The sequence below is a fragment of the Arachis hypogaea genome, chromosome 17, assembly GCF_003086295.3.
Source record: "Arachis hypogaea cultivar Tifrunner chromosome 17, arahy.Tifrunner.gnm2.J5K5, whole genome shotgun sequence".
NCBI lineage: Eukaryota > Viridiplantae > Streptophyta > Magnoliopsida > Fabales > Fabaceae > Arachis > Arachis hypogaea.
The window spans coordinates 25969135-26113313 of NC_092052.1; the positions used below are offsets into that span (position 1 = coordinate 25969135).

The 144179-nt window shown below is 33.6% G+C and overlaps 2 protein-coding genes, 2 long non-coding RNA genes and 1 other non-coding gene across 7 annotated transcripts; 3 read left to right on the top strand and 2 right to left on the bottom strand.

Annotated features, from left to right (window-relative positions):
* Positions 1-19302: 19302 nt before the first annotated feature.
* On the top strand, positions 19303-19975 carry LOC112767180 (uncharacterized). Its single transcript, XR_003184762.2, has 3 exons — positions 19303-19558; positions 19648-19719; positions 19792-19975. It is a non-coding gene; the product is annotated as an uncharacterized lncRNA (long non-coding RNA).
* A 6412-nt stretch (positions 19976-26387) lies between these two features.
* LOC112766678 (amino acid transporter AVT1I-like) lies at positions 26388-87395 on the bottom strand. 3 transcript variants are annotated; one of them, XM_072222618.1, is made up of 3 exons: positions 86927-87256; positions 27777-28387; positions 26388-27078 (listed from the first exon to the last, which is right to left on the bottom strand). In XM_072222618.1, the coding sequence occupies exons 1-3, from the start codon at positions 87105-87107 to the stop codon at positions 26557-26559; spliced, it is 1314 nt and encodes a 437-aa protein (XP_072078719.1). In that variant the 5' UTR covers positions 87108-87256; the 3' UTR covers positions 26388-26556. The 3 variants fall into 3 exon arrangements, with proteins under 3 accessions (XP_072078719.1, XP_025668361.1, XP_025666956.1); XM_025812576.2 differs by lacking the exon at positions 86927-87256 and adding an exon at positions 29774-29967 and having other exon boundaries at positions 26457-27078; XM_025811171.2 differs by lacking the exons at positions 26388-27078; positions 27777-28387 and adding exons at positions 83082-83823; positions 84222-84832 and having other exon boundaries at positions 86927-87395.
* LOC112764374 (uncharacterized) lies at positions 77350-77829 on the top strand. The gene is made up of 3 exons (XR_003183127.2): positions 77350-77480; positions 77551-77644; positions 77730-77829. It is a non-coding gene; the product is annotated as an uncharacterized lncRNA (long non-coding RNA).
* Positions 78268-79504, bottom strand: LOC140181120 (protein FAR-RED ELONGATED HYPOCOTYL 3-like). Its single transcript, XM_072223839.1, has 2 exons — positions 78565-79504; positions 78268-78478 (listed from the first exon to the last, which is right to left on the bottom strand). Exons 1-2 carry the CDS (start codon positions 79435-79437, stop codon positions 78362-78364), a joined length of 990 nt encoding a protein of 329 aa, XP_072079940.1. The 5' UTR covers positions 79438-79504; the 3' UTR covers positions 78268-78361.
* A 56608-nt stretch (positions 87396-144003) lies between the features above and the next one.
* LOC112767606 (small nucleolar RNA R71) lies at positions 144004-144111 on the top strand. Its single transcript, XR_003185048.1, has one exon. It is a non-coding gene; the product is annotated as a small nucleolar RNA R71 (small nucleolar RNA).
* The last annotated feature ends 68 nt before the right edge of the window (positions 144112-144179 follow it).

The following is a 144179-nucleotide window of genomic DNA, read 5'->3' on the forward strand; positions in this document are numbered from 1 at the left end:
TCTCCTCTTTGATGATCTCTAGGTGTTCAAGTGAAAGGATCCGGTTCACAGTGTAATACTCAGATAATTGTGGACACATCTTCATTAGTTGGGTGTTTAACATCACTTTATCCCCTGGTGAGAAGCCTTCAGTGGGGATTTTCTTGTTTCTCCACCCTTTTGGTCTCTTCTTCTTTTCTTTCTCAGAAGATAATTCATGCTTTGGTGGTTCTTTATCTGGAGTGTCGAGGTTCTCATCTGAGGGTTTTGGATCTAGTTCCTCCTTGATTTCTTTGGTCTGTTGCACCATCTCTACCTCTTTCAAGCATGGATTTAGAAGTATTGGAGTTAACTCATTGAATGCCTCTTTCAAGCTTTGGTCACTGGCTTTATCCTTCATACAATCTTCTTCTTGAGTGGGCTCATGCAGGGTTTTAATAACATGGAATGCTAGGTGCTCATCATGCACTCTCAACAATAATTCCCCTTTTTCAACATCTATCAATGCTTTGCCCGTAGCCAGAAAAGGCCTCCCCAGGATGATGGGAGTGTTAGGGTCTTCCTCCATATCCAAGATGACAAAATCAGCTGGGAGAAGGAATTTCCCCACTTTTACCAGCACATTCTCTACAACTCCAAGTTCTTGCTGAATGGACTTGTCAGCCATTTGAAGAGCTATTCGAGTGGGTTTCAGTTCAAAAATTTGAAGCTTCCTCATAAGAGATAGAGGCATCAAGTTTATGCTTGCACCAAGGTCACATAATGATTTTTTTATAGTTATGTCTCCTATGGTACAAGGTATATAAAACCTTCCAGGATCATCCTTCTTCTCTGGTAGACCTCTTTGGAGAATAGCACTACACTCTGTTGTCATTTCAACAATATGTCCTTCCTTCAAGGGTCTTTTCTTTGTTAGCACTTCTTTCATAAATTTGGCATATAATGGCATCTGTTCAAGTGCTTCTAAGAAAGAAATATTGATGCTGAGTGTCTTGAATATGTCCAGGAACTTTGAGTATTTCTTATCCTTATTTTCTTTTTTGAGCCTCTGAGGGTATGAAAGTTTGGGGACATCTGGCTTCACCCCTTCCTTCTTCTCTTGTAGCTGTCTTTCAAGGATGTTCTTATCTCTCTTTGAGCTTTTTGCATTCTTGGTCTTTCTCTCCTCTTCAATTCTCTCTTCTGTCTCTTCTTGTGGAACTTCTCTGTTGTGTTCTTCTTGATTGATGGCTTCCTTCTCCCTAGTCTTCTCACTTCCCACTATGATTGCTTTGCACTCCTCCCACTTTGTAGCTTTTTCTTTGTCCCTTGGGTGATCTTGAGTGGCAATAGGGGATGCATTTGATTGCTTCTCACCCCATCTCTGTAATTCGTTTAGCCATTTGTTCCATATGCCTCTCAAGATTTTTGATTGAAGCTTCTTGTTTTTTGTTGTCATCTCTTGGTGCTTCATCATTTTCTCCATTAAGAGCTCCAAATTGGTGATCCTTTGAGAGTCTTGTGAGATTGGTTGGTTGTGGGATGTTGAGGGTTGATGGTAAGTGTTTTGGTTGGTGGGTTGATTATTGGATGGATGATGGTTAGGGTTGGGGTACGTGTTTTGTGGTTTTCTATATGTATTTTGGTTATTATTCTGCTGGTTATTGTGGTTTGTGTTTTTCCAACTATTTTGGGTTGAATTCTTTTGCCATGGCTGTTGAGTCTGAGTGTGATTGTCTCCCCATTTGAGATTTGGATGGTTCTTCTAGGATGGATTGTAGGTGTTACCATAAACTTCATTTTGGCCTGAGCCTTGGTTGTGAACATATTGAGGTTGTTCTTGCTGCTGATCTTCTTGGTTTTCTTCATTTTGCCCCCATGTGGTTGATGGTTGGCTTGTATTTACCGCTACAACTTGTAAGCTATCAATCTTTTTAGCCATCTGCTCAAGTTGTTGTTGAATCTGCTGCTGCATTATCTTGTTTTGAGCTAGGATGGTGTCCACTCCTTCCAATTCTAGCACTCCTTTCCTTTGTGATGGTTGGCGTTGTCTTTGATGAGCAAAGAAGTATTGATTGTTTTCCACCATATCAATGAGGTTTTGAGCCTCCTCTGCTGTCTTCATCAATTGTAAGGAGCCTCATGCTGAATGATCTAGTGCTTCCTGAGCTTTCATAGTCAAACCTTCATAAAAGTTTTGAAGGATGTCCCATTCATTAAACATTTCAGGGAGATATTTTCTAATCAGGGCCTTATACCTATCCCATGTCTCATAGAGAGATTTAGCATCCATTTGTGTGAAGGTTTGCACCTCAGTCTTGAGCTTGATGATCCTTTGAAAGGGGTAGAACTTAGCCAAAAATTTATTCACTAGATCCTCCCAACTAGTGATGCTTCCTTGTGGAAAGGTTTCAAGCCATTGAGCAGCTTTCTCCCTCAATGAGAATGGGAACAACAGTAATTTATATGTTTCTGGATGCACACCATTGGACTTTACTGTATTACAAATTCTCAAGAAGGTGGAGAGATGCTGGTTTGGATCTTCTATTGGACTTCCTCCGTATGAGCAATTGTTTTGCACCAATATGATAAGTTGGGGCTTCAATTCAAAGTTATTTGCATCGACATTTGGGGTAAGGATGCTACTCCCACAATGCCTTGGATTAGCAAATGTATATGAAGCCAATACTCTCCTTTATGGCTGACCATTGTCATTGGCCATTCCCACTTGTGGATTTGTTGGATTTTCCTCCATTTCTTGGTTCTCTTCTCAACCTCCAAAGTGTTTCAAGATCAAAAGGTGTGGATTCATCGCTTCTTCCTCCTGACATAAACACAGAACCAGGAACCAAAATTAAGCACTCTATTGCTAGAGTGAAGTTAGTGTTAGCTTAAGCAAAAATTCAAACAGTTAGTATGCTTAGTAAAAAGAAAAAGAAAAAGTGCTTAATCTAGACCACCACCTCACTTAATCATTGTTAACCTAATCAATCCCCGGCAACGGCGCCAAAAACTTTATGTGTGGAAAACGTTCCAACACAAAATTCACCGGCAAGTGTACCGGGTCGCATCAAGTAATAATAACTCACGTGAGTGAGGTCGATCCCACAGGGATTGAAGGATTGAGCAATTTTAGTTTAATGGTTGATTTAGTCAAGCAAGCAAGAGTTGATTTGAGTGATTTGTATTTGACAGAAGCTAAATTGCATGAATTGTAAAAGGAGAGGGGTAATTGACTGTAAATTAAAGGACAAAGAAAGTAAAGGAACTGAATCTTAAAGTGCAAGTAACATAAATTGCGGAAACTTAGATTGCAAGAAATATAAATGACTGAAACTTAAAGTGCAAGAAATGTAAATTGCTTGAATTATAAAAGAAATTGGGAACGGGAATTGCAAGAATTAAACAAAGGAAAGTAACTTGCGATAAGCAGAAGAGTAAAAGATGGATTGAATTGAAGTAGATCTCAAACGGAAACTGTAAATTGGCTTGAAGAAGCCTTAGCAGATGAACAGAAAGGAAATTTCATATCTCAGGGGTCAAGAGACAAGAAAACTAAATCTAGATCTCACTACCTTCCTTGATCCAATTCAGAAATCAATTGCAAGTGAATTCAAAATCAAACAGTAGAAGAAATAAATTCAAATCTCAATTCCTCAAATGGTGCAGTGAAACGAAAACAGAGAAAGATCCCAAGGTGAGATTGAGACAGAATTTCCTCAATTCTCAACACCCAAGACTCGAGTAAAGTTTTGCAGAAAATGAAAATAAGAAAACCCAGAGGGGAAGAGAATTCAATTCTCCTCCCAGATCCAAAATCAAAGTTACCGAAAGAAAATTTCTAAAAGAGGTAAAAAGTTCAAAGTGAAAATCCAGCTCCCATTCTAAATCAAACTAATTTCTATTTATACACTTTCTTCTAATGGTCTTGAAGCCTTGAATTTGGGCCTTGGCCTTGATGGAATTGGATTGAAGATAGCCTCAGTTGGTTGCTCTTGGACTTGAGAAGAAATCCGTTTGCAATTTGGACTTTGGAGCCTTTAAGTTTGAGTCAAAGTTTGAGGCAAACTTTAACTCAAACGTTGGAGTGTTAAAAATTATGCAGAACAGTGCTCTTTCTGTCACTCACGTTTGAGTTCACGTTTGAGGTCAAACGTGAGCTCAAACGTGCTCCCTCCAAGGCCATGTTGCAGCCAACATTTGACCTCAAGTTTGAGGCAAACGTTGGCGCAAACTTTAAGTCCCCCTGGTATAGTAATTGTGCCAACGTTTGACCTCAAGTTTGAGGCAAATGTTGGCGCAAACGTTTAAGCCTCCCCTGGTGTATTTGTGAGCCAACGTTTAACCTCAAGTTTGAGGCAAACGTTGGCGCAAACATTGCTTCCCCAGGGTTAGTTTTTGAGCCAACGTTTGACCTTAAGTTTGAGGCAAACGTTGGCGCAAACTTTGGCTTCTTCAGGGCTTATTGTTGCACCAACGTTTGACCTCAAGTTTGAGGCAAACGTTGGCGCAAACTTTGGCTTCTCCAGGATATAATCTTGAACCAATGTTTGATCTCAAGTTTGAGGCAAACGTTGGTGCAAACGTTGGCTTCTCCAGGGCTTGTTCTTAAGCCAACGTTTGACCTCAAGTTTGAGGCAAACGTTGGCACAAACTTGAGCTCTTCCCAGGGTGGTTTTGCTGCCTTCATTTCCATTGCTGCCATCCCCTTTCTTCAACTTTCCTCCAAGCCTTTTGGTCATCTGTCATCAATCAACAAATGCATCAAAGCTATGCTAAAATCATGAGACTTCTTATCATCCTTGACATATAAGCAATTATAGCACAAAATCTCATGAAAATGCATCAATTTACTCATGGTTGATTGAATCCAAATGCACATGAATTTCCACCCAAATGGCTTACTTGTAACCCAAGAAAGTGTATAAAACCTATTAAAAACAAAGGAAAAAGACTAGTAAAACTAGACTAAGATGCCTTGGCATCACGTGCAACAGCGACGGCGGCAAAGAGCAGCGGCGACGGATTCCCTTCCCCTTCTCTTCCTCACCTTCCCTTCCCCATCTTCTTCCTTGGAAAAACCCCTTCCTCCCAGCGTTCCCCCCCCCCCCCTTTTTTTTAACCCGTTTTCTTTTTTTTTATTCTATATTTTTTTAATTAAGGATAATTTCGTAATAAAAATTAAAATTTTGGTAAAAAAGACAATTTTAAAAATAAATTAAACCTTAGAGATGATTTTGTAAGCAAAAAAAATTGAGGACGAAAAAAATTTTCAATCTCTACTTTAAGGACCAAAATTGTATTTAACCCTTTTTTTTTCTGACAATTTGACTTCATTTAAAATTGTTTATAGTGGTTGAAACTAACTTAACAAGTCATGATAATTATTTTCTAAAGAAATAAATTTAAAGAAAAAAATATTGGTTCACCTCAAACTTTTAGTTCTTTTAAAATAATAATTTTATTAAAATATCATTCACTTCGATTTTTTATTTCCACAAATTATTTTTATTGAAAATTTTTTATTTAATTTTAATTTTTTGGACTTTTTTCTTTGAATTATAAAAGTATTCTTTCTTTAAATTTAAAGAGGTTAGCAAATTTTTTAATATATATAGAAGTGCACATTGCTGTTTTATAATTCAAAGAGAAAAATTCAAAAGACTAAAATTTTAAAATAGCTACTAAATTGTTTGGCTGTTTTTTTTTTCTTTCAAACATAATTGTTCTTATTCTAAGTAGTAGTAGTATTCAATTAGTCATATTTATACTAGTGTTGCTACTATTATTAGAAGGATTTTTTTCTATAATAAAATAATATAATTTTTTTAAACATGATTTTTGAACTTTAATTCTCTAAATACGATTTTTTTGGGCATTTAAGTAAGTTTGTTGGATCCGGGCGAACTCCATTCAAGTTTTTTAAAACACGCACTTTTAATCCATATCATCATCTAGAAAATAGTATATTAATTTACAAACAGTAGATAGGGGTATACAAAAATACACGGACAACGTATGGCTTCTTCCAAGATTTTTTAATTATAAATTAAAAAAATAAGTCATATTTAACAATAGCAACCATTGTTATCGTTTCTAAAATACATAGGTACACCGGAGAGACGATAACCATGATTGCCATTGTTAAATATGACTTGTTTTTTTTAATTTATAATTAAAAAAATTCTTGAAGAAGCCATGCCTTGTTGTCCGTGTATTTTTTTGTGTATTCTTATATACTATTTGAAAAATGGATCCTCTCCAATTTTTTTGATACTTAAGAGAATAAAGTCTGATCTCTCACCTTTAATTCTACAAGTGGGACCAAAATTAAAGAGGAGAGAGAGCAATGAAATGTGAGATTAAACACTGGATACCATCCAATTTTTTTCACTGGAGAGGATCCACTCCCTTAGATCTATATACTATTTTTTAGACAATGATATGGATTAAAAATGCGGGTTTCAAAAAATTTGAGTAGAGTTCGCCGGGGTAAGGCGAATTTGCTAATTTTTATAGAGTTTGTCGGAGTCCGACGAACTTGTCCAAATACAAAAAAAAAAAAAAAAAAAAAATCTTATGTGAAGAATTAAAATCCAAAAATCATATTTAAAAAAAATAATTTTTTATTTTATTATTAAAAAAACCCATTATTAAAATTATAATTATTACTATTATTATTTTTATGTTTATTACTATTATTCTCATTCACATTTTTCTGATAATTATGATCATTATCGTTTTTTTTATTACGATTCTAACAATAGTACTAGGTATTATCATCACCATTCATATTGTTAGTATCCTCGGGAAGTCAGGTAACAATTGTTATTATTACGTAAAAAATAATTAAATTAAGACAAATAAATATATATCTCACCTATGATTTTTTCGACAGTGAGCCAGGTCGGCCTAGCTAAACGAATGTGTATACTAAATAATTCAATTCGGCGAATTCTTCCGTGCCTTTTATTTGCTGTTGAAATTGCCGAAAAGTAATAAATAGGTCCCAGTAGTTAATTTATTGGGTTAATGGGATAGCGTAATTAACACTGTAGCAGGTTATTATTATTTTTGAATTTAAAAATGGTAACTCCACCAAAGACTAGAATAGATGACAAATATAATATTTTATCATAGTTTTTGGATTATGAAATTAAAAAAAAATGTTATTAACAAAATTAATAAATTGAATTTTAATAAAGTTAATAATAAAATGTAGAGAAAATTATACTTTCTTGTTATGAGAAAAAGTAAAATGATACTTTTTTTTTATTTTTAAAATATACACTTCTTTCTTTTATAATTTTTAAAATTTTTTTAATTTATTTTAAATTTTTTGTGTTTAAATTATTTTTTACAAAAATATCCTTTAACAAAAAATTTATTTTTTATGATTAAATTTTGTTTACTAAAATACCGTTTAATAAATTATTTTTTACTAATTAAATTGTATTTTTATCAAAATATTCTTTTAAAAATTTTTAATAATTAAATTATTTTTTAAGATAACTTTCAATAATTTTTAATTATTAAATTTTTAATTTTGTCAAAATTTTTGTTAACAATTATTTTTGTATTTTACTATTAATTTTTGATATCAATGTATATTATGTTAACATTAAATTAAAAAGATCTTACCACTATTAATATGTATAACAATTAATATTAATAAATAATTTATTTCATAGAACTATTAAAAATTATTAACAACTTTATCAATACTTAAAAACAAGTCGAGATGGATAAATTCAAAATTTTAAAAAATTAACATCTCATTCCTTCACATCTTTACAAAATAAGTTCCTTAATAATTAAAAAATTATTGAAGCGTATCTTAGAAAAAAAATAATTCAATCATTAATTTTTTTTTAAAAATATGTTAATAAAATACAATTTAATCAATAGAAAGACAATTTGTTAAAGAGTATTTTGGTAGACAAAATTTTATTACAAAAAATAAAATTTTTGTTAAAGAATATTTTTATAAAAAAAATATTTTTCTTAAAAAATGGATAAAATTAATGGTAGTTAACACAAAAAATGTTAAATGGATTAACGAGGAAGTTTTTTAAGAATTATAAGAAAAGAAAATGTATATTTTACAAATAGAGGGGAGGAGAATATCATTTTAATATCTCTTAGAGAAGGAGAATAAAATTTTTTCTAAAATGTATTATTAACAAGAACGACAATAATAATAAAATTTATTATAGTATTTTTTTAATTATTTTATAATAAAACTTATTGAAAGTTTGTTAAGGATAAAAATAAATTTTAAATATTTTTAAATATGTATTTGACGATTAGAAATTAATTAGTATTGTGAAGAAGGTGTTGTAAAAAAGTGGGACTTTAAAATAGCGTTTGAAAAAGAGACTGAAATTTAGAGACAGAAATTTAATTAAGTGTATGTATTGTGTTTGGTATAGGATGTACATGACTGAATTATATCTCAGTATTTTATTTGGTTCAAAATAAAAATAGAGATTGAAAATACATAAAATGATTAAGTTACCATAACTGTTTTAAATGAAAAAAAATAAAAAACAAAGAACCCTAACTTAAGGGTGAGAAACAAGGAAAAATTCGTTGGGTCGGTTCGCATAACTCGCCAAAAAAGTAGGCTGAGTTAAAAATTTGAGACCGTTATACTAAAAAAGGCCACCTAACCTACACCGCTTAATCAATGCGTTTTGGCGGGTTTTGGCCGGACGGGGTATGTTGACCTGGTGGACTTTTAGCTTTAAGGTGATACTTGAATTTAGGGTGTTATTTTTGTGCTTATATTTGAAATGTTTGTTCGTTTTACTTTAAGTTATAATTTGGACTATGTTTGATTGGTTAGAGATTTGGACAATGCGGCACGCACCTAAGCGAGTTGCTGACTGCTTCTGTTTAACAGAGCTAGTAAGAAAGAGGCGACAAAAGCAATAACACAGGAATTACGAGGTTGTGGTGGTCTTGCAGGCGGCAACAAAGCCGAGGTTTTCATTAGGTTTTTTAATGGGTGTACATATTCTTGTGTCTATACTTTTTAAAAGTACTAACAGAAATGAAATTTTGTGTCTTAAAATTAAAAATTTAATTCTAACTTTTGGCTACTAAATATAATACTAAATTTTAATTTCCTAAAGTCAGGTAACAACTTATAAGTAATTGATTAGTGTTTCAAACTCTAATTCCATGTCTCAATTATTCTTATACTTCAGTTAGCATGAAATTCTCATTCTTTGTACATATTTATCCAAATTTTTATCTTTAAAATTTATTTAATGATTATGAATAAGAATTTAGTATGATTGACAATTAAAAAAAAATTAAAAAAAAAATAAATGACGAACAATTTTTTAGAATAATTTTAATGTGGTTTTTTGGAATAATCTTTTGATATTAATCATAATAAAAATTGCATAATAATTATATAAATTATGTTAAGTAATTTATTTTATTTTGGAAATAACGTTTTCTATTTATAAAGCAAAAAAAAATATTTTTGAAATCAATTAATTATATAACAATATTAATCATAATAATGAAAAGTTTTGTCATTAATAACTTTGACATTATAAGTGTTACCTTACCTAAAATATAAGAGTAGCTTTTTCCCTCCAAATATATCCATTAAAATATCTCTTCTCTCCAAATACATCATCTGTCTTCATTGTTAGAACTTAGAAACAAAACCCAAGCCCTAGCATATTCAGTTAGAGTCAAAATGCGAATCCCAACCCCACGACTTTGGAGTTTCCCCAAATTTATGCTACTGGGATGAGCTCTCTGTTTGCGTTCCTCTTCGTTGTCCTTCTTCCCTTTTATTTGTTTGCTTCTTCTCCGCTTGCGTTCTTCTACACGTCTCGTCTCTGCTAGGATTGTGAAATAGTAACCCCTATCCCTAGGTGCCACTCTGCCTGTCGTGCAGTCACCGAAGCAGGGAAGAAGAGGACGAAGGAGAAGGCCACGATACAGACAAAAGTTATCTCCGCTGCTTCTTGCACTTCCAGCACGCTATTCTATGCCTTGCGCTACTTGAAGAAGAGGAAGGTTTTTTTCCACTGTTTAATTTAATAAATTAGTTTTAACAAATGTTTTGAGGATATAGTAGTTATTTGACTAAAATAGAACGAAAAATAACGTTTGTGATTTTGGGAATTTGCTTATTTATTTGTGGGTTTGAGAATACTAGTAATCTGATATGAATGGCTTTTCATGTTTACATTGATAATATAAAGAAGAAATCAAATTGATTTAGCCTGATTCATTTAGTTCTTAAGCATAGTGTACTCTATAACTCCGGAACGAACAAATTTTTGTAGAACTTGCTAGGACCATGGAAGGATTTGCTGCAGACTTTGGACTTTATGGCAATTCGACATCTAGTTTTGCTTCATCCCGATGGGATTGGTCATTTCTCTCCAACGCACACGTCAAGAACAGTGCTCCTTTAACTCGATTAGATCCAAAGTAAGTAAATCCATCTTTATCTGATTGCTGCGAACATGTGTATCCTTTGAACTATGATCCATGCCATACAATCTTCATCATGCAAAACACAGAGATAAAAGTAAGACCGTGGGATTGGAAGCTGAGTCAAAAGCAGTAGCTCAAGATTATGGGAAAGGTTGCAATAATTGCATGCCCATGCAAATCAAGATAGAAGGACTAAAGGAAGAAATGAAGCGACACAGTCAAAAGATGGATGAGATGGCTGTACTACTAAGACAACTTGTGTTGAAGGCTAATGCAGACCCATCCGTTGATATCAAAACTGTTGCATCAACAACCAAGTCAAGAAGACGATCAACTTCAAAACAAAAGGGCATGCGTAAGGATACACCTATTGATGTACTAGATTACAGCTCGGACCATTTGGCTTTTCGTCACTCAACGCGTAAAAGGAAGACCTCATCAACTGGGATACCTAAACAAATTATATCTGGGAAAAATGATAAGTTGACGGTATTTTACTTATATCCTTTATGAAGTTGGAGACTTGGTTTCATTTTGTCAATGTACATCCTTTTGGAACCGTAATTTCTTCTTAAAATGGTTGTGTCCCAACAGAGGACTTTGTTCTCAGACAAAGATGAGGCCAAAGACCAAAAAGAAAGGACACCACAAACTAACAAAATTGATCCATCAAGACCTGCAACACATAGTGGTGAAAGACCTTATGTCGATCTAACTGTGCAAGGATTTGACCCAAACCAAGTAGAAGTAGGTGACAAAATTCCAGAGGTACGTATGTTCATGGAACGATGGTACAACTATAACTTGGAGGAATTTTTGTTGTTTCAGATTATAATTAATCGTAGAAATCTCAAGTAATTTCAAATTGAGCATTATTTTAAATGAAGTAGTGATTTATGCCACAGAATACCATATTCACATTTTATCCTTGAAAAGAAAGCAGGCACCGACCTTGCAGTGGCTGCGTACATTTTTGGAATGGGAAAAGACAAAAGGTAAGCGCATAACTCAGATAATTTTGGATTACTGCCTTATGTAATATATTTGAGGTAAAATAATATGCAATAAATAGTTAATGCTGTTGAACGGTTATATGCTTTGCACAGGAAAATCTTGGTCTCGGACCTACATTGCTACAGTGATAGGGAAGCATTCCAAACTCTGGTCCCTGGCCGAAGAGTTGTAGACGACGTAAGTGTCTAATAAGGGTGGCATTTAACTTGTATGCATGATTGTTTCAATCAATTAACCTCTTTGGTAAATGAACTTGTACATTTAAGTGTCGCTGTGATATTGTAAATATTCGTATAACTCTTAATGGATTTGTCACCCGTTTCATGGCTAAATTCATCCTTTTTAGATTATAATCCTTGTTGCAACGATGCTTACCTACAATTCTAGTCACCTAATATGGTATTTGCCTCCAACGTTTGTGGTAAGAATTAATGCGTATTTTAAATCCTACTTGCATGCCTCTTATCTCAAAAAAATTACTGAATTCGGATAAATTTTAGCAACTTGCTTGTGGCCGTGGACATTTCCATGGTGGAACAGCCAAATGGATTAGGGATAAATACATGGCCAAGATAGATGAGATGTTGAAGATATATGTGCCTATTTGGCATGATAACCATTGGTTTTTACTGGTCATTGACGGACAGAAAATTGCCGATTAAGAATTTATAATGAGAACAGCGTTGCAAGTACAGTTCTTAATCGATGAAAATTCCGCTTATCAATTTAAAAAGAGTTGTCACAATTTAAGAATAAAATACTGGGAGTAGAATTCCCATGTCGTCTCCCAACGAGTTGACAAAAGAGTGCAATTTATTGGTCAGGAATTTTTTGAAAAATTTTAGAGTTGGAGAACAGAAAAATAAAATGATTATTAATTAAAGCAGTAAAAATTAACAAGAGATTTTATATATTTGAAATAGAAAGCCTTGACTAGGAGAAGATTAATCGGAATTTCTATCCTTGTTGAAATTCCTCAAGTATAATATTAAGAGGTTGTTATTCTACTTAGTTATTCTTTACTTAATAAAGGAAAGTCAAGTAACTAACCAACTCTGTTTCACAAGTCCTAATCCTCTCATAGGGAAGGATTAGAGTAAGTGACTAGAGAGTCAGCCAACAACTTCCAATTACAAATTAACACTTGAGTATTCCAACTCAAGGGTCTCCTATTAATCAACTCCCAAGTCAAGTTGGGAGTCTACTCCATTGACATGAGTGCCATTTTCATAAACATGTAAAGGGGGTAGATGGAAGACATGGTAATTCAAATAAAGTAATAAAAGAAAATTAATTAAAGGTAAAAATAACTCTTTGCATTAATAAATTCCAAAATCGAAGATATCCATATGTAACTCTGAACAAACTGAATGGAAAGTAAAAGAGTAAGGAAATAAGAAAGCAAACTGTAATGGCAAAGACTTCAAACGGAGGTAGTAACTCTTCTCAATATCCAATCCAAAAGCATAAAACTAGAAATCTATGAATGCGAAGAACCCTAGAGGAAGTAGTGTTTTTTTCTCTTTCTGATTCAAAAACTAAAAAACTAAAACTGTGTAAAAGTGAATGTATATTGAGTCTCTGCTTGTCCCCTGGCTCTAGTATATGTTTCTGAGCCGAAAACTAGGTCCAAAACCAGCCCAAAATTGCCCCCAGCGTCTTCTGCGATTTCTGCACGTAGCGCACGTCACGCGTATGCGTAAGTCACGTGTACGCGTCGATGGTCTTCTGCGCGTGTCACCCGTGCACATCAGTCACGTGCACGCGTCGCTGTGCAATTTCGCTTGTCACGCATACGCGTCGATGTGAAAAGCTCCATGTCACGCGCACGCGTGAGCCATGCGTGCGCGTCGATCCTCGCTGGTCATCTCCTTTGTTTCTTGTGTTCCTTCCATTTTTGCAAGCTTCCTCTCTATCCTTTAAGCTATTCCTGCCCTATACAGCCTGAAAATAGTTAACGCACAGATCACGACATCGAATGGTATAAAGGGGAATTAAAAATACACAATTTAAAGGCTTAGGAAGCAAGTTTTCAATCATAGAATAAAATTGGGAAGGATTTGTAAAACCATGCAAATTGTATGAATAAGTGTGCAAAGAATTGATAAAAAACCACTTAATTTAGCACAATATAAACCAATAAATAGTGGTTTATCAATCATTGGCATGTTGGCAAAGCAGCTCCTGTACTTGGACTCTGCACGTTCGGCTCAGCAAAGAGATTCACATGTCTTGCAGATTAAGAAAGTGGTAAATTACTTATTGTACTAGTGCATGGATAGAGATTACCGGTCAGACTTTCAGTCTTTTCTAAACTTGTATTATTTACAGGCCTTGTTCTTGGAAGAGATAGTCTTAGATGAGTCTTGGTATGCTTGTAAAAGGCATGAAAGGCTAACTATCTCTGAATTTAAGCTAGTGGAATCCGAGGTCAATCAGCAAGAAGTTGGAATGTAAGCTTTTTTTTTATCTTCTTAGTACAAAATAACAATCTTGTATAATACTAGATAGTGTTTGTCTTACTCTTACGTGTTGGAATTACTATTTACATTGACTAAACAGAAATGATTGTGGAGTGTGGGTCTGTCAATGGATGATTTTATCTCGATTGTGGGGGTCTCACAATGTAGAGGTATCTACTCCTTTATGGTCCTTGAAAAATGTTTTGTTTACCTCAATTATACAATATTTATTTGTGGCTCACTTTGATAAAAAGGTACATTGTCTTGTATAACTATGCAGAAGGTTACTGAGTACAGTAGAATGAAGTTGGCGATTGACTTGGTGCTAAAATCGCATAATGAAATCCGTCAAGACATTATCAATAAGGCAATGGAAAATTGGAGGAGACTCTCCCAAGTTTAGGTGCATTTGCTGTCGGAAGAACTCCTACCTTAGAGCCTTTAAATTTTGCACAGATCCATGTTGAAATGATGATAGCAACACATATTTTGTTGGGTATTTTTGTTATGCATAACTAAAACCTCAAGACTAATATAATTAGAACTTAAAATTCATTATATTTCGAATAAGGTGAAATACAATCAGAACTTGAAATTGACAGTTCACTCAAAAAACTTCTAGTATAAACAAGTACATTATCATCAGATTATTTCAATAAAATACTTATACTAAGAAGGAAATATGAAAATTCAACCTGTCATATAGCTCCACATTTCCAGTGGAAAATGACAATAAAGATAATAATAGTTATATAATAATTAATACATGTAATTACATGATTCTCTCAGGATATAAGATAGTAATTGATCGATAATATAATGTTTACATTACTAGCGATCCAAAATAACAATTTGCTCAATTCTTAATAGTGCAGCATATTAACAAGTGTATTCCATAAATTTGCAAAAGGCATCACTTAAGCCCTCACGGATTGTTCCTTGCATGTGCCATCATATCCTAATATAGAATGCACACATTAGCAAATAGAATAAAAACAGAACACATATCAGTAAATAACGGTAAAAAAACATGCAATTAAATCTTCTCAATTAGTTAAACAACCTGAAAATGCCATTGATGGCTAGGAACAAAGGAAACCACATCTGTTCCAGCATTAGAATACATGGCATTGGCAAATGGCATTACTTTAGCAATCGGAGATGTAGATGAAGATGGCATTGCATTCATAGCATGAACTTGGTTAATGTGTTGCTCTTCTAAAAAAATCTGTTTTGGGACAGTAATATAATTTGGAATAGAATTTTTACAGATATTCTTCAAAGAGTCTGATGCAACTTCATCACAACCTGCGCTATACAAACCAAACTTGCTTGAAAGTGATCCTTGCTTGGCCTAAAAAGAAAATACACAAAGAAAAAAAATTATGCAACTTAACGACATTAACCAAATTATAAGTAAAACAATATCTACTTCAATTGATCTAATGCAAAAGCATGTACTAACCGCGACATCATCATCATGACTATTATGTCGTCCTGTCTCAAACCTATTGCCATGCCCTTCGCCTTCATAGCCATTGTCTCCAGTTGAACATTGCTTCTCAGATTCTACATTATGACATGTTCTTCGGGTGTGACCAGTTTGCCCACAACGGGAGCAGTTCCTTGTCTTCAATCCCTTTCTTGTTGAGTTTTGGCGCACCCCTTGTCTTCACAATCTCAGGGTCCTGAATATCTTTGACTGGCCTACTCACGTTTTTGACTAAGCATAACATCTTCTCCAAATCCTTTATAATGCCATTAACACATCCAATTGTATGGCGATAAGTTGGTGCAGTTTTTGCGGCAAGAAAGTTCATCCAAATTAACCCCGACCACAAGGAACCGTACCAGAGAGCAAACGCTCTCTTCGGATCTTTTCCATCGTCAACTTCTTCATTTAAGTATGCCTTTGCATCTTTTCACCATCTCTTTAAGACCAAACATTTAGGCAATTCACAAATATCCTCATGTCTCATAACACAAAATATATGGCTGCATGGTATGCCACTTTGTTCCCAACAGTGACACTCACATTCAATCCTTTCTGAAGTCACATCATGAAGAACATGATAAAGTCTACCTGGTCGTCTAAATTTTGCAACACAATGAACAACATTACTGTCCATACCACTTTTGCCAACATGCTTTAGTGCAGCAACTTTTGCTAGTTGAACCTTCACCTCTGCAAATACTTCTACAGTGTAAACCCTTGTTGTAGCCTACTCAATGGAGTCCAACCCAGTAGTCAGCACTGGCTTACTATACATAGACTTGAATTGAGCAACAAGTTCATTGTTACGGTACTCTTTAACCACGTGCTCTAGATTTTCCACAAGCTCAAGCAAGGTTTCCCGCGACTTAATAAACCTTTTTAGGAAAGAGTTTATACCTTCACATCGAGATGTTGTTCTAACACCTGCACTAAACTTTCCGCGTAAGTATGCAGTGGCCCACATTTTCTTATTGGCATATTTGGTTAAAAGCCAGTGGTCCTCACCAATATCAAATTTCTGAATCATTTCTTCCCAGTAAGCTTCAAATTGGGGTACCGTCATATTAGCATACATCGATACCTTAAAAGCATCCAAAAAAGACCGATCCTTGATATGACTATTTGCATTTTTCTCAATGTGCCATGCACAATGCCTATGTGTCACGCTAGGGAAGACCTCCTTTATTGCTTGTCGCATTTGATTGTCGCCGTCAGTCACTACAACACTTGGTTCCTTGTTCATCATGACATCCAAAAATTCCTTCAACAACCATGTGTAGGTATCTCGACTTTCACTGGCAAGCACAGCAAACCCAAATATGCACGTCAAGCGATGATTATTTGATCCAAAGAAAATCACTACAGGTTTATTATATCTATTCTTCTTATAAGTGGAGTCAAAAGCTAACACATCTTCAAAGTATTGGTAGTCATTGATCATAAGTACATCAGCCCAGAAAAGATTGCCCAATTTGTTACCGTTGACTAGTGTATAACAAGCAACAGACATTGGGTCCACATCTGCCTTACCCTGAAGATAACTTATTGCTGCCGCAGCATCTCCATTCTCTATCTTTGCACGTCTATCCCGATCAATGAAGTTATAAACATCATTTTTCATGAAATTAAAGTTACCATAGCCACCAGCAAGCTTAGCCAAAACCCAACAATTTGAGAAGTTTGAAACCCAAATTCCTTCATGCAAACAATCCGGGCTTTGTCAGCCTCAGTCAACTTCCGATGGTTAGAAATTAAATGAACAAATTGTTCTGGGATCATTGGATAGTTGTGCTCCTCTTCTAGTGTCTTAACTCTCCATTTCGTAGACAACTTATCCAAATAAACAGAACAATGTGCCTTGCAACCAGTTCTTGTCTCTGGCTTATGATTCCTCTTTCTATCAACTAGACGATAGTGTTTTAGATCCATTGTTCCTTGGCGATTGCAAACATAGTACCTTCTATTCAAATTTCCATCCTCATCTATTGACAAGTCTCTTTTACGAACAGCAAAACCCATATCTCTCGCATACTTTACATATGCTTTATAAGCATGAACCTCCTCGTCAAACTCAGAACTCCATAGCATAGTTGCGGTAACCTTGTCATCATCTTTTTCTATGCTAGATTCAACATTATCAGTGTTCTCAACATCTTGATGAGAATCTTCATCCTCATAGGAAAAGCTATCGTCACTGCTGCTACTGGTCCACTCAGGAGCTTGATCACCACTGCTAAATTCATCCATTTTCAAGCCTCCAACTTAAAAGGCAGCACCTAAGAAAGAAAGAACACCCAAAAAAATTTTACAAATCACCCAGAAGCACAATTAAGATTCTTTGTCTTTATATATAGAAACACATCAAACTAAAATTTTCATGCTATTAAAAATAAGAACAAGGAAACATTTTCCTCTCTCAATACATGCATGGAATAAATTTGGTGATAGGGTTCTTATTCATTATTTTTTTAATAAAGCTTTTGGGTTGTTCATGATTGAAAACGTACAAACAGCAGAGCAAGAAAAAAATTTTTGAGGAAAAAAAGGTTGGAGAAAAACCCCTCAAAATTTCGGAGAAACAATATTGAATATAACAATAGCAACACAATAACAAAACTCAATAAAAAAAACACTAAGAACCAAAAAAAGTAAAAAATACAAAAAAAAATTAGAAAAAATCCCAAATCTTACCTCAAAAATAAATAGAATGAGGCGTATGGAAGAGGTGTGAGAGGAAGGCCACAATGTCACTCTCCACAACAGCAATGGAGGCATAGTGAGGGCAATCGTAACACCAACAGTGATAGAAGAAGATGCCACACATCGGTTCGTGGGTCTTCAATTTACTTTCAATGGAGGAGTGGAGAAAAGGTAATGACTCGTGAATGGAAGAAATGCAGCAACACAGATTAAAGTATTGTCAACAAACAAAGGAAGGAGAAGCAAATAAAAGTTTTGGGTAAACAGTGGCTGGGTTAAAGAGAATGATGAAATCAAGTTAACACCGTTGGTTAACTCTGCAAAACTTACTATTACCCCTGGCAATTTCATATCCACATCTTTTCGACAACATTTCGACAAAAATATTTAGGCATCGAAGAACGCACCAATTTATAAATAGTCCAGCTACATATAAAAAACATGGCCTCTAACATCATGGTCAGGTCACCAAGGTCTAATAAGGTCCAACAACCCTCTCACCAATTTCATTTGCAACCAAACCGTTCTCATTTTTCTAATTCCCTTAATCCGGTTTGTAATTACATAAAATTTGGAGCCAAACATAATAGAATTATTTTTAATCGTATAGTATCATTTTTAGCCACATATTTTGAATATTCTAATTAGGTGCTTCAAGGACCAGAACCAACTTTTTTCACAGAAGACAAATCCTTGTTTTTAAACTTAAACGAGTAAATAATTATATTATTCTTTTTCACTTGATATAGACTTATAGTCTTAGAGAGGTATATACTTTTTTTTTACAGTGTAAAAGGGTAGCTTTCATTCATGAATAGAAAACATTAGATCTAAAAAAAGCAAGATTATAAATATTTGTCGGGACATTTTTCATTCATACTTGATTCGGATTAGTAAGAGTCAATTGAGCTAATTCATGAGCTATTGTATTACCACTATGCCTAACATGAGAGAAGAAAATTGTTCTTAAAAAAGATGTTAAATTAATAGAATCTACTATAAATATTCCAACATAATTACTGTGGCATCTATTTGTCTTCAAATTTTCTACTACTTCTACGCTATCACATTCTAATAAGATATTAAAAAAACAATAATCATGAGCTTTTTAGAGGCTCAAAAGGCACGTTTGTGCTTTAGCTTCATGTGATTACAATATGTGGTCCCCTTTCAAAGTGGCTACCATTAGAATGTTTCACAAAGAATCACGAGCCACTAATCCTATTCCAACTACTCCCCCTTCAATGCATGAAGCATGCACATTAATTTTTACTAGGTGGGTTAGTGGCTTCTTCCATATGGCTGAGCTCGTCGAGCCTGGAGCGGGGAAGATTTCAAAAATCAACAATAAGCATTACTTTGAGGAATTCATCATGCTTCCTATTTGCAATTTCAACCATTTTTTCCGGTGTCCTCAATTTTTTCTTCAAAAATCAATTTATTTCTGGCTGTCTAAATGGTAAACAAACTTGTACAGAAAAGACTTTGCATATGTGAGTCAAGTTCACTCATTAATTTCTCAATCCAATTCACCACTTGCAAATCTAGGTTTGCTGTTGACTGAAGGGAAAGTGGGATTTGGAACTAGAAGCTCCTTACAAATTTACATTCTATGAAGAGGTGGGTCTCCATTTTTTCTTTACTCCAGCATCTCGGACACAGAGATGAACAAATTATTCCTCTTTTTTGCAGATTTTTCTTTCTCAACAGTGATCTTTTCAAGATTCTCCATGCGCAATTGATGGCCCTAGGGTGCACCTTTATTTTCCAAAGTATTTTCAAATTTGATTCATCTAAATCTGTTGATGGAGAGCTTCTATTTTGAAAATTTTTTTCTATGTATATGTGGTAAGCTTCTCTAACCTTGAATTCTCTATTTCTAGAAAATTGTAAAAAAAATTGATCTATTTGTTAGGTTGTGGGGAGTGAAATTTCTAAAATCTATCTTTCTTCAAACCCTAGAAAGTTATCTTTGATTATGTTAAGTTCCCAATTTCTCCCTTCATCATCCATGAGTTCTTGTAGTGTGGCTTCTTTTTCCAGGGATGTTACTGGACTCCAAAGTCTGTAGTTGTTTTAGTTTAGAATCCACAGTGAACCCCATATTTTGACTGACCTGCCATCTCCAATCCTCTAAAGACCCGCTAATTCAAGGATTTCTTTGACCCTAAGGATACTCCTTCCAAGTGTAGTTAAGAGTATAGCTCATTGGTGCTTCTAGGAAGTTTGTTTTTGGGTAGTATTTTGCTTTGATGATCCTTGCTACCAATGATTCAGGTTTTTTCATGAGTTTCCGGCCTATTTTGCAAGGAGAGCTAGATTAAATACTTTAAAATCCCTGAATTTGAGCCTTCCTTCTTTCTTGCTTGAGCACATCTTATCCCATTTTACCTAGTGTATTTTTCTTTTCCCGTTCTTGCTGCCTTAGTAGAAGCTTCTGATCATAGAGTCCAAATATTAACATAGGCCACTTGGAATTTGAAAACAACCCATAATGTAGGTTGGTATTGCTTGAGCAACTTCTTTAATCAACATTTCTTTTCTAATCCTTGACAAGTATTTCTCCTTCCATCTTTTGAACTTCTTCCAAACTCTCTCCTGTATAAAATTGAAAACCTCTTTCTTGGATATTTTCACCAACATAGGTAGTCTCAAGTACTTAGAGTGTTGACTCACTGCCTTTATTCCCATCCAGTCTTGGATCATAATTTGTCTGGAAGTTGGTACATTTTGGCTGAATGAGATCTCCGATTTTTCTAGATCGATTCTCTGTCCCGAAGTAGAGAATGAGAACTTTTTTTATCCCTTGTATGTCTTGATCTATCATTCTAGTAAAAAGAATGTTGTCATCCGCAAAGAAAAGGTGGTTTACTTACGGAGCTTGTGTAGCCATCTTGATTCGTTTGATGAGCTTACTGTTTTGTGCTTTGATTAGTAATCTTGATAGAACTTTTGCACATAGCACAAAAAGATAGAGCGAGAGGGGGTCTATTTGTCGGAGCCCCCTTGAAGGTTTGAAAATTCTTCTAGAAACTCCATTGAGAAGGATCGAAAATATTGTAAAGGATACATATTTTCAAATCAGATACCACCCACTCCATTCTATTCTGTCATACGCCTTAGTCATGTCCAGTTTCATCGCCACATACCCTTTTTGATCCATTGTTTTCTTTTTCATGAAGTAAAAAATTTCAAAAAGTATTAACCCATTATCAGTGATCAACCTATCATGAACAAAGGCACTCTGAAATTCTCCTACAATTTTTGGTAAAATCTGTTTAAGTCTATTTGCCAAAGTTTTTGTGATAAGTTTGAAAATGACATTACACAATGATATTGGCCTGAAATCTCTAGTGCGTCATGAAATTCTCACTTTAGGTATCATACAAATATAAGTATAATTCAATGGGAAAGGATCAGCATTATTATTTAAAATTTCTAAAATAATATGAGAAACTTCTTTACCTACCAATTTTCACATTTTTTGATAGAAAAGTGCCGGCATACCATTTGGGCCCGGAGCCTTTATTGGGTGCATTTGTTTTAGTGTTTGTAAGACTTCTTTTTCTATGAAAGTCTGATTGAGTATGTCTCTTTTTTTCTGATTCTGTCCTACACTGTTTTCGAGGCAAGATGGACATTTTCCACTTCATTCGTTGTGAAGAGGTTTTCAAAGTAGCCTACCATCACCTCCTCAAACTTTCCTTTATCTTCAAATACAATTCCAGCATTATTCTTGATGGATTTGACCATGTTTCTCTCTTTTCTTTGGGAAGCCTTTTGATGAAAAAATTTAGAGTTTTTATCTCCGTGCTTTAGCCAGTTAATCTGTGACCTCTGGCCTATCATATTTCTTCCTATCTAAATGCTTCATCTAATTCTAATTCTGTCTGTTTGATCTTTAAAATCGTGCCTCCTTTAATTTCAATGTGTTAAGGTGTTGTAACTGATTCTTCATTGCTCTAATTCTCTTAAGGATATGTCCGAATTTCTTTTTCCTTCATCTGTCCAATTCAAATTCGCAATGAGTTATGCGCTTCTGAATTTGATCTTCGCTGCCCTTCCAAGCCTCTTCAACAATTCTCTCACACTCATCGCTTGATAACCAAACCTCTTCAAATCAAAAACGGTACGTAGCCTTCTTTTTCTTTCTCTGTTCACCGGTTAGGTCAACTAAGATTGGGAAGTCGTCTGATTTGTATCTACAAAGATGTTGAATAATCATTTTTGAAAAAATTTCTTTCCATTCCATTATTGATATAGCTCGGTCGAGTCTTTCTTAAATGTTATTTTCTCCCGCTTGTCCGTTTGTCCAAATGAAATAGTGTCCCACAAACCCCAGGTCAAGAAGCTCGTTTGTTTGGATTGCATCTCTGAAGCCTTGAACTTGTGCATATGTAACTGGATTGCCCCCTTATTTTTCTGTTTGTCTCATGATCTGATTAAAGTCTCCAAACACCATCCACAGGCTATTTGAGTTTCTTCCCAGATTATTCAAAAGGTTCTAGCTTGATTGCTTGTTCTCTTGCTCTGGACAGCCATAAAACCCAGTCGCTCTCCACACTTGTCTTGATTCTTTCATCTCTACTTCCATATCAATATGATTGATGGATATAGATTTGATTGACACATCAATCATTTCATCCCACATCACAGCTAACCCCGTGATCTTTGCCTCCCTTCTCCTTCACAGTCCACTCCAGTGATGTTTGCTAACCCCCTTTTTATATCTTAATTGCACCATTTTTACTTCTTTTCTTCTTGTTTCCATAAGGAAGACAAGGTTGGGTCCTTGTTGTTTGATGAGCTTTGTCAAAGCTCGAACAACCCATGGGTTCCCAAGCCCATGACAATTCCAACTAATTATCTTCATGGGACTCGACAAGGCTGTATTGCAGCCTCTGCCATTGTGAAATCTGTTTCTGGGATTGTTCTCTTCACTTTGTATTCTGGTTCATCAATCTCTATTGTATCTTGCTCGTGTGCCCTTTCTTTTGTGGGTGCATACATCCTAATTCTCCTTTTGCTTTCTATTTGCACTTGCTTTCTCCTTTGCCATTTTTTTTCCATGTTTTTGTTACAACTTTTAGTGAGTTCTCCTTTATGTCTGTGGACTCAGTCAACATCTTGATCTCTTGTGTTTTCTCTTTTTTTTTTTCTCTATATTCCTCTTTATTTACTTCTAGATTTCATTATTCTTATTGGATTATGTTTCATACATTTTCTCTTCTCCCATCGTAGGGGCCTTTTTTCTTTGCTTCCTTCGAAGTAGTGCTTCTCCTTTATTCTCCGCTTTCTTTCCTCCCCTCTCCTTTTTCTTTCTTACTTTCCAATGATTCTATTTTTTGGATTTCTATTATGCTACCCTCCTGCATTTCATTCCTATCATCCCCCACATATTATTTTTCTTTGTTTTCTATTACTGTAAGGTTTAATAATTGCTCCATCATTTTCTGGGTTAGTCTTTGAGGGCTTAGTTTCTTCTTCTCCTCAGTTTCTTAATTGTTTTTCTGCTTTTCTATTTGTGTGACTGTTATTTTCACTCCAATACTGTCCATTTTAAACCATACTCCCAATTTTTTGGATTTTTTTACTCCCATTTTCTCATCCTTTGTATCTTTCTCACAGTTTCCTTCATCATGACCAGTGATACCACAATAGTAGCAGATCTTTCGTATCTAAATTCTACCTAACTCAATCCATCTTTATTGCTTCCAATATTTGCACCCTTCAGAAAAGGTTTGCTGGTGTCTAGGATTCCTGTTAGTTTTATGAATCTCGTGTGCTCCTTGTTATGTATCCTCGAATCACACATTGTTATGTTAGCAACACACCTTTCACGTGTTGTCAACTTGCCTTACACATACTGTGTTAGCACGTTCTCTACGTATTGATCCTATATATTTGATATGTCCATTAACATATAAATATACTAAAAATGTCCATTTCCATTCCAAACACCATATACTCTCCATAAAAAAAAAAAAAAAAAAAAAAAAAAAAAACAGCCGTCAAATTTATCCACCCCTAGATTTACAACATGAAATCCTACTCTCAGAATTATGTACTTTAAGTCTTTAAGTATGTTTACTTACTGTACTGTCAAAAAGATACCAAAATAAATCACAACAAAAACATTTACAATGCAAAAAATAATCAGCATCAACACGAATATTATTTTCTGTCATATGAAATTCATATTAACACTATGCCTATATTTTTAATCTAAAATAGATTTAGTTTTATATAAATATAAATAAAACCGGTGAATGATAATATAAAAATAAAAATTTTAGTGTTTCTTAAATTCTAAATCATAAATATTAAATAATAAATTCTAAATTCTAAATGTTAAACTCTAAATTCGAGCCATTGATATAAAATAATAAATAAAAAACTAAAATTTATTAAATTAAAAAGGATTACAACACCCTTTACTTAATTTGGGGCCAACTTATTTTGTCAAATCCACCTAAAAAAGGTTAGGTCTAAACCATCAATAATGAATAAGTAATCAAATTCATCCTTAAAAAATTATTCGTTTTTGGAATTGGTTATCAAAAAATTTTTTTAATCAAATTCGTTTTTCAAATATTTCAAGTTAATCATGTTGATTATTCGTTACTTCTTTTATTTTTTATTTTTTACCAAAGATAGGAGACTCGAACCCGCAACCTATGCCATTTGAGCTATAACTCATTGGCTCGTTACTTCTTTTATTGATGATGTTAAAATTGACTGATATTACATAATAAATGATACTATATCAATATTACACGACTATTTATTCATCAATAACTATAGGTCCAATCCCCCAATATAAAAAATATCCTATTACTGTCCATATTCAAGATTATTTCGTAACCCAAAAATCTAATTTACGGAAAGACATTTTCTTTTTTTTTTTTTTTTGGTTTTATACATTACACAACATACATTCACTCATACAAACACTCCTGCTACTAACATGGGTTTTATATTTTTTATTGAGGAGTGAGACAGATGATACTGCCATTAGGTTTCGGCTGTCTAAAAAGATTTTTTTTTGTTTTTTACACCACATACCCATATACACTCATATACACTGCTACTATTATCTTTCTATAGCCTCTTGAGCTTAATGAAGGTTCGAATCTTTGTGCAGCTCCTTGTGACATAGCAAATTCTGCCATTAACTCCAATAAAAATCCAAAAATTGGCTTAGAAAAAAGAAAAAAGAAACGGTCCAACGAAAAGTGGGCCTTTAAAGCCCATACTTACAAAATGGACAATAAAAAATATTTAAAAATGTTGCTAATAATCATCTCTTCTCTTTTTCTTTTTTTAAGCAATTTTGTAAGAGTCTAAAAGACGAAGTTCACCTCAGTCTTTATTTTATAGTATTCAATTCCAGCGACTCAAAACTCAATATTTGACCGATTACTTAGATTAAATCTTAAGGGAGATTTCCGAAAAAGTAACCCAAAATTCCTTATAGAAAGAATTAAAGATAGATGGCTCTCTTCCGAGCAAACAGGATACCAAAAAAAAAAAAAAAAACTGTCAGAATTAACACATGACTTTAGACGTGATGAAATCGGAAGTATAAAGCAATCCGAACCCGACTCTTCTGAATCATTATTTGACTATTCTGCAAAATAGAGGAAACGTGTCATGCCCAAAGGTATGACAGCAAATTTCATCACATGTAGAAAAAAAAAAATCATCACTGTAGCGTTGGCCCATCTATTTGGTTGAATCATAGTACTAGAACGGATGGGAATAGAATAGAAGATGAGCTGGCCTGTTTGGAAGATGCCTCTACCAACATTTGTAACTTTGAAATAATCTTGGATTAATTTAGTAATTAATTTATTAATTTATTTAAACAAGTATTAAGAGTTTAAATTTTGTGCATATAATAATTAATTAATTTACAATAAATTTTTAAATAAATTTTAAATTTATAATTAATCAGTTTTTAGTTTGTCGAATTATGCCATACTATAAAAAACAAAACAAAAAATATTTATAACTTAGGTAACTTGAATGATTAACTGAACTTACTCTTCAACTTAAATAAGCCTTAGAAGTTCTACTCCCGCTTTATAAAAATAGTAATTGAAGTCTAACGACAAACCCCTTAAAAAGAATTTTGATCCCCTATAGGGTAATCATTAATTTATCGGCATCAACAACAGAGGGAAAAAAACATATGTAGCTTAGTCTTTTTGACAGTTTGAATACCTCTAATTGATTGAAATTCTCTTCCCGGAAAAAAAAATAAAAAAGAAAAAGAAAACAATAACTACCTATGCTACTCTTCGATTTATTTATTTTACATTAATCTCGAGTGCATTCAATAGGAGACCACATGGTTTAACCAAACTTCCAAATGGATTACTTACGATACATGATATATGTAAGTAATCTCAGTATTTTTTATTTTAAAAAAAAAGTACAAATGGGGAATTACAACTATAAATGCCTAATTATTTCTAAGAGGGAAGTGTAAGTTCCAAATGCTGCAATTGCAACTCCTACTAACACTATGGAATAATTGACGATCATTTCACATCCCAATTTCCCATAAGTTCCAGAAATCTTCAAGTAGCAAACACATGGCACTAGGAATGAAGCAGAGACACTTAACAATGCACCAACAAGGGACATTAGGTACCCAAAAAATGGAACAGTGAGTGCAACAACAACAGTGGTGAAGAGCAATATGCTACTAATTAGTATATGTGTGAGCTTTGGCCTTTTGTTGTAGTGTGATGGAAGCACGTTTTTTGTGGCATCCACAATTGGCCTTAGCATCAGAGCATATTTGGTTATGGGGTTAACCAAAGTTGTGTATATCGCCACTTTTGAACTCAGTTTTTCTTTTGGAAGGTTCAGAGTTATTTCTGATTCAACCTCTGATCCAAACATTAAGTATCCCAAAACTGCTGTTGCTGCATATACTAGAGTGCACAATGTGAAGCACACCAGCAACACCTGTAACAAATTAAAGTAAATGATACATGTAATAACATATAGTTAGGTGGGTTTGGAATTTTAAAACGTGCAAGATGGGCAGAGTACTTGGAAAATTTTGTCTCCTGGAATAAATGAATAATGTTAGCTTCTACTAAGTCTTGAACGAAAAAATATACCAATTTAGTGACTCTATCTTGACCAAATCGATTTTAATAATTATAATGTCAATTCACTTACATGGAGATATTCACTAAACAATGAGTTAAGTAAGAACTATTAGTTAAGTAATGAACTATCAGTAAAATCACCTTTTTTTTTTACTTTATTTTTTTGGGTTAAATTTTTGTGTTAATCCCAATAATTTTTTTAATTTTATCATTAAATCTCTATACTTTAAAAGATTTTAATTGGGATCCTACACCAATTTTAAATTTATAATTAGATCATTTTTTTAATAAACGTTAAAAAAATTTAAAAACGTTTTCATCCATTTCACACCACTAGCAATATGCCTTAACATATTTCATTAAATTAAATGTTTTTAAAACGGAAAGAATGTAATTACAAATTTAAAATGATATAAAGACTCAATAAAAAATTTTTAAAATAGAATAATTTAATTACAAATTTAAAAAAATTATAGAAACTAATATAATAAGTCAACATTTTTTTAATTAAAAAAATTAGGATTTTTTTTCTAAATTATATGCACTTACATTAGAGAACTGATGCTTGTTCTTCATGGAAGTGTAGAGACTTGGAAACACAGGATGAGAACTGTAGCAAAATGCATACAAGCTAACTGCAGCAGGAACTCCCTTCCAATTAAAGAGTACTCCTTTGCTATGAAGTTTTGTTCCATCAATTGTACCATTCCACAACAATGAACATAGAAATATAATTGATGCTAAGGCCCCAGTTGCTGACACATATGATAGAAGCTTGCTTAGATCTTCCAACCATACCGTTGGGAGAATAATCAGTGCTGAAATTAGAACAAAACAATGTGTTCCAGTAATTTTCAATCCTCCAATATCCACATGAAAATGAGATATTAATTTGTTCAAGTTATCTCCTTCAAGAATCAAGTACCCTGTTATGACCAAATAAAGTTCACAATTCATTGCAATGTTTACAAGTAACCTTCCTTTGTCTCCAAATGCTCTTTGACCAATGTCAGGAAGAGATTCAATAGTGGAATCTTTGTCCATGCATCTTTTGATTAGTAAGCCTGTGTAGCATGCTGCTATGGATATCATGAACAAAAAAATTATGCTTAACCAACCTCCTGAGGCTAATGCAAATGGTATAGACACTATACCAATTCCTGAAATCCAACAAGTATTAGTTAAAGAAGGTTATGTTATATTGAAATTGTAGAAATGAAAATATTTTATTAAAAATAAGAAAAATGTTAAAAAATATCAGAATTTATTATTTTTAGCTATTTAATTAGCCATTAATGTTTAAGAGTATGGAATAAAATATATTGTTAAATAAGACTAGCTTTTTTAACTTGAATAAGACTCTTCTTTATTTTTAAAATAAAAAATTAAAATAGTTTATATTATACAAAGTGTTAGGTAGCAAATACAAGGATTTTTTTAACTAATGCATTTTTTTTAATTTAAAATAATTCAATCCCTCTTTTTTTAGCTGCGTCCCTGTTCATATCTCGCTTTCATCTCCCATTTTTTTCCGCTTTTTTTTTTTCTCTTGGATATGGTGAGTTACAAAACACACCCAAAGGAGAGGTACATGCATCACGTCTAGATTATATTAGATCGATGTCACTCCAAAGTATATATTTTTATATACATTTATATTTACTAAAAATAATTATTTAATATTTGGGCTTATTCCATCACAGAAGCAAGAATATTGGTGTTTGTCATCATGTAATAGTACTTGTATATTTTATAATGAATTTTAACTATAAAGTAATGGAAAATGACACGTGAAGTTTTATGTTATTTTTGAATTAGACAAAATTATTTCAAATATTAATCAACGGTTATGTTAGTGTATATAAAAAATTGGTTATTAAATTATTTATTTGTATAGATATATATTAAAATATAAAATATATATTAAAAATAAATTAAAAAATATATGTATTTATATACAAATACATAGTAGTTGATTTAGTAGTTATTTTTTAATGTATATATAATATTTTTTATTAAAAAAATGTCAGTTTTTTATTAATCAAATTATAATTTTCTTATCAGAAAAAACAAGCAATATTATTCTACTTCAGGTAATAAGAATCCATGATTAGAATTTTGTTATTTTAATTTGTTCATATATAGTGCATGATGCAAGTATTTTCCAAACTTTAAGATTCCAACGGTATGTTCTCTTGAAAAATCAGTCAAAGCATTTAACAACTCTTAACTATATAATTAAATTGGAACAACGTTTCTAACAACTTGCAAACAGAATCCTTGAGTGAGTCGAGTGAGAATGTTCTTAATTTCTATAACATTAACTAGATAGGTTGTTATGGAGGAAAAGTCCTCAAATAATATAACCCCTTATAACATACTTATTATTTCAATACTAAATAAATTGGAAAAGTATTTTCGGAACATCTAAAATTCTGAATTATCATCCGTTGTTGTGTGAACATTCACTCACTCATTCTGAATTTATTACCATGTAATAATGTAGTATTAATATAAGGAACAAAAAGAAAGTTGAAAAAACTAACCCGAAATTCCATTAACCCCGTGAAAACAGGTCTTGGCAAATGATGTGGTTCCTCCACCATTATTGTTGCTAGAAGGGGACGTTGTGGTTGAGAGACTCTCCATATTTTGGGGAAGTAGTGGCCAACAAGGTTCAAGTTAATAATGATAACACAAAAGGACTGTGTCCTTAATTAATATTTATAGACCTTAGCTTGCTACATAACCACTGAAGAAAAAAAGATATTGCCTTACTACATATAATAATATATTGCCATGCATGCTATATATATATATATATATATATATATATATATTACTATTAAAATATTAATATAAAAAAATATTAAAACTATCAGAATTTATTTTTTTTTTGTCATCATTTAACTATTGATTTAATTTTTTTAATTTAATAATATATTTTATTTTATATTTTTAAATATTAATAATTAATTAATAGTGATAAACAATTGAAATTAGGATTTACTTTATAAATTGAAAAAATAATGTTGGGAGTCATTGCTCATTTTACGAGAGAGTCTTTGTGAAAAGGGACTGAAAAGTAAAAATAACAAATAAATTTATAACAAATGTCATGATTATACTTTAAAAAATATTTAAATAAATTAAAAATAATAATAGATATTTTTAATAATAATAAATTTTATTATTTTTTTATAAATATTATTTATATTTATTTTAATTTTTACAAACTTTTTTATTGTTGTTAATTATAAAGCCATTAAATTTTTTTCTTGTTTATTACTAATGTTTAGTTTAAAAAATTTAATAATATTATTACAGAAATTAAGTAATTGGTAATTTCATAAGGTACCTAGTAACCACATATTCATTTAAGTTAATTAATGTTACTAGTTAATTTAAATTCGAATTATATATTATATATTATATATTATTATTATTTATAAAATTTTTTGAAATATTAATTTTAATTACTTTAATTAATTAATTAAATAAAATTATATTAAAAACTGAAATTAATTTTTTTAATAAAAAATATTTTAAATTTTTATTTATTATTTATAAATATAAAAATTAATATAAAATTATTTTTTATGACAAATGGGAGATAAATACTTTCATGAGTAGAGATGGTGATTTAATATTCCTCGTTAATTAATTTTCTCTTTCCAAGAAGCTCTCTTGCTTGGTCAGCTAGCTTATATTATAGGTATTTTTCCTCCCTAAGCACGTGCACGGATGCACCTACTTATTATACATTATTTATTTTTATGGACAAATCATGATACATGGCGATTAAAATATTAGTAGCAGTGGCCATGTATAGAAATATATATTTATTATTTTATAGGAATTTTTATTATATTATTATAAATAAATTAATTATTTATCTATTATGAATATGGCTATTATATTATGATAAATTTTATTATTTTAATAATTAATTATTTAATTTAAAAATATGAATCAATATGTATAAATTTATGAAGTATAGCTACTTTTTTGAGTTACTGTGTTTGTATATCGGACACATTTTAAATACGACACTTGTTTGACATGTATGTCTTTTGTGTCTAATCATATTTTAATAAAAAATAAAATTTTTTTTCTAGATACATTTAAACACATCTAAATATTATCACATGTTAGCATATCTAGTCTTATTCTAAAATTTAAGATATATATTCTTGAAATGAATTTTAAAATAATATATATTATTAATTAGTAAAATAAAAAAAATTAAATATTTTTTATAGTTAAAAAATATTTAAAATAATTAAAAAATTAATTTATAATGTGTCCACATTTTTTATGTCGCGCCTCCTGTTTATGCATCACAAGTATAAATATACACAAGAATATAATAATTGATTTACTAACTTATTTTTAGTGTAATAAAATATTTCTATATTTTTGTTTTTACGCCTAGTTATTCTACCTTATGCTTATACTTCTTAAAAAGAATGTAAAAAGATTCCAAAAGAATTGACAACTAACTATGTGTATATAGGAAATTTTTTTAAATAAATTATTTAATTATTTTAATTACTGAAATATATAATTTATAGTATATTATTAATTTACATTATATTAATTTATCTTATTTATACAGTAAATGAAATAATTATGAACATATGCCGTTTATACTATAAACGAGATATATGAAATTTTTATAAATAAAATATATATTTGTAAATATAAAAATATAATTTTTAAAAATAATAAAAAATATTAATAATTTAAATTAGACTAAAATTTTTAAAATAAAATATTTTAAATAATAAAAAATAGATAATTTAAAATAATAAAAAATAGAACATGGACAGTTCAAAAAAATAAAAAACATAAAAAAATAACTACACCACCAAAAGTAACCATGAAACATTGATTCGCTGACAAAAATAATCATATGAAAGATCAAAACTCTTCGGATACCCACAATTAATTTGCTCCGTTTGTCAAATGTAACTAAACGTTAATAAAATGTTGTTAAATTATACAATGTGTTCACATCCATTACAATGTGGTAAAAAAATGCCTTACGTGGATTTTTTATTAAAATTAAAATTGCATTTATTTAGTTTATTAAAAAAAAAGTGTTACTCCTTCAAGCATTGAAAATAGAAGAACAGCAAGAAGTGTTACTCCTCCCTTTTGAGCGCGAAATCAATCATGCCCTAACATAACAGTTTTTCACCTTCTTCTTCTCTAGCGTAATCCCATTGTGCTTTGATTCCATTCCTGCGACAACATTGGAGAAGCAGGCCCCGTGTTTAGAGGTGATCTCTGTCATACTTGAAGGCTCTATGAAGAGTTTTAATCTTTTATGATTACTTTTGTCAACGAATCAATCTTTCATGGTTACTTTTAGTGGTTTAATCTAAAAAAATTTACAAGAGAAATGCCATTTGGTGAGAGGGAAAGTGAAGGTTTATTCGGGCAACTCGTCTTCTCCGACGGTGGAGTTTTGTGCCGGCGACCTTGTCACCATTCCCAGTAGACTCAGTTGCACTTGGGATGTAATGGCTTCGGTGGACATGCGTTACAAATTTGAGTTAATTTAAATGGGTTGGTTTTTAAAAAAATAATATGCTAATTTTAAATAAATAATTTTAAATTACATTATGCGTTCAGTAATTAATCAGTTAAAAACTTAAAATTGTTTATTTTTTTTGTTATTTTGAAATTGTTTATTTTTTTTATTATTTAAAATTATTTATCTTTTTTATTATTTGAAACGTTCAATTTTTTAAAATTTAGTTCAATTTAAATTATTAATATTTTTTATTTTTAAAAATTATATTTTTATGTTTATAAATATATATATTTCGTTTATGGTATAAACAAGATAAATTAATATGATATAAATTGATAAATATACTATAAATTATATATTTCGATAATTAATATAATTAAATTATTTATTTAAAAAAATTTTCTGTGTACACAAATACACAAGAAAATACAATAATAGCAGTTGCATAAGAAGAAAATAAAAAAGAGAGAGAATGATATGAATAGAAGAAAAAGTTAGAAGGAAAAAGATACCGAACAAAAAAAGTTTTAGAAAAAGTAGGAAAAAAAAAGGTGGATATAAAATGTAGATAGTAGATAGTAGGCTGTAGATTTGCACAAAATTGAAATAGCATTTTTCTTAAGATTTAATAACATAGAATATATGTTAAGATAATAAGGTTATTATTATTGAATGTTTTAAATGTTGTTTTAAAAAATATATTAAATATATTAAAATTTAAAATTTTAATATCTTTTTTTCAATTTATAACCTTAAATGGTACAAGTTAGTTGGCGAAAATTAATTTCATTATGATGCTCAGTATAATATATATATTGGAAATTAATGGTGATATATGTCGTTATCATCAAACATAATACATTATGGTCGTATTGTTATTTTAATAAAAAGGTTTTGGCAATAATATATACACATTTTGTCTTTGACGAATTGATTCAAGAAAAATAAATAAAAAATATATATATTCATCTCTCCTGTTTATTGTTATTGCAATTTGTCACACCCATTTGTATTTCTGTATGTTTCAGCCGTCACATCTTAGAAAAATTACAAATTACATCAGTATTAATGAGTTTAAAAATATTATTTACACATTAAAATTAATTATTATATATTTGTATAAAAATATACATATATTTAATTTATTTTTAATATATATTATATAATAATAATAGATTTAAATAACTAATTCTAGTATACATTATAGAACTATTCACCACAATGAAACCTTTATTTAAATTTTTTTAACCGTTAGTTAAATTTTTTTCTTATTATTTTAGTATTAATTTTGTTGAGAGAATCTTAATTTTCGTTGAATTTAAGAATGGGATATAAATAAAAAAAATTTCAATTATATTAATATATCGATATTATATTTTAATAAATCTTAATTATTAATTTTAATTATATATATTTTTATAATTAAAATTAAGCAGTTAAAAATTACTACAACAGTGATATACTGACATACTTAAAAATTTTCTATATAGATATAGTAGTAGTCATTATTATGGGGTTTGAGCACAACAAGAAAACTTTTCAGCTTTTCAGAAGTAGTATAACGTTGATGTAGCATAACAATGGCACACCTCTAATACGACGAACTGATGCAAACAAATTATTTTCCTTTGCTATAAAAATATCTTTTGTGTGAGAAAAAAGTGTGATTGAGTCTGTTCTAAAATTCAACCAAGTACAGCAGAATAGAAAATAATATAAATATATTATCCTTTTATCAGAGGGAAACAGCCAAACAGGAATCAAATTTATGTTTCCGAGGGTCGGAGACGGAAAGTGAAAAGTGAGGAATCCTGTTTGGTGCACTGCACTTGTTTCTTCTCTATTGGATGGAACCGTGTCCAACACTTCTTTCTCTTTCTATTAAAATATTATTGTTTTTATTTGAGTTTAAACATTTCTAATAATATATTATATAAATGTTTTGTTTCATTTTTGTTGTTCCTACACCTAAATAATTAATGTTTATTGTAATAAATCCTCCAGAAACAAATGTTTATATGTATTTTATATACTTTTTATAGAATAATTGACACCAAAATAATTATTTTACTGTATGTAATGTAATTAAAAATTAACCACCACTTTGTTTTTGTACTTTTGTTGCAATTTTTATTATAAATTCAAATTTAATTTGATTATATTATTTATAAAACTTAATTAAATATAATTATGTGATTTGTGTATATTTCTATAACAGTCTAATTTATGATATTTATTTTCAAATTATTTTTATTGTAATTTTTGAGTAAAGATTCAATTTGACTTTTGCCGACTTTTATAAAAGATAAAGTATTTTTTGTTAAAAAAAAAATCAATCCTTAATTTTTTTTATTTTGGGACAACACAATTTTTTTAAAACATTTGTTAAATAGTAACAATAATTATTTTTGTGAAAAATTTTATTTGTAATTATTTGTGAAGATTTAAATTCTATAGAGTTCTTTTTAATAATAGAACTAATTATCACTGTCACTACTATCGTTTTTTTCATTCTCACCATTATTATTTTTACCTTTACTATTTTTAGTGTAACCATTCTTTATTATTATCATTATCTCTTTTGACATCATCATCATCAACACTAATACCATCAACAATAATATGCTCTTCTTTTATTTTTTGTTGGATGCTATTTTTCCTTTTTAAAGGATCTCTGTACTGTGATTTTTTTCTTGCGACATCATTTTAATAATGGTCTTTTTCTACTCAACCACTACCACTGAAAGAATTTTTTAAAAATAAATTTATTAATAATTTGTGAAAATTTTAAACCCCACAAATTACAAATAAAAAAATCTCCTGTAAAACTAATAATTTTTATTATTATTTAACAAATTTTTTAACAAAAAATTATATTGTCTAAAAATATAAAAAACTTAATGTCTAAGTATTTTTTTGGACAAAAACCACCTTATCTTTTATAAAAAAAAAAGACAAAAAAAAATATTTTTAAGAACTTTTACAATTCTTTAGGAATAAAATATTTTTAAGAACTTTTATATATCAATATAAAAGAAAACTTTATAGAGATCAAAACAAAAATTTTTAAATAGTTTGGGTTAAAAAAAATTATAATGGAAAAAAATAAAAATTCATAACTCTTATATGTTAAAAAACTTATTTAATAATTTTTTTATTTATATTTAAATTGTTCAAATATATGTTTAATTCAGGATCTCCGTTTTGGAATTAGGGAGATATTATATTGTGGCAGAGTCATATTATAATGTAGCAAAGCTAGATTTTCTATTTTGGATATTCGAGATCATTCGTTGATACTGTTCTTCATTCTGTTCTGATCTGAGTTATATTTTATTTACTTTATAATTTAATAATTGTGCCAACAATATTTCTTGAAACTTCAGTTTAAGAATATATTTGGTAAATATTTTATCATATGACTGACGATGAGCAGGTGGTGCAATTGTTGCCACAAACGTGTTCATTGTGTCTTATATATTAAAGAAAGAATAAATGAATAATAATGAACAAACCCTCTAATAATCTCACATTTATAAAACAATTTTTTTTAATTTATTAAAATATATAATGTATATTTAGATTAGAAAATTTCTCTACATATATTTATTATTTTAATAACCTTAATATTATTTTTTAAATAAAAAAAGAAAGTAGCATAATAATTTCACAAATCAATTTGGTGTTGTTTTCTTTCTCCTGCTCCTTGATTATTTTATCCACTAGCTAGCATGGTGCCATCTGGATTCATATACATTTTTGAATATATTCCTGAGTGGCCATAATTGAGTTAGAGTCAAGAGTGTCATGCTCATACATTCATCCTCTCTGTGGAAACATCCAAGTTTCAAGGATTATTATTGGAACCATTGGTTGTCACTTGTGAATGCAAGAATGAGAGTAAAAATTCAAGGCTTTGGATTAGTAAGTACTTAGTAGGAGTTAAATTTCTTATACTCGGTGTTTTAACTTTTTTATTTTTTTATTTTTAAGGTGTGTTTTTTTTTTTAAAAGAAAATATCCGAGTTTTATACAATCATTTGTGTTATATTTTCTAAAAAATTGCAAATGTTCGAAAATGATTTATTTTGTTAAAGGAATACTATGGAAATTACTGTAAAATAGAAAGAGTAACGTAATTTTTGCATTGAATGAATTAGAAAGAGTAACGTAACAAACAAAATGCACATGCACCTTAAAGTATAAACCAAGATTTTTTTTTATTATTTTAATTAGCATTGAAAATTCAAATCTCACTCTATAGTTTTAAATTTTATTATTAATGTTTTTTACTTATCTATATTGAAGACACCTATTGTCCTATTCAGTTCATTGATATGAATAAGTGTTATATATATTGCCACTTGTATCAACAACGACAAAATTACACATAAAATTTTTATTCTTCAACGTAAATTTTTCACAATTTACGTGGTCTATAGAGTTTTATGTGTATATTTTAACAACCTTATAATCCATAGCGGTTACATAATAACGCAAAAGATCGAATTATAAACAGTTTACAAATATTGCATATATATGTATAATTTTAAAGTTTAATTGTTTTAAACATGTAATTTGTCCATAAATAAATTTATTTTCTTAAACAAATAAATAAATAAATAGAAAAAGACAAAAATAAGAAAACCATGGCCTTGGAAGCTAAGAATGTATTTTTTTTTTAAACAATCATGTTAGACGAATATTAAAAATTAGTCACCTATAAAAATACATATTTGTATTAATGAAAAAAAAATTGATTATGATGTTGTAAGAAATTTGATTATTCAGTTGTGAAAATTCTGATTATTCTAGTAAAAAAATTATTTAAAGTGACATCTATAAACACTAAATATAACTAATTTAGTTATTAATTTGTAGTATATTATTTCGGTTCTGTTAGAAAATCAACTAAGAATATAGCTAATTAATTTTAAAATAGAAAATTTATTATAAAGAAAACAATTCTCTACTATTTTTAATTTTTTAAATTTTAAAACTAAAAATACAAAAAATTGACTTGAGTTAGCTCATAATATAGTTGGTTTTCTAAATTTTTTCGTATTATTTTAAAAAAAAAATTGAAATACATTGTTATCCAAATGTACAACACTCAAGTCAAACGTATATTGTATGTTTCACTGAGTTTTTAGATTGGAATACTTGGATTGAAGTCTTTGGAGATGAGAAAGGCTTGTGTTACAGAATTTGCAACAAAAAAAAGATAAGAGAATATAATTGCTCAACTACTCTTCAAAGCATGTGTGACATATATTTTCTTTTAATTTTAATTTGTTGTCGTCAATTTAACTATGATGTGCAAAATAGGTTATTAATAAATTTTTTATAGAATACAATAAAGAATACGTAATTTGTTTTTACTCTCATATAGTCAAATCTTATATCAGTGAAATTTTATAGAATAATATTTTTTATTTTTGTCTGTACACAAAAAAAAAATGTTGGGATAGAGAAGATAAAAATAATATACTTGAGGATGAAATGTTATATGAATTGTTGTATTATGTTTTGCTAATCTAACATCTTATTTATAAATATTGAATTTATGCATCAGCGTACTTATGAAGAAAAACATTTTTTTATAAGATACAACTATTCCTATGTTATTCTTTCTTCGTACTCTGGTTTGATTCCATTTTTTTCTATGTTGATTGGTATACAAACAAGGTAGATAATGGTAGAATAGCAAATAACGAGTACCAAGAATGTGGGACATGTAAACTCCAAACTACACAAAAAGGAGACGTTATGCCAACCATAGGAAGAGTTGAAATCCATTTTAGCTCGTGAAATTTTGATCCGACCTCAATTTCGATTCTCAAATTTTGTTATTTAATTAATATCTTAAATATTAAATCGTATCTTACGTTTGTTTCTATAGTTATTTCTGTTAATGGAGAGTTGATGTGACACGTTAAATTAATACGTAAAAAATTTTAAAACGACGCTGGTTTATGTTCTCTTCTAATTTGTACTCAATATGACATTGTATAAAAACTTTGTTGGATTAAAAAAGTTGGATCAATCTATAGATGAAGACACAGACTTAACTTGATCCTTCTTCTTCCTTCTCTTTTTCTTCTATTCTTTTTTCCTACATTAATATTTTTGTTCTTCTCGCCTACTTGACTGTGAGAAAGGAGAATTAGAGTAACATTATTTGTCATGTATTGAACTGTTGGATGAGGTTGTTGAACAAGTAGCATTACCACGAAAGGAAATAACAAAGATCAGGTTAGAAAGTGAAGTTTTCTTTTACAAATTTGTTAATACTCTGTTCTTGGCTTTCGTTTCGGTTTTTGTATTGCATTGTTTTTATTGAAGCAAGTTGTTATTTATATTTAGGGCATTGAAAGTTGTTGCATGTAAATGATGCTAGGGTTTGTTTTTTGTTTTCGTTGTTGAAGAAGAGAATGTCATCTGTATCTTTTGTTATTTTTGGATAAAAAAAGAGAATATCATTTGTAAATGTATTGCTTGTATTTAAAAAATTTGTTGTTTAAAAAACAATGATGCTCTATTTTGTTGTTTGGAGTTTGAAACGAGTTAAGCCAATATGCTTTGTTTTTTAAAATCATTATTGAGATTTTTGTTATTTTGCATTGTTCATAGACGATGAGAACAATTGTCAACTTAACATGCCACATCAACTCTTCGTTAACGGAGATAACTATAGAGATAAACGTGAGGCACGATCCAATATTTGGAGGTGTTAATTGGATAACTAAAAATTTGGGGGTCAAAATTGAGATCGGATCAAAATTTCAAGGACCAAAATGGATTTTAACTCACATTGGGAAGTTGCATTGCTTAAAGACATATAAGTAACCACACAAGAGCTTTTTTTAAGATAAGAGTTTAACATATAGATACAAATTATTATTAATTATTAATATATTCTTAATCTCAAGTTATTATTATTAATATATTATTATTAATTTTAGTATATTATTACTAATATATTATTAATATATTTATTTTATTATTATTAACTATTACGGTTATGTCTCTCTTGTCCACATACAGTACACCAGCAAAAAACACAGATATACTGTGAATCCATCTCATTCAAGTAGTGGGTTAACTTTGGTCGTCCTTTAGTCGCGTGCCTCAATGTTTAATTGGTGATCATCTTCGCTTTATCATCTCTAGACCATATAGATGGGTTATCCATCGGAATAAACTCGCCTCCGCAGACCTTATAAATTTCGGACATCTTGTACACGTCATATATACACATACTTGCCAATCAAGACGCTGTTTAGCGCAACATGCAAGAACGTGGCGTTAAGGAAGTCGCTCGACCTAGAAATGGCCACAATCGCAATGTCGTTGTGCAAGTTAACAGTATATATAGAACCATCTCGCATTTCAAGAACCTCAAATATCTCATTGCATCTGTCGAAACGGTTGACAACAATTTTCTGACCGTTGAAAACTTTCTTCAATTCCTTTAGTGTAAAATTCTGAATACGTGAATCCATTGCGAACGTGCTCATGAGCCTCGACGCTCTTTTGAGTAAATAATTTGTTTAGCCGATAGAAAGTAAACCTAACGATGGCAGTCACAAGAAGGTTGCACGTGCTCTTTAAGCCTTTAGTACTTTTTGTTGTACTCCTGCTCCGTCCTAAAATAGCCTGTAAAACAAACCATGTAATCATAAGCAGACACCACAAATTACTAAGAATAGGACCATAACGGCAAATTCAAATACCTGTGTTAACTACGAGTTTATGCAAGTATGGAGTCTTAAACCTCCTTAAGAAGTTGGACCCGATGTGCCTGATGCAAAACATGTGCCACGCTCTTGGTGATGACTATGCACCGTTACTGCGAGCTATTGCTACATCAATAAAGTTATGGCGATCAGAAATAATGCCCACGCCATCTCGAGTAACAATATATCTTTGGAAATTAATAAGGAAAAACTCTCGCGCGTCTGCTCTCACCCTCCACAATGGCAAAAGCAACCAGGATAATGTTTTAGTTCCTGTCTTGTGCCACCGCGACTAAAAGTGTACCTTTATATTTTTCGTAAAGGTATGTGCCATCAACCAACACCAATGACTTGCAGTGTCTAAATTCTGTAATACACAGATAGAACTCCAAAATACCTGATGGAGAACTCTTACACTATTCACCTCCTCACTCTCATGATAAACAGGGAGAATTTTTATTTGAATACAAGACATTGGCATCTTCGCAACCATTACTTTTAACCACATTGGCAAAGTCTGGTAAGAAACTTTTCAATCATCGAAAACTTTTGCGACAGATTTCTGTTTTGCCAACCAAGCCTTACGGTAACTTACAGTGTAGTTGAACCTGGATTGAACTTCTGCAATAATAGACTTCATCTTTATTGATGGATCTACTTCAACCAACAGCTTAATAGCATATGCAATTGTGTCTTAGTCCAACTTGGCATGATCTTGTGAAATCATCCCTATAATGCACGTGTATTTGCCATTGTATCTCCTAATCTCCCGACAACCTTTCTTTCAAATCAACCTAGCTCAAATAAGCCAATCTCTTCCTGTACCACATCCCTTGCATTTTGCATAGAATGTTTGTGGTTCAGACTCGTACACAGTCTAATCAACTCCTCTAGAGATAGTTAGCTTTTGATTGCAGAGATCATCGACTTCCTAGAACCAAATTCCATTCCGACATTAAATTCACAATCTTCTGCCGCAACATTGCCTTCATCTACAAAATGCGAATCACCGTTAGTCAGTCAAGGCTAAATAAAGAAATGGTAGTGGTAACTTTAATTAATAAACATAACATACCAATATTCGCATAGTCAGAAAATTTTAGGACATGCATGGCTGTGTGTTAATGTTGCAAGTGTGAGGAGTGTATAAAGTTAGTTCTACATCAAAGAAAGCAAGGAAGAGTGAGAAGTTTATAAGACGAGAGACCCATTAACTTACAACTTTAAGGTTTTGAGTTGGATATGGTGTCTTCTCATCTTATGTTATCTCACTTGATTCCTCCCCGAAATCTTTTCGGTGGTCGAGAGCTCCCCATGGTGGCCCAACAAGTGATATCAGAGCCGATGGTTAATTAATTTGGTGGTTTTAAAGGGTATTCAAGGTGAAGCATCAAAAGTCTTCCCGGAAAATATGGTCCGGACAGCGTGTCCCGCAGTGTGGTGTGGCAGTGTGATGGACGAATACTCGTAGTGGAAGAGATAGAAAGAGGGGGAGTTGGTGCTTGATGTGGAGGCTCACACTTGAGGGAGAGATTGTTAATGTTACAAGTGTGAGGAGTGTATGAAGTTAGTCCCACATCAAAGAAAGCAAGGAAGAGTGAGAAGTTTATAAGATGAGAGACCCATTAACTTACTATCATAATGTTTTGAGTTGGATGTGGTGTCTTATCATCTTATGTTATCTCACTTGATTCCTCCCTGAAATCTCTCCGGTGGTCGAGAACTCCCCACGGTGGCCCAACAAGTGGTATCAGAGCCGATGGTTAATTAATTTGGTGGTTTTAAGGGGTATTCAAGGTGAAGCATCAAAAGTCTTCCTGGCAAAGGTTGTCCGGGCAGCGTGTCCCGCGGTATGGTGTAGCAGTGTGATGGACGAATACTCGTGGTGGAGGAGCTAGAAAGAGAGGGAGTTGGTGCTTGATGTGGAGGCTCACACTTGAGGGAGAGATTGTGAATGTTGCAAGTGTGAGGGGTGTATGAAGTTAGTCCCACATCAAAGAAAGCAATGAAGAGTGAGAAGTTTATAAGATGAGAGACCTATTAACTTACTACCTTAAGGTTTTGAGTTGGATGTGGTGTATTCTCATCTTATGTTATCTCACTTGATTCCTCCCCGAAATATCTCCGGTGGTCGAGAGCTTGACAAGCGGACAAATAACGGTCAAAAATTACCAAAAGTATTTTTTTCCAAATCAACGTTGCAAGTACAGTCTTGACCGACGAGATTTCCGCTTATCGAATTTAAAATGTGTCACAAGTGAATTAAATAACCGGCAGTAAAATTTTAGGTCGTTTCCCTAGGAGTTGACACAAAATGCAAATTATTGGTTGTGATTTTCCTGGAGATTTTCAAAGTTTGAGAACAAGGAAAATGAATAACTAAATAATTAGTAAGAGTTGTAAAATAATCAATATAAAAAGTCTTGGTTAGGAGGCGAGAATTGGAAATTCTATCCTTATTGTCTTTCTCAAGAGTGATGGTAAAAGCTCATTGATCTCACTTAGTTATCCTCTAACAAGTGAAGGAAAGTCAAGTGAAACAGTTAATCTTAGCTCACAAGTCCTAGTTACTTCGTAGAGAAGAACTAGAGTTGGTGAGTTTGAGGCTGATTAGCAATTTCCAATTACTGATTAATACTCGGGTATAACAATTCAAGTGACTCCAATTATCAACCCCAACCAAGTAAGAAAATCTACTCCATTATATTGGATGACATTTTCTCAAACACTTGGTGGGCAAAATTAAAAGACATGATAAATATGACAAAATAATTTGATCCAAATCAGTCTCAGCTCCATCCCGGTCTCTAGTATGTATTTTCGGTCTTGAAACTGGGTCCAAATCAGCCCAGAAAATGGCCCCCAGCGAGTTCTGTTAATTGCAGCACGTGACACTCGTCATGCATACGCGTCAGCCATGCGTACGCGTCGGTGGGCTTTGCACAAGGTCATGCGTATGCATCAGTCACGCGTACGCGTCAGTGAAAAATGGCTTGATCACGCGTAGGTGTCAGCCATGCATGTGTGTTGCCTCCAGCCTCTCAAATCTTCAAATTCTTGTGTTCCTTCCACTTTAGCATGCTTCCTCTTCATCCTCTATGCCATTCCTACTCTATAATTCCTGTAATCACTTAACGCACATATCACGGCATTGAATGGTAATGACAGAGGATTAAAATTAGCAATTTAAAGGCCTGGGAAGCATGTTTTCAATCATAGCACAAAATTGGGAAGGAAACTTAAAAACATGCCATTTACATGAATAAGTGTGAGAGTAATTGACAAAACCCACTCAATTCAGTCCAAAATATATCATAAAATAGTGGTGTGTCAAATCTCCCCACACTTAAACATTAGCATGTCCTCATGTTAAGTTTATGTGAGCCAAAAGAGTAAAGGAAAAATGGTGAGACTTATGCAATGCAATTTATCTATAAGGATGCAACTACATGCTAAATGCTTCTACCTACTTGGTTAAAAGTAAACAAATTCTCCAAGAACAAACATAAACTAGATTCCACTAATTTAAATCTCAAAAATGAAGTACAAGTAGACTTGCAAGAAGAAAGCTCATGAAAGCCGGGAACAAAAAATCGAGCATTGAACCCTCAGTGGGAGTGTATGCACTCTAATGACTATAGTATTTGAGGGTCGACTCTCTCGGTTCTCTACTAATCTTGCTTTCTAAGGCTTGCTCTTCTTCTACTAATCAACAAAAGTTTAATGCACAAATACACATATCAAGAGGTCTTTTCAAGGGTTGTAATGGGGTTAGGATCAAGGTAGGAATGTATTTGGTTAAGTGGACTAAAATCCAAATCCATGATTAACCTAAACTTCCCACCTAACCTAAGACATTCCATGTCATTACAATGCAAATTCTAAATACCCGTTGATTATTTTTCCACTAATTCATGCATCTTGATATCTTTTGAGTACAAATCATATGCATTAATTCAATTATTTACCTTGGGACATTTTGTCCCATTTTTATTGCTTTTTTTTTCTTTTCTTTTTCTCTTTTTTTTATGAAAATATGGATTAATGCATATGATTAATGTGCTAGATGCATGAACAAGTGCCCAAACTATTTTCACCTTTTCATATAAGACTATAAAATACCCATTTCCCAAATCAAGTATTCCCCAAACTCAAATTTTCCACACTTAATTCATGTGTACTCTTATTAGTCTAAACTAACCAAGGATTCAAATTAGGAACATTTATGGTTTTTCGCTTAGAGTTAATGATGTGCTAAAATAAAGAATAAATGGGGTAAAATAGGCTCAACATTGGGTAGCAAAGGGTAATGAAAGGGTAAGGCCATATGGGTATGTGAGTTATAGTGAAACAAATGCCTTAATCATATAAGTGCATGCATACATCAAATAGTGAAAATATAGAATCAAGCAAAACAAAGATCACAATTTTAGAGAGAACAACACACACCAAAAAAACATTGGTTGATAGATGCAACCAATCAAATAGGTTCAAAAAAAAACTCACAAGGCTCGTGTGTTCGAACTCTGAAACCATGTTCCAAATTAAATTACTTCAGGCAAGTTCAACAAAATTTTAATTTAAACTAGTGAGATACCCTAAAACAGTTTCTTGGACAATAATTTATCACTTCAACCAAGTAGTACCTAAATGCAAGCAACAAACTACACATGCAAGTTATCCTAACTAACAAAAGAAAATTAAAATATTAGTATTGAGAGAGAGTTGTTACCTTCGGGAGTCAGTTACCGACCTCCCCACACTTAAAGCTTGGCACGGTCCTCCATGCCGTCAGTGATCCGCAGGGTGTGTCTGGGATCGCCACTTCCAATGGCCAAATGATGGGGGGGGGGGAGGGAGGGGGGACAAGGGCGCCTCCGTGTCCATAGCTTGATCGCTTGCATCGCCATCAATGGAAGTAGAGTCCGAAGTGTTGGGTTCCTCCGATGGTGGGTGAGTACAACCAATGAACTCCTTCAAGTAGTTATAGTGATGCTTTTTGTGACGCTCAATCTGCTCAATCTACCGGCCTTGCCGGTCTACCTTCTCAAGGATCTCAAGTAGCAACTCGTGGTTGGATGGTGGTGGTGCATGGGGTGTTGATGATGGTGGGGCGGAAGATGATGGAGCCTCCAAAGATGGGTCGTCATTCAGGCTCTTGGGTGGCACTTGTGGCATGATCCACTTTCCATGGGGAACCAGTTCATCTGCTAAGAGGATTTTACTCTTTACATCATCTGCTTCGTGCGAAATGCCAGCTGTAGATGCTAGTTCCGTGACCAAGGCTGGGAAGGAAATGTTACAAACCGTGTGAACGCGGCCCATGGCCCGGCGGAGGAGTCTAGTGATGTTAAGCGGCCTCTCAGTCAAAATGCACCATACAAGCATGGCCATGTCCCCGATGATAGAGGACTCATGAGTGCTCGGCCAAACATAGTGGGACATAATCTGTTGCCATACACGAGCCTCATCTGTCAAATTATTAGCTGAAAGCCCCTTTGGGTTAACCTTGCTTTGCCCATAAACCCAAGTGCTTCCGGGCTTAGCAATTGCCTTAAGGACGGGGTCCTAATCAAAAGTATAACCTTTGCGGGTAATTTCTGCTTCGTGGAAGGCATCCAACCCTTCCAGATTTGGTGGGATGCCAAGCAGTTGGTGAAGGGCAGCTTCTGAAATTGGGACTTGCTTCCGACGCATATAGATTGAGTCAAGGCTCAGAGAGTGGTAATTAGCATAAAATTCATCGACCTAAGACAAGTTAATTTCAATTGAATCTCGGTTCAAGAAACCCCAACGTCTCCTCTTCATTCGATCCTCCACATATTGTCTTAAATGGTCTGGTACAAAGAGGAGGCGTTCACGGTGGAGATTCCGCTCTATAATATTGGAATGCATCCTTTCACAATAACAGTTGGCGAATCGCGCTGTATCCTTAGCGGAAATTTTCTTGTCTGACTCATCAATGCGGATATCCACTTTTGATTTCTTAGAAGGCTGCCGATTGGTGGGTGACTTTGGTGCTTGCCTTTTAGAAACTGTTTTCTTAGAAGATTTTTTGTTACCTTTCGCGGTTGTCATACTGAAAATGAGGGAAGAGGAGAATTGTAAAGAAACAAGTAAGGATAGTGAAGAATGCATTAATAAGATAAGTGTAGTGAAAAAGTAGTAAAGAATGCAAGAATAAAAGCAAAATTAAAGTAAGGGTTCATTGAAACTTTTTCACAAACACGTGGTGTCCATTGTATTATTCAACAAGCAAATTGACAAAACAAACATATAACACTATGAAAAGAAAAAATATCCAATAGAGCAAGTAGGACCAATCAATCCAATGAATTTATAAAAGTAATGGAAAATAGTGATCCAACACCAGTTGCAAACATACAATAAATTGAAAAGAAAAGAACTAAGACTAAGCAAGAAATAAGAACATAAAGTAAAACAAAAAGAAAACAAAGTGATGAGATGTAACTAAATTAAAGGAAAATAGAGAAGATAATGAGGGAGGAGTGAAACCTTGAATGCAAGAAGAATTAGTGGTAAGTGGAAGTAAGAGAGAAAGAATAAGGGGGAAGAAAGAAGAAGGGTAATAGAGAGAAGAGCAAAAAAAAAAAAAACACCGGAGAACGGTGGTCGCCGGTGGAGGTTCGCTGGAAAAGGGGGGAAGAATAGTGACAAGGGAAGAAGAAAGAACAAAGAAGGAAGGGGGGAGAAAAGGAAGGAAACAAAAGAATGGAAGGGGGAACGGTGCAGAACTAGGTCTGCGTGTTTGGAGTTTAAAAACGAATAGTGACGCGTAAGCGTGGGCCATGCGTACGCGTGGATTGTGAAAAATGAAGGTGATGCACATGTGTCATTCACACGTACGCGTGAGGGTGAGTTGCGCGGTACCCGCATGGTCTCGGCACAACATTCTGTTCGAGCCATGCAGGCGCACAGTGTTAGCATCGCGAAAGCACAAATTTTGGGAACGGGATGATGCGTACGCGTCGGCCACGCGTACGCGTGGGCAGCGCCGTGCGCCTAGCACCCTTCCAATATGAGCCTGGTACAACATTCTGTCTAGGCCGTGCTGTGGCATGGTCCCAGCACGAATTCAGCACAAAAGGAAAAATGGGCGTCGACGCGTACGCGTGGGCCACGCGTACGCGTGACTAGTCCCCGTGCCCTTTGCCCCTTTCCTGCACGGCCCCAGCACAATATTCTGTTTGGCCGTGCGGGCGCGTCGTTCTAGCACCGTTTTTGCATGGTGCATATTCGGGGTCTCACGCGTGCGCTTCAGCCATGCGCACGCGTGACAGGGCACTTTTTTATGAAATTATAAAAATAATTCAAAATAAAGGTAAACATGCAGATTTGAAAATTAATACAGACACCCAACGAAACAAAGATAAGAAAATAAATAAAATAGAACTAATAAAAAGGAATATCATACCATGGTGGGTTGCCTCCCACCTAGCACTTTTCTTTAACGTCCTTAATTTGGACGGTCTATAAACCTAGTCCTCTTTCTTGGCTGGGTCCTTCAAGAGGAAGATCTCCAGCTCCTTGTTGTTCTTCACTTTTTCACCATGATAAAGCTTTAAACGGTGGCCATTGACTTTGAAGAAGGTAGGGCTTGAAGGGTGACTTAGGTGGACAACTCCATACGGTTCAACCTTCTCCACCACGTAGGGTCCATCCCACCTTGACCTCAGTTTGTCCGGCATTAGTCTCAACCTTGAGTTATAGAGAAGGACTTGATCCCCAGCTCTAAACTCCCTTCTCTTGATGTTCTGATCATGTACCGCCTTCACCTTTTCTTTGTAGAGCCTTGAGTTCTCATAAGCCTCTAGCCGAATGCACTCCAATTCTTCCAGCTGTAATTTTCTTTCAATTCCGGCTCCTCCCAATCCTGAGTTGCATTACTTCACATTCCAGTAAGCATTGTGTTCCACCTCTATCGGAAGGTGACAAGCCTTTCCGTAGACTAGACGGAACGGACTCATTCCGATTGGTGTCTTGTAAGCTGTCCGGTAAGCCCATAGCGCATCTCCAAGTCTAGTACTCCAATCCCTCCGATGAGGTTTCACAATCTTCTCTAGTATGCGCTTGATCTCTCTATTAGACACCTCGGCCTATCCATTTGTTTGGGGATGGTATGCCATCGCCACCTTGTGAATGATGCCATGTTTCTTCATCAAACCTGTTATTCTTTTGTTACAAAAGTGAGAGCCTTGATCACTCACGATTGCTCGTAGTGATCCAAAGCGGCAAATAATATTATTCCTAACAAAAGAAACAACCACATTAGCATCATCAGTATGGGTAGGAATTACTTCCACCCACTTATAAATATAATCAACAGCTAATAGAATATATAAAAAACCATTCGGGTTTGAAAATGGACCTATGAAGTCAATACCCCAAACATAAAAAATTTCACAAAAAAACATGAGTTGTTGGGGCATCTCATCCCTCTTAGATATATTTTCAAACCTTTGGCATTGGTGGCAAGAGTCACAGAAAATATTAGCATCCTTAAAAAGTGTGGGCCACCAAAATCCGTAGTCTAAAATTTTTCTTGCAGTTCTTTGAGGACCAAAGTGTCCACCACTCTCAGAAGAGTGGCATGCCTCTAAAATAGACTGAACTTCGGATTGTGAAACACACCGTCTAATTATTTGGTCAGCACCACATCTCAACAAATATGGGTCATCCCATATGTAGTCCTTGGACTCGCTCTTGAGCTTGTCCTTTTGATGTTTAGAAAAATTTGGAGGAAATGTGCGACTAACCAAATAATTAGCTATGGGTGCATACCAAGGAACCACCTCAGATATTGATTGCAAGCTATCAAGTGGAAATGCATCATTGATAGGAGTGGAGTCACTTTTAATATGTTCTAGGCGACTCAAGTGGTCCGTCATTAAATTTTGGGAACCACTCTTATCTTTGATTTCTAAATCAAACTCTTACAACAGCAATATCTAATGGATTAACCTCGGTTTCTTAGCTAGCAAGTATTTCAAAGCCGCATGGTCTGAATATACTACCACTTTTGTTCCAAGTAAATAAGCCCGTAATTTATCCAAGGCAAAAACAATTGCTAAAAGTTCTTTTTCAGTGGCAGTATAGTTAGACAGGGCATCATCTAAAGTTTTAGAAGCATAAGCTATAATATAGGGATCCTTACCTTCGCGCTGAGCTAGCACTGCTCCTACCGCATAGCTAGATGTGTCGCACATAATCTCAAATGGCCTACTCTAGTCAGGCCCTCTCATAATCGGAGCTTGGGTTAAGGCAATCTTCAGCTTGTCAAATGCTTCCATGCAGTCTTCACTCAAGTCAAACTCTACGTCTTTTTGCAACAGACGGGAAAGGGGTAGTGCTACCTTACTGAAGTCCTTGATAAAACACCGGTAGAAACCTGCATGACCAAGAAAAGAACGAACTTCCCTCACAGAAGAGGGGTAAGGTAAACCAGAAATAACATCAACCTTTGTAGGATCAACAGATATTCCAGTATTAGAAATAACATGACCTAGAATAATACATTGCTTTACCATAAAATGACATTTTTTAAAATTAAGTACAAGGTTTGAACTAGCACATCTTTCTAATACTCTAGCAAGAGTATCCAAGCAAAGGTCAAAAGAATAACCATAAACACTAAAATCATCCATAAAGACTTCCATGCAATGCTCAAGAAGATCCGAGAAGATACTCATCATGAACCTTTGAAACGTAGCTGGTGCATTACATAAACCAAAAGGCATTCTTTTATACGCATACGTTCCAAAGGGGCATGTGAAAGTTGTTTTCTCCTGATCTTCTTGAGCAATATGGATCTGAAAATAACTAGTATAACTATCTAAAAAGCAATAGTGTGATTTACCTGACAGGCGATCAAGCATTTGATCGATGAAAGGTAGTGAATAGTGATCCTTGCGAGTGGCCAAGTTCAAGCGCTTGTAGTTGATGCACACTCTCTAGGAATTCTGCACCCTTGTAGCCATGAGTTCCCTATTCTCATTCTTCACTATTGTGATGCCGGACTTCTTTCGAACCACTTGTACTGGGCTAACCCATTCACTATCCGAGATCGGATAGATAATATCAGTTTCAAGTAGTCGGGTCACTTCTTTCTTCACAACTTCTAGAATTGTGGGGTTCAACCGCCTTTGAGGTTGGCGGATAGGCTTGGATCCCTCCTCTAGGAAAATGCGGTGCTCACAAACTTAAGGGCTTATACCTACTATGTCCGCCAAACTCCACCCAATAGTTTTCTTGTTTCTTCTCAGTACATTAAGTGGTCACTCCTATTGTTGGGAAGTAAGCCCCTTTGTAATGATGACTGAGAGCTTTTAAATGTCTTCAAGATAAGCATACTTGAGGTGAGGTGGGAGGGGCTTCAACTCCATATTTAGCTCATGGCTTGGCACTTGATTATCCGGTAGCACCGAAGGTGGTAAGATGTCTTCATCACATTCAGGGGGTTTCCCCACACTTGCACCTTGAACCATGTTCTTCTCATCAACTGTCTCCCGGTGGACTTTGGCCACAATTTCATCAATCATATCACACTGGAAAATAGAGTGGTCCTCCGGTGGATGCTTCATAGCTTCATCAAGGTTGAAGCTCACTGCTCTTCCATCAATCTCAAAGGAGTAGATACCCAAGAAGGCATCCAATTTAAACCGAGAGGTCTTCAAGAACGGCCTCCCAAGCAAGATAGATGATGGTCTTCCGGAGTCATTAGGGGGCATCTCCAGAATGTAGAAGTCAATGAAAAAAGTCAACCCCGTAATGCTCACTAAGACGTCCTCCGCTATGCCAACCACTCAGATTATGCTTTTATCTGCCAACACAAAACGGGCTACCAACCTTTTTAACAGTGGAAGCTTCAAAGCATCATAAGCAGATAATGGCATAATGCTTACACAGGAACCTAAGTTACACATGCAATCAACAAACTGTACACCACCTATAGTGCAAGTAACCATACAAGGACTGGGATCACCACATTTTTCCGGTATAGCACCCATCAGAGTAGAAATCGAGCTACCCAAAGGAATAGTTTCTAAATCATGAATCTTTTCCTTATTCATGCATAAATCTTTTAGAAACTTAGTATACTTAGGTACTTGGCGAATAGCATCAAAAGGGGAATAGTTACCTCAACCTTTTTGAATATATCTACCATCTTGGAATCTAGCCCCACTTGCTTTTTAGTCCTTCTAGCTAGGTGTGAAAAAGGAATGGGAATGGCCTCTTTCAAAACATTGTCTTCCTTAGAAACTCCATCCCTTGGTCGAGCAACTTCTTCTGCAACCGGCTCTTGTACCTCATCCTCTTCTTCAACATCTTCTACCTTCACAGCATCTTCATCATGAATGGCTTCTTTTGAGCTTGGCTCCTCGGGACTCCTCTCTTGAAATGTAGTGCCGGACCTCAATGTGATGGCATTGATTCCACCCTTGAGATTGGATAAAGGTTGAGAGGAAAGTGCACTAGAGCTTGGAGGTTGAGTATTGGAGGTAGGGGTGGGTCCATATGGGATAGAAGAGTTTGGATGGTAGAGGTGAGACCGGTGATGCTAGAGGCAACTGTGTCTTCAAGTTCTTTCTGTCCTTAAATCAGAGAGCGAACCGTCTCATCCTGGTTGGAGGAAGAAGGAGGGTAGGTAATTTTGGGGGCTTGTGGTTGGGTGAGTTGAGGTGATTGAGCTTGCCTTTGGTGAGGTGGTCGGTAACTTTGTCCTTGGTTTTGTTGTTGGTAGGGAGGGTTTTGTTGATATTGGTTTTGTTGGTAGTTATTATTCCACCTTTGGTTTTCACCATTGTCTCTTCCTCCTTGGTTGTAGTTGTCTCTCTATCCTTGGTTGGGATTGTCTCTCCATCCTTGGTTGGAATTGTCTTGCCAACCTTGATTGTAGTTACCACCTTGATTATAGTTACTGCCTTGTTTGATAGAACCCTTGATTCGGACGGTTGTAATAAGCATTGGTAGCAGCCAAGGTGTTGTCCTCTTGGAGTTGTGGACATTCATCAGTATAGTGAGAATAGCAAGCGCAAATCCCACATACTCTTTGAGGGACTAACTGTTGACATTGTTGTTGTGGAGGAGGTGGAGGTTGTTGTTGATTGAGTTGGATTTGCTTGAGGATATTGGTCATCTCTCCCAAAGTCTTGATGAGAGCAAACTCAGTACTAAAGGAGACTTCCACAATAGCCTTGGGATGATTATTCTTGTGCCTCGCATGTTGGGTAGACTCAGCTAAATCAGTGATAAGTTGCCATGCTTCTGCCGCCGTCTTGTACTTTGTCATAGAACCATTACTCGAATCATCCAAAAGGACCTTATCTTGAGACTTCATGCCTTGGCAAAAGTAACTAATAAGCACCGACTCGTCAATCCTGTGATGGGGGCACGAATCCAGGAGCTTCCTAAACCGTTCCCAATACTCATAAAGAGTCTCTGATTCACCTTGAATAACACAAGAGATTTCCTTCCTCAATCTATCCGTGACCTCCGGGGGGAAGAACTTGTCCAAAAATTCCCTTCTAAGCAAATCCCAGTTAGTGACAACAGCTTCGGGTTGAGTATAGAACCACTCATTTGCCCTTTCCTCAAGAGAAAACGGAAAGGTGATGAGCGGATAATTTATACACTTTTTAGCATTGTTTTTAGGTAATTTTTAGTATGATTTAGTTAGTTTTTAGTATATAATTATTAGTTTTTGAATAAAAATTATATTTCTGGACTTTACTATGAATTTGTGTATTTTTCTGTGATTTTAAGTATTTTCTGGCTGAAATTGAGGGACCTGAGCAAAAATCTTATTCAGAGGCTGAAAAAGGACTACAGATGCTGTTGGATTCTGACCTCTCTGAACTCGAAGTAGATTTTCTGGAGTTACAGAAGCCCAATCGGTGCGCTCTTAATTGCGTTAGAAAGTAGACATCCTGGGCTTTCTAGAAATATATAATAGTCCATACTTTGCCCAAGATTTGATGGCCCAAACTGGCGTTCAAAGTCAGCCTATAATTTCTGGCGTAAAACGCCCAAACTGGCACTAAAATTGGAGTTAAACGCCCAAACTGGCACCAAAGCTGGCGTTTAACTCCAGGAACAGCCTAAGCACATGAAAGCTTCAATGCTCAGCCCAAGCACACACCAAGTGGGTCCCGGAAGTGGATTTCTGCATCATTTACTTATTTCTGTAAACCCTAGGCCATTAGTTCATTATAAATAGGACCTTTTGCTATTGTATTTTCATCTTGAAAACACACTTTTTATCATCTCTGGACGTTTAGTCCTTAAACCTTTGGTATGGAGGCTGGCCATTCGGCCATGCCTAAGCCTCTTTTACTTATGTATTTTCAACGGTGGAGTTTCTACACCCCATAGATTAAGGTGTGGAGCTCTGCTGTTCTTCATGAATTAATGCAATTATTACTGTTTTTCTATTCAATTCATGCCTACTTCTTCTCTAAGATATTCACTCACACTTCAACCTTATGAATGTGATGATCTGTGACACTCATCATCATTCTCACTTATGAACGCGTGCCTGACAAACACTTCCGTTCTATCTGCAATAGCTTGAGTGCGTATCTCTTGGGTTTCTAATCTAAGATCAGAACCTTCGTGGTAAAGGCTAGAATTATTGGCAGCCATTCTTGAGATCCGGAAAGTCTAAACCTTGTCTGTGGTATTCCGAGTAGGATCTGAGAAGGGATGACTGTGACGAGCTTCAAACCTGCGAATGTAGGGCACAAGTGACAGTGTGCAAAAAGACAATAGTCTTATTCCGACGATAGCGGGAACCGACAGATGATTAGCCCTGCAGTGACAGCGCAGATGGAATTGTTTTCATCCGAGAGGATCATACAGCTTGCCATGGAAGGAGGTAACGCATGGTTGGAAGAAGGCAGTAGGAAAGCAGAGGTTCAGAAGCAACAAAGCATCTCCATATGCTTATCTGAAATCCCACTAATGAATTACATAAGTATCTCTATCTTATTTTCTGTTTTAATTATAGTTTAATTCTCAAAACCTCAAAACCATTTAAATTTGCCTGACTGAGATTTACAAGGATGACCATAGCTTGCTTCAAGTCGACAATCTCCGTGGGATCTACCCTTACTCACGTAAGGTATTACTTGGACGACCTAGTGCACTTGCTGGTTAGTTGTGCGAAATTGCAAAAGTGTGATTGTGATTTCGTGTACCAAAAGGCATACAACCAAATAGCAACTTCATCTGCACCATACCGCCTAGCAGTTGAACAAGCAGTTTAAAAGTCTCTAAGGTGCTTGATGGGATCTTGAGCGGGTTGACCGTGGAACTTAGGCAATAGATTAATCAATGAGGTCTTGAACTCAAAATCTGCATTCAAGTTCGGATGACGCGCTTGAAATGGTTAAAGAGTAAAGTCCGGAGCTCCCGCCTCCTTGAGAGTAATTCTTCTAGGAGATGCCATAGTATTGGTACCTAAATCAATGGAAGAGGTGTCAATAGATTTAGTAGGAAAGGAACTAGTTTCCTCCTTAAATGACGCTTCAGATTCAACCTCGGGTAAGATTAGTAAATTGGGTGAAACCCCTTCACCACCCTCAGAGGCTAACCGATGCCGAGCTCGCCTAACAAGTGAAACGGTTCTTTCAATTTCAGGATCAAATGGGGCTAAGCTCGGATCCGGTAATGAACGCGTCATTCAATAAAAGAAACATAGAGCTCATGGCAACAAAATATATTAAGTAAAATACTAATAAATACTACTAATAATAATAAAAAAACACACCAATAAAAGATGCAATTATGCAAATATGAAAATATTTACACCAACCAATAACTTAGCACACACACGCAACTCTCCGGCAACGACGCCAAAAATTGACAAGCGGATAAATGTCAGTCAAGAATTACCAAAAGTATTTTTCCAAATCAACGTTGCAAGTACAGTCTTGACCGACGAGATTTCTGCTTATCGAATTTAAAATGTGTCACAAGTGAATTAAATAACCGGGAGTAAAATTCCGGGTCATTTTCCTAGGAGTTGACACAAAATGCAAATTATTGGTTGTGATTTTCCTGGAGATTTTCAAAGTTTGAGAACAAGGAAAATAAATAACTAGAAATTAAAGCAGTGAATAATTAGCAAGAGTTGTAAAATAATCAATATGAAAAGTCTTGGTTATGGGTGAAAATTGGAAATTCTATCCTTATTGTCTTTCTCAAGAGTGCTCTCACTTAGTTATCCTCTAACAAGTGAAGGAAAGTCAAGTGAAACAGTTAACCTTAGCTCACAAGTCCTAGTTACTTCGTAGAGAAGAACTAGAGTTGGTGAGTTTGAGGCTGATTAGCAATTTCCAATTACAGATTAATACTCAGGTATAATAATTCAAGTGGCTCCAATTATCAACCCCAACCAAGTAAGGAAATCTACTCCATTATATTGGGTGAAATTTCCTCAAACACTTGGTGGGCGAAATTAAAAGACATGATAAATATGACAAAATAATTCGATGCAAATTACCACTAACAATAATCAATCATAACAAAACAAGCAATAATAATAGATATGGAAATAACTCAATGCATTACTAAAATCCAAAGGTAACAAGATCCAAACATGAATTTAAAATAATCAAATGGAAAAGAGTAATAAAGGGATTAGAGAAGAAAACTCTAAGGAAAATAACTCCAATTGAAGGTGAACACAGCTTCTCTCCGAATCCAATTGCAAGTAAACTAAGAAAAACCAAAAACTCTAGAGAGAAGTGGGAGTTTCTCTCACTAGAATTTAAAAATAAAAAACTAAGCTAAAGTGAATAGTTTGTTTAGTCTCAGCTTCATCCTAGCCTCTACTCTACATTTTTGGGCTTAAAACTGGGTCCAAATCAGCCCAGAAATCGCCCTCAGCGAGTTTTGTTAATTGTAGCACGTGACACTCGTCACGCGTATGCGTCAGCCACGCGTACGCGTCGGTGGGCTCTGCACAAGGTCACGCGTACACATCTGTCACGCGTACGCGGCAGTGGTTGACGTTCCTGGTGATGCGTACGCGTCAGCCATGTGCGCGCGTCGCCTCCAGCTTCTCAAAACTTCAAATTCTTGTGTTCCTTCCACTTTAGCATGCTTCCTCTTCATCCTCTATGCCATTCCTGCTCTATAATTCATGTAATCACTTAACGCACATATCACAGAATCGTATGATAATAACAGAGGATTAAAATTACCGATTTAAAGGCTTGGGAAGCATGTTTTCAATCATAGCACAAAATTGAGAAGGAAGCTTAAAAATATGCCATTTACATGAATAAGTGTGAGAGTAGTTAACAAAACCCACTCAATTCAGTCCAAAATATATCATAAAATAGTGGTGTGTCAGAGCTCCCCACGGTGGCCCAACACTATGAGATCCAGAGTTCGCATAAAAGACGGAACACCAAAGGGTGCTGGTTGACAAGTGCATCTGCTTCATTTTGCGCCGCCGGATTGCCTGCCTCGTCTCCATCGTCGTTTTCATCATCAACTTTGTAGTTTGCTTCGAACTCCTCTTCACTGTCGTTGTTATCTTCTTTCCAATATATATCCTTGAGCTCATCCAAATTCACCTCCTCGCCTACAATGTTCAGCCCCATATGCTGTTCAAACTCAACGTACAACTCTATCATCAGCACATGAAATCTAATTTGTTGATAAATATAGAACATCTATTATATACATGCGTCGTCAGTAATGGACATTATTTGAAATTGTATCAACCCACCATATACGTGTACAGAATTCTTGTATAAAATGTTGCTCACTCTCTTTAAAATATGGTTTTATATGTTCTTACAAAGACCATTTTGCAACTCTACAAAACTCATGGTGCATGGAATAACAAAGAAAAACAGAAATTCACAAACAAAAGTTACTCTTTCGTGTGTGTTTGGTATAATTTCACCTTTAAAATATACCCACAAATTTACAATATCTTCCATAACCTCAATTTTACCTTACCCACCTTTTTTGAAACTACTAATTGTCAAAAAAACTCACAAGTATAAAAGACAGAGGAATGCGGTTGAGGTATGAAAGACAGAAGAATTGACAATAGTATTAATAGGCAAGATTCTCGATTAAAATATTTTTAAAATCAAAAGCAAGCTGTGTTTTGCATCTTTCAAAAAAAATTTAAAGAAAAGGTTTAATTACTCTGGTAGTCCCTATAGTTTCGTGAAATTTTCAATTAAGTCCCTATACTTTTTTTCCTTTTAATTGGGTCCTTGCACTAATTTTTTTTTCAATTAAGTCCCTCTTAGTAGTAATTGGCTTAATTTTATAGGGACCTAACTAAAAAAAAAAGAATTGGTATAGGGACCTAAATAAAAGGAAAAAAAAGTGTAGGGACCCAATTTAAAAAAAATTGGTGCAAGGACTCAATTAAAAGGAAAAAAAGTATAGGAACCTAATTGAAAATTTCGCGAAATTATAAGGACCAATAGAGTAATTAAACCTAAAAAAAATATAAAATGCAACCTGCATTTTGTAGTTTCAAAAAAAACATACATGGGTAAAACGCAACTTGCGTTTTGCAAGTTGCATGTTTATAAAACTATTGAAACACTAAACGTATTCTGCGTTTTGCAGGATTTAAATTTTAAATTAAAAAAATTAAAGAAAGCAAATCGCTACCTGAGTTTTGCACTGACATCATATTAATGTACTTACTTTATACTTATCCATTATAACATCAAATTCCACATTTCTTTCCATATAAAAACAAATCAACCCAAAAATTTTTGCACATAGCACATAAAATTTTGTTGCAAAAATATTTTGTTAGTTAAGTGAGTTAATTGTAGTTCCTCAAGAATTTATGTATTGCGTACCAAAATTTTTATGTTAGATATATTTTGTTGGTCGAGTGTTAAATTATTTCCTTCTTTTTGATGAAATTATTCCCTTTTTCTTTTTTTAAATCTAAATGCTTTGTTGTTGTTCTGATGGATTTTGGATTTAAAAAATTTGATGTTGTTGGATTTGTAGCTATTATAATTTTTAAAAAAACTGAATGATTCAAGATTTAAAGAATTTAATGTTGTTAAATTTAAAAAAAATCTGTGGTGGTGTTAATAGTGGTAATCATAAAAAAGGCAGTGGTGGTAGATGCTATGTAATTAAAATGGTGCGAAATGGCGGGTGCAATAGTAAGAATAGAGGTGGTGGATGCAGACATGCAGTATAAGTGGGATCGTAGTTAAAGTTAGAAAAAAGATAATCACAGAGGCAATCCCGTCTGAAAAACTAATTTGAACACAAAAGAATCATTTAAAAAATAATTTTAATACTGAGAACAATTTAAAAAAAAAGATTATGAATAATTTTAATTCCGACTCTAAATTTTAAGTACCAAAAGAGTATTTATCTCTAAAAATTATAAATTTAAAAAATCTTGATATATAAATTTAATAGTGATATATTTCTCACTATTTTATCATTTTACTAATCTTCTTATTTAATATACAAAAGAATTAGTCATTCTATGTAATCATAGATATATGAAGAATTTTTGTTAGGGTAAAGTACTAAATTGGTCCCCTACGTTTGGGGTGAATTCTATTTTGGTCCCCAACGTTTAAAGTGTTCTATTTATGTCCAAAATAGTTTTAATTTGCATCAATCAAGTCCTGCCGTTAAGTGGGAATGAAATATTTAACGTCGTGTCCGATGTGGCAAACTGGGTACAGTGGCTGGAGTTAACCGTTGGAAGCACAATAAAAAAAAAGAAAAAGAAAATATGGTCCAATAAGTAAACCCTAATCCCCAAAAATTGATATTCTTTGTATTTTGAGAATGCCTCCTCCGGCATTCTCTCAAGGTTCGCGTAGCAGCAGCATGAGTCGTGGGAGAAGGAGGACATGCTTTTGTGGGGAAGGACCAGTGTTGCGGACATCATGTTTAGAGGAGAACCCAGGAAGAAGATTATGGGGATGCGTCAACTATCAGGTGAGTCTCCTCTTTGCTGTCTCTTATTTCCAAATAGCATTGGGTATTAGTATTTGGAGGATTTGAACTGTTTGGTGTCTTCCTTTTGGTTTGTTTGAGAACAGATCGGAGAAGAATGTCATTATTTTGCTTCGGCAGAGCTTAAAGGAAAAGACCCTCAAATTCAAAGACTGAAGAATAAAGCAAGTGTATTAAAGGAAAACCTGCAGAAAGCCGAAAGAAAATTTGCATTGGCACTTGCTGTTAGAATTCTTGGATGGATAACGGCTGGGCTGCTGTTATATGATCGATTTAATTGAGGTTTAGGGGGTTAACAATTATTTTTATTTATTTTGCTCTTGTCCCTAATTTGGAGTGAATGTCAAATGTTTAGTGGAATGAAAAAATTGACATACAATTAGGGTGATAACAGTGATGTGTTAGGGGATAACAAATTGGAAGTTGTATGTGTCAAGGTATGTGCTATAAATATTATCAAGTTTTGAGTGAAATGAAAAACTATGAGTTTCTGTATTTTCATATACATTATTTGGCATTGTAACAGTTTAATTCAGTTTGATCAACCAATAAATAGAAGGCTTAAGTTGCCAATTCACATAATTATACTCTTGAAAATTTATTTTAACCATTGATAATGGAGAAGTCTTAAAGTAGCTTCTCTTAACTATTACAATATCCAAACAAGTCTTAAAGATAACCATCAAAAGATAACAACACAAAAGATATCAACATGAAACTAGAAGTCTTAAAGTATGTTGTCTAAAGCATTACAGGGACATCAGCCTTTGGTCATTGCCACTTTCATTACAAAATAGAAGGTAAACACTAAAATCCACTATAAATTCATCCCAATGCTTTTCAGGCCCTAGGTAGTGTTTTTGCCATGTACTTCAGGGTCTTTCTTGATGGGCTAGTAACTGTTGCTGTGTATGGCTGGGGTTGACTGGTACTGCTGCTGCATTTAGCTCTCGTGGAGGAGGATTGTGACTGTTGAGTCCCTCCAACTTGTGTATTCTTTCTCTTTGGTTGAAATTTTGTTGCTGCTTTTGTTGTTGTCTTTACTGCATTCTTGCTGGGGTTTGGAGTCCTAGTTGTGCCAGCATTCTTCTTGGCCTGTGGAGCTGCATTATGCTACAACCAGTAACAACAAACAATGACATCAATAAATTGGATTCAACAAATTGGTAATAAACAATCTCATATATGGAATTATATTCAATCCATACAAGGGTAGTCTAAATTGACAACAACAAATTTACCTTTTTTGCCGAGGCCTCCACCTTTCGTTTTCTAGGGCAGGTTTTTTGTTGTGACCAAGTGCATAATAATAGGAACATTTTTGTTGTTGTCCAGTCCTGGATAATTTAGACAGTGGTCCATTTTTGCATGACTCATCACCAGTCTTGTTCCTGCTTAATTTTGGGCGTCCTATTGATTTTCTAAACACTGGTGGCAGCACATCATCATTCTGAGTCTTGTCCCAGAGATTTGGTCCATTCACAGGATAGATCACATGTTGAAAGCAGTCCACATAGGTCTCTTTTTTTCTAGTACTTGTTCACATAGTTCTTAATATTTAAACACATTTTTCTAATGCAACTCATGGCATGCTCACAAGGGTAACCTGTTAGTTGAAACTTTTTACAGGAGCACTCATGGTTCTTTAAGTCCACAACAAATTTGTCTCTATTACCCTAGCTGCTGGATATTTCATACTTGTCCCTACCTGCATATATGGCCAATCACTCCCTATCCTTATCTAACTCTCTTTCAATTTTCTTGTTTATTTTTGGCAAAATTTCTCCAGCATATGTAATTTTACTTTGTCTATTGTCAGCCCACCTATTCATTAGATAAACCCTAATATCTTCTAACATAGACACTATGGATTTCTCTCTAACATCTACGATAAGAGAGTTAAAACACTCACACATGTTGTTTACAAGTGCATCACATCTAGGTAAATAATTAAATCTGGACTTGCTCCAGTACTTAGCAGGGATCTCCATGAGATGATTATAAGCTCCTTGATCAACTATCTGAATCTCCTTCATCCTTCTCTCCTACTCCTAGACATATATTGCCTTTGCAGCCTTCCACATCATTATTTTCAGCTGAACACCTGAGAACCTTTTTTCTGAAATTTCTATATAAGTGCCTGACACAGAACCTGTGATCTATGCCAGGTAGCAACTCATCAAAGGTAGGAATCAATCCCTTGGAAACAGAATTTAAAAGCAACATAAGTCAATAATAGCACAACATGATTTAAACACAGAATCAATTACACAATTATATGATTTAAATAGCTTAATTTGAGGGTTACCTTTTGTTAGTCGCTCATGAATATACACCTTCTGATCTTGTCAATACCCAAATCGTCACACAGATTTAACAAAAACTAGGTCCACGAGTCTTTTGTCTCTGCTTCAACAATAGCATAGACAATTGTCAAAATCTGATCGTTGGGGTCCCATCCAATGGCTGTTATAAGTTGACCCCCATATGGAGTCTTGATGAAGCATCCTCAAGGCCGATCATTGGTCTGCACACCATGAAGCTCCTTTTGCAAGTATCCAAGCAGATATAGATCCTCTCAAATCGTGGTCTCAAGTCCTTACTAGGGATTGGTGTCTCTAGTTGAAACTTAGGAGGTCTCTGCACTTGTATTCGAACGTGGTATCCGGATTTGACCTCAGTAATTCAGCAGCATAGTTATGTATCCTCCTATATTGCTCTCCATAAGTACCATTAGTCTCATTCAATGCTTGCTGCTTCACTCTGGCAGCCTTGGTCTTTGTGAGGTCAACATTCCGCTTGCTATGAGCCTTCCTTATCAAGGTTCTCAACTTGATTTTTGGGTTCTCACAAATCTTCTTCATAAAAGCCTTATTCAGCCACTGAGAACTCATGATACCAATCTTGGTTGCCTTACTGCATGTGTGCTTTTTATAACAGTTGGTCAATTGTCATGTATCCTCTCTCTTCATCTTATGGCAGAAAGCAAACCAGTTGCAACCTTCTTGGCAAACAGCTTTACACCTATGGCTATCACATGTTGTGAACCATATTCCTCTGTCATTATGTACAACATAGCTAGTTACACATTTCTTAAAAGCATTCCTATCTACATACATTGTCCCAACTTCCCATTTATACTCCTTTATATTCTTCAAACTCTTGTGCAATGGGTACTTCCTCAACGAGGAATCCCTTTCATCATCACTTACAGGGACATCCCATAACTCCTCACTCTCATACCCATCATCTTCATCTCTTAGTCCAATAGCCACCACTTTCTCATTTCCCTTGTTAACATTGGCACTAAATTCTTCTTGCACTCTCTCAGTTGGAACACTCTGTTTAATCTTTTGGGAATCCTTCAAGGTTGTGATATCAACATCATACAAATCTCCATCACCATTTTAATCAACATCGCTGTCATCAAAAGCTACTTCTATTGCACTATCTCTAGCACTGTTTTCACTCCACTGTTCATCGTTGTCTCCGTCAACAGTGGCATCATCATTCTCTGGCTGGTAGTCATCATCACCTGAAAAGTCTGACCTCTCTGCAGACATGAAATCATCCTCCGACATATCAGATTGGGCTTCTGTCACCACCTTGGGCTTCTTACCCACCTTTGCCTAAGCAGATGATTGGGCTTTATGCAGCACAATTAGACCAGGCCTAACAGTCCCTGCAGTGGGTGCAGTAGGCTCATCACCATCTATCTCTTGAACTTTCTCAATTGTACAACCTTTCCTAGCAGTAGCACTCTTTTTGTGAACAATAAAAAACTCCACCATGTTGTCCCTCATTCCAATTCTGGTCATATCCATTGCATCCTTGTCTGTGTGAAGCATCCTCAGTCCTACCTCTGTTTCATCTTTTGGAGACTTATACCACATTGCAGCGATGTTCTCTACCACATATCCCTGTTCGACCACTATCTCGATTGCCTCGAACCTACTCTACGTATCTTCATCACAGTAGTCTATTATCGAAGTCTCACCCCCCATATAGTGTAAAGGTTCACCATCAAACCCAAACTTTCTCCCATGGTGTATCTTGACACTAAAATAACTCATTCTCCAAACAATATGTCAGACAAACATAACAGACTTCATAAAATTCTCACATTGATCAACAACAATAGAAACGCATAAATGCAATCACCAGGGCAAAATAAAAACTTCTAAAACAAAACAATAACCGAATAAAGAACTATAATACAAAACAATCACACACAGCATCATTACATATCAAAATGCATTAAAATTACAACCAAATGGGCTGAGGACATTTGATAAAGGAATACCTGACACGATCTTCTTCCAGAAAAGAAGGGTTTCAAACTAACTGCTTTTGTCGAACTTGAATGTTGCTAAAGGACAATGTTGCCTCTCTAGCTGCGATTAGCAACCCTTGAGTGATGATCAGTAGGGTTCGTGTGTTTTTAATCGTTCCGTGCTTCACAAGAATAAAAAGAAGAGTCAGTGATAGAGTAAGTATGCGTTCTGTCCCAACGCGGGAACCATTACACGTCTATTAACCTTTGCCCTCTTCAGTTTGTCACGTTGGACACAACATTAAAAATTTTATTCCTATTTAACAGTAGGACTTGATTGATGCAAATCAAAACTATTTTAGACGTAAATAAGATACTTTAAATATTGGAGACTAAAATAAAATTCACTCCAAACATAGATGATCAATTTAGTATTTTATCCTTATACTTATTATTTAACGCACCTATCATCTACTACGAGGATTTAATTGTATATTTAGATATGTACATGAAAGAGACTTATGATTGAAAACGATACAATCAATTATATTATATAATTTTGATGTTTGTGTGTGTCAATATATCGAAACTTTAGGCACTTTACTTAGCTTTTATTATTGAAACAAATCTATCTATGATTTGTAGAAAAAGGAACTTTCATTTTACTATCAATTCTTGCAACTTGGCTAATGACCACCCTTTTTTTTGTACTAATAACTTTTTATTAGAAAAGAGAAACAAAATGATTATACCCATGGCTTTGTTTCGGCGTACCTTCCATGCGTGCACACCTCTCGTGAATAATTCTCCTACTTTATATTATTTATGATTTAAGATTTTAATTTTTAAGTTTACAAAAGACTCAAAATACATTAAAAAAGGTAAATTTAGGGAAAAAATTTCTGCTAACACATCTAAATTAGGGGTGCACATGGGTCGGATGAAGCCGGGTTTGATGTGACTCAGATCTGACCCGAAATATACACCGGGTCTATTTATTAGACCCGAATCCGACTCTAGACCCGATGAAACCAATACACTTTCGGATCACAATTATACTGGGTGAAAACCGGGTAAAAACCGAGCGAAAATCGGGTCATTAACATTACATTACGTTGATACCTTCTTGTAAGCTAGCATGTAAAAATATCCAAATTTTTAAGACTCCAACCATTAGTTAACATAGTAAAATTCACTTAAAAAAATATAACAAGAACCAACCCTTCTTCAAAATTAAAGCATCACCACAATCAATATTAAAGCATAACCACAATCAATACTAATATTGTCTAATAATACCAAATATTTAAATCAATACAAATAACACAATCTTATGTATTAGTCTAAAGTCTTATGCATTCTAAACATAAAACATTAACTTATAGTCTTATAATGACTAATAACACAAAATATTAAGGTTTACAATACTTAAATTCCACAAAAGAATAGTCATGATCCATCACTAATAACACAAAATATTAATTATGTATGATGACCGGACCACCGGGCCGACTTTGGGTGACCCGAGTTATGGCCCGGACCCGACCCGAAATAATGACCGGGTCTATTTTTGAGACCCGTACCCGACCCTAAACCCGATGAAATCACACCAATTTAGTCTCTAAAATGTTTGGGACCGGGCCGGGCCTTCGGGCCGGGTCGGGTCTATGCACCCCTAATCTAAATTTGAGTAATTTATGTTAATAAAATAAATGAAGATTAAATTTACGCAAATACTTTAAATAAAAATTGATTATACATTTGTCTTAAACATATTTATATAAATGGAATCAGTATAACTCGATTTTACCATTTACATGTAAATTAAATACATCAATTCAATTTAGTAAGTGACCTAATAAATCAAAATAGGATAATTCAATTTATTAGAAGAGAAACGAAAAAATACTTGGTCCTTAGTAAATCGAATTGGGTGAGTTCGATTTATAAGCGGATATAAATCTCAAGCTAAATCGAATCACTCTGATTCGAATTAGCTGTAGATATAATATACAGTATACTTTTATAAACCCTTATTTGTGAATACACTCTGATTTAAAAATATTTTTATAAAAATTTAAAATTTTAAAAAATTAAATTTTTTATTTTTAAATTTAAAAATTAATTTTTTTTATTTAAGATAGAAAAATAAAATAAAGTCCAAAAATATTTAGTAAATAAAAAGTTGAAAATTTATTATTTTTAAACTAAAAAATAATTTTTTTCTTGAAATTAGAAAAATAAAAATTTCAAAAATATCCAATAAACAAAAAAAACTTTAAAAGTTTAAATTTTTATGATTAATTTATTCAACACTTGGAAAAAAGTCCAGCAATTATAGCATTATCCAGTGAATAAAAAAACAAAAATAATATTTTTAAAAAAAATTAAAATTTTAAAAAAATTAAATTTGTCATTTTTGAATTCTTAAATGTTAAAATTAAATTTTTTAATTAATGTAAAAAAATAAAATAAAGTCCAGTTTTATTTAATAAACAAAAAATTTGAAAATTTATTATTTTTAATTTTTAAACTAAATTTTTTTTACTAAAGGTAAAAAATAAAATATTCTAAAAATATTCAATAAAAAATTTTTAACATTTTTAAAATTAATTTATTTTTAATTTATGAAAAAGTTCTGCAGCTGTATCACTATTCGGTGAATACAAAACAAAAAAATATTTTTATAAAAATTTTAAATTTTAAAAAACTAAATTTTTTTTATTTTTGAATATTTAAATTTAAAAATAAAATTTTTTATTTAAGATAAAAAATAAAATAAAGTCCAACAATATTTAGTAAACAAAAAATTTAAAAATTTATTATTTTAAAATTTTTAGATTAAAATAATAATTTATTTAAAAAATTAAAAAAAATTTCAAAAATATCCAATAAATAAACAATTTAAATTTTTAAAATTAATTTATTTTATATTTGTGAAAAAGTCTAGTAGGTGTAGAATTATCTTGTGAATAAAAACACAAAAAAATATCCTTGAAAAAATTTAGCATTTTAAAAAACTAAATTTTTTATTTTTAAATTTTTAAATTTAAAAATTAAATTTTTTATTTAAAGTGAAAAAAATAAAGTACAATAATATCTAATAAACAAAAAATTTGAAAATTTATTTTTTATTTAAATTTTCAAACTGAAATTTTTATTAAAAATAGGAAAAAATGCCAAAAATATTCAACAAACAAAAAAATTTTAAATTTTAAATTTTAAATTTTTAAAATTAATTTATTCTAAATTTATGAAAAAGTTCAACAGGTGTATCACTATCCGATGAATAAAAAAATAAAAAAATAATTTTATAAAAATTTAAAATTTTAAAATATCAAAATTTTTATTTTTGAATTTTTAAATTTAAATATTAATTTTTTTATTTAAGATTAAAAAATAAAATAAAGTCTTGCATTATTTAGTAAATAAAAAATTTAAATATTTATTATTTTTAAATTTTTAGACTAAAAAAATAATTTTTTAGTAAAAGTAGAAAAATAAAAAATTCTAAAAATATCTAATAAACAAAAAAATTTTAAATTTTAAATTTTTAAGATTAATTTACTCTACATTTGTGAAAAAGTCCAACAGATGTAGCATTATCTGGTAAATAAAAAAAGAAAAATAATATTTTTAAAAAAATTTAGGTTTTTTAAAAAATAAATTTGTCATTTTTGAATTTTTAAATATAAAAATTAAATTTTTTATTTAATATAAAAAAATAAAACAATGTCCAATTTTATCTAATAAACAAAAAATTTGAACTTTTTTTATTTTAAATTTTTAAAATAATTTTTTTTACTAAAAGTAAAAAAATAAAGAATTTCAAAAATATTCAATAAACAAAAAATTTTAAATTTTTTAAATTATTTTATTCTTAATTTATGAAAAAGTTCTGCAGGTGTATCATTATTCGGTGAATAAAAAACAAAAAAAATATTTTATAAAAATTTAAAATTTTAAAAAAATAAATTTTTTTATTTTTAAACTTTTAAATTTAAAAATTAAATTTTTTTACTTTAGATAAAAAAAATAAAATAAAGTCCAGCAATATTTAGTAAACAAAAAATTTAAAAATTTTTTATTTATAAATTTTTAGAATAAAAAATAATTTATTTAATAAAAATAGAGAAATAAAAAATTTTAAAAATATCCAATAAATAAAAAATTTAAAAAGTTTAAATTTTTAAAATTAATTTATTCTATATTTGTAAAAAAATCTAACAAGTGTAGCATTATCCTGTGAATAAAAATACAAAAAAAATCCTTAAAAATTGAGATTTTAAAAAACTAAATTTTTTATTTTTGAATTTTTAGATTTAAAAATTAATTTTTTTATTTAATGTAAAAAAAATAAAATAAAGTCCAGCAATATTTAGTAAACAAAAAATGTGAAAATTTATTATTTTTAAATTTTTAGACTAAAAAATAATTTTTTTACTAAAAATAGAAAAATAAAAAATTTTAAAAATATCTAATAAATAAAAAAAATTTAAAAGTCTAAATTTTTAAGATTAATTTATTCTACATTTGTGAAAAGGTCCAGCAGGTATAACGTTATCCGATAAATAAAAAAATAAAAACAGTATCCTTAAAAAATTTTAGGATTTTAGAAAACTAAATTTGTCATTTTTAATTTTTAAATGTAAAAATTAAATTTTTTATTTAACGTATAAAAATAAAATAAAGTCAAGTTTTATCTAGTAAGCAAAAAATTTAAAAATTTATTCAACAAAATACACACGTGCATGTCCCCACTTCCACCATATCCAACACTACCACCATCTACACCCTCACCTTCTCCACCATTTCCTCTATCTCTTCCACTATCTCCTCCACCCCCACCATGTTTTCCATCACTAGGACCACCACCCTCTCCGCGACCACCTCCACTTCTACCCCTAACTCGTCTAATACGTCGACCAGGGCGAGCCTGTCCTTTCAAGCTAGCAATCTCCTCCTCGACCCACCTTCATTCATAATCATTTACCTATGTTCGATACGAAGCCTATCTAGGACATCAGGCACCTGCACCACAGGAGGTGCTTGTCCTCTTCTTCTAGGGGCTGCTTCTGTCAAAATTCTATTTGTTCTTGAGTCACCGAAGAATAACTCCGGTGATAAGAATTTTTGTCCATGCTCATAACACTACTCCAAGTATAACTTTGATAGGCTTGGATTGGGAGAGATATCAAGTTGGAGTACATGCTAAACTCTGTTAGCCCAATAGAGGTGCCAAGACTGATGCATACTAGAAAACCAACGATCCCCACTTCTACCAACTTTCAACATCAAAAAATCTATGTCTAGTGTTTGACTAGGTTGATGCTTTACTACCTCAAGTTGTGGTTGTACCATATCCACTTGATGCCACTCTACCACAATAAAGTATATTAATGTCGTGACATCCCTCCACAATATCGTATGCTGTGAATCTAGTATATCAAGATGATATCTTTACACAGCCTCAGTTGTGCTATAAGGCATCCATGTGAACTATAAAAGAAAAATAATGTTAAAGTTCATTAGTTAACAATAAATGCATCAAAAGAATACACGCTATGAATAGAACATGCACTTAATGACTCTAGAGTAATACTTACATTTTTGTGCTATAATAAGTCTAGCATCAACCGTCATTGCATCACTCTGGGCTCTTTTTCGCTCGAAGATGGTTGATATCCCAATCACCTACGATCTGATACATTAGGTTAATAATGACAAAGCATAGAATGACTAGTAAATGATATAAGATATTTAAAAAATATATATACATTGACGCCAGCAGCCAATGAAATGCGTCAAACCTAACAAGCCTGAAAGTAAGGAAATACTAAAAGATCTATGACTGTAGTAGCTGTAATTGACCAATCAACTTAACGACGTTCTTATTGGTAACACAAAACATGCATCAATACAACCGTACACGAGCGGCGGACACCCAACTGTATTTGCCCAAGTTGTCTAGCCCAGTTACGTAAGGCAACTACTAGATGTGAGAAAGTGTCACAAATTTGTCACCAAACAAATGAGTCAATAGCAACATTATAATATACGCTCTTGCATATCTCCTCACAGTCTCCTTGTTTGCATTTGGAGGAAACTCATTGAATGTCTCCTGAAACAACGTGCACTTCACAATGAACTTGTCAATATAGTTTGTAGGAGGCAACACACCCAGAGATTCCTCGAACCAAGTTGAAGCAGGTTAACCGCCCAAAATACACTTCTCGAAGTCTATCAGACATCCACTCATGTAGTCATCATTAATCGGAAGGCCTGGCTTGTACACTACATCTTGTAATGTAATGGTACACTCTCGGAATGGCATATGAAACTTATGCATCTCGGAGCACGATCTCTCAACAAAAGCTCTAACTGATGGCTCATCTAGCTTAAATTAGGTGTCATTGAGCCTCACAAGATGGTATAATTTAGCAGTCTGTAAGTATGGTATAGCCCAGTCGTTCAAGGACATACCATACTGTCTCCTCAGACTACTAATACATCAAGTCCGCTGCATAATAGTATAAAACATTTATTAAGAATTCATAACAAACTTTACATAATCAACAAATAATTATATTAAAAAAATTTAATCTTATTCATGACTCGTTGAAAAAAAAATTAAATAATAGTCAAATTCATAATCTTATAATTTATTAAGTACTCTTATCAAAAGTGGTGATAATCCTTTTCAAAAAAGTTAAAGTCCAATCATATCATATATCCAAAATCTAATCTTAGAATTTCCATCATATATACTACTCTAGCTTTATCTATAAAAATTAAATCTCCACAAAATCTACATTCACTGACATTTACAACAATTCTAAATCACTATTCTTTCTAATTTAAAAATTTTAATAGAAAAAATTTTAAACTCACTACTCTAACTAACTGTTAGTCAAAATAATTACTTTCGAAAGTTAAGTCGATTCGAAACGTTGATAAAGTTCGAAATGGAAGCAGAGACCAAAAGAGATACACATGCAAGCATTAAGTGAAAATTGTTTAGCACGGGTTCAATGGAAACGATAAATTGAGCAGTTGCTCGAGTGAAGAATCGAGCAGTTACTCGAATGAAGAAGATCGAAGACCTTCTTTGAATTAAAAATTTGTTAGTAACACTTTTGGGCAAAAAAGCGAAAACGGTTACCCAAAGTTTATGAAAATGAGTTATAAATATTAGAAAGTTTTAGGAAATCAAGGTTGAAACTTTTCTTCAGAAATACACTCAAGCACACTCATATCCCAGCGAATTCCTGAGTCTGCATTCGAGTTCGATTTCTGTAAGGTTCCTTCCATGTCTTTATGTTTTCAATTTACAATTTCAGCAAAGTTTACTTTCTTGTCAAATTTACCTTTCAAGTAATGTTTAATTTCTTTGCTCAATTTATATTCCAGTATCTTTAATTTTTATGTCAAAAGTCCTTTGATTCAATCGAAGGAATTTTTATCGCTTTATTTAAATTCATTGCAAACCTTTTTATTTTTCGATTTCATTCAGTTTATCTTTCAAAAATCTTATTTTACACCTTTTGAACCGTTTACTTTTCTAAATGCTCGTCTAATTCAAGGACCTTTGATTCACTTATAGAAAAATCGGTACCTACAAAAGAGGAGTAGGTTTCGCTCCCAGACCATTAGAATCGAACCACCATCGATTTGCTAAAAATCGACAAAACACTAACATTTATAATCTAATAATTCTAAATTACTAATGATTGTTAATATTTTTAATTTAACACGAAGAAAAAAAATTATTTACTCACATTCTCATTAATGTTATCAGCAATATAGACAATTCTATCTAATCGGTATATATGATTTGGGTCATTCTCTATGACCGCAATTTTGAACTTTGTTGCTTTATGTCTCAAAATTATCTCTGACATGGGTTTTCGGGGGGAGAGAGATTGTGAATGTAAATCATAAAAAGAAACATTTGAAGTAAATCGAACCAGGATGATTCGATTTATTCTTAGAACTGTATCCTCTTATATATCAAAAGTGGCTTGTTTGATTTATTAAAGACCCAATTTTATCTCACTTTTCTTTTAGTAAATCGAATTACCTATTTCGATTTACTAGGTCATATCAAATTGGTATGATTTGACTTTTATGTAAATAACTAAATCAAGTTACAGTAATTCAATTTATAATTTATATAGATATGTTTAGGATAGACGTATAACTAATTTTCATTTAAGACTTATGCATAAATTTGATCTTCATTCATTTTATTAATGTAAATTATTTTTTAAATTTTATTAATAAAAAAATAAAATGTATGTATATTAAAAAATAGTACTAAATCAATATATATATATATATATATATATATATATATATATATGTATATTAAAAAATAGTACTAAATCAATATATATATATATATACGGGCCTGCTACACATACAAGTATACAAGCATCCAAGTTGGCCCAGCCCAAATCGAAGACACGCGCATAAAGAAGCATCACATGGTGCGTCAAAATCACGCGCTCAACACAAACGGTTACGTATGGCAGACTCTTCCACTTCCTCCACTTCTTCCACTTCTCAAAACGCTTCGAAAACAAGGAAACGCTCCCATTTTCGAGCAAAAATCAAAGTTCAAAATATACAAATTGTTGTTCGAAACCTCCATCAAAACAACATCAAACTCTCCGTGAAGAATCTGAAGAGAAAACAAAGCAACAACACTCAACGTAAGTTCATTAAGATTACTGTATATTCTACTTTTCTTCTACGTCGTTCTTCTAGGGTTTACTGGGCTACTATTCTTGCTTCTTTGTTACACTGTTCTAAGTTCTACGTCGTTCTTCTAAGTTCTACGTCGTTCTACGTTCTTGTTCTAAGTTCTCCTGCTACTGTTGTTGATTTTTGGGGGTTTATTCCGTAGATTGGGGGGTGTATACTGCTTGAACTTGTAATGTGGCTTGATATTGAAGCATGTTTGACTGATATCTGACTGATATATATGAATGTATCTGAATAATATCTATCTCGCTGTTATCAATGGGTGTATCCGATTCTTACATATGGGTGTATCTCACTGTAATCAATGGGTGTATCTGACTCATATATGCGTGTATCTTACTGATATCTCAATTAATTTGATATTGAAGCATGTTTGAGTGATACCTGACTGATATATATGGATTTATCTGAATCATATCTATGGGTGTATCTCACTGTTATCAATGAGTGTATCTGAATCATATCTGTGGGTGTATCTTACTGTTATTAATGGGTGTATCTGACTCTTATATATGGGTGTATCTTACTGATATCTTTGGGTGTATTTTTCGTTTCAGATAAAATGGCAGCAAGAAACCAAACGAAAGACCTGAAGTGTGCCACACATCTCCTGAGTGATAAGTTCAGAAACATGACTGAGGAGAAGAAGGCAATTGTCAGGGATCTCGGATTTGGTGGGTTGATGCACGTCCCACCTCTAAGGGTGGATCACCAACTCTTAAGGGAACTGGCAAACAACTTCAAACTTGGGGAGAACAGACTGAAGACAGGATATGGTTCTTTCCAAATAACACCAAAGATAATAGGTGATGCGCTTGGCATCAATGCAACAGGTAACTATAGGTGTATATTAAGTTCATGATTGGGTGTATTTAAGGTTGATGCTTGGGTATTTTTGAACCGATTTTGATACTTTGTTGTTTTCTTTTTTGTAAGAAATCTGTTTCCTGAGAAAGTTGAGTATAAGCAACTTTCTGATGATGACAAAATAATTTATAGAAGATTCCAGGGTAAGACCCTCAAAAGTCTTACCGATGAAATGATGGAAATAGGCGTTGGCAGCGAAGAGGAACGCCTGATGTTCAAGAGGATATTCATCCTCTACATACAGATGGCGTTCCTTTTGCCAACGACGATAAACAAAATATTGCCCGTGCACCTCGCCCCAATTTTTAAGATGGACGGCATATCGGAGAGAAACGGGGGGGGGGGCATGTTTTGACCTTCTTGATCAAAGGCATCACAGACTACCAGGAGAAGAAGAAGAAGGCAATTGATGGCTGCCTCTTTGCCCTCATGATAATATACTTTCATCTTTCTGAAAACAAAGGCAAGAAGAGGGCTGAAAGACCACCAAAGTCTTGGATTGCCAACTGGACTAAGGAGCAGTTGGTGGAAAGAATGACTGCAGAAAGAGAAGAAATTTTGGTAAGTAAACATAATATGTTGCTTGTATTTTATTTACCTGAATGCTGCTAGCTAAAATATCTCATGTTTCAGGGGATTGTGAAGATGGCGGAGACAAGAGCAAGAGAAAAAATGAAAAAAAAAAGAAAAAAAAGAAAAAAAACAAGAAATAAAAAAAACAAAAAAAAGGAAGGCGAGTCCAACATCGTCTTCGGAGACAGAAACAGCTACTGACAGTGACACTTCTACCTCTGAGTCTGAGACTCAACAAGACTCAGAGGATTCAGCAAGAAAACACCCCATCAAAAAGGGGAAAAAGTAAGTACCATACTTGGGTGTAATTTCTTTTTCGAGTTGGGTGTATTTTGTTGATCACGTTGGGTGTATTTTTAGTATGTTCTAAATAATCACTGTTTGCCTTCCAGAATGGACTCCAGAAAAAGAAAGCAGAGGCAAGAGGAGCCAGATTCTGATTCAGAATCTGAATCTGAACAAAGTGATGAGTAATGTCGTGAAATTATTACTCCTTTCTTTTGGCTTCATTATAAAGATTTCGTGTATTAACTGAAGTGTCTATTATTAACTTATAGGAGCGAAGAATCATCACCTGCAGAGAAGGAGAAGGAGAAGAAAAAAACAAAAACAACACAAAAAAAGTAAGCACTTCTTTGCATAATATTCTGTGATAAAATTAATTTTTTATTTCTGATTGGTACTCTTTTTTTTCCACCCAAAACACAACCAAAAAAGAAAAAAGTTCTCGTGGAGGATTCACCTCCTAAAGAAGACCAATACTTTGACGGGTACAGTACCTCGTAAGCTATATTACCGTCTATCGTCGTAATTATTTTTGTTAACATCTTCTTTTATGAATGTAGTGAGACATATGAAATATCAAGTGACGAACTGGATGAATGGCTAGGGCAAAACGTTGATAAATCTGCTGCAGAGGGGTATGTCTTGCTGGGCTGTCTATTTCATATTTTGTTGTGTTTTGTATGCTAATAATTGTTTCTTGTTTCACAGCGAGAACCAACCTGACCTGCGATCGACAGAAGGTCGCTATGTGTCGTCTGAAACGTAAGAAGCTTTATTATTTAATAAAATCTTGTTATCATGATTTGGGTGTGTCTTGTGGAACCATTTGGGTGTATTGTGTGGATCAAGTTGGGTGTATGTTGTTTAATAAGTTGGAATATTAACTTTGTTGTGTTGGGTGTATATTGTCCATTCGGTTGGTTGTATCTTGTGCATTCATTTGGGTGTATTTTATACCTGTATCTTATTTTGTCTGAATAACATGAAATCTGTTTTAGAATACCGGCTGTGAACTTGGGAAGTGATGGTCCTTCCTCTCAAGGACACACAGAACAGAGTAGTGTAAACCAGCCGTCACAGAGCATGTAATTTCTCTTTTAAATAACCGTTACTTTTGTTCTTCTATTACCCTTCTACTTCTAATTCTGTATATATTTTTTTTAGAAAAAAAAGCCCTTTATTATTTTATTCAAGAAAAAAAAAGGCAGGAAAAAAAAGCAAAAACTGCAAGTATGTAAGTTCTCAAAAAAACAAAGCCTGTCTTCTTTTTGAATTGTTCGGGTGTATTTCTTGAATTTCTTTGGGTGTATTTTAGGTTGAGTCCGTCTGATTCGAATATGATGGTTGTGAGGGAACAGACACCGTCCGAAGCGCTTGCAATGTGAGTTTTCCAATAATATTTCAACCTTATAACCTTATTATTTTCAAAGGCGTTATTAACCTTTCATTTTTCTTCTTGTTTAGAGTCCCGATTCAGGTTTTTGTGCCGGCATCCCAAACAACCACTGAGACAGATTTTGAACCAACCCCTATGCTACAGATTGAAGGGACTACAGAAAGGTAAGAAATAGTATTGAGTGTATATTTGTTTGGAGTTTGGGTGTATATTAGCTAACAGTTTGGGTGTATATTGTTCCTGATTAGTTTCTTTTACGCCGTGATTAATTTTTTGTAACTGTGCAGCACTCCTGAAACCCCCAAACAACTTCAAGAGACCACACCCACGGTTCCCCCATCTCCAACTAAAATGTAAGTTCATCAGACTAAAATCAATCTTTGCTTATCATCCGTATATTCTTATTCTTATTCTTATTCTTATACATGATGACGCAGTCATCCAGACGCAGAAGACGCTGCTGCCCTGTTGATGATGGCACGGACAGCTTCCTATGTTCCTAAAACATATCCAGGGGTGCCATCATTCAGCCTTGGATTGACTGATTCAAGCCAGGAGGGGGCGTCAACGCAGGAGACAGAAAGGGAAAAATCTCCAGAAGCTGCGAATTTGATAGAACAATTGGACAGTTTGGTCCAAAGAATAGCAAGCAGCACGGCGAAGGGAAAAAACACAAGTCCACAAATTCAGAGGGAGACTGGGGGAGAAAGTTCTGCAAAGTTTGAAACTCCTCGGGGATTATATCAGATTACGGATGATATGAAACAAAAGTACTACATCTGGGGGACAAGACTGAAAGAAGATGCAGATGGCAATACTAACGAGTATGAGGAAATGTGCACTCTGATTGGCCAAGGAAAATACATTTTGTTGAGAATGCACCTTGCTTCCCTCCAGGCAAAAAGTGATATAGAATCTCAGGTAATATTATAATAAGATTAATGTTTTTACACCAAAGTCAATTACAATGCTTATTAATGTAAAATTGATTTCGGCATATATTTCTAGATTGTATCTGCCATTTGCCTCATCCTCAACAACAAAAATGAAAAGAGATTTCAAGAACAAATATACTGTCTCCCCCCTATATTGTGGTAAGTGTTACTTCTACGAACTTCGGGTGTATTTTCTGTATTGATTTGGGTGTATTTTTCACGTTCGATTGGGTGTAAGTTTAGTATTTCATTTCTTGTTTCCCATTCTTGCAGTGCATGGCACTTTCGGATCACCCAAACGGGGAATTCGTATCACCGAAAACGAAAAAGAAATTCAGGGTGGAAGCCTACCCAAGTTTCATTCCCTTCATAGATAGAAAAAAATTGACTTCGCACCCATATGTAAGTATTCGTTTGCTAAATTTGTTAGTACGCTTATTTACTTATTTGCAAAATAAAATAACACACTTTTCATGTGTGGCAATCCTTCAGATTTTTGCCCATGTCTGCTACGCGGGGCATTGGTGGTTATGGCTGATAAATACAAGAAAGCGGAAATGTCAAATACTTGACCCGCTACACAAAAAAGCTCCCACCGATGAGAGAAAGGCCATTAATAAATTCACTGTAAGTTGCCTCTGTCTTCTTTACTTTAATAGATAGGTCTATTTTGTTAGTTGTGATGGGGGTATATTGTCCATTCAGTTGGGTGTATCATGTCCATTCATTCGGGTGTATTACTGATTTGTTTTCGTATTTAAGGGATACGTATTTTCAAGATTGATAACATATGCCGGCGGGGAACCTCTTCAGAAAGGGGAGAGGGAGAAGGAAATTAAATCACCATATGTTAAAATATCAGGCCAAAAAACAAGGTATAAATTTGTGAGTCTGAACATTAAACTTTTGTAAATGAGATTTGTAATTTATTTTCTTCGTTTTCAGCTATGACTGCGCTGTGTACGTTATGAAGTGGATGGAGATAATTGAGCCGGAAAACATCAAAAAGGGGAAGTATCAATGGGATAATTGGCCACAGGTAACTGTCTTTAGAACCATATAACTCTGTATTACTTTACTGAATTAATATTGCTGTTTAAACAGAATATACTTTTTTATTGTAGGAGGAGGTGGACCACTATAGAGTGGAGTACGCTTCCCGGATACTATTCAGTGAGATGAATACACAGAGAGATCGGGCAATTAGAGAGAGTAGTGCTATAAGGCTGTCGAAGCCATCCTCTGTATTATTGAGTCCGTTTTGTCAGATTAATTCTGCTGATATAGAAACTGGGTAATCCATCTGCTTGGTAGTTTATAAATTGAACAAATGATGTAAATATTTGCCATTTAACAACAACTTCTATTCCATGTATATTTTTTCCCATAGTTAAAATATCTTTGCTGGTAAACTGTCAGTGATGTATTCAAAGGCTGTATTACAGGTGGTAAAATATGAAGGAAAAAATCAAGGCATATATAAACACAAATTATAAACTGTTACACCCAACGCAAGTCTAATAATACACCCAAGATTGTATAAAATATACACCCAAACTGTCTGCGCTGTATTCAAAATGTATGAATTACATGTACTAAAATATGAAGAAAAACATCAAATCAAATATAAACCCATAACCTGAGAATTTTTACAGCTTTTGTTTTATATATATCTATATATGTGTCTATATCTAAATTGTGAATTAACGAAAATACACCCAAAATAACAGTGCTTTTACACCCATATTCTGTAAAACTATACACCCAAGGAGTTATCCCCTGCTGCTGGTACCCTAAACTGATAACTCATAACGTGTCCTTGATATTGGCTGCAATTTGAATGCGCCGCTGATGCAGCATCAAACAGGTTTATCTGAAATATAACACACACACATTACCTAAACTATTAACGAGAAAAATAAACTCAATCGCCACAAATTTAAAGAACATTACTTTTACCTCGCTTAAAACTTTCGTCTTCTTCTTCTTTGTGGCATTTGCGATCTGTTTCTCCAGCTTTGAACCTAGCCTGTTTTTTGGACGTCCTCTTGTTCGAATCCTTGGCGGGCTTTGAAGCTCGTTAACGGATTCCAAGTTGGCGTCTTCGTGGGATAAAGAAGATGTCCCCTTCCTTTTGGCTTTTAATGCTTCCATCTCGGCCATGACGTTATCGTACGCACGGTGCAGAATTGCAGTCAGCTCCTCCGATTCGGAGGCAAATTCGCATATATTTTGCGAACGAAAAACCAATTGGTCGAACCTCTTGCTTCTTGGCTCCATTAGTGGCTCGTCGTGGCTGCTCTTGATGTGTGTGTGTCGCCTCTTTACCTTCTTGCTCCATCGTTCCAGTATGTATCTCGGTGACACTTGGCTTACTTGTTCGAAGCTTAACACGCTTAGTGCGTGACGGCACAGTATCCCTCTCGACTCGAATAATAAGCAATGGCATTTTACCTCGGCTGCAACCGAGTCGTAAGTAACCACGAACTTGTTGAATATTGAGCTGGAAACTTGTTCTCCGACTTCGTATACTGAATAGCCTAGAGCGGAATTCTTTAGTCTGGTGATGCAATTCGCCTTTCCTCTGAATTGCGCTTGGACTTCCCTAAACTTTGCGTGAGTGTACGCATCTTGAAACTGAGCTTCAATGCAGGATTTGGTTGCACACGGTATGACCGTATGAAAATCTGCAGCATCTGATTCTCTCTCTGCTTGCTCCCTGCTTCCGAGGCAATTATCGTATTGTTTGACGAACTGAATAAGCGAGCTGTTCCGGGTGATATACTTGTTAAAAAATGAATGCATGCTCTCGCTCCTTTGTGTGCTTCTCATCCCTGCCCAGAAATGGTGATCCAGATAGATAGGAACCCATATGTGACGGTCTTCGTACAGATCTGCATAATACACCCAAACACAGTCTATAAATACACCCGAGAAAACATGCAATTTACACCTCTGATGCAGATTTTAAAAAGACATTACCTGAAAGCCACTTGTTGTCCACAAGACCAAAATTCAGCAGAAAATCGTTCCAATTCCTATCGAATGAGTCTTTGCTTTGAGAGTTCCAAACAACTTGGCTCATTTCTTGTTCGATATCGGCATGTCCTTTGTACCCGTTTAATTTGCTTGGAATCTTCTTCATGATGTGCCAAATGCACCAGCGGTGAACTGTTGTTGGCATACAGGCCTCTAAAGCCCTTTTCATGGATGCGCACTGATCGGTGAGAAACCCTTTCGGAGCGTTTCCTCCCATGCAACGAAGCCAGCTTTGAAATAACCATTTGAATGATTCAATTTCTTCGTTCTTCATCAAAGAGCATCCGAGAAGTGTTGATTGACCGTGGTGATTCACCCCGACAAAAGAACCACAGACCAAATTATACCTGAAACAAATTACCATGGTCCAGAATGCAAAATCATTAGCTACACCCTAACAAATGCTTCGCATACACCCAATGAAACAGCCAATATACACCTCTACTGCGGATTCGTAAAAATAAATTAATTTGGCATCATAAACAGGGACAGTTTGTTACCTGTTTGTATTGTAGGTGGTGTCGAATGAAATGACGTCTCCGAAATACTCAAAGGCGGCTCTGCTTCTTGCATCGGCCCAAAAAGCCAGCTTAATCGATTGATCCTCTTCGAGTTGGAGCTCAAAAAAGAAATTCGGATTCTTCTCTTTCATTCTTAACAAATATTTCCCGAATTCCTTTGCATCTTCTTGTTCGGAAACATTCCGCACTTCCCTGGTAATGTAATTCCTCACGTCCTTTTCGATAAAATTTAACTCGCGGTGACCCCCGGCAGCCGCAACAAATGATTGGTAGGTTTTGCTTGGTCTGATACCGGCCTCCTCGTTATTCTCTATCGTACGACGAATGGACATGCTTAGTTCCTTGTGCTGTTTGAGCATCTCTGCTTTGCTTGGACAGCAGGGGTGTGAATGATCCAGCACAACCTTTGAAATGATCCAAGCACCGACATCCTTCAATGTGTATATATAAATTCTTGCAGGACAGTTTAGACCAGCTGTTGGATTGGTCTTCTCGGTCGGAGATATTTTAGATTTCCATTTTCCCTCTCTGTTACATGTAATCAGTTGGTTCTTAATCTCGTTTCCCTTCCTATTTGTGCACCGAACTCTTGTAGAGAAACCTGCAGCCTTGGCGTAGTTCCTGTAAAATTTTCCAGCATCTTCAAGGGTGGTAAAGGTCATTCCGACCTTTGGAACAAGCTCGTCATCAACAACTGAGAGAGGCTGCAAAATACACCGTGTCAGAACTGTAAATACACCCATAGATATGATTCAAATACACCCAATCATGTCTAATACGATACACCCGAACCGCAACAACTCAACTACAGAATGACTTTTAAAGCCATAAACTGTAAATACACAGCCTGCAGATATACACCATCTCAAAAACTAAAAACACACCTAATCATGTCTGTTATAATACACCTGAACAACAACAAGTCAATTAAAATAACAAAAAACCAGTAAAGTGTAGATACACCCACACTTCTAGCTAAAATACACCCAAACAAGAATTGATCTACACCCGAGCGTCTGCTACAAATTCCAGGTAATTAATCACAACTAATACATTGAATCGACAGATTCAGGTAAACGTGTTACTTTCACAGTCAATGTTCAGCAATTTTTCAACTACACAATGCTATACAAATTACTGAAAGAAAATTCATACTAATCCTATGTAAATCAAATCTTAGGGACTTCGTTAGATTCTGACTCATAATCCACTTTGCCTGCATTCAACTGACAATCTGAGGTTGAATGATCCATTATCTTCAAAACGAGATCAAACTTTGATTTCGGAAAACAACAAATCAAAAATAGAAAACGAAGCTCGAGTTGCAGAGAGAGACAAAGGTAACCTAAACGAAGAAGATGCTAGTGAGAAAAGGAGAAGAAAAGAACAATGGAGAAGAAGGAGGGAAGACGCGGGAGAAGAAGAATAACGAAATCTCAAAATAACGAAAACGAAAAGGGAAAGAAATATTTTAAATCTGGTAGTTAGATATACACGCGATGTTATATAGCGCGTGTAATCAACGTACCTGAAGCAGCGCATATTTTGATTTTATTGTTTAATGAACTTGTAAAGCATACAAGCCATTAGGGCTTGTATGCAGAGCTTTTCCGATATATATAATTGTAAAAGAAATATTTATAATTGAAAGTGTACTTTTACATGAAATACGATCACGTATTTCTATTTATGGTGACTTCTATTTATAGCTCTAATCTCGTAATTTATATTTATAGATTATTACAACAAGAAAGTACTTGAGAAAGGAAAACTTGAAAAGGACAGAACAGGAGGAGAATGATTATTTAACAGTGTACTTAAAGATTTTCTTATTTTAAAAAGGATATATTTAATTATTTATATGAATCATTCATACATAGATAGATATGAGATCTTCTCCATCGATGCATCCAACAGCTAAATACAAGAATTACTTAGAAGTACTATTTTGGTCGTTTTTTTTTTTTTGAAAATTAAAATCGTCTTTAATATTTTTTTAAATAACGTTAACGTTAATTTTAAAATCATCATTTTTATTCTATTTTTTTTTTCATAAAGACAAACTTTTTCTTTCGTTTCTTTTTTTTTATTCCTACAAAACTCTTTATCCATTTTTTGTCACTCACAACATAACCAAAAAAAAAAAAAAACTCACCAGGATAGTTATGTGAAGTTTTAACATAGATTCTTTATTATTAGACCTGCATTGGTGTTAACTGTGAGTAATTTCTTTTGTTACGTTATGAATCATGAAAGATGAATGAAATGTTTTGCAAAATTGAGAAAATAAAAAATAAAAGAATAATTTTGCCTTAAGAAAATGTTGGAGACTAAAAATATGATTTTAAAACTAAAATTAATGTTAAGAATGATTTTGAACAAAGAAAAAAAAAATTAAGAACCATTTCAATTTTTATAAAAACTATAAAAACCAAAATAGTAGTAAACTCAAAAGATAATAAGGTAGTGTTTAGTGGGAGGGGAGGATTAAGACCGACTATCGTGGGATATAAAATTTTAATTCCTTCAATATCTCTAAAAAGTAAAAATACAAAAGACTGAAATATTTTTATTTTATATTCATATTTATCTTGAACTAAACAAGATATTAAAATATAATTCAGTGTTATACACCTTATACCAAACATATTAAAGAGATTTAATTTACTCTCCATCTCATAGTCTTAATCTCCCAATTTATATTTCTCAATTTCAAAGTCTCTCTTTCAAACGCAGTGTAAGTGAACTAGTTGGACTTTCTATGCCAAATAATCAAATTCTTAAGCAAAGTTTGTTCATATCTTGCTTCCATATACAAAGGCTCAGAATTAATGTGTGTCCTCTCCAACATAGAGCTTTATGTTTCACTATACATTCAAGAGGAATTAAGGATAAAAGAGTATATACAACAAGAAATAAACTGAAATGGAGAGTAATCCATCTTTTGATGTTACTTTAATTTATACGGATTGGGACATGTAACCACATTACTCACAATATATACAACATTTATTACTACATATCTTAATTTTAGTTGGATCCAAATACATTAATTTAATAATACATATTGTAAATTGACACTAACATAGTAACACTAAAAAAAAAAAAAAAAACTAAATATTATAATAAATTACAACTTTAAATGCTTAATTATTTGTAGGAGTGAAGTGTAAGTTCCAAAGGCAGCAATTGCAGTACCTACAAAGAAAATAGAGTAGTTGATGATCATTTCACACCCTAACTTCTTGTATGTTCCAGAAATCTTCAAGTAACAAACACTTGGCACTAGGAATGAAGCCGAGACACTTAGTAATGCACCCACGAGAGACATAAGGTATCCAAAAAATGGAACAGTGAGTGCAACAACCACAGTAGAAATGAGAAGGATGCTACTAACAACAACATGTGTGAGCTTGTGCCTTTTGTTGTAGTGATTTGGAAGCACGCTTTTTACGGCATCCACAATTGGCCTTAGCATCAGAGCATATTTGGTTATGGGGTTAACCAAAGTTGTGTATATTGCCACTTTTGAACTGAGCTTTTCTTTTGGAAGGTTCAGAGTTATTTCTGATTCAACCTCTGATCCAAACATTAAGTATCCCAAAACTGCTGTTGCTGCATATACTAAAGTGCACAATGTGAAGCACACCAGCAAAACCTGTAACAGAAGGTCAATTATAGTGTCAAGATGTAAATTCATACCAAAAATATAGATATTCATGTTAAACTATAAAATCATTATCTATCAGTACTAGTAACACTTTTGATACCACACATCTAACTGTTTTCAACCACAGTAATATGGAAATGTTTGGTAATCAAAGAAAATTAGTCAAAAACAGCCGCAACTTGCCTTATTTAACATTCATTTATTGTTGCGACAATTAATAAAATGCTAAATAAAACAAGTTCTGACTGTTTTTTTTTTGTCTCCCTAATATTATCACAGAAATATATATATATATATATATATATACTCTGTTTCCTTTAATTAAATTCTAATTAACAGCGAGTTAAGCAATGAATTACCGGTTAAAAACAAAAAAAATTTCTTACATTAGAAAATTGATGCTTGTTCTTCATGGAAGTGTAGAGACTTGGAAAGACAGGGTGAGAACTGTAACAAAATGCATACAAGCTAACTGCAGCAGGAACTCCCTTCCAATTAAAGAGTACTCCTTTGCTATGAAGTTTTGTTCCATCAATTGTACCATTCCACAACAACGAACATAGAAATATAATTGATGCTAAGGCCCCAGTTGCTGACACATATGATAGAAGTTTACCTAGATCTTCTAACCATACCGTTGGGAGAATAATCAGTGCTGAAAGTAGAACAAAGAATTGTGTTCCAGTAATTCTCAATCCTCCAATATCCACATGAAAATGAGATATTAATTTGTTCAAGTTATCTCCTTCAAGAATCAAGTACCCTGTTATGACCAAATAAAGTTCACAATTCATTGCAATGTTTACAAGTAACCTTCCTTTGTCTCCAAATGCTCTTTGACCAATATCTGGAAGAGATTCAATAGTGGAATCTTTGTCCATGCATCTTTTGATTAATAAGCCTGTGTAGCATGCTGCTATGGATATCATGAACAGAAAAACTATGCTTAACCAACCTCCTGAGGCTAATGCAAATGGTATAGACACTATACCAATTCCTGAAGTACAACAAGTGAAAGGGTTAAATACTTAAATTATAGAAATTTGTGACTTGCATCATAATTTACAGATTTTAGATAACACAAAATAATATAATTATGCTATACAGACCTCAAAAATCAATACCATATAAAGATATGTATTTAGTATTTATATAAAATATTTTGATTAGACACCAAAAAAATATATAAAAAATTGATCATGCTATTATAAAAAAATTTAATTATTCTGCTATGTCTAGTTTTATTATTCTGATGATTGATTATTTGTTAAAAAGTTATGTGCAAAACATATTATATATACAAATAATATATAAACAATTTCTTTGATTTCATTCCAAATAATTTCTGCTGAGTTCATCAGTTATATATTTTTATAATTCAATCATTAAAGTGCAGAGGATGTAAATTTTAGGAAAATAAAATGCAATCATTAATCGTTTTTATAGATATTTTCAAACATAAAAGTTGCTTTTGCATTTTATGTTAAAATTAAATTTTAAAGCAATTATTGGCCTACCACCAGCAGCCGGGATGGTTGGATCATTGTCCCCGGCCGCTCCCCTCTTCAAAAAATATATAAAACTAGTCAAAAAAAAAAAAAAAAGAAAAGTTTTACATCGATATCAATAATATTATTTAATTTGGCCACTCCAAAAGAAAAAAGGCAACGAAAAAAATATCTCTTTAATTTTTTTTAATTTTTTTTTGGACACATAAAAAGATGTGTATATCTACGAAATATGATATGATACGCCACATACAAACATACTAATTTTAGTTTTTTTATATGAAACAAAGACATAATATATATATAAAATATTTTTAAAAAAATTATAATAATTTTTTAATATTTTTTTGATATTAAAATACAAACTCATGTTATTAAAATACCAACATCACATATAAGTATTTTTAATCACGCTTTATCGATAAATCTCACAAAAGACTCATGCGTCAGAAATGTCAAAAAAGACTCAAACAATTTAAGCAACATCTTAAAATTTGAAAGATAGAAAAAGAAAATATTTTTTATATTTCCATCTATTATTTTCAACAACTTTATGCGTGAGTTGAGACAAAGTATTAATTCACATAAAGTGATCATTAAAAAGAGTGTTTCTTTTTCGTGAACTCCGGGGCTGTAGGCCTGTAGCTTCACCTTCCGTATCTTACTATCTTTCTTCAAATAATAATAATAGAGAAGTGCTAGGGATAGTAATTTTTGTGATTTGTAGCCATCAATGATAATTTTAATGGTGTGAGATTGATGTGAGATTTCATCCGGTTCACTTTTTTTTACTGGTTATATGCTGGCCAGAATTTGAAAAAAGTTGCTGGCCTAAACTTTTCCATAATAATAATAATAAAAATGAGGAGTGGTAGAGCCGTAAATTTTATGATATGTAGTCATCAGATAATTATTAATATTGTTTTTAATAGTGTAAAATTATATTTAATTGTATGAGATTATTCATTTTTTTTAATTGATTAAATACTAACCAAATTTTAATAAAATTACTGGTCCTCTAAACTTTGCCAATAATAATAATAATAATAATAATTAAATCAATCCTATATCATCACTTTTTTTGCACATATATGTTCAGTGATATTAAGTAGAAGTTCTCAATTTTTAGATTTTTCTATTAAAGTTTTTAAATTTGTTTTAAAAGAAAGAAGAAATAAAAAGTAGGTGTTTAATGTCTACGAATAAACATATAAAATTTTTGAAATAGTTAATAGGTATATGTTAGTGAATATAAATTCCTCAAGTTGCAAACAGAATCCTTGAGTGAGTTTAGATATGATAGCCACCATAAACTAGATTACATATATGTGAGATGCATGCAGATCTCAAGTGCTCCCATATGCCATAGGATATACTAATTTGGAAACTTTTAATTAGAATATATAATCCATTCTCTTCAGCTCTATATAATAACTAAGAAAAGAAAGCATAAGTATATAGTTGCTGAATAAATTTTGAATTTGACTTTAAAGTCTCACTAAAAATAATGAAACACTCTATATTGAAGGTTAATTTTAGTTTTACTAGGAAGAAAATGAGAAAAAGAAAGTGGAATAACAAACCTGAAATGCCATTAACCCCATGGAAACAGGTTTTGGCAAAAGATGAGGTTCCACCATTGGTGGTAGAAGGGGACATTGTTGTGCTAGTAGACAGAGCTGCTTCCATGTTTGTTATGTGAATACGAAGAGGGTTTACAGTTAGAGGCAGGCCCCAATGTAATGATGTCACAACACTCGCCATAGTGTGTGATATTTAAAGGCATCTTAGGAAGCTCCTAGCATGCATTAATTAATATTATTTATTTATTTTTTATTTTTATTTTTTTTATGATATTCTAACTTTTTACTTTTTCAAAGTGCATGCTGATATAACAGTCACTGCCTAGCTAGCTAACTCCACAAGATTCATGCAAAAATTCAATTTATATATAATATATTTTCTACGATCCCGATTATTTTCTTGTAACACTTATTATTAGTTGGCTCATTTTCTTTCGTTAGGATGAATTGTAGGACTTACATTGACCACAATTCAGCGCAGTATGAGACAAGATTATTTATACTTGGTGGGTGTTAGTTATGGATTTTGCTGTGAACTGTGAACCACACAATCCAATATATGATCTTGTTCGACCTTAAACATCTCATTCACATTAATTATATTATGATTTATGATATATATAGTTAACTCTTTTAGGGGAAATTTCATTTTATTTTTTTAATTCACGGCACTTAAATCCAAACCCTTTTTCTTAAAGGGATAAAACATATGTCACTTGAACCAACTCTAATTGGTAATTAGTTATAGATTTAATATTTATGAATAATTATTGTTTAAAAAATATATATTATTGAACATTCAATTATGCATTTTTAGTTTTTTTATACAAACAAAAGTAATTATATTTTACACCAATAATATTCAAAAGTCATTGAAAAAAGAATAAATTTGATTGGGTAAAAGTAATATTATATATATATCAAAATTAAATTCAATACGTATTCTCTCATGTCTTTAACTTAATCGGTCCCGCTACGTTACCAACAGCATATCTGCCAATTTCTGCCAACTCTTATTTATAACTGTGTTTTATAGAAGTGTCTTTGTGGATGTGTCTAATAAAAATATCTTTTTTATGATTGTGTTTAATAGAAGTGTCTTTATAAATATATTTTCTGGATGTATCTCTTTATATATGTATTTAAAATATAATAATTAATTATTATTGACAATAAATTGGCAGATAATATATTGGTACCCTATATTTTTCCTTAACTTAATTGTAACCCTTAAATTAAACTCGTAGAACAAGTATAAAGTAAACTTGCATAAGAATATAGTCCTTTATTTTTCTTTTTTGGTAATAAGAATATAGTCCTTTATTAACTGGATGATGACAGGTGGAATCTAATTTTTATTTGGGGACACATGTACAGATCAAGAATCTAATTTATCTTAGAGAGAGCATTTATTCTTCTTCCTTTGTTTGGATCGAAGCGGCTTCGTGCCTATAAAATTTCTTTCTTGTTTTTGGAAAGTGAATACATATAACACTATTTTTTATTGTTAAATCAACTATAAACTGCTAAAAAATTGTTAGAGAAGATTCATATGTTGACAAAAAAATAATAATTTTAAAATATCAAAATGATAAAAAAAAATGTAAACATTGACATAAATAATAAAAGTTGAGATGGCAAATTAAATGTGAATATATACTTATATTATATAGTAAAATCTACATTCAATAATTTTGTCAACTTTTAAATTTTTTAAAATAATTCTTTTTCTTTTAATATTTTAAAATTATTTTAGTTAACATCTTAAATCTTTTGGCTTTATTAGTTTTTGTTTAACGAAAATGCTCCTTGTATACTAAAAACTAGCTACAAAATTAACTACTATATATTATTTATATAATTTTTATATTATACATATTAGTTTATGTATTTTTTTAATTAAATAATTTGTTAACAAAATAAATAATTTTTTATAATAAAATAATTAAATATACAATAAATAAATAATCAAACTTATTTATAGAATAGTATATTTAAAAAAATTAAATAATAAATACATATTTCTATATATAATAATTAATTAATAATTAATTTTTTGTGTACACGTTATTTTAATTAGTTATTTCAAGTTTCTGTCTCACATGTAAAACAACTGCTAGGAGGGTACTTTATTTTGACCCAAAACATTATTATTTAATGATTCATGTAGAATAATTGATGATGAAAAAGAATTATAATCCTATAAATCTCAAATGTCCCAACATAATTATTTTTTATTACATTGATTGGTTCTGTCTGCGGAAAAAGAATTCTTCTACATTAATTTATTCATAGGCTTACCTTTCTTGTTTTTTGTTGTCGATATATGGTTATAAGTTATAACATATTAAAATCTCAGACAAAAGAGGAATAAATGGATTATGAGATTAATAAATTTACATACTTCTACATTTCTGATATTAAAGCGACAAAAATTTTCAAAGTATAAAGAACTAAAACAACCTTTTATTTGTTTATTATTCTTTTTTTTCTTTAAGTTTGACATGCGAAAAAAATATCAAATAATAATATGGATAAGGGTTAAGTACGATTTTAATTTTAAGGTTTAGATCAAATTTTTTTTTATTTTGAATCTTTTTTTTTTATATAAAATCGTCCTTAAAGTTTAACTTGATTTTAAAATCGTCCTTATCTTAGGGATCAAAATCGTACGAAAGTGGCGGTAGAAACGAAGGCAGAGGTGGATCGTGGACAGTTTCTTCTTCTTCTTCCTTTTTCTCTTCTTCTTCTTCTCTTCTCCCTTTGTAGGAGTAAAAACATTCTCTTTCTCTTATTTTTTTCTTTTATAATTTTTTATTATGAGTAATTTGATCTAAAATTTTAATATTTAAATAAAAAGGACAATTTTAAATTTTGGTTTTAAATCTTAGAGACGATTTTATATAAAAAAAAATTAAAAATAAAAAAAATTTAACTTAAAACTTAGGAACCAAAATCATACTTAACCAAGTAAATAACTACTATTCTGAATTCTTACGCTACATATATACATCCAAGTAATATTATTACACTACACAATAACATATTCAGAAATTTTAAGTGGTAAAGGTAAATATGTAGTATATAAAAATAATAATAAAAAAATCATATCAAAACATATAAAAATATTAAATATTAAATAATTTTTATTTATTTATTATTAATATTAATATATTAATTATGAGTAATAACGTAGTTATTAATTTAATTTTTTTATAAATTAAATACATAATAATAATAATAATAATAATAATAATAATAATAATAATAATAATAAATTTGAATAAAAAAATAAGGATATAAACTTCAATTAAATAAATTCATTAATTTATAATGTTATGGTAATGTTTTGTTTTTTATTAATTTAATTTAATATATATTTTTATCTTATATTTTTAGATATAAATTAGAGTTTAATTTTAATATATTAACGGTGTAAAATATTTTATACAATTGTTTAATTACATATTTTTTTAGATGATCATTCACATAATTAATATAAAAAGTAGTTATTTTTTATAATATTATTAATTCAATTTTTTATAAATTAAATACATAATAATAATAATAAAAAAGTTGAGTAAAAAAATTAAGGATATAAACTTCAGTTAAATAAATTTATTAATTTAAAATGCTACGGTAATGTTTTGTTTTTATTAATTTAATTTAATATATATTTTTATCTTATATTTTTAGATACAAATTAGAGTTTAATTTTAATGTATTAACGGTGTAAAATATTTTATACAATTCTTCAATTATATCTATTTTTTTGGGATGATTATTCACATGATCAATGTAAAGGGTAGTTATTTTTTTTATGACATGGCATTTCATAAGACGGTATTTGTTTTTGAGAACATAACAAGATAAGACAAGACATTGAGAACAAGATACAATTGATAGAGACATAAAATTTAGTGTTCTTGTATTCTGTTTGATAATAAACTAGAACAAATTATGAAAATTCAATTTATTCTTATTTTTTCCATTTAAAAAATTTGAGAAAAAAATATAATAATAAAAAAATAATTATGAAAATTTAACAAAAATAATTAAAGAAAAAATAAAAAAATAAATTGCATCTCTTGTTAGTGTCACTGCATTTTTCCTGTTAGAATAGATATAAAATATACTAATTCAGTATCTCTGTGTTAGAATAGATATAAAATATACTAATTCAGTATCTCTGAACATAATGTTTCTGTTTATATCTCATTTGTCAAACACAACTTTGTATCTCTGAATTTCTGTCTTAATGTTCCGTCCCTGTAAACAAACACAACCTAATTAAATGCACATGAAAATTTATTGTACACTGATAATATGTATCAAAATTTTATTCTAAAAATTAAAATATATATAAAATAAAAAAATTAGCTAATTTGTACTCTAAAAACATATATTAAAAGTATAATAATAGAAAGCTTTTGAATTTTTAATATATTTAATACGTTAAAAATATAAAAACATAATTTTTTAATATTTTTTTTCAAAATTTTTATGGTATTTTTAAAATATATCTTTATGGTATAAGTTAACAAAATTTTGAAATATTTTGACACAAAATTTAGTAAGTCATTTTTTTAATATGGGAGCAAATTTAATTTTTTAATAGGGAGACATATATATTTGTACATGTACTTTCATACATTTTTTAAAATGTTAGTAAGGGCAGTATCCTCACAAAGTAATAGGTGACAAGTAAAGAATTAATTCATTAAGGATTCGAACTTCGTTTAAGGATTTGTCGCTAGCCAATAAATTACTGTATACACAAGACGTGATTCGAGTAAATTAATCACTTGTTTAAGCAGATGAGTGAATTACTCACTCGACTAACTCAAGTTGATTAATTACCATACCACATTGACTTAAACTCTTAAGGTAATAACTCTATAAAATTATTCTACATATTAAAAATAAAAAATTTTGATGACATGGATAGAAAAATCATAAAGTTTTAGGAAGAGATCAAGAAGATAGACGACATGGTAAGTAATGGGGTATATGATGGAACGTTAGAGGCAAGAAGAAAGGCTTTATTAACTTGCTGTAAGAAATGGTATGTAAGGAAAGAGTTGCACTAGAAATAGATGTCACGATTTAGGCATGCGAAGGACATGGTCAAAAATAGCAGATACTTCCATAACATAGCTTCAACAAGAAGGAGGAATAACATGATTGATGCACTGGTAATTAATAGAAGATTGATAAGAAATCAAGTTAGAATAAAGATTGTTATCAGAGAGTTTTATAAGAAATTGTATCATCAAGAGGAGACTCTTATGGTGGGTTTTAGGGATGGTCTGGTGGAGAAGATAGCTAAAGAGGATTCTTTGGCTTTAGAGGTGATGCCATCGGTTGAAGAGATTAGAGAGGTAGTGTGGGACTGTGAATCATCTAAGGCACCAGAAAGTAATGGGTACAACATGAATTTTATTAAGAAATGCTGGGACGAGATTGGGACTGAGTTCACGGCAGCTGTGATAGGGTTCTTTCAAATATCCAGGTTATCGGTAGATACTAGCTAGCTAATGTCACATGGGTTGTGTTGACACCCAAGTTCATTAGGGCTAAGGAGATCAAAGACCTACGACCGATCAGTATGGTTGGATGTGTATAAGGTGATTTCGAAGGTGAAGGAGGATGAGATCAGTGATGCCTAGATGAAGACTCAAAGTGAATTTGTCAAGAGTCAACAAATACTTGATGGGGCACTTATTGCGTGTGAAACTGTACATTGGCTCAAATGAGAAAAAAAGAAGCGATAATAATCAAGTTAGATTTTCAAAAGGCATACGGTAGAGTCAAGTGAAGCTTTTTGTGGATATTGTATTGCAGAAGATGAGGTTTGAGAGAAGATGGAGGGAGTGGATTATGGAGTGTATCAGAACAACTTTTATGTCGGTGTTGATAAATAGTTCACCAACGAAGCATTCAAGATGGAAAGTGGTTTGAAGCAAAGTGATCAATTATCTCCTTTCTTGTTTGTATTTGTTCTAGATGTCCTACATAGAATGGTTGGATAGACAGTTAGAAACGGACGTATATCACCTCTATTAGTTTCTTCAATTTGCAGATGACACTGTATTATTTTGTCCGCCAGAGGAGGAGACTATTAAGAACTACAAGAGGATTCTGTGCTGCTTTGAGTTAATATCGGGGTTAAGTATTAATTTTGACAAATCCAGTCTCATCCCAATCAATTGTGATCAATAGTAGGTATGAAGTATGTGCAACTTGTTGGGGTGTAAGGAAGCTACTCTTTCGGTCAGATACCTTGGAATCTTATTAGGAGTTAATCCGAGGTTGGTCAAAAATTGAAAGCCAATAATAGATAAAGTGAAAGAAAAGCTCAGCTTATGAAAATCTAAGGTGCTCAACAAAGTGAAAAATTTGGTCCTCATCAAAACAGTATTGAATAGCTTGCCGGTATATTATTTAAGCTTATATAAATTGCCAAAGGCTGTTGTTGAGAAATTGATTTCATTCAGAGAAGATTCTTCTAGAGAAAGGAGGATGGTAGGAATGGTATAGCTTTAGTTAGATGGGAAGTGGTTCAAGCTCCAAAGAAGTTAGGTAGTTTAGGAGTCGAAGATACGATGGTTCGTGACACAACACTTTTGTTTAAGTGGTGGTGGAGGTTTTCAAAGGAGGAGTGTCCGTTGTGAAAAAATATGGTATGTTCTTACAATAACTTCAATCCTAATGACCTATTATCCACCTAGACATTACCTACTAGAGAGAGACTATGAAAGGATATTTATCAACTACAGATTAAGGAGGAACATGTAAGAGACAAGATGATAACTGGGTTGCCCATGGAGGTTGGTGATGGTAGAAGAACTTCATTCTGAGAGGATGTCTGGCTAAATGGTAGTTTTCTAAAGGAAAGGTTTCCAAGGTTCTTCTCAGTTTTAACCCAAAAAGGATCTGTCATAGGGGTTTTGTGGGTTCTGGGATGGGTTAGAATGGATTTGGAACTTTCAATGGAGGTGAAAACTATTCCAACGGGAGTTAGAAGTAGTGAATCAATTACATGACACTTTGAGGCCGGTTAAACTAGCTATTGACAGAGAGGACAGAGTTGTGGAAAAGTTTGATAGGCAAGGTGTATTTTCTACTAATTCATTTGTGTAGGTGTTGCATGTGGAAACGCTTGCGGAGGATGTGACAAGTTACAATTTCACTATGACTATTTGAAAAGGCTTAGTTCCTTCAAGAGTGGAGCTGTTTGTCTAATTTGTTTTGATAGGCAGGGTGAATACTAAGAAAAGTCGCCTTGGGATTGTTAATTCGGAAGATAGTGTGTGTATATTATGTAATAAGGATGTTGAATATGTTCACCATTTGTTTCTTGACTGTGAATTTACTTGGCATGTGTGGTGTACATAGTTATCTAAATTTGGCAGTCTATCATCCTTTTCCAATACTTTAAAGGAACATTTTTAAAGCTGAACAGGTACAACAATTGGGAAGGAGGAGCGCAAGAAGTGGGTGATATGTTTTTTTGCAGTATTGTAGAACATCTAGTTGGAAATGAATAGGAGGATTTTTTAAATAAAGAAAAATGTGTAGAAGAAACCATCAACATGTCGTTTCTTAGTTTCAAGAAGTAAAGGTGTGATAAGAATTCCTTTTGTTGTTGATGGCAATGTCGGAGATGACAATGGAATAAGTTTTGTCTTGCTAGGTGGTTTCCATTAATGTTGGTTTATTTGTGATATGGCTGTTACAAAATCAAACGTTATAACTCGGTTCTCAGGCATTATAGCTCGGATAGAGCGTTATAACTCGGCCTCACATTATGACTTGCTCCAACAATTATAATTTGGCTTCATACATAAAACAAACATCATAACGTCCTGATATGATATCAATCTTCTTCAATGCAAATAAATTCTGAAAATGCAACTGTCAAAAGTGACCTCGCATATAAAGAAGGTAAGACGTTCTTATCAATGTAGTATTTTTCAGAATATATTGAATTGACTTAAGCATCGGAGTGCCTTTTGCAGGTGCTCCCCCCCCCATTTGTTCTCTCTACATCAAGGCATATATGGACAAAAAGTTCGGAAACTCAAACAACAAGCTCAAACTCAAGAAAGAAAGCTCGGAGTCGACTGTCGAAGTAGATGAGCCATACCTAGTCCAGCCACGCAAGAACAGTTGGCACCCACCGTAGGGCCTCGAAGTAAAAGAACCCTTTCTTCTTACAAGGCCCAAAACTCTCCTTCGCAATCATGGCTGACTTGTCTCCTCCCACACCATCCTTCGGATGGTAATGGAATTACAACAGGCAGAGAAAAATCGACGAATGTCAAATTAAATAGCTGAGCTAACCAATGCTCGGATTGAGCATAATAACAATAATGACGAACGAGTTGAAGATGAAGAGCATAACTCTGATCCAACACATGTCTCCGAAACTCAGTCGCATGAAGAAGGTCGGCGAGCCGATGAAGAAAATGAGCTCGACAATGCTGTTGGACCATTTACTACTAATATCATAAACTTCCAAATGCCTAGGAAGTTCATTTTGCCAACAATCCTAACCCCTTACGATGAGTTAGATAACCCCAAGAAGCATATCGAAAAATTCCGATCTATAATGATAGTAAACGGTGCTTCTGACCCTGTTTTATGTCATTGTTTTCCTACTTTTTAGACGGTCCTGCACTTGATTGGTTTTTTTCTTTGCCTGTAGATTCTGTTTCTCATTTTCAGGAACTCGCAAAACTTTGTGAAGATCACTTTGTTGCTTCTTTCATCTATCTACATGATTCTGATTACTTGAACACAATCAAATAAGGTCATAACGAGAACCTGAAGGACTATATCACTCGTTTTACAAAGGTAGCCATCACCATACCACATCTTCATCCGGAAGTGCATCTACATGCCATCAAGAGTGGACTCCGACCAGAAAAATTTCAAGAAGCAATTACCATTGCCAAGCCAAAAACACTCGCCGAGTTTCGTGAGAAGGCTAAAGGTCAAATGGAGATTGAAGAGCTCCGCCAAGCTCGGAAGTCAAAAAAGTCTCACCTTAACAAAGACTAGGATAAACCTCGGGACAGCAAGAAGTCCTTGAAGCTGACTCCCCGTTATGACTCGTATACTCAGTTCAACATAAAAAGGGAAGACATCGTTAAAGAGATCCTATATTTAAAGCTCATCATACCACCCCGGAAGGCCGACAATTACCTAGAACCGAAGAACGTGGATAAATCCAAATATTGCACTTTTCACCAAAAATATGGACACACTACTTATGAGTATGTGATTGCCAAAGATCTGTTAGAGCGATTAGCTCGACAGGGCCATTTAGACAAATATATCAATGGGCACTACAGAATCCTGCCACATCCTCTGTTAACCACACTTCCATAGGGCAACACTCCCGAGATCAAGAATAAACAACTTATAATTACCCTGACCAACCACGAGGAATTATTAACTATATTCTGGAGGTTTTGTAGGTGGGAGAGCAACAAGCTCGGCTCGAAAAGTGTACATACCGAGCTATGCTCTCAGTAGAAGGGACTTTGAATGAGGCCCACACATATCCCCATTTTTCATAGATGACATTCCAAGCATCTGATTTCAACACAAACACTACAAATCTGGATGACCCGATTGTGATTTCTGTCCAGCTGGGAGACCTTTTGGTACGCAAAGTGTTGCTAGATTCTGGAAGCAGTGTCGATGTTCTATTCTATTCTATATTCCAGAAAATGAAGCTGAGCAATAACATCCTCCAGCTCTCCACTGGAGACTTAGTCAGATTCTCAGGTGAACGTATCTCGGTATTGGGATCTGTGTGGTTATAAACCACAGTGGGTGAACCTCCCTTATCTAAGTTTTACGACATGTGCATCGATTTTTCCGATCTCAACAAAGCATGACCAAAGGATGCTTGTCCCTTACCATCTATTGATTATTTAGTTGATAATGCTTCAGGTTATAAAATCTTAAGCTTCATGGACGCATATTCTGGCTACAACCAGATTTTAATGCATCCCTCTTATCAAAATAAAATTGTCTTTATTACTGACTATGGTAATTATAGTTATAAGATTATGCCTTTTGGCCTTAAAAACGCAGGGGCAACATATCAGCCTCTTATGGACAAAGTGTTCGCAAAACAAATCGGCATAAACATGGAAGTCTATGTCGACGATATGGTTGCAAAAACAAAGCTCGTCAAAAATAATGTAGATGACCTTATGGAAATCTTCAGTCAAATTAGACGCTACAATATGTGACTCAGCCCCGAAAATTGTGCCTTCGGAGTATAGGGAGGCAAATTTTTAGGGTTTTTGCTTACAAACCGAGGAATAAAAGCCAATCCTAAGAAATGTCGAGTCGTGCTAGACATGATAAGTCCAAAGACAATTAAGGAAGTCCAACGGTTAACAGGGAGACTTGCTGCCTTATCTAGATTTTTACCATACTTAGCATCTAAATCTTCTTGTTTTTTTCAAACTTTGAAAAAGGAAAACAATTTTACCTGGACTGACAAATGTGAAAAAGCTCTTTCAGATCTAAAGCATGTTCTTTCAAAACCCCCAATTTTACAAAAACCTATTTAGGGAAAAGAGCTATATCTTTACCTATCAGTTACTGACTGGGCTATAAGCTCTGTTAGTGTTACAGAAAGAGGAAAAGAGCAGCGACCAATTTATTTCATAAGCAAATCACTATAGAATGCCGAATTTCGCTATTCGAAGATAGAGAAGCTAGCTCTTGCTCTGGTATTCTCAGCAAGACGTCCTCGACCGTATTTCCAAAGCCAGTCATCAATGTAAGAACTGACCAACTATTTCGGCAAGTCCTTTGTAAACCAGAACTAGATGGCTAACTTATAAAATGGTCCGTTGAACTTTCTGAATTCGATATCAGATACCAAAGCAAAGGACCGATTAAGTCGCAATACTTAGCAGATTTTGTTGCCGACGTTACAGTTCCAATATCAGAAGAACATTCAATAGAATGGGCACTTTACGTGGACAAGGCATCCAATCCTCAAGGATGTGGCGCTGGAGTCCTTCTTGAAAATAAAAACGGAATTATCCTGGAACATTCTCTACATTTTTCCTTCAAAGTAAGCAACAACTAGACAGAATATAAAGCTTTGGTTGCCGGTCTAAGGTTAGCAATAGATCTGCACATCTCAGAACTAAAGATATATTGCAACTCTTGTAACAACCGCCCTTTACCTCTTCTAGAAACAAAATTAAATTCGAAATTTGAAAATCAGTTAGGAGATGGGCTTAGAATTTTGAATTATGGATAGGAATCTAATAACCGCCCTTCTTTTTACTTTAAAATGATCCCAACCACCCTACCACCAAAAGTATATAAATAGGGGTATACCAATAGGTAGAAAATCATTCCTCTCAAATACTAATCATCCCCCTTCTCTCTCTCTTTGAAAATATTCTGTGCGCAAACACAAGAGGCAAGCTCATAGGCAATAAAGAGGCGTTAGAAAAAGAGTAGGGAATTATGTTTTTTACTTTTATGTTTGGCATGTATTATGCTCTATTATTATTTTTACCATCTATGCATGTCATCATGTTTGGCCATTTGGGTGTCTTATGGCATTATTCATCTTTTTCCTTTCCTTTATCCACATAGATCATGTTTGTCCATTATGTTATTCATGTCCTTTTAAGTCATTAGTACACGTCTTTTTACAAGCTTTGTTCAATTATTTAATATGTCCTATTTTCATTGTGAGCATTTATATGATCCTTTAATTTATACCATTATGTTATTAATATTCCTTTTGAGTCAAGAGTACATACCCTTTTATAAGATTTGTTCAATTATTTAATATGCCATATTTTCATTATGAGCATTTATATGATCCTTTAATTAATGTCATTATGTTATTAATATTCCTTTTGAGTGAAGAGTACATGCCCTTTTATAAAGCTTTGTTCAATTATTTAAATGCCCTATTTTATGTACTTTAATATGATCTTTCAATTTATGCCATTATCTCTTTAATTAGAGAGTACATGCATATTCGGTGCCATATAACTAGGGTCTCATTAATTCACATGTCCCTTTTATCATCATATTTGTCCATCTTCTTGCATGATTTTCTTCTTATATGATTTCCTTCTTATGTATGCCTAAACAACCCTATTTGTAAATTGAACCGAGGGAATGATCCTTCGGTAAAGGAAGGTGACCCCAAAGACAAGATATCGATATGATCCCTCGGTAAGGGAGGTTGATCGATCGAGATGATCCTTCGATAAGGGAAGGTGATCGCCAACACGTTCGGGATAAGAACCTTTGGTAAGAGAAGGGGACTCCTATTTTTATACCGGTTTGAGCTCAATACCTTCCATATAAGCTACAAGTTAAGAAAGAAGAAGTATAAAGGAAAGTTTGATTATAATTATATTTTTAAGGTTACTTTCTTAAGTTATGATTATATTGATGTTTCATAAGTTATTATCCTTTCTATTTGACTTGCCTATGTCAACATTACATGCTTTTCTTTTATACCTATTATGTTTTATGTTTTACAAGAAAGGTTCATAATACATGCCATGCCATATGATTTTCAAATCCCGCATGTGGGCTGGGGATAGATATGGAGGTGTTACATAGCACTTCTACTGAGACTTTTTAAGTTCTCATCCCTTTTATTTCCCATACTATCTCTAGAGAAACATGGCATGACGGATAGAGATGACGCAGCGCCCCCTGATGAGCGGATATTTTATACGCTTTTTGGCATCACTTTTATATAGTTTTAGTAATTTTTATTTAGTTTTTATTAAGTTTTTATAGGTTTTAATGTTAAAATCACATTTTTAGATTCTACTGAGTTTTTGTGTTTTTAGACAATTTCAGGTATTTTCTGGCTGAAATTGAGGAGCTGAAACAGAAGTCTGATTCAGAGACAAAGAAAGCACTACAGATGCTGTCCGAATCTGACCTGCCTGCATTCAGAAGAGCCTTTCTGGAGCTATAGAAGTCCAAATAGAGCGCTCTTAACGGCTATGTAAAGCTGACTTCCAGAGTTTTCCAGCAATGTATAATAGTTTATACTTTGCTTTGGATTAGAAGGCCCAAAATTGGTGTCCAACGCCAGCCTCCTGCCCCCTTCCAAGTGTCCAGCGTCCAAAGAGCAGAGGCCATCGTCCAAAGGCCCAGAGAGGACTCCTTAGCTGGCATCCCATGCCCAAGGAGCCTCATAGTACGTGGATCTCGTTAAAACTCAGCCCAAACACTCACCAAGTGGGCCTCAAAAGTGGATTTTAGCACTAAATAGACTATTTTACCCTTACTAGTCATCTATTTAGTATTTAAGGGATCTTATTCATATAATTCACACATAGACTTGGAGATTTTAGAACCTTTTACACCTCCCATGGAGGGAGGTCTACCATATTCACGTTTTTCTATTGTTTTTACCTTCAGTATGAGTTTATAAACCTCCTAGGTTGAGGGGAGGAGCCCTACTGAGTCCTATGAATTAATAAAAGTACTATTTCTTCTTCTTCAATCCGTGTTTGATCTATCTCTAAGATGTGTATTCCGATCTTCATCGTGATGAACATGATTATCTGACAAATTAGCTCTGTTCATCACATTAAGATGAACAGGCCTGACAAACACCCGCATCAACTTGGGTTTGTGTGAATACTTGGCCGGAAAGCACGAGCCAACAGCTATGTTTATACATCTCTCAGACGGTTAATCCACGATTTCATTGGAGACTTCTCGAGACACCAGTTCAGCCGATCTCTGGGGAGATTAGGGTCTCTGTGGTATAGGCTAGAATCTATAGAAGCAGCGTTCTCTGATCCGGAAGATTCTACCTTGTCTGTGGCGCTTTGAGTAAGATCACCAAGAGAATGATTTGCTAAGAGCTTCACCCTCCGTCAGATTGAATGACCACGGACAATGGCGTTTGACCTGTAGCAGAGGAGATCAAGGACCATTGGCGTGAATTTGATCACTTACAGCCTGCCATAGAAGAAGATCATTCACAAGCAAAGGAGACAGTAGTACTAGAGTTACTTCAGAAAGAAAAAGTAACTCCAAATCTCAATCTAATCCTATCACTTATTCCCAGCATATAATTCCTAACAGCTAACTTGTTAATAGTCAACTCCTTCTGATTTCGCCTGACTAAGACCTGCAAGACAACCATAGCTTGCTTCAAGCCACAATCCTCATGGGATTGACCCTGACTCGCTCATGTATTACTTGGACGACCCAGTACACTTGCTGGTACTACAGCTATTGTACGAAATAGTGTTGGTTTTGCATACACGCGCACCACCCCCCGAGGGTAACTTCTGAGTATGATCCCTCAAAGCATGCGTGGGTAGTTACGACCACTACTACCATGCTCCAAACTGTCTACTTAGGTCGAGATTTTGTAGAAAGAGACCCCCAACTGCCTGTCGTTACCTTCCTAGATACGAACACTTCAATACTCAAGAAACGGTCACCCGAGGTGGTATATCTCGAATCAGATTTCAAGATAGAAGGAGAGGAGTCCGACAGCCCTAACCAGGAGGAGGACCCAATGGAGGAGGATCCAGAGGAGGAGTTGACCTCTTGCGGAAGTCCAAAGGTGGAGTACGTGCCCTATTCCCCCACTTCGGCACCCCGTCGGATCTTAGTTCACCCCACACAACGGAATCAGATCTTCACCGCACGGAAAAGTGTTGGAAGAGGACTGCTAGTACCCTGATTCATGAAAGACTAAAGGGTCCTGACCAAGGATAGGATATGACACAAGGGCGGAAGTTTCTTCGACGAAATTAGTTAGGATGCATTGGTTCCTTTTCCTTTCGTCATAATTACTTTTAAGCACTTTCTTCTTTTAGAATCGTACTCATGAAAATTTTGTTGTTATTTTATTTGCTTGAACTTCTTTGAGTGTATTCAATTTTGTCTTTTTAGTACTATTCGATTGCTACCCAAAACTTCATGCGTATTTCCCTCCTTCCTTGCATAACGATTGAGTTCATTGGTTTTGTATCAAGGGTGACACCCTATCTAAGGGTCTTCAAAGATAGAATTTAACTTAGGGTGTTATAACTCTCTACTGGTTGTACAACAGGTAAATGATCAATTCCAAGTAAAAGATCAATTATTGGCAAGATACTTAGCTATTGTTAAAACTCTTATCTCTAATTTTTCAAAATTTGAAATCCATCACATACAAAGAGAACAAAATCACCGAGTTGACATCTTGTCTAAGCTCTCCAGCATACAATCACGCTCTTCTTCCCTATATCAATCTACATTGCTTAAACCAAGCATTGAACTAACAGAAGTGTTGAGTTTAACTCAGGATGCAGATTGGCGGTCCCCATATATCCACTTCCTCAGAACTGGAGAAATACCAGCAAACATTACTAATGCTCGAAAATTCCGACGTCAAGCATCTTTCTTCACATTACTTGATAAATGTTTATACAGACGAGGCTTTTCTCGTCCTTTGCTAAAATGCCTATCCAGGTCAGAGTCCGACATAGCTATATCAGAAGCTCATAAAGGTATTTGTGGAACACACATCGGATCCCAGAGTTTATCCTCAAAGATACTGCGTGCCAGATTCTTCTGGCCAAAATTACAACGAGATTGCAATACTAAAGTAAAAATTTGCCCTAATTGTCAAAATCACTCTACAATAACGCATGTTCCAGCTGAGGTGTTACATTTTTCTAAGGTAAGCTGGCCAATTTATCAATGGGGGCTAGATATCCTCGACCATTTTCCTTTGGCCCTGGATAGGTAAAATTTTTAATAGTTGCCATCGATTATTTTTCAAAATGGATTGAAGCTCAACCTTTGGCAAAGATAACATCCCAACAAATTATATCTTTTGTCTGGAAAAATATCATAAGCAGATTTGGCATACCTCGACACATTATCACTGACAATGGTCGCTAATTTGCTGATAAAAAATTTAAATATATTTTGCAGAACCTAAAAATCGTCCAACACTTCTTTTCAGTAGAACACCCGCAAACAAATGGCTTAACAGAAGTGGGAAACAAAGTCATCCTACATGCCTTATGGAAAAAACTCGACGATGCTAAGAGATTGTGGGCTGAGCTAGTACTAGAAGTCATATGGGCCTACAATACTACGATCCACTCAACGACCAAAGAAACACCTTTCAGATTGGTGTATGGATCAGAAGCCATGATCCCTGTAGAGGTCTCTCAATCATCCCTCTGAACTCAACTCACCGATCAACATTTACAAGATACTGCTCGCAACTTGATTTAGACATTATAGAAGAGATCAGAGAAACAGCAACCATCGGACACCGAGCTATGCAACAACATATAGCTCGGCAATACAACTAAAAAGTTCATCTCCGATCTTTTCAAGTCAACGATCTAGTAACTGAACAAGCTAGACGACCTCCAGCACATGAAAAATTAGTCGCAAATTAGGAAGGTCCTTTCTGAGTTATTAAAAACTTAGGAAACGGTGCATACAGACTACAATCCTTAAATGGTACTACCCTACCCAGCACATGGAATATCTCATCTTTAAAGCTTCAGGGACAGGCTAGTACTCTTTTTCTTACTCACAAGATTTTTCCTAAAAAAGGGGGTTTTTCTTGGAGAAGTTTTAACGAGGCTAGCCTACCTGCACCTTTGTAAACAAAGGTCAAAACAAATATTACATACTTGTCCATTATGACACGAGTGTTATTCATTAATTCTATTTTCTATTTTATATTTCTACCTATATCTCACCGAGATATAACTATCCAAATGACTTACGTCATGTAAATATTATATCAGACCAATGCTCAAACTCGCATTACAATCCAATCCATTAATGTTAACATTTTTGGAACTAAATTCACACTATCGTCAATGATAGCTGTCAGTCAAATTTCTAACAACATAATTTATCAGGAGAACATGAAAACATGCATTCTCCATTCAGTCAATCCATACTATTCAAGTCTCAAAAGAAAAATACTCATCAGATCACAAAACATAATAAATGTTATACCAAAAGGAATTATACTCGAAAAAGTATCAATATTTTTTCAACATCACCAGAAACTGGTGAAGAACAAGGTTCAAACGTCAAAACTATCAAAACACAACTACTACAACCATTAACCCAGATTATCATCTCCATCCTCAGCTTCTTCCTCATCATCAACTAAGGCTCCATCTCGAACAACTTTTCCTAGCTCCATCAAAGAGAAATCTTGGTCAGGCATTAAAAATTTTGCTTATAAAACCGCATGTTCAAATCCCTCGACAAAAGAAATAAGAATATCTGTCTGCCTACTTTTCTCCAAATCCTTCAATTTGACAATGACCTCAATCACTTGATCCTTCATACTATTTAGATCAGCATCTTTCTTCTTCAACGACTCAGCTTCTTTATCATACTTATCTTTCATCAATTTCAACTCTTCTATTTTAAGCAGCTTAGCCTCTAGCTCCGAAATCAAATTTTTCTTCACAGATAACTCTTCCTTTAGTTTACTAGGCTCCTCGGCCTGCCCTACCATTTTTTTATGTTTCACTTCTTGGCTCCTACCCAAATTCGCCAAGCGCAAGCCGACCACCTAAAGTATAGAAAGAACATAATCATACCACATCAAATCAAAAGCAACAAGCCAAAAAAAATATACCTGCATGAATTGATCAATGGCAACATCTCCAACTTCATTCTCCAGGGCCACATCGGCCGATGATTGACAAGCCTCGTCAGTCACCACCATGAAAGGGAACTCTTTCGCCCAAAAAGTAGACCCATCAATATCATCGGCGAAAACCATGAAGCTTCTTTTGGCTATCCACAAAAGCAGTAAGTTCCTCTAGAGGTATCTCCTTCCCCCTCTCAGATAAGTCTTTCGATAAGTCAGTATCAGTGAAGTCTGATTTTCTTTTCTTAAAAATGACTTTCTTTTGCCTTGGACGAGGTTGTTCCACTTCACCTTTTCCACCTCCTTTTGCAGGGTTTGAAGACGAACCCTCATTTTCAATGTTTTTACTTTTGAAATGAGCTCTTAAATTGGCGGCCGAAATCCCAAGGTATTTTTCACTTAGTAAAAACAAAAACCGTTTTTAGCAAAATATTCGGATCAACAACAACATAATTTTCATAACTGATAAACCTTACCCAAATAGTTCATTGCAGATTGTTTATCTTTTTCTCATGAAAGTAAATAAAAAATCAAAACCAAATACTCAATAAAATACTCATTTTTCCGGCTAATCTTTTCAAAACCCAAAATATGTTGAGGCTCAGAACACCAAAATAAAGAAAACTTTTCACCTAAATTTTCATCCAAATAGAATGAAAAAATCTCTTTTGCACTTCTCACTTTTAAAAACATCTCCTTGAAATCCTTGAAGGACGACTTATACAACTTGAAAACCGCAAAGCCGAGTGTACTGTTCAAGTTCATCTAACCCCATTTCCAAACACCCTTCACCTGAAACAAGGAGAAAAACAATTCCAAAGAAGGTTTCTCTTCCAGTTACTCCATTAAAATCTCAAAACACTGCAAGAAAGCCCACCCATTAGGGTAAAACTGTGACAGAGCACAATTCAGTTGGTTCAGGACATTGCACTCAAAGCTTGTAAACAGGAGCTTTACACACAATTTCTTCAACACACAACTATTCATGTAAAAAAATTCATACATATTCCCCCTATGAAACATGCGATTTGCCCTAGAACATGGTAACAACTCCACCCGGACTTCAAAACCCTCTCTCACTATCTTTGTAACGTCCACCTTACTGACACTTTCCTTATCCATAAACAGTGAACCCTAATCTTCACATCTTCACTCACCCACTTATATGATCAGTCAATCTCTGCCTTTTTCTCCTTCTCAAAACCCATTGTCCACGGACCAGAAAACAAAAAGCAGAAGAAGAAAACAAACAAAAACAAAACAGAAATGTATACTTACCTCTTTTACTCATATCCTTATCAAGATTTTTTCACACGTTTTGTAAGAAGTGAATTCCTGTAAACAAAGCCACTTTGGATTCCAAGTTCACATTTAAAACCAACTTTAACCAAGCGATTCAGTTCCATCATGGTAGATACCATCAATAACATCAAACGATACTGATGACTTTGAAAAGTGAAAAAGCCAAAACACTTATCTAAATGCCATTTAATATCTCTTTCTCTTCATTTACTTAGTTTTTCTTTTAACCATTTACTGCTACCTCTAACTCTTATTTTTTTTAATAAAGTATGTTGAATTGAGGGCTCCATAACCATCACACTCGTCGAGTTATAACTTACCAAAAAGCTCAACTTGTTTTATTAAAAAATCATCAGGCCAATCTTAGGGCGCTATGATATGGTTCTTATAAAATCAAACGTTATAACTCGGTCTCAGGCGTTATAGTTCGGATAGAGCGTTATAACTCGGCCTCACATTATGACTTGCTCCAACGATTATAATTCGGCTTCATACATAAAACAAATATCATAACGTCCTGATATGACATCAATCTTCTTCAATGCAAATAAATTCTGAAAATGCAACTTTTAAAATTGACCTTGCATAGACGTTCTTATCAAGGCAGGATTTTTCTAAATACATTGAACTGACTTAAGTATCGGAATGCCTTTTGCAGGTGCTCTCCTCCCTTTGTTTTCTTCTCTCTACATCAAAACATATTCTCTGGACAAAAAGCTCGAAATCGACCGTCGAAGTAGACGAGCCATACCCAGTCCAACCACGCAAGAACACTTGGTTTTTCTTTGTTTGCTCACTCCACTTATGTCTTGAGCTTTATTGTTTTTATTTAAAAAAAATAATAATAAAGTTTAGACTTATAATCCATTATTAACCAATATAAAGCTTGATGTCTAATACTTGTGTATACCTCAACAATAATGCACCAAAAAGTTTTGTTAATTATGACATCATATAATTCCGATCCTATATACACGGCTTTGTAATTGAATCGCTCTCTGCTTTCAGAGGATGGACTCGGCACTTGGTCTTCAATCATTTCATCTCGCATGTCATCTGTTTGTATTATTGAGAAACATTAATGTGTTTAGACAGTGATATTTTTACTATTATTAGTAAGAAAATGAAATAGCAACCACTACCGCACATTATTATTATTGTTGTTGATAATTCAGATAAATATGAAAATATATAAAGAAACCATAGTACTCACCCCATCCATTGACCCATTCACAAATAAAATGGGTTGCCAACTTGCCATGCATATTATATTCTTGCTACACAAGAAGGCGATTGTAATCTGCCATCTTATATCGATCTCAATAGAATACAATGTATTTGTCGTTGCCATTTCATGCTTAGTAGTGTTCTTTAAGCACTTAGTTAGCACTTACGTTTGAAAAAGAAATTAAATAACCATGATAAATAATTTAATTAATTTTAATATACTATTAATATAAAATAATTTTATAATGGTATAATAATAACAAAAATAACTATTTTTATATTAATTATATAAATAATTATTTATAAAAACGGATGTAAATAATTTAAGATAAAAAATTGTATATTATTAGTTATTAAATTAAGTTTTAATGATGATAGATGATGAAGAAAAGGAGAAAAGGGAGAAAAAAGAGGAGAAGAAGGAGGAGAAAGGAAAGGAAAGGTACTGATAATGGGAATGCTTTATCGTCTTTGTTACGTTCAAGAAAGTTTGTAGTGAAAGCGAATGATAACTTCATGGGAGTAACACTACTCAAGAAGAATACATACAAACCATGATAGTAGCATCCAATGACCAATCGTTACGCTTTTGACCTCACTGTGCTATGGACAGTTCCACACTTTCCTTTCTTATATATATATATATATATATATATATTTTTTTTTTTCTTGAAAATAACATCTATTTTTATGATATAAAAATTAATATATACTAAATTGTTATAAATAAATTTATGTTATATAATTATTTTTTATTATATCATTTTAATTATTTTAAATAAATAATAATTATTAATTTTTATTATTAGACCATGTTATTCATTTTAAATGAGTATCTTTTATTGAAAATTTTTCTTTTCTTACAAAAAATATTATTCTTTTAATTAATTAAATTTATTATGAATTATTAAATATTTTAATTATAAAATAATAGTTAAATATAATTAACGTCTATATTAAAATTGTAATAATAACAATAACAATAATTTTTAGCTATAAATATTCAAATTATAGATATAATAATTAACACTCTTACTACTGTTATTGCATTATTACTTCATCAATTTTATAATCTTTTACATAAATTGTTAAAAAATATAATTTACAAATTCAAATAGTTGCTAAAGCAAATACTTTAATATACAAAATATAAATTACTAAATCACTTTTTGTTATCACTATTTTCATAGAATTTATTATGATATAATTCTTTGTTTTAAGAATTATATAGATTAATTTATAATTAATTATAAATTAAAAATTTATCTATTATTTTGTATTATCGAAAAAAATTATAAACAAAAAATTTACAATATTAATTTACATGCATTGCACACATCTAAATCTAGTTGTCTGTTAAAGTGGATGCCTAAAATCAAAATGTGATTATACTAGATTACCTAACTTGGGATAAGACCATGGTTCATTGGTTCCTTTTATGTTGTCCACTCACAAATAATACTAGTGCTAAAAAAAAATTATGAGATTAAAGCAGAGATTAAAGGGGAGATGATTTAATTAGTAGTTATTAGTCTTTTATATATTTTATTTAAATTTTAAATTTTATTTTCGATTATATTCTCATATATCGCCTAAATACATTTTAGAAACAATTTCTAATTTTATTGTTTCAAGTAGAAGAAAAAAATAAAATTCAAATCATAATTTTAAAGAAATGAATTTTAATTTTAGAGTAAACATTATCAAAATTAAAGTTTAATTAGATGATCAACAAATTTTCAGATAATATATAATGATGTGTTCGCTACTCTTTTTGCTTTATCAAAGAGAATATGATGTATATAATTAGTTAATTTTTATTTTTCTTATTTTCTTTTATATGTAACTATAATGACGCTATTAAGTTGCTAAAAAAAGTTTTTTTAAATAAAAAATTATTTTTAATTTTTAGTGTATTCGACAAAATTTTAGTAATAAAAATAAAAATAATAGAAAAATAAAAACTATTTTTTTAAAAATTACAATTTATATCTTTTTTAAAAGATTTTTTTTACAAGATTTTTTTTACTTAAAAAAATATTTTAACATAATAAATAAACAAAAAAATATTTTTATATTATTATACCCAAATATAATTATTAGATAAAAAAATATTCTTATATGAATATCCAAACATTAAATTACTTTTACTTTTCTAAAAGATCTTTTAAAAAGCGGTACCTAAAAAGAGATTTTTTATTATATTTTTTTGTGGAAACTCACCAAATAAGCCATGTAGGGATGGCAACGGAGCAGATCGGGGATCCCTCTTTGCTCCCGGTTTTCGTTTCTAGATTTGTTCCCCGTTCCTGTCCTTGATCCCTGCCGCGAAGAAATATTGTCTTCCATTCCCATTTTTTATGGGTCTCATTTTCTGTGGGTTTCATTCCTCAACTTTATATTTATAATTTATATGAAAATTTTAATAAAAAATAAAAAAATATTATTACAACATATAAATAAAATATTATCCAAGATTATAAATTAAAAAATATAAAATAATACATCATAATTATAATCTATAAAACAAAGTCTTAAAATAATTTTTAATCTAAAAAAAGGCAATAATATAGAGTGAAATTTGGAGATTGAAATTTAAAAATTTTAACCTTTTGGAATAATTGAATAGTGAGACAGCTTAATATTTAATGTTATATATATATGAAATGATTAAAAAATTTATTTTAAAAATAAATTATTAAAAATATTTAAGTAAATTTAATAAGTTAAAGATTAACAGAGATAGAATAGAGATCTCTATCTTTGAGTCTCTATTTGAAATAGTTCTCGCAAAAATTTATCTATTTTGACAAATTTTATCATTTCTAAAATTACGATTTATATTATCTTTTGATTATATTGAAGAAGTTAAAATTCAAATTCTCGAAAAGACTTAAATTGGATGAATAAGAGAATTAAAAAAATATATCTAAAGAAATGAATGTATGATTTGAAACTATTTGTTGATGTGTTGAATAATTGATGAGTATGTTTGAATATAGTTAATTAGAGAAGATAAATGAGATTGAGAACTAATTTCTCTTTTTTTCTTTTGTAAAATAAAGGGAGAATATTCCTTTGATCCTATGATCCCTAATTTTTCTGTACAATTCACTCTCTTATTACAACCGTATAGATTTATTTATATATTTATACCCTAAATAATTACATCATACTAATTAATAACCTAAAATAGTAATTAATTTAATTCACTTGTTCATTTAAATAAGTGTTAGAAATTTAAATCTCATATTATATATGCAGCAATCTATTAATTAATAATAATTTATTAAATAAAAGTTTAATTTACAATCGATTAATCTTTAACTTGTCATGTTAAAAAATATTAGGAAAAAAAAAAAACCCAAATCAGTATTTTACCTTATTCACTAATAAACCCATCGGTTAACTCCTATTTACTAATTATCCTATCCCTACCATTAGATTCCTAAAAAATCTTGTCATTTTTGATATTGCTATGGCTCTCATTAACAAATTTGTACATAACCAATTAACCATCTTCTATTGAATATACAAATTGTATTAACGGGACCATTTTGGTAGGATTTGGCCTAATCCATATTATCTTATATTATCCTACTTATTAATATAAGCAAAAGAATCTTAATTTAATAAGATTAAACTTTAATAGGATGAGACGTTTTTTAAGAAAAATATTGACATAGAAAGCGTATAATAATAATAATAATAATAATAATAATAATAATTAAAATTAATAATAATAATATAATTATAATAAATATTATTATAATTATATTATTATTATTATTATTTGGTGGGGCCGCTGGGCCAGTGGATGGAATGCGGCACCACTGAAGCTGTTGATGGAGGCCCACAAGTTTAAATGTAGTTTTTCCTTATTGGGTTGGGCTTTAGTTGTTTTTCAAATAAAGTCCTTAAGATAATGATTATTTTTTACGTTTCCGAACTTCGTTATCGATGAATTAGTTAACTAATTTGACTAGAGTAATTGTATCGATCTGTGAATCAATACTATATTACCAAAGGAAGCAAGTTTGCGTAAACACTTGAATAACCCCAAGATGGTCGATTTAATGAGATTTTTGGTTTCTTTATAAGTAAATTATATTCGATATTTATGATTTAGTGGCATGGTGCGATCACTCTCCTCACCCATTAGCATTATAATAATGATGCATATATGCATATAAAAGTAAAACAAAGAGCGACAATAGAGACATGGTGGATAAATCATACTCAAACATTATCCTAACAATCTTTTCAAACACCTTAAAATAACTACTTTTCTTAATTGTTAAATATGAGAATTACTAAATGATAGTTTATACAGTTCGCAAGATATTAAACATATCTGGAATGTAACTCCAAAAAGATTACAGAATAAATTACTTTTTGTGAACCATTGTTTATTTTTTACAAGAATATAGTTAACCAATTTAAGCTATAGTTAAAGTTTAAACTAAAAAAAGTTTCTCTTGGACACACCCTAAAGCTTGTTTTGTTTGAGGTGAGGTAGGAACGAAATCAATGGAAATAAGGAAAATGAGAGAAAAGTAAGAAAGTAAAATATATATTACTCTAGCTATTTATCTTAAAAGTTTAAATTAATAAGTAAACATATATAAATAAACAAATTATATATTTAATAAATCAATCATTTGGACTTAAAATATAAATTTTACATAAATACTTGTATATCTAACATAAAGGAAAGGAAGTAAAATATATGTTTAATTATTCTATCAGTTCTTATAGTTTTATCGAATTTTCAATTAAGTTTTTATATTTTTTTTTCTTTTTAATTAGTTCCTTATACCATATTAGATTTTGTAATTAAGTTCCTACCATGATAAAAATGTTAAAATTAACAGAATATTCTATTAAACTATATAAAATATTCAGTCAAGTATTTATTATTTAGCATACTCGTTTTGTTTAACGGAATATTCTGTTATTTTCAATATTTTTATTACAGTAGAAAATTAATTATAAAATCTAATATGGTATAGAAATTTAATAAAAATAAATAAATAAATAAAAGTCAATTTAAAAATTTAATAAAACTATAAAGACAGTTAAAATAATTAAACCTAACATATATTACTATTCTAACTACTTTTTTCTTTTCTAATTTTCTCTTCGTTCAAACAAATAACGTAACTCACGAAACATTCAACTTACGCATTGGTCCTCTTCTTCCTTTCTTTCCCTCTTCTCTCCTCTCCTCACTCAATCTCTACTTCTTTATTTTCTCTTTGTTTTCTTCCATCCAAACAAAGCATATGAATGTACTCTAAAATGATCATATATTTCTCAAACTTTATATTTATAAGAGTAAAAATGTCATGAATTAATTATTTAAATTTAATCCAAACTCAATACTTCAATAAATTCATATAAAATATATAAAAGAATTTATTTCATATATAAAAAAATGCACATATATAATTAAGCTGATCACAATGATTAATTTCCTCTTTAATTTTTGGAGCGTTCTGAAACAATTATATATATACTTTTTCATACTATTAGAAAGGATTATAGATCAAGCTTTTTCTTTTTCGTTTTTGCTTTTTACCTTTTTTTATTTTCGCCAAATAAAAAATGATTATATTTATATAAAAAGGAATATATAATCTCAATATAAAAAGGATTATCATTTTGGATAATATCATATTAGGAAGCACTGAAGATGTTCCTTCAGTAACGTTGAAGTTGATGTGAACAGTGAACACATTATCATACTTTTATTATATTATTAATTGATTAAATGAAGACACAAGGGTCCCATTATATCAACATGTGGGATAATGCATGGACTCCATAAGATAAAATTAGCATGGAGATAAGTTCAAAATAATGTACGAAGGTGAGAATTGTAAAAATTATTAAAAAATTATTCATATGCCTGAATCTAATTTAATAGTTCTTGGCAGAGTTCCTCATATTGTGTTCCATTTTATATTTTATATTTTTCCTTTGAAAACATTTTAAGGGTTGATGTTATCTGTGGGTAGCAAGCGATGGTTTAAGAGGTGATTTAATTTCAGGTGATTTTGCTTTCATGCAAAAGGGGTTATACTTGTTTTCTAAACCAGGATTGGGGATGGTGGTTTGAAATAATGATAACTTTCTATGCTTTAATCTTTTTCTTTTTTTTGTTTTAGCTAATTCTGATGCGGATTTGACTTGTTTGTTGGATGTTATTGCTTTAATAATATAATGTTGGTGGGCTATCATGTAGTCTGACTAGATTGTATTGAGGTGATGCCTTATATTGATGGATGTGTTATGACACTACAATTTTTTTTTTTTTTCTAAAATAACCCCTTATTTAAAGTAATATTTAATAAAAATTGATTTACATGGACAAAGACAATATTTTTGACAAATTGTCTTTGAGTAGGATAAAGATAACAAAAATTTTGGTCATTCATAAAAATAATTATTTTTTTATATCTAAAATTACATTTATAAAATATTACAATATAAAAATTTTAAGACAATATTTTTAAATAAAAATACAATATTTTATAAGAGTTATAAAAAATTTGAACAAATAACATTTATAAAAAATTGTTTAAAATTATTCATAGTTAGAAATTTTAAAGAAAAATTTTTAATTATATTTTTTCCCTCAACTTATAAAAAAATGGATTTATTTTATTATTGATACAAAAATTGTTGTCGGTCTAGATTTTCTTCTTAAAGAAAGGAATCACTTCGTTGTAAGCATAGCTCCAAACCAACAAACAACTCTCACATCAAATTAAAATATGGTTTTGTCACATGTACAAACCCCAATAAAAAATAACCGAAGTATTTAAACTCCGGGTCGTCTCACAAGGAATTACAATGAAGTGTTTAATTATTGGCTATGAAGATACAAGGGGTTTGATTTGATATTTTGGCAAGAAAATAAATGGCAAGAGAAGTGAATGAACAATTAACTAAATAAAAGAAAGGAAAAATACTCTTGGCTAGACATAGGTAATATGAGATCACCATCCTTGTCTACAAACTAAATATTGATAATTATGAGAGGCCAACCTATTAAGTCTACCCCTAAAAGTCTTAAGTACGTAATATCTACTCCTAAGCTTGAGGTACGTCAAATAGGTTTGATCACATCAACCCATAAGTTCCAACCTATCTACTAATTAGATTAGTAGTGGGTTAATGTCAATTAATATCAAATTGATCACCAAGGGTTCTCAAATCACCAAATCATTGAGACCCAATGACTTAAGGTCACTCAATTCCCTTAGCCTAAGCCAAGAGCAAAAGAAACTACTCAAAAACTAGTGTAAACATTTTATCAAATACCTAGAGTGTAATAAAAGTAAACATCATAAAATGTAAGAATTAAAGGAAACCCATAACTACCACAAGCAAGAAATCAACAATAGCAATTAAGATGAACATAAAAAGGACATAAAAACATAAAATTTGCATTAGAAGAAATTAAGATCCAACAATTGTTCATAACACAAAAGAGAGCAAAACAAGAGATTAACAAGAGAAACTAAGAAGATTGAGACAATAGAACACTAAAATATAATGAGAATTAAAATCAAAACAAGAATTGAAAGAGAAATTTGAGAGTGATTAACCTAACTTTACCCTAATTTCTATCCTAAATCTAGAGAGAGGAGAGAGCCTCTCTCTCTAGAATTCTACCCTAAAACATGATGAAAACTAAACTATGACTACTTGGTTCATTCTCCTTCCAATCTTTGGGTTCAATAGCATCATAAATGAGTTGGATTGAGCCCAAAATGAGCTACAAATCGCCCCCCAACGAGTTGCCCAAAATGGACCCACGCTGATCCATCGGCGCGTGCGCGTCATGTGCACGTGCGCGGCTCTAGACATCAGGAAACTATGGAAAATTTTATATCATTTCAAAGCCCCGGATGTTAGCTTTCCAACGCAACTGAAACCGCCTCATTTAGACCTCTGTAGCTAATGTTATGGTCGATTGAGTGCGAAGAGGTCAGGCTTGACAACTTTGCGGTTCCTTCATTTCTTCATGAGTTCTCCCACTTTGTATACTTTTCTCCTCACTTCTTCCATCCAATACTTGCCTTATGAACCTGAAATCACTCAACAAACATATCAAGGCATCGAATGGAACTAAAGTGAGTTAAATTTAGCTATTTTAAGACCTAAAAAGTATGTTTTCACACTTAAGCACAAATCTAGGGAGAATTACAAAACCATGCTATTTCGTTGAATAAATGTGAGAAAAGTTGATAAAATCCTCCAAATTAAGCACAAGATAAACCGCAAAATCGGGGTTTATCAAATCTCTCCACACTTAAACCAAGCATGTCCTCATGCTAAGAATAAAGAAGGACACGAAAAGGGGTATGAACATTTATTCAATGCAAAGAAACTATATAAACATATCTACATGCATGCAACTAAATGCAAAATGATTCTACCTACTTGGTTAAAAGCAAATCAATATCCAAGAACATGTACGAACAAGTAGGGCTAAGATCATATGATGATTCACAAACTCTACCAATTCAAATATCAAAATGAAGTTCAAATAGACTTGCAAGAAGAAAGCTCATGAAAGTCGGGAACAAGGAATTAAGCATCGAACCCTCACCGGAAGTGTATCCGCTCTAGTTGCTCTAGTGTATAGGGTTGATCGCTCAATTCTCTTCTACTAATACTTTCTATGATTTGTTTTTCATATAACAATCAACAATTATTCAATGCATGCATACATTCATCATGAGTACTTGTTCATAGGTTGTAATGGGGCTAGGGTAAAGGTAAGGATGTATATGGTCAAGTGAGCTTGAAATTTGCATCTTTGATTAGCTTAAGCTCTCACCTAACACATGTAACAACCTATACAATTCTAATACATAACCTAGCTACCCATGATTCCCACTTTTTTCACATACTCATGCATTCTCTTTAATTAACATTCCATATGCATTGATTTTTATTGAACTTTACATTGGGGCATTTTTGTCCCCTTTTTATTTCTTTTTTCTTTTTTTTTTCTATATATATATATATATATATATATATATGTTCTTTTCCTTTTTCTTTATCATTTTTTTAAAGTATATACAAACGTATCAATGCATATGGTTTTACATATAGTGCATGAATATGTACCCAATTCCCAATATTTTTAACAAAAATAAAAATTACACTTATACCTCAACCAATGTCCCAAGTTTCCCATACCCAAATGATACACACTCTCACTAGCCTAAGCTAATCAAAGATCCAAATTAAGGACATTTATTATTTTTCACTTAGGGGTAGTGATGTGCTAATATTAAGAACAAAAGGAATTAAATATGCTCAAAATTGGCTAACAATGATTGATGAAAGGTAGGTTACTTGGGTAAGTGAGATTAATGAAATGATGGCCTCAATCATATAAATGCATGTATACATGGAACAATGGACTTAAAGAATCAAACAAATCAAAGATTACAATCATAGAAAGAGAACAATGCACATAAGAATGGAAAATAAGTGGTTATAAGATGTAACCATGCAATTGGGCTCAAAACTCACATGCTTGTGTTCTTAGCTCAAAAACCATGTTCCAAAATAAATTCTTCAAGCAAGTTCAACAAAAAAATTTTTTCGAATTGGTAGGGTGCCCTAAAAATAGTTTCTTGGAAAAGAAATCATCACCCTAACCAAGTAGTCCTAACATAAAAAGAAGTGGTAAAATATGTACAAATTCTAACTAACATGCAACCTATCATGCAGTGCAACAACTAGCTAACCAAAGAAATCAAGAATTGGTGTTGAAAACGAAATTGTTACCCATGGAAGTCGGTCGGACGACCTCCCCACACTTAGAAATTTGCACCGTCCTTGGTGCATGCAAAGAAGAGCAAGGTGGACGGGTTGCTACAATTGATGAGCTCCTTCAAAAGGTTGTGTGGGTGAACTTGTTTGTTGCCCCATTTAGAAGCCTTTCCAATCCTTTCCTTCTTGGTGGCCAACCTAAAAGGAAAGAGAAAGAAGGATAATTAAGCCTACATTAAAGATATCAAAGCAAGTAGAACATAGGCGGGGGCTAATGCCAAATAAAAGTATGGTTCTCAAATACATGGTAGTTACAACATGTGAGTGAGAAAACAATATAAGCTAAGGCATATTAAGAAACACTTGATGCAAGAGTAAAGTCAAAGCATGAAGAGCACTCAAAAGCATCAAGTTCTACTAGAAGGAGTGGGTCATGAAAGACATACAAGTTCATATCAATGCACAAAGAATATAAGAGTCATACAAGATTAAGCATTGATTTAAAAGTTTCATCACCCAATAATATCAAACAAGTTAAGAAGCACCAAGATTAATCAAGAAATTCTCAACAATTGAGTAAGAAAATTCAACACCATTATTCAAATAAGAAGCTAAAAAAAAGAAGGTAAAAACAAGATATAAAAACAAAATGAAAATGCAAAGAATAAAAGTATGCGAATGCAATGGACAAAAGAAAATGGAAGATGAAAAAAACTCTTTTTTTTTTTTTCGCGGACGCGTCATGCACGCGTGCACGGGGGTGGGCAGGCGGGACAGGCGACGCGGACGCGCACAGTACACGTACGCGTGCTTGATGAAGTTGGCGACTGACGCGGACGCGTCGTGTACGCTTGCGCATCAAGTCACGGGCACAGAATAGGCACAACTTTGGCACAACTCTCTGGTTTTTATACCAGGAGTGTGAGATGCACCACCGACGCGCGCGCGCACAGCACGCTCACGCGCGGATGTCCTCTTTTTTTTTTAAGATGCTTAGAACAAAAACAGGGTTCTCTCCTAATCTACAAGCATTCTAAAACAATCAAAAATCAAATTTAACAACAAATCTTTTTAGTTTTTGAAAAATTTTCAAATGCACTAAAAACAAAACTCATACTACAAGCAAAACACTACTCAACAACAACTAAGCTACAACTTAAGGCACAAATCTAATCAAACAAACTAACAACCAAAATATTAAAACCAGAGTATGCAAAGAAGAAAAATACCTAACAGTGGCAACTCCAATCACTTATTAACCAAATCTAAAAGAGAGTGGAAAGAGTTTACCATGGTGGGGTGTCTCCCACCTAACACTTTTAGTTTAAGTCCTTAAGTTGGACATTTGGGAAGCTCCTCGTCATGGTGGCTTATGCTTAAACTCCTCTTGAAACTTCCACCAATGCTTGGACTTCAAGTAAGCTAAAAAATTCAAGATCAATGGCACTAAGCTTTGATGAAGTTCCACACAAGCTAAGGGCTTCCAAAATTGGTCTTCATATATTCTCGGATCTCAAATCTTGTTTCTACACCCATCTTCAAGTTGATCATCATAATTCCATTTGGGTGGTTTAGCCTTAGAATTCTCAAAGAAGCATCCAAACATCCTCCTAGACCCATGCAATTTGGTTCTACACCAACCATTGCTATTCAATTTTGAGCATGCAACCATAATGAACTTAGAGTGATGCGTCCAACCACTACACAACTCTCTCCTACTCTTAACTCCACAAAGAGCTCTAAGTTGACCATCATTTTCAATTAAACCATATTCAAGTGAAAAATTAAAGCTTAGGGATAAGAATTTTACCCAATTGAATGTTGTGTTGGATGGTGACTTAGGAAGGGGTGGTTCCAATGTTCTTGCAAGTTCCACTCCCTTGTACTCTTCCATGATTACCTCCACCTCCTTGCAAGCTTCTTCAATTTCAACCTCTTCCTCTTGGTAGCTTCCTTCCAATTCAATTTCTTCTTCATTGCTCACTGATAAACCACTATTTCATGGTTTATCTTGTACTTATTTGAGTAGTTTTTATCAACTCTTTACCCACTTATTCATACTATTTGCATGGTTTTACATTTGCCTTCCTAATTATGTGCTTTGATTGAAAACATGCTTCTTTGGATTTATAATTTCTAATATTAATCCTCTCTTATCACCATTAGATGCCTTGATATGTGTGTTAAGTGATTTCAGAGATTACAGGGCAGGAATGGCTCAGAGGATGGAAAGGAAGCATGCAAAAGTGGAAGAAATACAAGAAGTTGGAGAAATTGCTAAGCTGTCCAGCCTGACCTCTTCGCACTCAAACGGCTATAACTTTAGCTACGGAGGTTCAAACGACGCGGTTCCAGTTTCATTGGAAAGATAACGTCCGGGGCTTCCATTTGATGTATAATATGCCATAGTTACTTTGACTCTAGGCGACGCGACCGCATGCTCCATGCGGACGCGTCGCAGTGACGAAAATTAGCGTGTTTGAATTCGCAACCAGCGAATTCTGGGCTGTTTCTGACCTAGTTTATGGCCCAGAAAATACAGATTAGAGGCTATAAAGTGGGGGAATGCATCCATTCATAATCAAGCTTTCACATTCACAATTTTAGGAGTAGATGTAGTTTTTAGAGAGAGAGGTTCTCTCCTCTCTCTTAGGATTAGGATTTAGGACTTCTCTTAGTTTTAGGAGTGACTCTCAATCCGAGGTTCAATGTTTCTTTTATTTCTTTTCTCAATTTTAATTTATGAATGTCCATGTCAGATTTAAGTTCTTTTGTGAATGCAATTCGAGGTATTTTCAGATTTAATTTTGCTTTGCTTCATTTATAAATACTTTTAATTTAATTTAGATATTTTCTTCCTTTTGGCTTGGGTCAAGTGATTGGTAACACTTGAGTTATCAAACTCAGCAAGTGATTGAAATTGGCAGATTCTGATTGAACTAGGATTGATCTAAAGCTAGTCTCTCCACAGGAGTTGAGTAGGACTTGAGAATCAAGCTAATCAGTCCACTTGATTTACCTTCATAGTTAGAGGTTAACAAAGTGGGATTAAAACCCAATTCTCTTCACACCTGATAAGGATAACTAGGATAGGAATTTCACTTTCTCATACCTTGCCAAAAGTTTATTTTACAGTTATTTATTTATTTTACTTGTCATTCAACTAACTTTTTACCTTAATCCAAAACCCCAATTTACAACTCATAACCAATAATAAGAACACCTCCCTGCAATTTCTTGAGAAGACGACCCGAGGTTTAAATACTCGGTTATCAATTTTAAGGGATTTGTTACTTGTGACAACCAAAACATTTGTAAGAAAGGTTGATTGCTTGGTTTAGTAACTATACTTGCAACGAGAGTTTACTATAACTTCTAAACCATCAATCTTCAGTTCTTCACTCACCAAGGGTATGGGAGGTGAGGTATTTCCTTCTTCACTCTCTATGTCAAGCCCAATGGTAGAGGATTCAATTGTACATAAGAATTTATCAATGATTGAATCCATCTCTTGATCAACCTCTTCAAAGTTTTTCACTATGATATGCCTTGGAGGTTGTATACCCTCCTCAACATCAACATCAAGCATCTTAGAAGAGGGCTCTCTAATTCTACATTCCCATGGACTTCCAACATCTCCTAGATCTTCAACCACTTCTTCCTTTTTAATTGTCTTAACTTCCTCCTCTTGTTGCACTCCTTGCTTCAACTCCTCTTCTTCATCTTGAAGCTCTAAACTCACTCCCTCACTATGATCCTTAATTTCCTCTCCACATTCGTCAATGGGAGTACCTTGGTTGCTTAGACTTAGTCGGGAGGAGACCATGTTGCTAACGGCTTCCGCTATGGTAGCTATTTTGGTTTCTAGCTACTTGAACTCCTTTTGGATCTCTTCTTGCTTTCGAATGTAAGAGCTAACACATTCTAGGAGAGAATCATCCATTGGAGGTGGTGTGGAAAAAGAAGGTTCATTATTTGGGAGGAAAGTTTCATAATTGGAAGTTGGTTCATCTTGGTAAGGGTATGGAGGTGGTGTATATTGAGGTGGTTCTTGAGAGTAATTGTGTTGGAATGGTGGTGGTTCCATGTATGGTTCATATGGTTCATATGGTGGTTAGTATGGTGGATAAGAATTAGGGTCATAATGAGGTGTTTGGTGGTAGGGGGCTTGTGAGTAAGGTGGTTCAAAATCATGTTGAGGGGGTGGTTCATAGGCATGTGGTGGTAGTTGCTGACAATCACAATAAGGGTCACCACATCTATTAGATTGATATGCATTAGGATTAGAATTATACCCATAAGAAACCGGAGGGGGTTGTTGCCAATAAGGTTGATCAATCCCTTGAGACTCCTCCCATCTTTGATTGCTCCATCCTTGATGCACATCCTCCTTGTAGCTCCCATTTTCTACAACATAATTTGAACCAAACTCATAGCCAAAGTGGTGAGAATTCATAATAGCAAGGAAAAATAAAAACAAAACTAGTAAGAACTAATAAAAACTAACTCCTAAAACAAGCAAAAACTAGCAAAGAAGCATATTAACATATATACAATAGCCAATAACATAACACCATTGCAACTCCCCAGCAACGACGCCATTAATTTGACACGAAAATTGTTGTCGGTCTAGATTTTCTTCTTAAAGAAAGGAATCATTTCGTTGTAAGCATAGCTCCAAACCAACAAACAACTCTCACATCAAATTAAAATATAGTTTTGTCATATGTACAAAACCCAATGAAAAATAACTGAAGTATTTAAACTCCGGGTTGTCTCACAAGGAATTGCAATGAAGTGTTTAATTATTGGCTATGAAGATGCAAGGGGTTTGATTTGATATTTTGGCAAGAAAATAAATGGCAAGAGAAGTAAATGAACAATTAACTAAATAAAAGAAAGGAAAAATACTCTTGCCTAGACATAGGTAATATGAGATTACCATCCTTGTCTACAAACCAATTATTGATAATTATGAGAGGCCAACCTATTAAGTCTACCTCCAAAAGCCTTAAGTACGTAATATCTACTCATAAGCTTGAGGTACGTTAAATAGGCTTGATCACATCAACCCATAAGTCCCAACCTATCTACTAATTAGATTAGTAGTGGGTTAGTGTCAATGGATATCAAATTGATCACCAAGAATTCTCAAATCACCAAATCATTGAGACCCAATGACTCAAGGTCACTCAATTCCCTTAGCCTAGGCCAAGAGCAAAAGAAACTACTCAAAAACTAGTGTAAACATTTTATCAAACACCTAGAGTGCAATAAAAGTAAACATCATAAAATGTAAGAATTAAAGGAAACCCATAACTACCACAAGCAAGAAATTATCAAATAGCAATTAAGATGAACATAAAAAGGACATAGAAACATAAAATTTGCATTAGAAGAAATTAAGATCCAACAATTGTTCATAACATAAAAGAGAGCAAAACAAGAGATTAACAAGAGAAACTAAGAAGATTGAGACAATAGAAACACTAAAATATAATGAGAATTAAAATCAAAACAAGAATTGAAAGAGAAATTTGAGAGTGATTAACCTAACTTTACCCTAATTTCTATCCTAAATCTAGAGAGAGGAGAGAGCCTCTCTCTTTAGAATTCTACCCTAAAACATGATGAAAACTAAACTATGACTACTTGGTTTATTCCCCCTCCAATTTTTGGGTTCAATAGCATCCGAAATGAGTTGGATTGGGCCCAAAATGGACCCACGCTAATCCATTGGCGTGTGCACGTCATGTACGCGTGCACATCCCTAGACGTCAGGCAACTATGGCAAATTTTATATCATTTCGAAGCCCCAGATGTTAGCTTTTCAAAGCAACTAGAACCGCCTCATTTGGACCTCTGTAGCTCAAGTTATGGTCGATTGAGTGCGAAGAGGTCAGGCTTGACAGCTTTGCGGTTCCTTCATTTCTTCACGAGTTCTCCCACTTTGTATGCTTTTCTCCTCACTTCTTCCATCCAATACTTGCCTTATGAACCTGAAATCACTCAACAAACATATCAAGGCATCGAATGGAACTAAAGTGAGTTAAATTTAGCTATTTTAAGGCCTAAAAAATATGTTTTCACACTTAAGTACAAATCTAAGGAGAATTACAAAACTATGCTATTTCATTGAATAAATGTGAGAAAATTTGATAAAATCTCCCAAATTAAGCACAAGATAAACCACAAAATCGGAGTTTATCAATCATCAGTTTATTTCAACAACCAGTATACCCTAAGTCCTAACATAACCTAGTAACCCACGCACGCACCCTTTTTCCATTACCAGCTCCAATCGATGAACCTAACGGCGATAGCGGCTCGACATGCGATGCTCTCCTCCACGACGATGGCGTAGTGCTATTCTCCATGCACGCTTCTCCATGGCAACGGCGCGGTGCGCTCCTCGTTCTGCGCCAAACTACCACTGGCGAGAAACCCCTTTCTCTTCTTCTCTTTTCTCACCTCCTCCTCTTTGCGAACCAGAGATGCAAAACCGTAGCAACATCTGTTCCACTTGCGAGCTCTGACGCAACATGACGACCACCCCTCCACCGCTCTATTGCTTTGGGAACACTACAGCATAGCTGCAAACCTCTTCACCCCTGCCTTATTATTTCTCTGTTCTTCAGTTTTCAGGTTTTTGAAAAAATTCGTTTTGCTGTTTTCTGATTTAATTCATTACAGTTTAGTTTGATTTTAATTTTTACTTAGTAATTTTATTTAGTCAAACTAATTTTTACTAATTAGGTTAATTTAGATTAAAACTAGGATTCTCTTATATTAGCATTTGTCTTAGTTCATAGGTAATTAACTATGTTATTATGATTCTTGAGTCTGAAATTTTAATTTGTTTGAACTGGCTTAACTGATTTTTTTTTTGTTGAATTTCAGGTTTTCCACAGCTTTTCCACTGAGGTGCGATTTTCGACGTTGGTTGTTATTGATTCAACATTCTCTGGTTCTCCATATTGATTTTAGTTTTTTTTCTTTGATTTCTTCATTTTTAATATAAATTACAGAATGATTAATGTTCATAATTCACTGAGTTAACTAGTTCATATAGAATCAATTATTATTTTTTTGTTCTGTTGGCCACTTTGATTGAGTTAAATAGTTCATAGAGAATAATGTAAATATTATTCTTTATTCTTTTATAGAGAATGATTGCTTCAGAGGAGTTTGAGGAATATTGGTCAACATTCTAGGACTTAAGGATTGTAATTTGTTGAGCCATGATCCCATAAAATTTTTTTATCTTGCTTATACTTGTATGTTTTCATACGTATATTATAATATGTACCTTTGTGCAATTTTTTTCATATTGAAAGATTTTTGATATTTAGTCTACTTTTAGATAACTAATATAGTTCTTTCTTAATTTTAATAATAATATTGTTGTGTGTCATTTGAAGAATTTATATACTTAATATGCATGAACATTATTATTTACATGCTTAGTTAAATAGTAGTAACAATATATGAATAATTAGGTTTTTTCAAGATTTTGAAAAAGATTTAATGAGTTTACCGAGAGATAAAGCTGAGTTTAATAATGGTGTCAATGACTTCTTAGACTTTGCTTATTCTTTCGAAAATTTGCAAGGAGAGAAAATCTTATGCCATTGTGCAAAGTGTTATAATTTCTTGTGACACCAAAGGCAAATAATTTATATCCATTTTATTACCTTTGGTTTTGTTAATGGTTATAGGAGATGGATTCATCATAGAAAAAGCGTAGTCGGCATCAAAAAATGCATATGAAACTATATTAATGAAAGCTCAATTTATCTTTTTGTTTATGCCATATGTTTATAATATTTTTATTTATATGATATGATGAAATTATTGTGTTTGTAGTCAAAGTTTATTCTTCCAAAATCCTTAAAGTTATGGGTGATGATTGGTGTTCAAGGAGCATGGAAGCATTACAAGACAAGAATAAAAAAGAAACACTTTGAACCATATTCTGAAAATATAAGGATATGTTGGTGAATCTTTCTTTGAAAATTTCAGAAGTCCAATTTTAAAAACTAATTGCATATTGGAGTATTCCAACGGTCAAAGTGAGTTAAAGGATTTCAATTATTATTATTTGATATGAGTAGGTATAATTGTCTTTCAATTTTTATATTTTATTTCATCATTGTTTATGTTAAACATAGACCATGTGTGTTGTAAATTCTGAAAATCACAAGAAGCAACAATAAAGGCATAAGATGGAGCCAAACAATTTTGCAAGAGTGCGTGTTGATTTAGTAATATTACATTTATGTTAAAATTCTCTACTCATGATTTTTACCTAATTTTATTATGTTATAACTTTATAATCACCATCTTGTTTTGTAGCGTGAGAAAAAAGAGAACAAAGAGTAACCAAATCAAACTGAAATGTTTGTTGCAACTTGGAATGGACTAAAAGAAAAAATACTTGATGTAAAAACACAAACTGTCATTGTAACTTTATAATTTCTTCTCTTGGTTGTTATTTTGTGCTTATGGTTGTAACTTTAATTATCTTAGAAATACAAGCAATATTATTTTTTCCTTGTAACTAATTTGGTTGCTATTTTGTGCTTACAGCTATAATATTTTAGTTGCTGTTTTATGCTTATAGCTAGGGGTGTTTAAAGACTTGCATATATATATGTTATTTTAATGGTATTGGATTGCTGCCCCTATTAGTTGTCAATAGGTTATTAGATTCATTCTTTAAATTTTTATCACTAAAAATAGGCATGTAATATAATTGTGTGTATAGGATAAACTTGATGATCTCCAAGAAGCCGGAGAAACTCCTACTAATACATTTTAAAAAGTGTTTGGAAAAGAGAATCCAGGAAGAGTTTGATGTTTTGGAAGAACTGTTATAAAAACTTCTCTTAAGCACTACTAGAAATGCACTAAGTACTGTTGAATTTAGCATCGCACATTAGCGTCAACTTTACCGTCGGATTTAGTGATGGGTTTGATGTGGAATTCATCATGCCAAATAATTACCGGCGGATAGTCGCTTCTGACGGTAAAGCCGACGGTAACTTTTGGCGAGAAACCACAACAAATATGCACCAAATTTAGTGTCGGAGTTATCGTCGGAAGAGACTACAAGAAAAATATTGAATATCATCGGATTTACCACCAGATCTATAAAATAAATTTGCCACTAAATAGATTACCATCGGATTTACCATCGTCCTTGAGTTGCCAATATAAACGTCGCCAGAAACTACTTATTGTCGGATTTATTTTGTCCGATGCTAATTGCCGGTGGATATTTCGTTAGTCTATTCAATGGATTTGGCGAGATTGTGTTGATGGTTACCATCGGATTTATCCGACGATAACTTTGGCATCGTTTCATGTGTTAGGCACCATGTATATCCGATGGAAATGTTAAATTTATAAAACCTATATTTTTTTGGCACAGTTAAGCCACAATTAGGAGACTGTTGTTAACACAATTGTTAGCAGAAATTTAACATCGCCAGAAATCAAGAAATAATTTTATTAAAAAATAAATGGTTTGAATGAAATAAAAGGTCATAAATGTAGAATACAATGAAGTAAAGATAAACAAAAATGTGTAAAGCCCTGACTCCTACAAATTCTGGTAGTTTTCGTCGTCATCGGCGGTGGAGGCGTCGTGGTCCTCCTGCTGAGGCGGCACGAGGTGCTGCCATCGGTGCCCCACCAACAGCGTCGTTGCTGGAACCGACAGCAGCGCCGCTGCCTCCAGCACGTATCTGTTGGCTGTACTCCTCCATCTGCTGTCGCAACCAATTGAACTGCTCCAGCTTCTCCGTCAGGTCGGAGCTGATGGCAACGCGTGCAAGAATCTTTCGATACTTCTTATCAGACTGCTGCACTTGATGGTGAAGCTCCTGTGTTAGCTTCTGCACTTCTCCCTTAGGTCAACAACTTCCTGGGGATCAGCGAGGCTGGTGGTAGAAGCAGATGCAGAGGAAGCCGCCAACACAAAGGAGCGGAGGCCATTGGCGAAGAACGACCCTAACCCGAAGCTGCAATTCTTCTAGGAGTCGGCTTCGTCAGCCCCACTAGGCAGCTGAGATTACTGGGTCGAGACCTCCAACCTCTGTGTGTACTCCTCCTGCGTCACACAAGTTAGTTGTGATTAGGATAATAGTTAAATAATTGAATTTAAAGCAAATAAAGTTGAAACTTAGGATTAATTTAAACTCACATAATGGGCCGCAGACCGTTCGTTAGCAAATCTCTCCTTGTTTGCATTCAAAGTATAGGTATACTTGAAGGTCTCTACCAGTGTCGCCTCACGCTTCAGCGACTTAGACTACAAATTAATATATCAACCAAGCAATAAAATGAACGAACAAATTAAATAATGACAGTCAAATATAAGCATAAACCAAAATCTTAATTGTAATTTTGAAAACATAATTTTAATTTTTTGAATTCATTGAAAATGTTATGAAAATTTTGGCAGAGTTTCCCATAAAATTCGAATTTAGCCACCCTTGAAGGGTTCCATCCAACCTTTTCCAGCAATCTCAGAGCCTAATCTAACCTATTCTAACCTATCTTAACCACTTAAATCCACTAAAACAGAAAATTAAACTAACATTTACTCTACTAACTAATTAGTTAAATTAATAATAAGAAAGGAAAGTAAAAAACTAATTAAAGTAACTACTAAAACATTAAGCAATGCCAAAATTCTTCCCAGTCTGGTCTTCGTCTTCATGAAGGTCGTCGACCCACCTGTATACTTGGATGACCTAGGCAAAACCCTGTTAGCAACGTTCGTCAGATGGCGATGCTTGAACCCATCGTTATCTCTAAAATAAGCCTTTAAGTCACGCTTGATATTTGGACAGATCCACCTCATCAGGTGGTCTTCTCCTGATGAACGTTGTTCATCATCTGCTAAAACCATTTGGCGGCGTGGTGGTCATAGGTCTTCCTGATCATGACATTGTGTTCTGCATCCCATATGAATTTCAACTGCACAAAGTAATTCACCAAGATTAGTTAGTCAAAATGAAATATAGTTCTTATACAATTAATGACCTCTATGTGTAGGTCAACCACGGGAGGTCGTACATGGACTTAATGACCTCGGTAATCTCTTGTGTGCATGCATTGGAGTTTGGTGTAAACCTGTTAGAGAAAAAACCTCAAATTAACAAACACATAAGATAAACAAACTTGACATAAACAAACTTAAGCTAAACAAACTTAATATTAAAAAATTGAACTCACGACTGCATGCTATTGGGCCAAATCCTCAGACGGATGACAGACGGTAGTGGAGGGGCATTCTGCTCGGGGACATTGAAAGAATCACCCCTTGCAAGCTCTGTCGTCATTGCATCTGCAGGGGCATAACAGTAGGAGGCACCCAGTTTAGTTTTGGGATCATGATGAATTGCTGGTCTGATGGACCCGCCTGTGACGTCATAGGGGTCAACGGAGCAGCCGGGGTAGGGGGTGATGACTGGGTAGCCCTGGGAGATTCAATAGAAGCCCGCCCTCTACCACGACCACGGACCCTGATGTATGGCCGATATTGGGTTAGGAATTTTTCTGAAAATAGAATTGGCGTTGCATGTATAGTGCCAACCGAAAAATCAACACATCAAAGTTTAATTTCGTTTGTCACAACACAAACCAATAAAAACTGGGAGTTTTAAATCCCGGGTCGTCTTCCCTCGGACAATGCAAATTAGGTGCACATTCTTGGTTGTGAAATCATGGGTTTTCAAGTATGAAATGGAAAATGTAAAAGAACTAAGAAATAAAAGTACTAAGAAAAAATCAAAATTGAAATTAATGCAAGTAAAAGGGAAACAAGATCAAAACTAGTGAAAATGATATAAATGCATAAAAGAGCCTTGACTTAAGAATGAGAATTAAGAAATCATATCATCGTTATAACCACAACTATGGCAACTATGATGAGTCAATATCGCTTCGTCAACCCCTAGCATCGAGGAGTAAGTGAACAAGCATAATTGACCTTAATCCATAAGTCCTAGCTAACTTACTAATTACTTAGTAAAAAGCTAGTGTCAATGGAAACAAGAGTCAACTAACTACTCAAGAATTACCACTAAATGTCGGACATTATGGCTTTAGTATCCTAGGAACTCATTTTTCAAGCCAAGGTGTGAAAATCTACTCAAAATTACCAAGTGGTATTTTCACAAACACTTGGTGGGCATAAAACCAAAACATAGGAAATTGCAAAGGAAAATGAAAACTATAACCAAACTATTCACAAAATCAATAATAAACATGCAATGAAGCAAATAGAAATCATAAAAGACAAAATTCATCAACCAAAACTTCAAGAAACCAAAATTGCATATATCAACAAAGTAACTTGAACAAGAGAAAAATGTAGCAAAAGTAATGTAATTAAAGAGAAAAATTAAGAAGTATTTACAATAAAGATGAGTAAAATCCAAAATCAAAACTTAACTATAAAATGTTACAATGGAAATTAAATAAACCCTAAGAGAGAATTTCTATACTACATTACTCCTACTCCTACTATGTGTTTTTCTAATCTAAAAGTGAGCTCCCTTTGATATGTGGTCATTTCCCTTTGATATAGAACTCCAAAAGGTTTCAACAACTCCAAAAATTGGGCCACGAGAGCCCCAAATTTGCGAGTCACGTGCTTCATTAATGAAGTCACGCGCTGAAACTTGTGCGTATGCACACTTGATTGTGTGCTTCTCCATTATTTTCTTCATGTGTTCTCCCTTTTTGCATGCTTCCTTCCACTTCTACCAAACTATTCTTGTCTAATTGAGCTGAAATCACTTAACAAAACCTGTCATGGCATCAAATGGCATAAAAGTGAAATTGAAATGATCAATTTAAGCACAAAAATGCTTGTTTTCACATTTAGGTTCAAATTAGAGAGAAATCACAAAAGTATGCTATTTTAGTGATTAAGTGTGAGTTTATGTGTGAAATCCGTCCAATTCAAGCAAAAAATTATCGTCAAATATGGACTCATCAATTCTCCCACACTTAAACAATAGCATGTTCTCATGCTAAACACAAACAAAGAGAATGATTAAAAGGTAACAACTTATTAAATGCAACTATCTATATGCATGCAAGTATACTAATACTATCTATATCTATCTATACTATAGTTTACTATCGATTTGGTGAAAACAAACAAAAACCAATTTCCAAGCAAGTATATGAACATATAGGGCTAAAAGCAAAGAAATATTTCAATGCAAACAAAATCTAAAGAATTGATTCAAGTCTCAAAATGAAGCAACTTGCAAGAATACATAATAAGAGTTGTGGAAATGTAGAATTGAGTAATTAAATCATCACTAGATGTGTATACACTCTCAACACTCAGTGTTTAGGGTTTAACCACTCAAATCTCCTCTAATCATGCTTTCAAGATTTTACTTTTCATCTAACAATCAACAATAAATTGATGCATGTATGCAAGTATCATGAGGACTTCTTAGGATTGTAATATGGTTAGGGTAAAGGTGGGATAGATATGGCTAAGTGGACTAAAAGATTGAATCCTTGATTAGTTTTAGTCTCCAACTTAACCTATATTACCCTAATAACAACAATGCAACCTAACCTTCCATCATTTTCTTTCTGACACATTCATGCATTGATTTTCATTCAATTCTCATATGCATTCATTACTTATACTTTTTCTTTCTTTTTTTTTTCTTTGGGAAAACTATTGTCCATTTTTTTTTCTTTCAAGAAATCAAATGCATATGCCCTTAGAATTTATACATAAATGTACCCATTTCCAAAATTTTTCTTTCAATGCATACCCAAAATACTTTTATCCTTTCTACCAAAGTTCCTCTAAAATTCTCCCCACACTTAAATGCAATACACTACTCAACTTAAGCTAATCAAGGATGCAAATCAAGGTAATTCATGGTTTTTCACTTAAGGTTGTGATGTGGTAATGTAAAAAATAACGGGGTAAATAAACCTCAAAGGGGTTAACAATGGTAGATGAAAAGGGTATGGCTATATCGATTTGTGAGTTTAATTCAAAAATGGCATCAATCATGCTAAATGCATTCAAACATCAAACATCGGAAATAAAGAATTAAGCAAAATCAAGATCACAATCGTAGAAGGAGCATATCACACAATGAACAAAAATTGTGGTTAGAATGCATAACCACTCAATATAGGTTCAACAACTCACAAGATATTTTGTTCTATCTCTCTTCTATGTTTCACAAAAATTCATTCAAGCAAGCTCAAAAATAGTTTTCCGAATCAATTCAATAGAACGCCCTAAAAACAAAATTCTTGAAAATCTTTGACTGTTTTTCACCAAAATTATTTCCTATATGTATGTATGTATGTATGTATGTATGTTATGATGGATGCAAATTTCAAAATTTTTTCTAGTTCTATTCCTAATTTGCAATATGCAAAAACCAATATGAACAATTAGGACAAAATTGAACTAGGCACTATACTATTCGCATCATCCAGTCACAACTTCTATCTATAAAATATATACCATGCAAAAGCAAAGATGCAATAGCTAGAAATAAAACTATGAATAAGCTAAGATATATATACTAAAAGAAAATATAATGCAACAGTCAAAAGCACTCTAAATATCTACAAGAAACATAATAAAAGAAAACAAAAATAAAGTGCAAAGTGTTTAGAAAAAAAATTTACCCCCCAAAAATATGAATCCTATCCTACACTTAAGCGTTGCACGATCCTCCGTGCATCAACACGATCTGGGGGGAATGGCTCTAAATTACTCCACCTTCAGCTGGTGGATGGGGGGCTCGGGTTGCTGAAAAATTGCCAAGTCCACTACATTCTCGGCATCTTCATCATCAGTGTCCTCATCCTCTACCGGATCCTTACCTTTATGTCTCATCCTAAAAAGAAAATTGAATAGAGTATAATTAAGAATCATAAGGCAAGTGGCACAAAAAGGCAAAGGAGTAAGCAAATACAATGTATACTTGGAGCCAATAGAAAACAAACAAGCATTTAATTGAGGAAGCTTGCATAGTGGTGTGCTATGATGAAAATACAATGTGTGTATTCTAAATGTGCACGGTTAGAACACACACATTGGCTGGTTAAAATGACAACCACACAATAAAAAAGTAAGCATGAGTTCCTCAATTAAATGACCTAAGATGCAATCAATGGATGAGCATCAATTAAGGACAAGCAAGCTTAGGCAATTACAACAAGAGTGAATTGAATTTAGAAAATATTGGATATTGAAATTGTGTAAGTGAAAGTGCAAGATTGATAAAAATTAGCACAACACACAATAACCAACTCCATGATGAAAAGAATACTACTTATTCATCTTCAAAAATAATTAAATAATCACATGGATAAGGTGTTTGTTACAAAAAGTGACAAGCTTGATAAGAATCAAGTCAAGTGAACTCAAACAAATGCAAGTCATTAACAAGAAACAAGTACCTTGTTATATGATTATATTAATATGAAAATCATGATGAACAAGTAATTCAACTTAATTCACTTAACTCAAAATGCACTTACAAATAATGTCCTATGATGCAATTAAAACATGAATATTCAAACCCACTAGGTACTAGTAATTTAAAGTAAAGTATAAGTGCGTTGATGAAATTCAATCTTAAATAACCTCAACGATCATCTAAGGTGCCCAATTGATGATTAAGTTGCCAAATGAGGATATAGTTTAACGCATATGGTAGCTACAACATATGAATCAAACTCAAAATTTATTCAGGCAATTAAACAAGGACCTAATACTTAGTGTACATATTCATCAAATTTAGGCCAAATTTCAAGCAAGAGGCAACCCAATCAACATCAAGCAAACACTTGCAACTTATTTAAGCAACAAAGAACTAATTTACTCCTACTATAATTGCTAAAATTAAAAACTAAAATGTGAAAAAGAAAGAGAAGAGAGAAGAAAGGAGGAAGAAGAAAGAAGAAAGAAGAAAGAAGAAAGAAGAGTGGCGTGACAGGGCATCTTTCAAATTGATGCATAATTCGACACCTGTGCATACGCACAATAGGTGATAACATAGGGAATGCGGACGCACAAGAGTGTGCGGGTTTTCCCGGTAGAAGGTGAAAATTGATTTGTGCATACTCACACATGTGTGCATACGCACACTAAGATTTTTTTATTTATTTATTTTTTGGCATATGAAACGTTAAAATTTAACGCCCAATTCGACATCTGTGCGTACACACACAGGTCCATGCATACGCACAAGAGGCGAAAACAAAGGAGATGCAAACGCACAAGGGTGTGCGAGCGCTCCCAACAGAGGGGGTGCAAACGAGTGTGCGTACACACAGTTGGGGGCATATGCTCAGAATGCAGATTTTGGGGGAAGTGTGTGTATGCACAGGTGTGTGCGTACGCACAGTGCCCTGTTTCTCCAAAAAAATTTCTTTAAATTCTAAGGCACCAAACTTGAGCTCAACAAAGGATTTCAACCCCAAAACATCCAAAAACTCACAAACACATGATCCATACAAAAAATACAATCTAAGTTTAAAAATTTCAAACTAAATCTAGCTAACTAAAAGAAGTAAAATGCAATGAATTGAAACTATATACAAAGAGATGGTTAGAAAGATGTTACCATGGTGGGGGTGTCTCCCACATAGCACTTTTATTTATTGTCTTTAAGTTAGATAATTGGGAGAGCCCTTGCTATGGTGGCCCACTCGACTTACCTTTACTACCTGTCGTCATGTCTGTACAGCGAGTATATTAGTAACATAAAAAGCTTAAAGTGCAAAGAAGAAAAAGAAAACAAGAACAAGTAAGCAGAGAAGGAAAGAAAAAGATAGTAACATAAAATTGGATAATAAATACAGAGTAACGATTAATATAGATATGTATTAGAAGCTAGATTATAATATGATACGTGTTAATCATAGGGACACATATTTTCCTCTTTAAGTCAAATCCATTTTGAACCACATTTTTATTCCTTATTTCTTGTACATCAGGTATACAAATAAAATAATTGTTTAAATAAAAAAAACAATAAAATACAAGAAATGAGCAAACCAAATAAGTAAAAAAGAAATCATACAAATAGAAAAAGGAACACCCAGAAAAATGTTACAAATTTTTTAATATTGTATGCATAAGATCATACAATAACAGAACACCCAACCCATGATAAGGTTACCGAAGCAATATTCTTTATTTTTTTCTTTCATCAGTAGTTGAAATCATAAAATTTAAAATGTATCTTCACATTTGTGTAAGAACATACAATAACAAAACACCCAGTCCCTAACCTCTTAAAATAAACTAAAACAGAAATTAATCTAACTCAACTAATTACTAAAAATCAACTAACTAAATGCAATTAAGATTAACTAAGTAGAAATTAAATAGTATGACAAACAGATTCAATGAAAATTCCTAACCACCTAAAATCAACTAAAACAGAAATTAATCTAACTAAACTAATTACTAAAAATCAACTAACTAAATGAAATTAATATTAACTAAGCAGAAATTAAATAACGTGAAAAACAGATTCAATAAAAATCCCTAACCACCTAAAATCAACTAAAACAAAAATTAATCTAACTAAACTAATTACTGAAAATCAACTAACTAAATAAAATTAAGATTAACTAAGAAGAAATTAAACAGAGTGAAAAATAGATTCAATGAAAACCTGGAATGCAAAGCAATTAGAAGAGAGAAGACAGAAGTGGGCGATTCGAGCAGCGGCGGCAAGGCAGCAGCGGCCGGAACAGAGTAGAGAGAAGGGTTCGTTTCGAGTAGTGGCGGTGGAGGCGATCTTTCCAGCGCTCGAAGGGCAGGGAAGAAGCGGCGACAGAGGCGGTTGGAGTAGCGGCGGCAGGGGCTAAAGAGAGATTGAGAGGTGAGAGGTGAGAGGTTAGAGAGAGAGGAAGGTGAGAGATTAGAGAGAGAAAATGAATTCTACATGAAGGAGAAGAGGGTTCGCACTTCAAATTGAGGGCACAATTACCGTTAAATTTACCGACGGATAGTGGATGAATTTGCCGGTAACATGGTGCGGGTAACTAAAATGCAACGACGGTAACTCCGACGCTACAATTGGCGCCTATTTGTCTAGTGTTTTCGCCAAATATTTACTAGCAACTTTACTGTTGGAAAGGTTATCCGCCGGTAACTATTTGGTATGACAAATCCCATAACAAAACCATCGCTGAATCCGACGATAAATCAGCCACTATGCTGCGACACTAAATCCGACGGTACTCGCCATTTTTTTTGTAGTGAGACTTTGACGGTAAACATGTTTAATGGAACGCTTTGTTTTGGTGATCCGCACCGTGTTACCATCGAAAATATTTGCCGGTAAATCCGACGGTGACCGTGCCCTAAATTAGAACCGCGAATCCTCTTCCCCTTTATTTCGAATTCATTCTCTCTCTCTAACCTCTCACTTTCATCTCTCTCTCTAACCACTCACCCTCCCACTCTCTAACCTTCTCATCTCTCCTCTCCATCAACCTCCTCTGCCGCCACTGCCGGAAACGTCACCGTCACTGCCGTGAACTCTACCGCCGCTGCTGCAAACGCCCAAGCCGACGTTGCTGCAATGCCACTTCCACTTCTGCTTCCGCCGTTACTGCACTTCCACCCCTCTTCTCCATTTTTCCTTATTCTGCATTCAAGGTAACCATGTTTGAACTCTGTTTATTTCAAAGTTTGTTACTTCAATTTAATTAATTAGTTAGTAGAGTTTAGTTTATTTAATTTTTTGTTTTAGTGGATTTAGGTGGTTATGATAGGTTAGAATAGGTTAGATTAGGCTCTGAGATTGTTGGAAAATGTTGAAGTATTAAGCTGTTTGCTGATTTTTGCTGCTGAAATTGTTTGGAAAAAATGCTTGATTATTTTACTAATGATTGAGCTGTTTGTATGTTACCTTAATAATGATTGAAAAAATTAATAAGTTGAGAAGGGTTGATGGATATTTGGTTGGATCAAACCCTTGAAGGGTGGAGAAATTCAAATTTTAAGGGAGACTCTGTCAAAATTTTTATAAGTTTTTCAGTGAAATAAAAAAACTTGAAATTATGTTTTCGAAAGACTTAGAATGATATTTAAGGTTGATAGATATTTGTATTAATTATGACATGAATACGTTCCTCCTTAAAATTTTTATTTTAAGTGTTTTGGGTTATTTGTTATAATTATTTTGTTATCCATACCTTTTATCATATTTATTATAATTAATTGTTGGGTTGCTGTATTTTTGTACAATTATTAATTTGAATAATTATTTTGATCTTAGTTTATGTTTTTGATTTTGTTAAGTTGATATTATGATAAATATTTATGGCATTTACAAGAGAACTAATATAAACTAATATACATGTGCTAGCTTTTGACACACACAATTGTATTATTTGTGTATATATTCATTTTGGTTCTAATGAAAAAAATTTTTTGCTTTGTAATTAGTGTTTTATTGCCCTATAGGCACTTGTTAGTTTGTTAAACTAACCAAAACACTTCATTCTAATTTAATTATTTTGAAACTGAGCACTGTGTAATTTCTTTTTTTTTTTTGGGTTATTAATTACTTTGTTGGTCCCTATAGTTTCGTGAAATTTTCAATTAGGTCCCTATACTTTTTTTCTTTTTAATTGGGTCCCTGCATTATTTTTTTTTCAATTAAGTCCCTCTTAGTAGTAATTGGCTTAATTTTATAGGGACTCAACTAAAAAAAATGGTATAGGGACCTAAATAAAAGAAAAAAAAAAGTGTAGGGACCTTATTAAAAAAAATTGGTGCAAGGACTCAATTAAAAGGAAAAAAAGTATAGGGACCTAATTGAAAATTTTGCAAAACTATAGGGACCAACAGAGTAATTAAACCATATTTACTAAACTAAAACACTTTTAGAATTATTTTTTATTTCTTGAGTTTCTTCTTATGTTATTATTTATTGGTGTTTGTTATATTATTAATATATTTGCTGTACAGACATGACGATAGGAAGCAAAGGTAGGTCGAGTGGGTCACGTGGTCGTGGTAGAAGGCGAGCTTCCACCGAATCCCCCAGGGCTACCCAGTCATTGTCCTCTACCCCGGCTACCCAGTCGACCCCTATGACGTCATAGGCGGGTCCAGCAGACCAGCAATTCATCACGGTCTCAAACCCGAACTGGGTGCCTCCTTTTGCTACGCCCCCTGCAGATGCAGCAACAATGTCGATAGAGCCCGCGGTAGGTGATTCCTCCAGTGCCCCCAGTAGGATGTTCCTTCATCACTACCCATCATCCGGCTGAGGATTCGACCCGATGGCATGCAATCGTGAGTTCAACTTTTTAATCTTATATTTGATTATCTGAAGTTTACGTGTTGCTATGTGTTTGTTAATGTGAGATTTTTTTCTTTGACAGGTTTCCACTAAACCCCAATGCTTGCACACAAGAGATCTCTGAGGCCATTATGTAAATGTACGACCACCCGTGGCCGACCTACACGCAGATCTCGGCTGAGACCAGAAAGCAATGGTTTCAGAAGTGGACGATAAGAACCCAATTTGGTTTGAATTAATTAACTATATTTGAACTGTATTTTATTCTGACTAACTAATCTTGGTGAATCACTTTATGCAGTTGAAATTCATATGGGATGCAGAACACAATGTCATGATCAGGAAGATCTATGACCATAGGGCGGCCAAACAACTTCAGCAGATGATGAGCGACGCTCGTCAGGGGAAAGACCACCTAACATCGTGGATCCGTCCAAACATCAAGCATGCACTGGAGGCCTATTTTAGAGATAATGAGGGTTTCAAGCATCGCTGTATGATGAACGTCGCTAACAGGGCTTCGCCCAGGTCGTCAAGGTATACGGGTAGGTCGGCGACCTTCATGAAGATGAAGAACAGACTGGGAAGAATTTTGGCATTGTTTAATGTTTTAGTAGTTACTTGAATTAGTTTTTTAATTTGTTCATTTATTTTCTAAGCATGTAATTGATTTATAAGCATTTTTGTTTTGAATATGATCTTTGGTGTTAGTCTTGCTCTATTGATATATACTTATATAGTCCTGTATGAACTTAACTGAGTTGAGCTGATATATAACTGCTTCAGACGTTTAATTGGTTGATTTGTGTGGTTGATGATGAGAGAATATTAGTGCTATATGGTGTTGTTAATGTGAGATCATGAGCAATATTATGTATATCTATCTATAAGTATGTTAAGGGTTTGAAATATTTATTGTGTTTGATGATGCTACTTATTATAACCATATATAGCTAGTAGCTTGTAAATTATATGATGATGATCTTAGTTGTTGAATTTTGGATTATCATAATAATAAAAAACGATGATGATTTAATATCTTTTTGATTTTTTGTATTTTGGTTCATATATATTTGTCTGTTATTATTTAATTTGTTCGTTAATTTTATTGTTGATATATTAATTTGTAGTCTCGGTCGTTGGATCGTGAGGTGATACTGGGGGAGATCTTCACGTATACTGGTGCACGAAATTGTGATCTCCAGGCTCGAACAAATCCTGGTAATGGCTCCAAAGCTTGGTGCTCTGATCTTAATTCATAATTGTCACAACTTCGATACAACTAACCAGCAAGTGCACTGGGTCGTCCAAGTAATACCTTACGTGAGTAAGGGTCGAATCCCACGGAGATTGTTGGTATGAAGCAAGCTATGGTCACCTTGTAAATCTCAGTCAGGCAGATATAAAGTGATAATGGTGTTTTCGAATTTAATATAATAAAATAGGGATAGAAATACTTATGTAATTCATTGGTAGGAATTTCAGATAAGTGAATGGAGATGCTTTCGTTCCTCTGAACCTCTACTTTCCTGCTATCTTCATCCAATCAGTCTTACTCCTTTCCATGGCTGGCTTTATGCAAGGGCATCACTGTTGTCAGTGGCTACATCCCCTCCTCTCAGTGAATAATATGCTCACGCACCCTGTCACGGCACGGCTATTCATCTGTCGGTTCTCGATCATGCTGGAATAGGATTCACCCTCCTTTTGCGTCTGTCACTAACGCCCAGCACTCGCGAGTTTGAAGCTCGTCACAGTCATTCAATCATTGAATCCTACTCAGAATACCACAGACAAGGTTTAGACCTTCCGGATTCTCTTGAATGCCGCCATCATTCTAGCTTACGCCACGAAGATTCTGATTAGGAGATCTAAGAGATACTCATTCTAGCTTAATTCATGTAGAACAGAAGTGTTTGTCAGGCACGCGTTCATAAGGGGGAAGGATGATGAGCGTCACACATAATCATCACCTTCATCACGTTCTTGGGTGCGAATGGATATCTTAGAAGAGAAATAAGATGAATTGAATAGAAAACAGTAGTACTTGCATTAATCTTTGAGGAACAGCAGAGCTCCACACCTTAATCTATGGAGTGTAGAAACTCTACCGTTGAAAATACATAAGTGAAGGTCCAGGCATGGCCGTGTGGCCAGCCCTATGGTCTAAGAACAATGCGTTCAAAGATGATCCTAAGATCCTAAGATGATCAAAAGATGCCTAATACAATAGTAAGAGGTCCTATTTATAATAAACTAGCTACTAGGGTTTACATGAGTAAGTAATTGATGTACAAATCCACTTCCGGGGCCCACTTGGTGCGTGCTTGGGCTTGGGCTTGAGTGTTACACGTGCAGAGGCCATTTGTGGAGTTGAACGCCAGTTTCTGTGCCAGTTTGGGCGTTCAACTCTGGTTTTGGATCCTTTTCTGGCGCTGGACGCCAGATTTGGGCAGAAGGCTGGCGTTGAACGCCAGTTTACGTCGTCAATTCTTGGCCAAAGTATGGACTATTATATATTTCTGGAAAGCCCTGGATGTCTACTTTCCAACGCAATTGGAAGCGCGCCATTTCGAGTTCTGTAGCTCCAGAAAATCCACTTTGAGTGCAGGGAGGTCAGAATCCAACAGCATCAGCAGTCCTTTTTCAACCTCTGAATCTGATTTCTGCTCAAGTCCCTCAATTTCAGCCAGAAAATACCTGAAATCACAGAAAAACACACAAACTCATAGTAAAGTCCAGAAATGTGAATTTAACATAAAAACTAATGAAAACATCCCTAAAAGTAACTAGATCCTACTAAAAACATACTAAAAACAATGTCAAAAAGCGTATAAATTATCCGCTCATCACAACACCAAACTTAAATTGTTGCTTGTCCCCAAGCAACTGAAAATCAAATAGGATCAAAAGAAGAGAATATACTACAAATTCCAAACTATCAATGAAACATAGCTTCAATCATATGAGCGGGACTTATAGCTTTTTGCCTCTTGAATAGTTTTGGCATCTCACTTTATCTATTGAGGTTCAGAATGATTGGCATCTATAGGAACTTCAGATTTCGAATAGTGTTATTGACTCTCCTAGTTCAGTATGATGATTCTTGAACACAGCTTCTTTATGAGTCTTGGCCGTGGCCCTAAGCACTTTGTTTTTCAATATTACCACCGGATACATAAATGCCACAGACACATAATTGGGTGAACCTTTTCAGATTGTGACTCAGCTTTGCTAAAGTCCCCAATTAGAGGTGTCCAGGGTTCTTAAGCACACTCTTCTTTTGCTTTGGACCTTGACTTTAACCGCTCAGTCTCAAGTTTTCACTTGACACCTACACGCCACAAGCACATGGTTAGGGACAGCTTGGTTTAGCCGCTTAGACCAGGATTTTATTCCTTTAGGCCCTCCTATCCACTGATGCTCAAAGCCTTGGAATCCTTTTTATTTGCCCTTGCCTTTTGGTTTTAAGGGTTATTGGCTTTTTCTGCTTGCTTTTTCTTTTTCTTTCTAATTTTTTTTTCGCCCATTTTTTTTTCTCTTTTTTTTTTCTTTTTTTTTTTTTCTGCAAGCTTTGTTCTTTGCTGCTTTTTCTTGCTTCAAGAATCATTTTTATGATTTTTCAGATTATCAAATAACATGTCTCCTAGTCATCATTCTTTCAAGAGCCAACATATTTAACATTCTTAAACAACAACTTCAAAAGACATATGTACTGTTCAAGCATACATTCAGAAATCAAGAAGCATTGTCACCACATCAATATAATTAAGCTAAGTTCAAGGATAAATTCGAAACTCATGTACTTCTTGTTCTTTTGAATTAAAACATTTTTCATTTAAGAGAGGTGATGGATTCATAGGACATTTATAACTTTAAGACAAAGTTACTAACTACTAATGATCATGTAATGAAGACACAAACATAGATAAGCACATAACATAGAAAACGAAAATCAGAGAAAGTAAGAACAAGGAATGAGTCCACCTTAGTGATGTCCTTGAGCTCTTCTATGTCTCTTCCTTGCCTTGGCTGCTCCTCCTTCATTGCTTTTAGATCTTCTCTGATTTCATGAAGGATGATGGAGTGCTCTTGATGTTCCACCCTTAGTTGCTTCCAATAATTGTGTGGAAGAAAATGTATCCCCTGAGGTATCTCAGGGATCTCTTGATTTGCAGTCAAATGTTCTACCACTGAGCTATAGACCCTTGATGAAAGCTTTTGTCTTCCCTTTCCTCTTTCTAGAGGCTTCTCTGGCCTTAGGTACCATCAATGGTTATGGAAAAAACAAAAAGCTATGCTTTTACCACACCAAACTTAGAATGTTGCTCGCCCTCGAGCAAAAGAAGAAAGAATAGAAGAATAAGAAGAAGATATGGAGGAGATGGATGAGAGTGTGTATTCGGCCATATGGGTGGGATTGGGTGGGAGAGAGATGTTGAATTTTTGAAGGTAGTGGGTGTATGGATGTGAGTGGTAAATGAAAAACAGAAGGGATGATCATGAATGGAAAGAGAGATGATGAGGTAGGTGGGGATCCTGTGGGGTCCACAGATCATGGGATGATCCTGTGGGGTCCACAGATCCTGAGGTGTCAAGGCATTTACATCCCTGCACCAATTTAGGCATGTAAAATGCCCTTGCACACAACTCTGGGCGTTCAGCGCCAGGTTGGTGCCCATTTTGGGCGTTCAACGCCCCTTTGCTGCCATTTCTGGCGTTGAACGCCAGAACCATGCTTGTTCTGGGCGTTCAGCGCCAGGATGCTCCCATTCTGGGCATTCAGCACCAGAACTATGCTCTGTTCTGGCGTTTGAACGCCAGACAGATGCTCCTCCAGGGTGTGATTTTTTTTCTGCTGTTTTTTATTCCATTTTCAATTTTTATATTTATTTTGTGACTCCTCATGATCATGAACCTAAGAAAACATGAAAAACAATAAAAATAAGAATTAGATAAACATTGGGTTGCCTCCCAACAAGCGCTTCTTTAATGTCAATAGCTTGACAGTGGGATCTCATGGAGCCTCACAGATGTGCAGAGCTTTGTTGAGACTCTCCAACACCAAACTTAGAGTTTGGATATGGGAGTTCAACACCAAACTTAGAGTTTGGTTGTGGCCTCCCAACACCAAACTTAGAGTTTGACTGTGGGGGCTCTGGTTGACTCTGCTTTGAGAGAAGCTTTTCATGCTTCCTCTCCATGGTTGCAGAGGGAGATCCTTGGGTTTTGAATACAAGGGAGTTCTCATTCCATTGAAGGACTATTTCACCTCTGTCAACATCAATCACAGCTCTTGCTGTGGCCAGGAAAGGTCTTCCTAGGATGATGGATTCATCCTCTTCTTTTCCAGTATCCAGGACTATGAAATCAGTAGGTATGTAAAGGCCCTCAACCTTTACTAATACATCTTCTACTTGACCATAAGCCTGTTTTCTTGAGCTGTCTGCCATCTCTAGTGAGATTTTAGCAGCTTGCACCCCATAGATTCCCAGTTTCTCTATTACAGAGAGGGGCATGAGGTTTATTCCTGAACCAAGGTCACACAGAGCCTTAAAGATCATGGTGCCTATGGTACAGGGTATTATGAACTTTCCAGGATCCTGTCTCTTTTGAGGCAATGTCAGTTGATCCAGATCACTTAGTTCATTGATGAACAAGGGAGGTTCAACTTCCCGATCATCAATGCCAAACAATTTGGCATTCAGCTTCATGATTGCACCAAGAAACTTGGCAGTTTGCTCTTCAGTAACATCCTCATTCTCTTCAGAAGAGGAATACTCATCAGAGCTCATGAAGGGCATAAGGAGGTTCAATGGGATCTCTATAGTCTCTAGATGAGCCTCAGAGTCCTTTGATTCCCCAGAGGGAAGCTCCTTATTGATCACTGGACGTCCCAGGAGGTCTTCCTCCTTGGGATTCACGTCCTCTCCTTTCCTCACAGGTTCGGCCATGGCACTTATGTCAATGGCCTTGCACTCTCCTTTTGGGTTCTCTTCTGTATTGCTTGGGAGAGTACTAGGAGGGATTTCAGTGATCCTTTTACTCAGCTGGCCCACTTGTGCTTCCAAATTTCTAATGGAAGACCTTGTTTCATTCATGAAACTTACAGTGGCCTTAGATAGATCAGAGACTAGATTTGCTAAATTAGAAGCGTTCTGTCCAGAGTTCTCTGTCTGTTGCTGAGTTGATGATGGAAAAGGTTTGCTATTGCTAAACCTGTTTCTTCCACCATTGTTAAAGCCTTGTTGGGGCTTTTGATCCTTCCATGAGAAATTTGGATGATTTCTCCATGTTGAGTTATAGGTGTTTCCATAAGGTTCACCTAAATAATTTACCTCTGCTATTGCAGGGTTCTCAGGATCATAGGCTTCCTCTTCAGAAGATGCCTCTTGAGTACTGTTGGATGCAGCTTGCATTCCATGCAGACTCTGAGAAATCATATTGACTTGCTGAGTCAATATTTTGTTCTGAGCCAATATGGCATTCAGAGTATCAACCTCAAGAACTCCCTTCTTCATAGGCGTCCCATTGATTACAGGATTTCTTTCAGAAGTGTACATGAACTGGTTATTAGCAACCATGTCAATGAGTTCTTGAGCTTCTGCAGGCGTTTTCTTTAGGTGAATGGATCCACCTGCAGAAGTGTCCAGTGACATCTTTGATAGCTCAGATAAACCATCATAGAATATATCCAGGATGGTCCATTCTGAAAGCATGTCAGAAGGACACTTTTTGGTCAACTGTTTGTATCTTTCCCAAGCTTCATAGAGGGATTCACCTTCTTTCTGTCTGAAGGTTTGAACATCAGCTCTAAGCTTGCTCAGCTTTTGAGGAGGAAAGTACTTGGCTAAGAAAGCCGTGACCAGCTTATCCCAAGAGTTCAGGC

Bases quoted from the DNA above. Each gene is read 5' to 3' on its own strand.
- LOC140181120 (XM_072223839.1), bottom strand. From the start codon at position 79,437: ATGAGAAGCACACAAAGGAGCGAGAGCATGCATTCATTTTTTAACAAG. The intron at 78,479-78,564 runs GTAAAAGTAATG...GTTATATTTCAG, and splicing joins AGACGAAAGTTTTAAGCGAG to ATAAACCTGTTTGATGCTGC.
- LOC112766678 (XM_025811171.2), bottom strand. From the start codon at position 87,107: ATGGCGAGTGTTGTGACATCATTACATTGGGGCCTGCCTCTAACTGTA. The intron at 84,833-86,926 runs GTTTGTTATTCC...GTTGTACTTCAG, and splicing joins TGGGGTTAATGGCATTTCAG to GAATTGGTATAGTGTCTATA. The intron at 83,824-84,221 runs GTAAGAAATTTT...CTTCTGTTACAG, and splicing joins ACAAGCATCAATTTTCTAAT to GTTTTGCTGGTGTGCTTCAC.